Here is a 144179-nt window from a genome sequence, read left to right on the forward strand (position 1 = left end):
ACATAGAGGGACAAACGGCAAATAGGGCAGGACCTCCCAGTGCACATGCACAGAGCAAGGCTCTCCAGATATTTTGCTTACCTGGCACGAGGCTGTGATGTTTGCAAGGGACTGAAGCATGAAGTGCCCTGCTAACGACAGCAGGTGCCAGCAACAAAGGAGGAGGAGGAAAAGCCTGATAATCGGGAGGAAAAGAAAAAGGCCAAGAGATAAACCTTCCTACAAAGGCAGCAGGAAAGACTATTAATGGTTAACTTTCTCTCATTGTGGATTACAAGGAAAAACGATATTTTAAAAGGAAGAGAAGTTTACCTTGTAAAGCAAATTTGTCATTCATTGTGCCAAATTATTCTTGTTATTCTTTATGCTTTATCCACTGAAAGATAAAGAGAAAGCAGGCAAATCATCCTCAAATGGCAAGCATAGCCCCCCTTGCCTCCCACCTCCCTGCCTGCATCCTAAGCCACAAAAAGAGGGGATGCTAAACACAGCTCTGCGAACGACTGCCAGGTAATTGGTCCTCTGACGTTGAGAAGCCCACAGAACTCCTAAGGGAGCACAGGTATAAAAAGAGCCAGCGCACCTCTCACAGCAACTGGAGACCTGCCACGGTACTCGAGGAAATCTGAACCAACCTTGGTCCCAATCCACTGGGACCCTGCACAGGAAAAGAACTAAGGAAGAAGGAATCCTGTCCAGTTTGCTGAAGTAACAAAAACTGGCACAAGTGAGAGAGAAAGAAGTTGTATTTGCAACAGGGGAAGGAAACCACGCAAACAGCTGGAAAGATCCCACTTCCTTAGGGAACGGTAAGTTTGATTCTCTGCATGCGTGTTTTAACAAGATATCTGCTATTTTAAAATTGGGGACCATTCAGTTATTCTAAAAAACCATCAGATTTATCAGCAATCTCAAAGGACTTTATGGATTAAGTTACAGGCTGAAACAGTTATTAATAACTGAAGTGTGTGATGCATGTACTGTAAATATACAAAGTTAGGTTATCGCACAGCCTTGCAAAACCATCTGGGAATTTACGAGCTGAGGCACAGAATCTGCTCCCTGGTCTGACAATATTGATGCTGAAAAGCACCACAAAATCAAGCTTTTTCTCACTCGTTTAGTTGAGCCAAACAGAGGGATGAATAGAAATTTAAAAGGCTTATGGACAATGCAAATACTATTACAGGATAGCAGAGGAAGCAACTGGAAAAACTTTTAAATGCAATATTATACAATATAAAAATTACATTTAGCAGATTACAGGAGTAATTTAGGTTTCATTGCATCTTTGTAGCAGTATTTTCAGGACTGAGGGGAGACACATATTCCAGACATAATAAGGAACAGAAAGAGTGATCGATGTAATCTATCCATCAGTATTTTCACAAATACTGTAACATTAAAATTGTATGATGTTGGGATACTGTTGTGGTTGATCTTCTACAATCACATCAAAAGCTTTTAATCTTAGAGGGAATTTATTAACCTCTCCCCCACCCTGCTGGAATGGAAAGCAGGCAAGTCAAACTAAGCCTGTCCTACTTAAAATAGGGACAAAATTTTTCAGAGCTGTCAGCTTGGCCATGTTCAGAAAGCGAAATTTGAACATTCTTCTATTCACTCCAAAATACCAGCCACATTTGTGAAGGTGAGCAGGACTCCAGGTTCAGTGGAGTGGGAGAAGGACCAAAGAAGGGAGGACTAAGGGACAGAAATGAAGGAAGATGAGTGAGTAAGAGAGGGCGTGGCGGAGGGAAAAGAGAAGATAAGGAAGGTAAAAACAGATTATGAGAGAAAAGGAAAATCAGACAAGCTTCTTTAAGAAACTAATGGGGGCAGAACAAACATTTCAAAAGGGAGGAACACAGTCTGGAGGAATACCTGGCTGGCGCAAAAAAAAGAGGAGCTGGATGTAAAGTGCAAGTGGGGATAACAGTGTGTGACGGGGTGTCTTACCCTAGGAATACAAATGGGAAGGAAGGGAAAAGGAAAGGGCTGTATTCTTTGGATGCACTTGTGCAACCCTGCTGCCATTTCACTGCCATGCCGTGGTTTGACGGTTCATAATATAAAGAACGGTGGTTTGACGGTTCATAATATAAAAAACATTGATTGGCACCTGTCCCCAGACTACCCTTTTGGAGTGTAGTGGTCATTGTCATTTTTTTAAATCAGAAGTTGATGGATATGAGCTGGAACTCGTGGAGTATTAGGGAGGGAGGCAGGCTTCCTTCAAGAGACAGCAGTGTAAACGTAAACCTAGAAGCCTTCTAATTCTGTCCCACAGGAGTAAATCACTGCTTTGGGTGTCTGGCATTCTGAGGGGCTTCACGGGGCTGACATGATGGATTCTAAGAGGCAAGAATTCTTTGGGAGGTGGATTCAGTCCCTTTTTTTTTGCTCTGTTGTAAAGTCAGGTCAAGCTGCTTCACTTCCCAAAGAACAGCTGGAAATGTACCTGAAGGCTGACTCGGCCTGCAGCTTGGAAGCAGAAGCAGCTGTAAACTGGGAAACCAGAAAGCAGGTTGAGGGACTGTTTACAGTTATTAACAGTGCTCCCCTGGGCGTCTGATTCTACACCCAATATTGTCAGTGGGGGCTTAACTTTCTTTGTGGTCTATGTACAGCAACTGCTACCATGAAGTCAGGTTCCTAACTTGGTCTCCTAGATGTTACAGTGATACAAACAATAAACAAACAACATCAATAGCAGCGAGGTCAGATCCTATGCCTGGAACTCCTTCCCACTCATGCTGCCCCAAACAACTTCCCTCTCCGTATTCAAATAGCTCCTGAGAACACAACTGGTCCATGAGGCTTTTCAATAAGGCACCAAACACTAGACTCCTTTGGGTCCATCAAACGCATAAACCCACCCATCGCTCCCGTGTGTGTCACCGTGCTGTCAGATTTCAGTGCTGAGCAGTCTGGCCCAGGGATCGGCTTGGTGCATGCCATGTGCACTGACGGAGTGACATCAATAATGAATAGCAGCAGCAATGCCCTCTCCATCGGGTTGGGCAAAGCCACCTGTGCTTGTCAGGTACGCAGCCCGGTATTGCAAACATGGCTGGACTGGATCGTGTTCACATAGCCCTCCGCTGAATATCTGAGGGTCACTCTCCTTCACCCACGCGGTCCTTTGTATTATTTTGCATTTCCATTTCACATTCTTAGAGATCCCGCTTCATTCACAGCCTGTGTTTTCTTGCCGATAATCACTCCAGGCTCTCCTGTGTCTAGGATGAATGTCCTCCAGCCGAGATCTATCCCAGTGAGCCTGAAAGCTCTTCGGTGGCTTCTTATTAATTTAATGGACTGTTCTCTATGTTTGCAGCTCTAGAAATAAATAGGGATTTGGATTTTTACTAAATTACAATAAATAGCAACTATCCGGTAATCCAGAGCCCTTGGCAATAGATTAGACACACACGTGAATAAAACAGACGTGCCAATTATCCCCCGATCAAATAAAATAACCCAACAACATTATAAATAAAATAATCAACTTCCTCAAATAATTCCCACCAGTCCCACCAATGGGATAGCCCACCTCTATCCTACTCCTCATGAAGTGGAACTCTATGATTGAAACCTAATTAGGGTGGGGTTTGTTTTTTTCAAAAAAATTAAGCATTTTCCAGCTTGGGATTTTTTTTTTGTTGACAGATTTCCATCCAACTGCTGTTTGGGGAGCATTTTCATTTTGATCGCAAAGGTACTTCCCACCGGAAAAAAGATTAGAGGGAAAATTTTCTACCAGCTCCAATTTCCTCAAATAAAAGACAGAACTATGTAGCACTTTAAAGACTAACAAGATGGTTTATTAGATGATGAGCTTTCGTGGGCCAGACCCACTTCCTCAGATTAAATAGTGGAAGAAAATAGTCACAACCATATATACCAAAGGATACAATTAAAAAAAAAAGTGAACACATATGAAAAGGACAAATCACATTTCAGAACAGAAGGGGAATGCGGGGGGGAGAGGAGAGGGAGGAAGGTAAATGTCTGTGAGCTAATGGTATTAGAGGTGATAATTGGGGAAGCTATCTTTGTAATGGGTAAGGTAGTTGGTGTCTTTGTTGAGCCTGATACGTAGAGTGTCGAATCTTAGCATGAATGACAGTTCAGAGGATTCCCTTTCAAGTGCAGATTTGAAAGGCTTCTGGAGTAGGATGCAGGTAATTAAGTTGTTGAGAGTGTCCTTTCTGGTTGAAATGGCAAGAAACTGTTTTTTCTTTGTGATCCTGTCTAATATATGTTTTGTGGGCATTTTGTGGGCATTTCTACCACTACTCAAATAAAAGCACATTGCTCAGTTCATTTTGGACCATGGACTTGAATTATTCCTGTTCCCAAGGCAGCTGCTAAACAATTATGAAAGTGTTCGCCTGTCCTGAAATGTCCATGGAAGGTTATCCCGTAAGAAACATGTCATTTGTTTTCCCATGTCAGGCATTGCAGAGAGGAGACCCATATATTATGTGATAAACTTAAAAAACAACAAATGGTCTGGTAGCACTTTATAGACTAACAAAACATATAGTCAATATATATACATGCAGGCTATGTCTAAATGGCACATTCTTGTGCAAGAAGATATGCAAATGAACTATGGTGATGAATATCGCCACGCTTCATATTGCCACGCCTCATTTGCATACCTAATAAGCCACCATTTTTGTGCAAGGGGCTTTTGCGCAAGAAGGAGCAGTCTACACTGCTCCTTCTTACGCAAAAACCCCCTCTTGTGCAAGAACCGTTTTGCCTGAAAATAAGCAGCAGAACGGCTCTTGTGCAAGAGGGGGTTTTTGTGCAAGAAGGGGCAGTGTAGACTGCTCCTTTTTGTGCAAAAGGCCCTTGTGCAAAAATGGCAGCTCATTTGCAAATCTTCTTGCACAAGAATGCGTAGTGTAGATGTAGCCATAGTCTATAAAGTGCTACCAGACCATTTGTTGTTTTTTAAGTTTATCTTGTACACAGTAGCTCGGCTACCCCCCCGAAGATACTACGTGATGACCAACTGCACAGCACAAGTCGTGCGTCAGCAGAAGCTAGGCTAATGGGCTAGAACCCTGCATACCTTCCTAATTCTGCCTGTGACTTTGGGTGAATCACTGTGTGATAGGGCCTCCTTTATCCCTCTCCTATCCTTTGTCTTGTCTATTTAGCCCATAAACTCTTCAGGTCAGGGACAGTCTGTCACTATGGGCACATCCGTGACAGACTGTCACCAGGAAGATGGATGCTGTGGTTTTTGATCTTCTGGCGTTTAATTTAATGGGTCTAGTGGGGACATGCTAAATCAAATGCTGAGGGCACCCCCATCGAGGCTGGTCCTCTTCACTGTCGAGAGGAGTAAGGGAAGTTGACAGGAGTGTTTCTACTACTGCAGAACCTCTCGCTGTGAGGACTTCGCCCTAGCTCGGCTTAAGGTACATCGACTCCAGCTACATTATTTATATATCTGGAATTGTGTACCATAAGCTGACCTTCCCCCATAGCATAGACCTGTCCTACGTGTTTGTACAGTGCTTGATGCAAAAGGGCCTCAATCTCAGCTGGCGCCCTAGATGCTACCACAATACAAAGAGTTCCTTGGAGGGTGAAAGTCTTTTGTGCCAACTACTGGGCAAATATTTACAAAGAGCAAATCCAGAGAAAAATCCAGATTGCCCAAAAACGAGCTCAGCTCCTAACCAGGTTATTCAAGCAGCTCTAATCAGGACAGTCCCAGCTGCCCTGCTTCTGGTCTCTGCCTCATGTGGTAAAAGGAGCTCCAGCAGAGGCAGTGAGAGCAGAAGGGCACGGCGAGAGGGGGGTACATTCTCCTAGCTCACAGGTGGAAGGTGATGGATTCAAGGGCAGTTTTGGATCACCAGCAGTGTTCTCCAGAAATGGGATCGCGAGGCTGGAAGGGGGCAACTTGCTGAGACAGTTCCAGTCAGAGGCAGGCATGGGAGGGGGGCTCTTGGCTGAGGTGGTGGCTGGTGAGGTGATAAATTTCCATGCTGCGCCGGACACTGATGCGCTGAGGCCATTGACTTGCAAGGGAACGTTCATGGCGGGTTTCATAAATATAGGCTGCAGGGCGATTTTGGTCCCATTGAGGCTGACCACACAGGGCTCATGACTTGAGCCTGAGAAAATGAAGACGTAGCTCAGAGCGCCCAGGCACATTCAAGAAGCCTTTTCCCAACCCACTGGCAGGGACGTGGTCAGAGCTCCCAAGGGTTGTGTGAGAGTGTCTGTTACAATCACTAATTTGGATTTCTCTTGTTTTCAGGCCATTCCAGAAGGGTGAAGGATGCTGCACAGGGCCATCTTCCTCCTGTTTCTCCATTTAGTCATGTGCTCCATCTCTTCTCCTCTCTATCCAGCTCTCAGGTAGGTGCCAAGCCCCTTAACTTCCTGCACGTACGAACGATTCCCCTCCCCATCCCGTTTCTCTGACGTCACACCTATTTCCTGGCCTGAGCATTCGGTGGATTTCCATACCAGGCTCAGGAAGCTGCAGGCAGCATTTTTGCCAGCTTCCCCCCACAGCTCTGACAGCGTTGACTGGCAGAGCATTCCGCTTTCTCCCACCACCAGCTGTGACAGCTCTTGACCCTGACCAGCAACATCCTCTGCTATTTCAGTCCCGCTCTGCAAATGCCGCCAGTTCACCTCACTCCTGACCTGCTATTTCTGTCCTGATCTCTGCCCCTTGCTGTAGCCCTGTCTGCTCACCTCAGTCCTGATCCACAGCTGCTCCTGGAGCACCTCCCACACATGGCCCACAGCACACCCTGCAGTGTCAGAGCTGAAAGTCTCCTGTGCAGCCCCCTGCAGGTTGTGCCAAATTGTCTTGTTTAAACATTAGTTTATGCTTCAGTGAGAACAAGCTTTTCCTCCTCCGCATTTCTCAGCCACGAGCAGCTGTTTACATTGCTGTTAGCGGGTCCACAGCTCTCTGGTTTGTCTGGGTCCTTGGTGCATGGAAGATGCGGGCCACAATGTTGAGTCCAGTATTCACTCCTTGCCTGCTCTTTGGTGATGGGTGTGCACTCAGGAATGGTATAATGGACCACAACAGTTTGCTGGCCTTGTTAACAGACCTTGTGCCTGACACAACGGGAAGCATAGATATAAGCCCTTGAGCAAAACACTGGTGCACTTGAAACAAGGGACAGCAAGGGTCAAATGGCCTAAACAGTTTTAAAACAAAATATGTAAGTTCAGGGCTGGCAATAGCAGCTAGGGCAGCTGCCCTGGAGCCTAAGTTGTCTGCTTAGTCATAGAACAGGTACATGGACAACACAACCACCTTCCCCCTCCCTGCTACAGCAACAGACCTCAGGTTCAGTCTCCACTGAGATGCCAACTGGTAGCAACAGGCGCTTGGTCAGTGCTCAGATACCATAGGGCTGGGGGCAGGATAAAAATCCAACTCAAGCCAGTGGAAAATGCCTAGAATCAGAAGCTCCTACAGATGAGCCATACTGCCAGCAGAGTCATGATTTTTTGATGCTACCGACCCATGCTGGATTTGAACTAGTGACCTACAGTGGACTGTCCTTATAGTTCATTGGCAATCCCCCATCTCTCTTTCTCCCTCCCCTGACATTAAGGTTGTAATGTCAAACACTCCAAAAATAGGCCGGGCCAGAATTCAGGTTGCCTGCTTAGCATTAATTTGGCCCTACTGTGCATATTCGTTCAGTGCTCTCAGAGGATTTTTCCATATTACTGTGCTCTCATGGGCTTGCAGGTCAAGCCCCAATTCCCGTTCCCCTTGCCAACTCGCATCTTCTACTCCTCTCACCCAGTTCCTTTGCTCAGCCAGTCCAAATTCTCTGCCAGACCAAATTCCTTGTCGGGATCATCTCTCCTACTCCTATTGTGCTCCCTCTCCGGTTCCTAGTCCCAGTCCTAAACCAGTGTCAGTCTTCGAATGGATGTAATAGGAAGGGCAAAAGATGCTTCCCTGACACAAAGGCTGCCCCCTTGTCAAATATCGAGTCCCTGCTCCCACGTTCAGGCCTGCAAAGGCATTTTTAAAAAAAGGTCTCAAATTTTAATAGAGAAAAACACATTTGATCTTGGTCTCATTTTTGGGAATAGCTGAACATTTTGGTTAAAATTAAAAAAAAATCAGCCTGGCATGGAAAATTTCAGCCTAAATGGTTGGCAAAATTATAAACAATTGTAAACAGGGTCTTATAATGGGAAATGTTGAGCAACCATAATAATATAGATGGTACAACCAGTTCTGTCTTTAATTAAAAAGTTGTAAGTACAAGATAGTTTTCTTTGCTTCTTTGTATTTTTATCCACTTGCATTGAAGTGCTTTGGTGGTATTTGGATTGAAGGGTTATGTACTAAAATGAATGAATTTAAGTATCTCTCTGCCATCTGTTGAAATTATCTTATTTTTGAAATTCAAAAAAAGAGATGATCTGCAAAACCAACTCCAGTTGCACTCTGGAGCAAATGGATTCATATTTCTCCCTCATCTCCATGGAAAAGACTTTAGTCTTTGTTTTCAAGGACCAGCATAGTGAGAACCCAATCAGTTGTGTTTTGCCTGGGTAGGCTGGCAGTTCAGAAAAGGGGATCTGGTTAGTGACTGGGACTTGTGTTTCTAATCTTGAAAGATGCCTTATTGGTATAAGTAGTGTGTAGGCAGCTTTCAGATATGGAGGGCAGCAAGAGAGACCACCTGTGCTGTGTCTATGAGGCAGGGAAGGAAAGAACGAGCCATACTAAGGTGAAACCAGCAGAGCGCCACTTAAGGACTGCTGGGAGTTAGCCCAGTAGCGAAGGCCATAGTGGTGAGAGGGAGACAGTGAGGACTACAACAAGGCTGTGCTCACTGCTGCTGGCTCATTTTAGATGGTGCTTGGTCCTGCCATGAGTGCAGGGAACTGGACTTAATCTCCTGAGGTCTCTTCAAGAAGGGCTGTCCTTACCCCTACACAGAATATGCAGCTGTATGGGACACCACTGGGTCTTAATGTCCTATCCGCCTCTTCATCGCCCTGTTCTGTGGCTGCTGCAGCAATGCGAGTCTCCCTCCCGGAAAGGATCTAGTTAATTTAAAAAGAGAAAAAGCCTGCCAGACCTATTAGCAGAACACTGACTCCCTGAAAGATCCATTCAAGTGGTAAGGAAGCTATTTAACAGGCTTGGAAGCAGAAGCAGCTGTAAACTGGGAAACCAGAAAGCAGGTTGAGGGACTGTTTACAGTTATAAATAGTGCTCCCCTGGGCGTCTGATTCTGCACCCACTATCATCAGTGGGGGCTTAACTTTCTTTGTGGTCTGTGTACAGCAACTGCTACCATGAAGTGTGGTTCCTAACTTGGGCTCCTAGATGTTACAATGATACAAACAATAAACAAATATCAATAGCAGCGAGGTCAGATCCTATGCCTGGAACTCCTTCCCACTCACGCTGCCCAAACAACTTCCCCCTCCTCATTCAAATAGCTCCTGAGAACACAACTGGTCCATGAGGCTTTTCAATAAGGCACCAAACACTAGACCCCTTTGGGTCTATCAAACGCATAAACCCACCCATCGCTCCCGTGTGTCACTGTGCTGTCAGATTTCAGTGCTGAGCAGTTTGGCCCAGGGATTGGCTTGGTGCATGCCATGTGCACTGACGGAGTGCCATCAATAATGAACAGCAGCAGCTGTTTACTGTGTTAGTCAACAGGACCTTAGTTTAAAACTGGCTTTAAAACAATTTCATTTCTGTGTTGCTGAAGATTATAAAACAACATCTCTCTCCCTCCGCCACTGGCTGCCGTTGAGCCTTGGGGCATCAGTCTAGTAGCACTGAGTAGGGCCCCCTAAGGTAAACCCTGCCTTACAGGTACAATCCACAGCCCGTCTCTACCAACGCGGTGAGCTTTCAGCTCCAGGATGGCAGTCCAGTGCAGAACAACAATCTCTCTGTGGAGCAGCAGGAGGAGGAGGGTTTTCTAACCAACCCTGCTGAAAAAAGGTAGGTGCTTCACTCCCCAATCCCAACACACAAAGGGCGCCCCAGTTAAGTTCTTCCTAAACTGCAGCCCAGAAGGGAAACAAGGGGGTACGAGAGCACTTCAGGATATTTTGCAGAAATTACAAATGAGCTCAAGGTCTGGCTGAAATTTTTCCAAACTCTTTTCCAATGGAAAATGGGTTTTTTGATTAAAATAATTTTTTTGCAAAAATGGTCTGCTTTCTCTAGAAGAAATTACCACCCCAAATGCATCATTATCTCTGGGGGCTTCTCAAACTCATGTCCCAGCTGTATTCACTCCTAAGAGTCCCATGGTGCTGCTGGGGAACAGCTAGAACATAGGGACATTCGCAAGCCTTTGGGCCCTTTACAACTTTGTTTTTTAATTTGTAGCCACTTTTCCCCAGCAGTTCCAGATTGGTTGGGAGACTTTCCCACTGTTGCCACATCATGAATTTAAAAAAATACTTTTTATTCTCCCCCAGAAAAGCAGTCAGATACAGATTCAGTGATGGGTGTTTGCCCCTTAACTCCTCTCCCTGCACCATCAAATATGATTTTTTTTGGCATTTTAAAAGTTGATTCCTTACCAAAAGGGTGTATTATGCAGCCAGTCTGTCTCTCCTATCATTAGGATGCAGCGTCACGCCGATGCCATATTCACTAACCAATACCGGAAAGTCTTGGGTCAGATTTCTGCCCGGAAGAACTTACAAACCATTATAGGCAAACGGCTGGGGTAAGATCACCTTTCCTGTTTCCTTTTATTACCGGATTGGGACTCTGCATGTCACACAACTAAAACAGAGAATGTTCCATCCAGGCTGCTGGACCCATCTCTCCTTGTCACATTCTTTTCGCACTGTTTCACCAGGAGTACAAGAACACGCCTCTTCCTCTAAGACCCCTGCATCCCTACGTTTTTTAAATGATCCACATAATCACAGCTTTTTTGGAAGGAAGCTTTGTTTTTAATCCTTTCCTTTCCAACCTATTAGCTTCAGGGTTATGCTAAATCTCCGCTGCCTTAGTAACTGGCTAGAACCTTTGTAGGAAGCAGTAGGTATTATCATTCACTGATAAGTGTCTAGACTGCAGGCTTCTTTCGGAAGAAGCTTTTCTGGAAGAGATCTTCCAAAAAAAAAAAAAACCAAAAAAAACCCACACCTCTCTCCAAAAGAGCGTGTCCACACTGCCAAAGCGCATCGAAAAAGCAATCTGCTTTTTTGACAGATAGCATCCACACTGAATGGACATGCTCTCGCATGTAAGCTGTGATTACTATGGGCACCTGTGCTTTTTCCTCTTCTTGTGAAAGAACTCCCTTGTCCCCGTCCACACATGCACATTTTTCCAAAAAAGCTCTTTCGGAAAAAGGCTTCCCTGTAGAAAGAGGTTTACCAATCTCAGAAAACCCCCTCAGTTCTTTCAAATTTTTTTTTGAAAGAACACGATTGCAGTGTGGATGTAATTGAATTTGTTTTTGGAAAATTGCCATTTTTCTGAAAAAACTCTGTACTCTAGACAAGTGATGGAGAAACTGCTTGTAAAGTTCCTGTCTGCAGAGCGCTATTCTAGCAACCATTCTTGTTCTTTGCATAATCGAAGCAGTGAACGCAGTCCAGCAGAAGGGAAGCATGAATTTTTGACTAGACGCCAGTCTGAGAGCATCTTGATGGACAGCCGCTACCACCAGCAGATGGAATTAAGGAATTTCTTGGGAGCCATATTGCAGAATCAGAGGTAGGTAGAAAGCTCTCCCTTGAAATGTAATCCTAACCCTATAAGCCTAACCCCATTTCTGTCAACGGGAGTTTTGCTGTACATTTCGATGGGAGCAGGAATAGGTCCTTATTCCTATCTGACTTACGGGGGTGAAAAGATGGCAGCAGGCAATATTCCTCCAATACATTCTTTCTAATGGTTAGCATGGCACATCTGTATTGGGGGAAACTTAAGATGGTACCTCCTCTTTACAGCATGGCTAGTATAGTCCTGTACCTCATCAACTTGTCTTTTCCCCCAACTCTGCTGTTTTCTAACAGAGTAATCACAACAGTGATTTGTTGTTTTCACTACCTACCCAGCTCTCTCCTCTTATTCAGGCCTCCGGATGTCAACAGTTATCATGTAGAGGACTTCGACACCCTCACCAAGCTCATGAAATTGTAAATCTCTCCCCCTTCTCTTCATGCTCTGGTGAGTACCAATTCCTAGCTGCTGGCCTTTGGGCAATACCCGGCTTTTGCAGTGCTCTGTAGTGGGAAAAGAAAGGCTTAAGACAAGCTTTACTGTGCAGATGGTGAGTAACCAGTGTCCATCGCAGTATGGAACAGCACCCAATGAAGTGGTGAGTTCTCCGCATCTCTGAAAAAAATCGTATCGCTTGTGTATCTAACCCCAGATTTAGAGCCTAACTTTGGCTTGAAGGTGGTTGCCACGAAAACTGGTATTTGAAAACTGTCTCAAAATCAAATGCTTTCATGAATGGGGAGCTACAGCAAACAGGGGAACCCTCCTCACCCAGCTCGCTTGCTTTTCCTTCTTTTGCCTGAGTTGCTTGTCTACTCTTATAGCCAGTGATGACAGCTCTGGTGAGCTTGTGGTTGAGGTAACATATATGTTATGTCTTTACTCACAAGCAACTGCCTCAGTCTTGTTTTCCCCCCTCAGGAGTTATTCAGAGATAATGAACCTGGCTGTAGAATAAACAACCCACAGCAGCAAAGACAAGATCCTGGACATGAAGAGCTGTAATCCATGCATATCCTTCTTGGAATCTAGAGAGACATTTCATAAAGGAATCAGATAGTGACTTTAAAACAATGCCCAGGTTAATTCAAATCAGTCCTTAAATTATTCCCCTCCATATGCTCTTGGCCAGAGGTCTGTTATCTGCTCTGGTCTGTACAGGATTTCTCAGTCCTGTGTGCACCTAGCCCAAGGCAGACATTTGATTAGCTACAATCTCAACAAAATTTCTGAATCAAGTGCTACAGAAAGAAATCTTCTGAGTTACTGCTCTGTCTGGAAGTTTGCTTATTCAATAAACATGCAGACTACTAAAAATTACCTTTTGGTATCCATGTAAATTTAGTCTATACATTGATTTGACTCTTCCTGCTTCTGGATACATGTCCAACAGAGACCAGATCATGCATTACATGATTGCACATTATAGATTTATTTCTTCAGAAAAAAGACACATGTACACAATATACTGGAAACATCACTGGCCTCACACAGGACTCTCTTGTCCTGTCCAGAATTCTTGCAGAAAGACTGCACTCCCCAGCAAGCCCAGCGCGGGGTTAATTTGGTGTAAATGATACTCCCCTCTGACAATGCACAGAAATGTCAGATTATACTGGTCAGTATATTTAAACTATCGCGGTGGAGCATTATTAAGTTTACTTCTACCTCCATTGCACCATTATTTCTCACATTTAGGATGCCTGTGTAACGTCTCATGGCCCGTTAGAAGGGGAAATATGTTGTGTTCCTCCCCTCCCCGTGCCATAAAACCCCTCTCCAGTGTCAGAGATACAGAGGATAAACAATATTCAGCTTCCTTCTCTGGCATAATGACTTTCCTACTACTGCACTGTAACAGTTATGCCTTCAGATGATATGTAAATAATTCCAGGTGAGTTTTGCTTTTCCATCACTGCAGCAAAAATAAAAACTGTTGAGAATAAACTTGTCCAACCGCAGGTTAAGATTCCTCCTCCTCTCTTGAGACATGCCTGTTTCTTGGTCACGAGCTACATTATCTGTGCAATGCACACTAAGGACATATTTTCCAGTTGGTTTTCAAAGGCTAATTCAAACAGCTGTGCTAGGCTATGAAAAAAGTACAGGGCAGTGTCTGCACTTGCCAACTCCAGGCTCAGGTATAATGTTGCACATACACAAGCAGAGGATAAGACCTTTGTAGATGTGTCTCACTGTATTAGATCTTTGCCTAGGTCAAACCTGGATTGGAGAATCTCTCCGCTTTTTTTCCATGAGGTGACGAGATATGAAAATGGGCTCCAGCTGGCAGGTTTGAGTATGAATGTTTATTATTTCACACATTGTGAATATTAAATATCTGGAAGAGGCTTCAACTCAGCCTCTAGATTTGTAGGAACAATTTTTCCCTTCTATCTAATGGCAGTCATTCAACTATGGGCACTAATGGCAGACTGCTAAATTTTCACCCACACATGCAGTCAAGGAAGTAAGAAGCTAACATCTATCATCTACTTCCAGTTATGGATGTAACTGGTGGCGAATGCAGATTTAGATGATCTAAAAATGTAGCCTGAAAATTCCCGTTCCATGGTGTAGCTCCATGTAAATCAGCTGGGGTACTGCGGAGTGTTTTACCAACGTTCCTTCAGCCATAATGTCCTGCACTAGTTGGGAGATTCCTGGACCTTCAACACTACGGCTGCAGTGATAGGTAACAGCTGCAAGGAGGGAAACTGAAAAGTCCAGGCAGAGTACTAACATTAAACAAATATAAATATATATATATCTTCAGAACAATACAGAAAAGGTGTTTCTTAAAAAAAGGGGGGGAGGGGAGTTGTCTATTCCTGTGCAAGGAGCAATTGACTGAAGAAAAAGGACGGGAGTAAAACTCACAGCGAGAGGCTAAGATAACAGAGCTAAAATGTCAGTGATACACCACCATTGGGATGTGGATTATTAAGGCATTACTCAGATTTACCTTTGGCCTTCCAGTAAACCTAGGCTGGGCTCCAATGGCGCAGGAATGTGTAGACAGCATGGCTTAGTGTTCAACCAGTTCTTTAGATTTCAAAACAAATCCAATAAACATTGTCATGTTATAACTAGCACGCTCATTGTAAACATTCAATATTCATTGCATCAGAAAACACATCCCTGCCTCTACTATAAAAAGAGACAAAACTGAGAAATCACCCTGGAAGTGGTGAGGTTGGTGCTGGAATGGAAACAGAGCTAGGGTAACAAAGTTACTCTGATGTCAGAGCTGGTTGAATGCACTGGAGTCTCACTAGTGCTGTGTGGGACCCATGAAAAATAATTAACAATTGAATAAAAGGAAGGGTGCACATCAGTCTTTGTATTTCAGCACCATGGACAGTTTCTCACCCGGCTTTAAGCATGGAAGTGGCTCTCGATTCTTGGTTCTAAGACCAGGGTCTCTCACGTCAGTACAAACAGAGCTTATACACAGTGTTTCCGTGCACACAACAGCAGTTACTGGAGAAAGGCAGATGTGGGATTCACAACTGTATCCTCTGCAACTATCATTGAACACAGCACAGGAGTAAAAAAGGCCTGTTGCACAAACTTAGTTACTTTGGAATAGAATGGGAAGAAGGCAGAGAAGGACCTGAAAGCAAATGCCAACCAAACTGCAGGAGCAACATCACAAAGAGAGAAACGTCACACAATACAACATGCATTGCCTAGACTAAAGAAATTATGGGCTAAACAAAGCCACATGGAACTCACAATGTTACATCACAACAGTTGGGAATAAAACACTGAACTCGTCTTTCCTCTCATTATCCCCTTTATTCTGCAGGAGCTAGGGAGGGGACAGAGTGGCAGCAGAGGAGAGGGAAGTCGGAATTACAAAATGTGTCCTGTCAGAATTAACACTCGGAGCGGGGGCCGGGGGGGGGGGGGGAGGGGGAGAGAGGGGAGGAATGGAAGAAAAGACATGGACCTTGCTGGCTTAATTCCAAAAGTGCTCAGCCAGTCATTAAACACAAGTGAAGGAAAACATTAAAAAGTATAACCACAATTCTCTTGACTTTATAAACAAATTCTTTACTGCCTTCCAACTTCTGGCTGTTGGACTGTTTCTTGGCCACTTTTCAGTGGAGATTTGGGGGTTTTCCTCCTATTTCCTCCATTCTTCTAGTACTAATGTGTCCTGAAAGAGAAATTCCAACCAAATTAACATTCAGTGAAAAGCTGCAATTCTTCACTTATTAAGTGTCCCATGCTCTTTTGAGGGAAGACCGTTTCTTTTTCATGTCAAACATAAGCCACAGCACAACATAACAAGGAGAGGGTGGCAAACAGAAAGAGCAATGAAATGTCCAGAAAACACAATTGCAGATTTCTGGCACATGGTAGAGGAGATCAGCCTTGCAAAACAAAAACTGAATTAAAAAATGGTGGCTGAGTGCAAAGCTTACAACAGGCTTAGTCCAATTTTTAAACCTACCAAGAAACTGCTGGTTTATGCAATTAGAACAAGTGGGTCTGGGTCTTAAAAGGAAGACTTAAGATCTCTTCTCCAAGTTAATAGCCACCTCCATGTGAACTGAAGGGTTAAGCCAGAGCCAAGAGAAATCCTGCACATACATGACAAGGCCCTATTCTGGGAAGGGACAAAACCCAAGGTGCTGCACACCTGCAAGATACACTGACTTCAATTAGAGGTCTGGGTCTTCAGTGCTTTTGAGTCAGCCCCCAACACTCTCAGAGTTCAGAGGTTGTATACACTGAACTCTGTTCCAGTAAAGTGCAAACTGATGTGTGATGCACTCTTGGAGTATCAGAGGAACCCTGGCTGTGGTTTTGAGGGGCTGGCAAAAACAGGTGCTCAGAGCTTACAGCATTTAGCTCGGGCTAAGGAAGCATACAAGGGATATACAAAGCCATACCATACCTACTCCACATTGCAACAGCAAGGATTTAATATTATGACCATTCGTCAGCTAGAACAAAATGATAAGCTCACCTAAGAGGAATTGGCTCTGTACTCAATCTACGTCAGCCTTTTTTTTTTTGTGTGTATGCAAAGGTTCAAAAGCCCCTGTGAGGGAAAGGAGAGGTGGTGACAGGAATATCTTGAAAGGGTCTGGAAAGGGACATGAGGCCAAATCTTCCATGTTGTGGACATTAAATGTTCTCATTATGCGTGCCTAGAGTACTGGATAGGTACATTTGTACATACTTCAAAACAAAGAGAAGCATGAGAGAGCTTTCATCAGTGTATTTTGCAGTGGTTTCAATTAGGGATGTTAAAATGCATTTATTTGTGTAAACACGTATCCACTGAAATTTTCACACCGGTGCGGAGGGGTGGGGGAGGAGAGAGGGGACAGAAGAGAGGCAAGCACTTGCTTCTCCTTCCCCCTTCCCTGCTGCCTCTGTAGCAGGCTCATTGGTTAATCGCATTCTAAACTATGTGATCACATCCCTAGTTTGAATTCTATCAGATGAATGCATTCTCCCTCTTTCCTCTCTCATCCCTGAAAGAATGCAAAGAGCACAGAAGAAATGCAGGTATCACACATGCATAGAAACAAGAGACATGCAGAAAGACAGGCAGCATGCTGCTGGGCAGTCTACCCCCCCCCCTTCATTCCCCAGGACTACTGCTTAGTAAATACAGCATGGACATGGTAAATGGGAACTTTCTCCACTCCAAATTCACAGCAGAAATGAAGGGCTTTATACTGGGAAAGGGATGTGGGAGCTCTCTCAAAATCTCTCTGATTTTAGATTGCATCTCTCCGTGTATCTGTCTGCGAGTCTGTTTGTTCAAGAACTCCTAAATAGCAAGCTAGGGCCACCAAACTTGGTAGACAGCTTCCTCTTTCTCCTAATTTAAAGCAAGGTCATAGATGGGTTGTGTCAGGAGAACCAGAAGCTCCAGGAAAAGGGCAGTTTTCCATAACATGCAAAGGTAGGGGCTGCTGGTTAGAGAGATGCGATATGAGTGTTGTCACTGGGGGTGTGAGCCAACCGGGAAGAACTATCCTGCAGAGTAGCCAGCACAGCTTGGGGTCCACCATCTTGCCTGCCAGCACACTGAATAAGTAGGCTCCCGTACCCTAAATCTTTTCCCCTCCCCCAGCCCTGGGCAGGTTAGGCAGGTTGCCTGGGGAGAGGAATAGGCTCAGGCAGGCTGGGGAGTGGCCTGGGGAGGGAGAACAGGCCCCTGGCTCCCAGTCTCCTGCACTCCCTCCCCCCCATCCCAAGGACCTGGGCAATTCCAGGTAAGTCTGCTAGTGATGTCATACATAGAAGGGGCTGATGGAGAAGGTCAGGAAGGGATTTTCTTCCCTCAGTGTTCTCAGAGTTTTGTTTTTAAACGCATCTCCTCCTTCTGAAGCATCAAGGATGGCCTGGCTGAAGAGGGGACATTGGACATGGGGGACAGGTTCTGAGGTGGCATGGAGTGTGTTCTCTCTCAGGTGTCTGCCTGGCTTTGGCTCACATGCTTTGCGGCTACTTGCTCACCAGGAGTGGGGTCAGAAATTTGGTTTTTTTTCACCTTCCTCTGCAGCATGAAGGGGAAGTCTCTTGCAGGATTTTTTGGCTATATCTTATTTAATCGTTTCCTTTCCATTATATGGGCCATGAGCACTGGCATGCCTCGGTCCTTCCTGTTATTTGCCTGTGGCACGTATCAGTCTAGTCTCCTGCAAGCTGTAATGCATTGATGGGCTTCGTGTGAAGGTGTTGGGTGACTGGTGGCCTGTGGCACAAAGGCAGTCGATTCAGCAGTCCCTTCTGGCCTGAAACTCTATAATGCCACAGTGCAAGCCACCAAATCTCATCTAATTTGATACGTGGCTAAATCATGGCTTAGGTCACAAGTCAAGAGAGGTGAGTAGTTGGGCTTTGCTTCTGCTGGATCTCTCATTACCCACTCCACAAAGCCACACACACCATTCAGCTTGCCTGGCAATCTTTGCTAATGCTGCCCAGGAATGAAACAGCAGAAACCCTGCAAGTCAGGACTAAGTAAGTGACAGCATATGAGAAGTTTGTACCACGACCACTTTCACTACACTCTAGACAACATTTGTCATTCAATTACAGGCATGATAAACCATCCCAGGTCCCTGAGCTTAATTTAGCTTTTGTTTCATCGTCATACAGAAACTTTAGGTCCACAATCAAAAGGAGGCAAGTGTGTTTGTGTAGGTACATGTCATAGAAACTTTGGCAAATGAAGGCTTCACAAAGAAGTCATTTTCTCTCATTGCATGTAGATAACAGAACAACATCTAAAGACAGCTATAATTACAAATACACCGCCAATCCCAGATTCAAAGCCATATGTGCCAGGAGGGGCCGTGGCTTCAGCTAAGATTTCTTTTGGCCAAGGAGTGAGTGATGAGAATGAAATGAAGCAGCCAGAATGCCTGGGAAAGGCAAATTCCAAAAGAGCCCTTACTTCTAGGAAGCGCAACCCCCTTTTACCGCAGTGTTCTATACTTTGCCAACCTACTGCTCTGTTCTGCAGCAATCCTGCCAAAAGGAGAGAGGGAAAAGATTCAGAGGACAGGGAGGAGAGCAGCCCACTCCAGGGACTGGAGCAGATAAAAGAAAACGCAAAAAGCAAAACCAGGGCTTCCAATGCTTTCAATAAAGACACAGGTGTGTGCCAAGCTGTACTGTTGCTGCCTCTCCTGGGCTGTCCACACCAGGAAAGTGGCTTTGTCTCAAAGTCTGTGTCATGTTAGCCATTGCTCTGAGTATCTGACATAGGCTAGCAACAAGGCTTACACTGGGCTGGCAGTAAGCCAACCAATGATGCTTTTAGCAGATTATTGTCATATGAGAGCCTGAAGGTGTGAAAGTTCCACAGTTAAGTGGAAGTTCTATTGTATTGGTAAAAGCTCATAGGTGTCACAATCAATGAAACTTTATAGCTCAACATGCAGAAGGTGTTCAGAGAGGTAGGAAGTAAGTCATTCCCCCATTTATCTGCTAACAGAAGCCCTGGTAGAGCTGAAACAGTGATATGCTTCAATGAATCCTTGATTCTCCAGATTTCTTAACAGAGACACTAAGTTTTACTTTTACCATTTCTATTCATCATCTTAGCAAGAAGCAAACTTCAGACTTACTGCACTGGCAATAATAACTGAAACACAGGAAGGAATGACAACACACAGCTCCGTCAGAAAAGAACTCCTGATAGAACTCTATGCAAACAAGGAGAGTGGAAATACCACACTGTGCATCCCAAAGCATGGCTAGGAAATGCTGCTTTGAGACGGGATTGAGCTCTGTTGATCTAGCTGATCATCTGTGTTCAGCTGCAGTATCTGAATATTGCTTATTTTTAAAGGCAATAAATCAATATAAAGTCAAAGCAGGTTTCTCTCGGTAAATTGCTTTGTAAAAAACCATATCAACGTGCATGTGCAAACGCCTTCCAGGGCATGGTAAAAAAACGAGAACAGGTTTGACTTATCCCTCTGACATGTCAAGGGATAAGCCCAGCAGCCAGGCACTGCACTCGCAAGACAGGGATCAAAGCCTGAATCTTGAAATGAGACAAAGTGACAGCAGTTGAGGGACCAGAGGCTCCTAGGAAGAAAACGACCATGACTCTGTCTGCAGTGATGCTGGGGTCAGTGAGCAGCAATCTGAAGGCAGCCAAAGTGCACGTGTGTTTGCAAGATGCCTTTGCAATGGTGAGGTATGAATGAGAAGGTTCTATGGACTCTCTGATTAGCGGGCCAACAATGTATCCATTGGGTGTGGCCACTAAGTTTTAGATTTATGTTCTTACAAAGTTTTGCTTCCAGCAGGAAGGTTTGTGCTGATGGGTAAGCCACAGGAAACGTTGATAGCAATTATACAGGCTGGGGAAGGACTTGCTTGGGGCATTAGGAATGTAGCTGGTTACATGCTCACGTTCTCAACTTTCTTGAAGAGCCCCATCTTTACAATAGTGGAGAAGGAAGGGAAATTACACATGCACAGCAAGTTAGAACTGTAGTCTCATGGCTGATACATTTTAAAGGCTAATCCTAGAGGAATTTTTCCTCTGGATTTGATGGAAATTGGATCAACCCTATAACATATAGAAAGTCAAAGCAACATCCCCTTCATAACAAATCGTTTACCCAGTAAGTAGCTCTGTGGAAGCTTACTGTAAATGTATTGATGTTAAGTTTAATACACCATGGCATGAACACTGTCTGTTAGACCATATGCTTTGTTGTAATTACAGTTCTTCCAAGGAAAATGTTATGGCCTAGACCTTCAAACCTGGGTACCTCAAATAAGGCTCCCAACTCTGCATTTAGGCATCTAAACGAGTGGGCTGGCTCTTAAAATTGCTAAGCCACCAGTGGCTCCAGTGAAGTTCACAGAATCACAGAAGTATGACCCTATAACAGCACACACTTCTCCAGCTGAGGCTTCACCACTGCTGAACAGAGAGAAATAAATACCTTCAGTGTCTTTCATGTGACACCCCTGTTAATACAAGCCAGAAAATTAGTGTTTTTTGCAACTGCACCACATTGCTGACTCGTATCCAATTTGTGAGCCACTATAACCCCCCGATCCTTTTCAGCAGTACTGCCTAGCCCAGAAGTGGGCAATAATTTTTGATTGCGGGGAGGGGGGTGGGGCACATCAAGATTTTGGAAAGTGGTCAAGGACTGCACTCTTCCATGATATTAATAGAGGAGATGTGGGGTTTGGAATGCAGGCTGGGTGCAGAAGGGAGCTTGGGGTAGGGGACTGGGGTGCAGGAGGGAGAGGGGGATCTGGGAGGGAGTTTGGATGGAGGAGGGGGTTGTGACCTAGGGCAAGGGACTGGAATGCAGGGGTTCTGTTTGTGACCTAGGGTAGGGAATTGTGATGTAGGGCAGGGCACCGGGGGTACCAGATCTGGGAGGGGGTATGGGTGCAGGAGGGGGCCAGAGGGTTTGGTGTATGCAGGAGGGGCTGGGGTGCCAGAGGCAGGCTTTGGCCAAGAGACTTACCATCTAGCAGCCCAACCAGCTGTAGAGCTTAAAATGTTTCTCAGCCAGCCAGCCAGCCTGCCCTGTGCCTGCACAGGCTACAGCACCATGTGCTTGTGTGAATAACTGAGCCATGGGGGGGGGGAGGTGAGGGGGGGGGGGTGAGGGCACGGTGCTTCGTGTGCTGCCTGTTATTCAAACAGGTAGCTCCCATTGGCCAGAAACAAGCCAATGGGATTGGGTTAAGGGGCCGGGGCAGCGCCTGTAGCCTTCCCTCCTGGGATCACAGTTTTGAAAGAGAAACTGCCCAGCAGCTGCTTTTCTGAGCTGTGTGGGGGGCAAGCAGGGAAGCCTGCTTGGGGCTCCCTGCTGCATCCACAGGCCAGATCTGGTGGCTTAGCAGGCTGCATCCAGCCTGAGGGCCATATTTTGCCCAGGCCTGGCTTAGCCAATCATTCCTCTTTTTGTACTTGTGAATTTGATTTTTCCTTCCTAAATGACGTATTCTGCACTTGTTTTTGTTGCGTTTTACCTTGTTGATTTCAGACCTAAAATACTGAATTGCACTGGACTCAGGAGAGACTCCTTCCCCCAAGATGTCCATTAGGATACAGTCTCCCAGTTTTAAGCAAACTTTTGATAATTATTCTTTTGAATAGTCTTTCGATCAGTTTTGCACCCACCTTGTACTTTATCTACACCGCATTCCTTAATTTGCTTAGGAGAGTGTCAAAAGCTATTCTAAAAATCAAGATACAGTAAAACTCCAATAGTCCGGCATCCAATAGTCCGGCACTCCTGATAGTCCGGCATCAAAATGGCAAGAGCCTAGTGAGTGAGTTTCGGAAAAAACGAGTCACAAGGTAACAGCGGCAGCAGCTGAACTGAGCAAAAAGGGTAAAAAAGGCTTAAAAACCTAAAACATTACAGTATACTGTATACAGTATGTACAATAAAAAGGGTTAAGAACACTTTATATACAGTATATAATGTATACAGTATATATATATATATATATATAACCAGCTTATAGTACCTCCTGATAGTCCGGCATGTTTGATAATCCGGCACCACCTACGTCCCATAGGTTCCGGATTATCGGAAGTCTACTGTATATTGCAACTACTGCTCCCCACCCTCCATCAAGCCAGTAATCCTGTCAACAAAGAAAATGAGGTTGGTTTGGCATGCTTTGTTCCTAACAATCCACGCTGGTTATTCCTTATAATCTTAGCAGCAGCCATGCTTGCTGCTGGCTGTTCTACACTTCTTAGGAACTACCCACTCATTTAGGTACCTTAATTTAGGCCCCAAGTTTAAAAGTCTTGGCCTCTGAATAGGAAAACCCATGTTCAGTCAATGCACAAGGAAAAGCACACACTCCCTCTCTCAAAATTGTATGCATTCGTTCAATTCATTGAGCTGCTTTATAATACACTTACAAGCCCACAATAATTCTCCAGGACAGCCACCCATTTCCAAACCATCAGCGTCAAGTGGCAAGACTACTTGCTATTCAGCATTTCAACAGGGGTGTGTGCTGAAAACGGCCAGTGCAACATGGCAGAGCTGCCTGCCTCGAACTAGCAACTTCCTGCTCAGCACTGGATCATTTACTGATGTCAAATGCTGTCAACATGGCCGCCTTTTCCGTCACCTCTTTGGAAACAAGACCCTACAGTGACACACTTCCCTTCCTCTTACCTCTTTACTGCTTTCTGGGCCAGCATTCTGTTGCCTGCCAGGAATGTAATACCGCCCAAGATGGCCAGGTACTTCAGAGTCTGGAACATGTTAAGTTGAGTCCAATAGACGTACATGAGCCCCAACATAGCTAGGAAGAGAGAAAAATCTCATTTCAAAGTGGGGCCTTGGTTAAATTTGTTCATGGCACTATGTGATTAGGAAGTAATACACTGCGCTGCTGTTGGGCCTTGGTTTCCATTTGCCCCCTAGCTCATTGGTCCAGGAGAAACAGAGAGACTGTAGTCAGTTCCAAGGTAGCAAGGGCCTTCTGCCATTGTGGTTGATGCAGGAGTGGCACTGGTGAGTTATGGCCAGTTCTCTTCAGATGGAAGACTGTTAGATGCAATATGAAGGTCTGAGGATGTTAAGGGAGGTGGATTTTCCAGGGTAGGTGAGGGACCAAAAAGCCGATGAGAGCTCTGAGCTCTCAGAAACTATGTCCTATCCATTCCTGAGCAGGACAAGTTGGTCTGAAGTGTGTGTTTGTGTATAAATAGACTCAAGGAGCTCCCATAGGCCTTCATCCACACTCCAGTCCCACAAAAAATTCTCAAACTACCAAAGGGTGAATACACAATAAAAATAGCAACCTCTCTGACTATGAAGAGTGCTATTATGTTTAGATAAGTGGTGTGCAAGAGGAACCAAGTATAATGACAGCTGTTATAAGCTGATGGACAAAACAGATTTGTTTATCACCATATTAGAATCGTTACTCTATTAAGTCATTACAGTTAATAGGTTGAGAGTCCATTTTATCAGCAGGGTACTTATCTATAAAGCCCATGTGGGAAGGAGGTCAAACAAACAAAGCAGAGAGCCTCTCACACTTACCAGCATGTCCCAGGTGAAAGATAATTGTGCTGGGAGCAAAGCTGAAATTGGAGATGTTGGCACCAATTTTTATCCACTGAAAGAAAAAAAATGAAACCGCAATCACAATGGCTTTATCAGACACCAGATTTTATTTTAAAATGTTATCAGTTAATCACAAAGTTTTGCAACATGCCTTTCAAACTAGAGCTGCTTTAAAATGATGGCCAAGACTGCCAAAACAACGTGTTTGTAACTGCTTGTCTCCATGAGGAAACAGCCTGGAGTAACTAATGTGAAAGAACAGCTGTTCCACAATAGCTCCCCACACACAAACTCCTGCATTTACCAAGAGTGTCTTTGGGCAGTTTATTTTTAATTCACACACAAGTTTATTTCACAATAGCTTCCCTGTGTAGACAAACCCTTAAACAGTGGCCAAGCCAAGATCACATCTCACCTTTGGCAAGCTTTTAAAGGCAGAAGACACTGCTCCTAGTTGTAATAATGAATCTGTCTCTGCATGAAAGCAGCCAGTCAGTGCTTCTTGAAGGACTAGATAGGAGGTTACCTTGGAATTGGCAGGATTTCTCACAAGTATTTTGCTAAACTAATCCTCCAAACCTATCATTCCCTCAGAAAAATCTAATTTGCCTTGAATCCATAGGAATAAAACTGGTCACAGTAAACATGATGTTCTTATACTGAACCCAGGATGAAACGAGCTTCAGTTCTAGAAACATTAAAAGGTTATGAATTACCATGTAAAGTCAGTTTGAAGGGAGTAGGAAAGATGGATAGGAGCATCATTGAGGGAATGCAGGGTTAGTCATCAACAAGTGCATTGTGGATTCCGAAGGTAATGGGACATGACTTTATCCAAGTGTCCCCAAGCCTTCAGAGGAGGAGAGGTTTCATTTGGAATGCACTATGAGGTAAAGGTGTGGGTTTCAAAGAGGAGCCATCTGTTTATCCCACCAAGAGAGATTTTAAAGTACACCTATCAAGTTCTAAAGTGGTATTTAGTTGATGACAGGTGCTTGGCTGATGCTGTACATTTCAGCTCTGGCTATATGGACTCAAATGCTGATTTGATTCCCACTTGTGGACCTATCTGGTGGCCTCGCAGCCAAGTCTTTTAGCACGTGAGGCCACATCACAACATCGTCAGGCAGTTTGATATGACTGACTTTTTCTGGAAGAATCTAGGGCTGGCACAACAGGGGTAACTGAGGTCAGAACTGAGAATGTCAGCTGAACCATGTGAGAGAAGCTTACACTGCCCTAAGTCTCATCCTAATCAGTGCTCTCACCGGAGCATAAATTCAACAAAACAATTTAGGAACAGGAGTTAGAACTGACAAGCTAGTCCAGCCCTTTGCACCTAGATTGGACGCCATTAATTTGCCTGTAACATCCTAGCTCCATAATGCCCTTCTATCCTGCCTTGTTAACATTAGGCTCTTCCTAGAGGACTAAAGAGAAGATATATCAACCAATAAGTAATGCTGCTGCTGAGTGATGCAAGGATTCCTCTAGTCACCTGACAGCCTCCAATTTTATGTCTGGGAATCAAAACTGCACTTCTAACGAGGCTAAGGGGCTTGATTATATTTTCTTTAAACTGTTCAGTGCCTTACAGTGATTTGCTGGAAGTTCAGCATAGAATGAAACAAGAACCTGAGAGTTATCTTGGTTAGAAGGGACCTCTAGGAACACTGCTCTTCCCTCTCCATCATGGAAAGGCTGGTGTCATTCCTCCTAACCAGAGTGTAGGTGAGAGGTGCAGCTGTAGCTGTTTACTATGCTAGTTCTGAACTGTGGGACAGAAAAGAAATTCCATCTATTCTACTCACCAGAATGAAGAGCAAAAGCAACGGGGAGAGGATCAAGGCTGTGAATGTGTTGGACACCACTGTAGGAGGCCTCTTCTCAGGTTCCCTGAACAGGTGCTGTAGAGAAAAATCCCATTAGAGGCACTTTAAGAATAGCTGCCACCTCAATAGGTGAGCAATTTCAGTCCTGGCCACTGGTCCCACACAGTGGGGCCATCTCAATCAAGTATCCCAGGCACAGTTCATGTCGTCCTTGTGAAGGCACCTTACCCCTCCCAAATGTAAGCCCTTGCTTTCCTACAGCATCAACATTTCACTTGTAATCTGTCAAACAGGGAATCACTCCCCATACATCATGACTAGTCTCCTGAAGGGAGAGCATGAGAGCGCGCTTTAGAAGCTGGAAGTTTTCTGTGGAAAGCGTGATCTCTAGCAAGACAGAGTGTGTCCCATTACCTAGATCTGGTTCTCTGCAATGATGGTTCAATACTTTCCTGATAAGCTCTGTGTCCCAGCAGTGTATTTCTGCCCACTGATAAGTAATACAACACCAAACTCTCTATGCACTAAAAAGTTATTTTTGTTATCCTCCTCTAATGTGCATCAGTAACATGGTGAAGACACGTTCATATGGAAGGCTACTTTTTAAAACTCTTGCTGATTGGCTAAAAGTGAAACTGGGTGTCAAAATAGAATTAATCTTTTGAGCTGTACCTGGATTTCCGGCTTGGGAACAAAAAGGTTCTTTGACTGGACTGTGGATGGAGCATCTTCCTCTGGGAATTTGATAACCACATCAGCCTGAAATGGAATTGAACAACATTACAAAGCCATGACCCTGGCATATGATCGATACAGGCTAGGCTACTGTGCCCCTCTCTCAGGGTACCTCTACGCTGCACATTAATTTTGAAATAGCAGCTTATTTCAAAATAGCATGTCTACATTGCAGGGGGAGGAATAACTTAGAATGTCCCTGGTAAGGGGCTATTTCGAAATAGCAGGGGTGGAGCATCTATACACGACTTATTTCGAAATGGCTATTTCGGAATAGGCGTTATTCTTTATAGAATGAGGTCTACAGATTTCTGAATAAGCCGCCCGTTATATCAAAATAACAGAATGGCTGTGTAGATACTTGCATAGTTATTTCAGAATAACGGCCATTATTCTGAAATAACTTTGCTGTGTAGACATACCCTCACAGACCTACTGAACTGCATTTTAAAATGACATTTCCCTTTCTGAATAGAGAAGGGAGTGCCCTTCATTTAGTACTATCCAGCTGGATATGCTCAAATCCCAGCCAGCACACATAAATTACTTCCAGGGCCCACTTGCTTCAGAGCCCATGCCCTGCCAGTACAAGTTCTGCTCTCAGAGACCCTGCTCCATTGCTGTTCATACCTGACAAAGAGCTGAAAAGTTATTCTAGTCTTGCTTTTGCACGGATTCAATTTTTTTTTTTAAAACCAAGAGTCTACATATGCCATTTAAAGGAAGCAAGACCGGCCACACAAAACTACAGCATTTGTGTGTCTATTCTTCTACCTTCTATTATTGATTCTCGCTACAGTGTCAATGATCCTACAACCAAGTCACTGCACAGTCAGCAACATACCACATTCCACAGGATTGGATTTTCCAGAGTGGCATCTCCTATTATCAAGTAAAGGGTGTAGGTTCCAGAGGCAGAATCAAACTCTGTCTTTCTCTCAGAGGTGTCCAGTTCAAACTTGTACACATTCTTGCTGTCTGGTTCTGCAACAAACACCACCTCCTGCCCAGTCTTTTGATTGTGAAGACGGACAAATGTCTGAGAAGGAAATGATCATGTTTATATTTGTACAGAGATTTTCATCACAAGAAGAAATCTCTTTTGACACCAATGAGGCAGACAAGTATTCATATCTTACAGATGGGAAAACTGAGGCAAGGGGTAGCAAGTGATTTGCCCAAAGCCAGTGACTCAGTGGAAGAGCTAGAAATAGAATTCAGGAATCCTGAACACTGGATACTCTACTGACTCACTTGTGCACAATCGTCCCAGTGTAGCCAGACTGTAATATAGGATGCATAACAGTCCAGAAAACTCCTTGGGTACTTGGGAAGAATCCTAAGCATTGTTGCAGGCTGGGGACCAACTGGCTAAGTAGCAGTTCTGCAGAAAAGGACATGGGGGTTACAGTGGATGAGAAGCTGGATATGAGTCAACAGTGTGCCCTTGTAGCCAAGAAGGCTAATAGCATATTAGGCTGCATTAAGAGGAGCATTGTCAGTGATCCACAGATGTGATTATTCCTCTTTACTAGGCTCTGGTGAGGCCACATCTGGAGTATTGTGTCCAGTTCTGGGCCCCCAATTACACGAATGATGTGGACGCACTGGAGAGGGTCCAGCGGAGGGCAACCAAAATGATTAGGGGGCTGGAGCATATGACCTATGAGGAGAGGCTGAGGAAGTTGGGTCTATTTAGTCTGCAGAAGAGAAGAATGAAGGGGGATTTGATAGCAGCCTTTAACTTCCTGAAGAGAGGTTCCAAAGAGGCTGGAGAAAGTCTGTTCACAGTAGTGATGGATGGCAGAACAAGGAGCAATGGTCTCAAGTTGTGGTGGGAGACGTCCAGGTTGGATATTAGGAAAAACTAGTTTACTAGGAGGGTGGTGAAGCACTGGAATGGGTTACCTAGGGAAGTAGTGGAGTCTCCATCACTAGAGGTGTTTAAGTCCCGGCTTGACAAAGCCCTGGCTGGGTTGATTTAATTGGGATTGGTCCTGGGGCTGGACTTGATGACCTTCTAAGGTCTCTTCCAGCTCTATGATTCTATGATTTCCTGCTGTAGTCACACTTTTGTTTTATCATCATCATCACGACTGGTCTATGGACCATGGTCGTTACATCAAATATGTGAAAGTTTCAAGATAGAAACGCACTATTACAGCATAGGATGTAGTTTCCCCCACTCTGTATTTGTTTCTTTAAATGAGACAGAAAGTAAAGCTTAGTGGATACTTATTTAAAATGTAAAAAAAAAAAAAAAAAAAAAAAAAGTAGCTCCAATTTTCTTTTGGGTGCACAAAGTATTTATCTACAATTTCCCCATCACAATTTCTTTCAAATGCAGACAATAGGATGGTTTTCAAAGCCTAAGAAAGCTTTTCAAAGAGCAACGGCCCCAATGATGCCTCAAGAGGCAGCATCCAGATGACAGGCTAACTATCTAAATTCATCCTGACCTGGTGAGGAATGAGCTCAGCTCCGCTGTTCACATCCACCAACTGGAAGGACAAGGCAAAATTCTGATGGCTGTCGGCTGTGAGCGATCCTTTGGCTTTGGTTGGATACGCTACCCTGGGAAGCGAGAGAATTAAAAAAAAAAAAAAAAAAAGATTAGAGATGGTTTGTCAATAGAGGGTTTGTAGCGACTGACATGCAAGTCTGGCTAACAGTGTCACAATTCACTCGTAAGGGGACTTACTGTAGAGCAGGGGTATTAAGCTCAATTCATCAGTGCCAGTCCTTAAATCCTTCTAATGGGTCAGTGGGTACTACCCATCTGGCAGGGCTCTGGGTGGGCTCCACACATTCCCTCCCCAGGTATTTTCTGGCTCCTCCTGCTGGCCTATGTGCACCCCCACGTGTTCCCAAACCCCGCAGCCAGAGCAGCTTCCCGGACTGAGCGCCACCCTCTGTGGCTGGGACTATCTGGGCACTGGGAGTCATATGTGAGCGCGAATCCCTGCATGCTGCTCATCTGCACCCTGTCCCTGGGCTGGCAGCCATAAAGACCAGATTAAATAACTTTTTCAAAATATTTAATGAGTTGGGTTATAGATGGCTCCTGGACCAGGAGTTTAAGACCCTTGCTATAGAGAACTTGATGAAACAGATCAGTTCAGAACATTAAAATGACTCTGTTACATCACTGCCCGCCCACAAAACTGAGGGGGGAAAGTAAGTGGAATTCCTTAGCATGACTTATTTTTGCAAACTATTAGTATGCATATTTTAAGGGGAAAATACTGAAGAAACTCCACAGAAACTGATTTATAGCTATAGCTGTGCAAATACATTTCTTGGTTTGCTAGCAGTTCAACACACCCTGCTCCCTTGAAAATGAAAGTTTCAGTAAAGTGAGAAGTTGAAAAAAATTTGATTTGGATTAAACAAAACCATTTGACTGGAAACAATGTTTCATTTGCATTTAAAAAAAAAGAAAACTGAAGAAAAATTCAAAATGAAAATTTACCTCCCCCAAGTCAAACATTTCATTTGGAAGCTTCAGGGAGTAGCCGAATTAGTCTGTACAGGATAAACTTAAAAAACAACATGTAGTCCGATAAACTTAAAAAAATAACATATGTCCCATATGAAGAAGTGGGTTTTGCCCATGAACGCTACATGTTTTGTTAGTCTTTAAGGTGCTCCTAGACCATTTGTTGTTTTTTATTTCATTTTGAAAATGTCAAAAGCGAGGTTTTGATTTCAGAATTTTCTGTCTGAAACGATTTGACAAAATAGACAAATTCATGAAACATTTCAGTGTCACCCAATCTGTATTTTCCACTGAAAATAAAGTTTAAGTTGAGCAGTTTCACCCTGTTCTATGCAACAGCACAACGCAACACCACACATTCATCTTAGAGTTTCCTCTAGATGAAATCTGCCAACCCCATAAGCACAGAAGCAATTATTTTAATTACTTGTATCTGCTAACTTGAGCAATGCCGATATGAGGTAGCTGCACAAAAGTAACTGAGGGCAACAGGTATTGTCTAGCTTTGATCAGTACTTTCTTCAGTTAGAAAACAACAATTTTCCCTAATGAACTCTCAAGGAGAAAGCACAGATATACTTCAGATGAGATTTAGACACAAAGACTACTTGAACTTTCATAGCAGCAGATCAGGAGGTACTGAGCAGCTGTCTTGGCTCAGTATCGTCATTTACCAGTGCATTTCACACACTGTTGGCTTACCTTGTAGTTTTTGGTGCAATGCTTTGATCCTTATCCACAGTAGAAAGATCCACATTTGTAATGCCAACTTCTGTGGAGACCTTTACTTTCAACTGCAGCCAAGCATAAACAGGTAAATTAGCTGTTCATACACACAGTTCATGCCAACACCTTTCTTCAGAAGCCTAGAAATCCCTTTTACCCCCAGACACAAAATAACACAACAGATTGTCAGATTTTTGGGGGGGGAGGTGGGGAATGGGGAAGAAACTCAATCAACCAAGACCATTCATTAAGAATGTACTCCCATACCAAACCAAGTTTTTAAAAGTAATGGACATTGTATGTTACTCTGTTTGCAGTTTTTAAACACTTTCCTCAGTTCCTATTAATATTTAGCTAACAAGTCTGACAGTAACCTGCTATACTTGTCTTGTCTTAAACATCAGATAGACTGGTCTCTACTTTAATTTAGCAAAATCTCCTTTATGATTTGGAGTCTATTTGCTATTTGTATGTCCCATGGAGTCCTAGCTACGTGCTATGCAAACAGCTCATATCCCGTCTTCCGATAACGGCCAATGCCAGGTGCTTCTATGGGCATGAATAGAACAGAAATTCATTGCAAGATTCATCCTGCTGCCCAGTCCCAGCTTCTAGCAGTCAGAGGTTAGGGACACAGAGGTTAGGGAGCACAGAGTTGCCTCCCTGACTATGTTGGCTAAAAGCTATTGATGGACCTATCCTCCAGGAACTTACATAATTGAACCCTGCTATAGTTTTGACCTTTACATCATCTTATAAAAAGATTCCTTGGAGAGTTAAAATCAGTGAATTGCCAAGATGTCTGTCCATCCTGAAGTACAGTTTGTTACTGTAGGGTTTCTCGAGTGCTACTCAACTGAGGGCACCTTAGTGTTAGTCCATGAAGCTCCTTTCACTGACTATTACACGTAAGCCATCTCACAAATATTTTAATGCCAGGAAATGCAGTCTTTCCTCATGAAGTAATAACCCTGCAGTTTAGCTCATTACAGTAAAAAACTACTGTGCATCAGAGACAATTAATGGTAATAGCCTCCAAACACACAGCTCCCAGGCAGTCCTCCCCACTAACAATGAGTCTTATTATGACGATCACACAAAGCCAGGGGCATTAATACATTCCCCCCGGCACTGCATGCCTCTAGAGAGCTTAAGCAAAACCATCAATCCCTGCCTGACACTCTAAGTGAGATTATTACTACAATTACAATGCCAATTTGGTATGCATGGCAGAGGCCAGCACTTGTAAATAAGTGACTACCTCACCCTCAGTGCAGACTAAGCTGTAAGATTTTAAATGCTAATTTTTAAATTAGAAGCCACTGAGGGCAAAAAGTTAACTACTCCAGAGTACACATCACTTTAAGAGAGTAACAATTGCTCCCAACTGTCACCACTGCAGTGACTCTGTGAATGGAACACTCTCTCGGGGCAAATCCAGGGGAAAAGTAGAATCATCCCAGACATTTATTCAAAAATACATTTCCTTGACTAACAGACAGTGGGTAACTGTTTCTATTAGCATATGTGTGTTTGAACAAACACTTCCTAATCTGCACCGACAACTTGACTCGCTCAGTCTTGCTCTGACACAAACCAAACATCAGTGTCTACCTATTTCTGAGATAGAAGGAACGCAAGTTTGACTGTAGAGGGTGAGTACAAAGGAAAAAAATGAACTGCCTAATTTTCATATTATATAAAGAACTGCAGTTTCTGGTTTCAAACTCTGAATAGAGTGGAGAGCCAACATTCCTAATGAGTTCTTCCATCACTTCATCCTAATAGACGTTATGCAAACACTTGTTTACATCACGAGTGTTACTAATCTTGGTTCTGTATCTGATGTTCGTATATTACTTACGAAGGCTATGTCTAGACTACATCCCTCTTTCGAAAGAGGGATGTAAATTAGGCAGATTGAAATTGCAAATGAAACCGGGATTTGAATTTCCCACTTAATTTGTATAATGGAAGCCATGCGTTCTTTCGAAAACAGGTATTTCGGAAGTGAAACCACTGTCTAGATGCGGTTCCTGCCATGGGTAGGGTGGCCAAAGCCAAAGCCCAAGAGCTTCAGCCCCAGGCAGGTGGCCTGTAACCTCTACCCCGCACCTCAGTAAATCTAACCAAGCCTTGGCAAACCCATTAAAACGGAGTGGGACTCATGACCCACTTGAGGTCCCGACCCACAGTCTGAGAACTCCTACTCTAAGTTAAATCCAAATCTGCTGCTTTGCAGAAGATAGTGATGGCACCTACAGTACAGTGAGCTAGATCTTCCTATGGCATAAAGTAGTTCCACAGAACAAACACTTCACAATTAGACTGCAATCAAAACACACCCACCTCGACATTGTTTGCAATTAATCGACTGTCGCCATCAACCCTGATTGAGAAATCATAATATCCACTGGCAGGTTTGACATTCATGAAGTTCAGCTCAAAGATGTCTCTGTGACAACACAAACAGTTAGAAAGAACAGAAAACACCTGCTCCACAATACCCACACAGAAAAGTGACAAATAGGGAACTTGTGGTGCAACTACATAGAAGAAAAAGATTCCAAAAACCCAGGTATGCAAGGTTTTTCTCTGCTACAGCTTACATGTATCTAAGAGAAGCAGCATATAAAAGATGGGAAACTATGATTTTGAATTTAGCATTATTGGGTGAAACGACACTTTTACTCTTCAAAAAATAAAAATAACTTCTAACCGTATGTCTGATATTTTCTAGGGATGGAATCAGGTAGCTTCATCACAGCATTTTTTCTTGTAGTCAGAAACTTAGGAGATGCACTATCTACAGTAACTGCAATGGTTAATTGTCATGAACAGAGGAACAGTGGGCTTGTAACAGTGGATTTACACTGAAAAATGGAGGGCAGTAATAATCACCTCTTTCGAAGTTGGAGCAACTTCATCTCACCCTAACTCCCCTTGTTGGGTCAGTCTGAACTGATTAGACTGGGGTGGGGAACCTCAGGCCAGGGGGCTGGATCCTGGGCTCCCCCCAGCAAAGGGGAACCTGCACTGGCACTCCAGCTGCCCTGCCACCCTACTGCGGGGCTGGAGCATGCAAAATCTACTAGCTTGGGCCCCACTACACTCTGGTATGTGAAGGGAATGTGGGGAGTACATTTCTCCTTTTCAGTCAGTGAAGGATTTTTGTTTTTGTTTGTTTGTTTTTCTTCTCATTTGGGTGTGGCCCCCGACTGATTTTTCTGTGGGTCAGTGGTCCCCCAACCCAAAAAAGGTTCCTCATCCCTAAATTAGACAGTAAACCCAAACATGTGGCTGTTTAGGGCACCACACGTGGTTCTTAAAAAGTCCACATCTGAGGTGCAAATCTGATGTCAAAGCAAACAGTTATAATAACCATATACCACAATGTCCAAAATAAGTAAGGCAGCCCGAAGCGTACAGAAAAGCACTGTTAAAATCATTCATCTCTCCAAAGAGTTAGGGAAAGAGGAGAAAACACACGTTCCCACTCAGCAGTCAGAAATATTGTTGGAAGGGGAGATTTACATCAGTGGAGAAACAACATGTGGTAACGATTCCGTATCATTACTAAAGAGCACTCAAAAAGTCACTGTCCTCATCAATAAAGTGCTATGAGGCCTTGAGTATTCCATCATTCAATTAGCAATTCAAAGGCAGAGAAGAGTGGGAAACATCCAATATCACTACAACAGAAGTTGCTCCTTTATGTCAGAGAGTAGAAACAGGTTTCTTCCTTACCCTGAAAGGGCAAATGGTATCTGCTGAAGGACGGTGGCTTTGGTAGAAGCAGACTTGGCGTGGTCTAGCTTCACAGTAGCTTGAGTCAGTGGCTGTGACATGACATTGGTCACTTGCAGCTACAAAGAGAAAAAGTAATGTGGCAAACAGCCGCTGTTACTGTGGTGGATCTCACACTTCTTGGTACAGTGGATCAGGGAGCCACTCCTGTCCCTATTCTTGGGTCCTGTGGGTTCTGCCCATGCTCCAGGGGGAGAGGGAGTGGGGAAGGAACCCTGGCTCCCTATCTTATTCTGGGTACCAGTTTCTTCAATTCTGTGGGTTGCTTACCCTCTTTCCCTTTGGGTAGTGATTCCCTTGGTCTTCCATGCTGGGGAGTCCCTCTGCTCTGCCTGGGCAGGGTTTCCCTTCCACTAATACTACTCTAGCCAGCTCCCCTTTCCTCACCTCTGTCTGACTGAGGCCTTGTCTACACTGGCACATTTTGTTGCCTAAACCTGCCTTTTGGTGACAAAACAGTGAGAGCTTTTTACACTGCAATGCAACTTTTGTTGGGAAAAACACCCAGATTGGCAACAAAAAACTTCCACCCCTGCAAGAGACTTGTTTTTTCCCCTTCTTTTATTGACACAGCCAGTGTGGACTCAGCTGCAGACATGCTCCCCTCCCCTTTCAAAGCTCTGGGAAGTATCTGACAGCAGAGTGAGCTGCTCACTTTGGGGAACAAAGCACAATCAATGGAATGCTTCTGTTCTGCGGCTGCCAGGGGGGCTGGAGACATTCCTCAGCAGGGAGAGCTCTGCTAGGAGAGAATCTCAAGAAGCACAGGGATCAGTTCTGCCTTCCCAAACACTGTGCTGTGGGATGCTTAGCCACAGTGCTTTGTTCTGTCTGTAGACAGGGAGCTAGCAATGTGGCCATGAAATGTCGACAATGGGAGGCAGAAAAACTGGCCCAACTGTTTTTCGTTTTTGGTGACTTTTGCATGTTGGCAGCACATTTGTCACCAAACTTTCCCACTGGAGACATAACCTGAAATAGGGGCAGGGAGTTAATTAGGTTTGGGCAGGGTCCTAATTGGCTCCAGGTGCTCCAATTACCCTGTTGTAACCCTTTCCTAGTCCCCAGGATATAAGATCTTAATCATCCTAGGGCTTATATGCCTCCCCTAGACCTCTCTCCTGCTGCATCACAGAGATTAGTAAGAGTATGAGCCACACTACCGGGAAGCTAATTCTTGGAAGACAGAGCAGCATACAAAGTTGACTCACTCGTAAGACTCGCTTCCCCTCTACTACTATTCCCATGATTTGATTGCCAAACATATCAAGTTTGAAACACAGCATCCACAGTCAACCCAGTTCATTAAAATGCCTTCATATCACAATCAGAAACATTATTCTCCTCCTAAAAGCAATTATGCTAAACTCTTATGTGGTGCTTTTTATAATATTGTCTCTGTGCCAGTACTTAAGGTTCCATAAGATTCATTTCACATAGACAATGAATATGGATTTAGGAATTAATACGCATTTGAGCTCTGGTGCCAGAAGTGAAAGGTGTTTATCCTGCACTAAGCCATCCCATCCCTGTAACACTGCAGACTAAGCCAAGATTCAGGTCTAGGAGCTCACCCTGAGCATGGGTTGATGATGAGACACAGCTGCAGGCCCATCAGGGACAATGACAATGGGTACGTGGTAGCGGTTCTGGGATAAAGAACCTGCAGCACAAGCCACACTGAAGGCTTCAGAGAGTGTATCGAAGTTCTTCTTGCTAAAAATAGCATTCATCAACTGGATTATCTGATCCTGAAACAAAGTGGAACCAATCATGTTAGCCAAACATGGGATTGGGGAGGTGGAGAGAGGGCAGCTTTCCGCAACAGTAGAGAAAGGCCTTGCCTAATAAAGTGCTAAAAACTGTCTTGAGCACGAACAGAAGCTAGGACTCATGTTCCTAGGATTTTACCGTAGCTCTCTCTGCAGACATGACTGGCAAAATAGTCTCATTCAAATACAAATACCTTCGAGCCACAAGTGTTATATTTCCTGTATTTCAAATTCGTTTTTTCTAAACTATTATTAAGTCAGTTTTGTAACAACAGAAGGAAAGTTACCCATATACCAGACTACGCTGAACCTTAGGATTCTTGTTCTTGAGTCTCTAGAGTTTCCAGCACAAGGCAAGAGGATGAAGCCAGAAGCTTGAGACCCAAAAGTGGCAATCCAATTAATCCAAAATTTACCTACTTGTCTCAAAATATAAAACTATCCCTTGATATAAGCACAGGGATCAGGACCAAACTTCTGATGAAAATGGCATGGTACTCAAAGCCAGTCAAAGACCTGCTTATACACCTCATGACCCAGAGAGTGCATCCAATATATGAGGAATGTATACATTTAATGTATTGTTACAAAACTAGACCAAACACACCCACCACAATCACCTGTTGGACAGACTCCTTTTATTTTTCTCAAACACATTTAAAGTTGCCTCTAGCTGCTCAGTTTACACCATGTTGTATCTATTAATGTATCATTTTCCTGTATTTGCATCTACTGATGGTCAATGGACATCTGACTACAACTGAAGGCACCCAGATGGAAGCACTAGATTCTATATTACATACCAATCACACAAACTGCTTGTCACCAGAACAGATTATCTTGTGGGATCGGGTCCTTAATTTCCAATAGATACACTGGTTCATGAAAACTAACATGAGTTGTTTAAATATTATAAACCTGATGAACTTTAAAATAACTCCAGTGGCTTTCTGAAAAGGAGGCATTTTCCCATTCAGCTAAAAGTCACCCAACAAAAGAGCTCCTGACAGACTGATTTAGAATCTACGCTAAACAATTTTCTCTAATTGGCTCAATTTATTTTTTTCCGTCACTAGGACTCTGACAGTCTGAAATGTGCAACTGTGTTCTCAAGAACCTCTGTGTCAAAAGCGACACCCAAATTACTCCAGCATCAAGTGTTCTTGGCAGCAGCAAGGAAAAAGGCCAAGAATGAACTCAGATTCTGTACATGGGCTTTATTTTCAACCTCCTTCATTGCTGCTATTATCTGAATGATGCATTAAATGGCTCAGCATAGCGTTTTTTGTTTTTGTCAAGTCCTTACATAAAACAGGTATAATGGTACAAAGAGGTTCAGTGAACTTTACAAGATACTAAGTAAATGATCCTGTAAAGGGCTTGTGATAAGGATTTCTAGCTAATCTAGCTCTTTACACAGGTTGTGGGCATCTGGGTTTTATGTGTGGCCCACAATACATTTTGTTTACTGTTGCCTACACACAGGGTTGCTACATTTCGCTAGTTTCAATCTGCGTAGTTTTCCCCCTACCAGTATTAATAAAGTGACACTCATATAACGCATGGGCACATGAAGTGAGGTGTGTGCTGTACATAACATTGGCTGTGAGAGCCACGTGCTCTCTCTGCATCCAATCAAAGTGCTGCTATCAATCAGCATACCCCACAAATTCTAGGTACGCAAGGGGAGTTAGCAAAACTACCCTATACTGGGAGACTCTCTTGGTTATGACAATTTTGCAGCCCACTGAAATGAAGACCATTCACTAGTCTAGGTTGTCGATCACAGGGCTACACATTTCTGTTTTGCCTACTGGTGCTCTAGTGTATGAGAAATTTATGTTTGAAATTCATGCCATAAAAGTACATTATTTGGAAAACTACTTTCTTCCAAGCTATATTTTTCTAGAGAAATCAGGTACACTTCTACATTAAGGAGTCACAAACTAAGGTGTTTGCATTTTATCCTGGTTAATGTTTGTACACCATTTCCATGCTATTAACTGAAATATCAGAACAGCAGGCAAAATACTGCATTCTTTTTTCAATCTATTTCAACAAATTCCCTTAATCATAGAAAATCTAGGACACAATTGCTGTTGCACTGATAAATTTGAGAAAGATTCTTTACATCTACGGTACTGAAGTCCAACTTTCCTTTTGGCTGGTAGTTAAATAATGGGTCCTTGCATAATTCCATTTTATCAGCTTGCTATGGGTCAAATTCTGCTCAAGTCATACACGCTGCTTACACCTTCTAATGATCTCCAGATACAATAATTAATGTTCTTTCACAAGTAATGTTTTATAGCTACTACATCCTCTAGACCAAAGGATCTGGTACATACCTCCTTCATCGCTGGCTCTGTACCCACATGGTCTGAGAGTGTGTAAGTAGCAGCAATAAATAATGCAGTAGTCTCAAGCCCTTCTTCAAACTGCAGATATACCCCACCTAGGTCATCCAAGCGGGCAACAAGGTCCTGGCAGCAACAATAGAGGAAAAAGTGCATGAAAGGTAAAGAGAAGTACCGCAGACAGCTACTACAGAGACTAGTTTCAGCTATTAGGCATACATTCAAAGAGTATTTGTATTGAGATCACTATGAAAATTTTCTCTATTTTAATCTGAACAACCTTTATTAGTATGAAAATATCCAAAACACGAGATCTGGCAGTAATAAGGGACTTTAACTACCCAGACATCTATTAGAAAACTAGTATGGCAAAATAAAAAGGGTCCAGTGAGTTATTGGAATGTACTGAGGACACCTTTCCATTTCTTAAGGTGGTGGAAGAAACCAGAGGGACAGCTGTTTTAGATGCGATTGTGACTAATAAGGAGCAACTGGTTGCAAATCTGTAGACTGAAGGCATTTTGGGTGAAAGTGATCATGAAATGTGATTTCAGGTTTCTAAGGAAAGGAAGGAGTAAGAGCATCAGAATAAGGCCAATAGATTTATAAAAAGCAGACTTAAAAAAAACCATTCTGAATCGGTATACCCCTGGAAAGAAATCTAAGGGAAAGCATAGCTGACAGTTTCTCAAAGAGACACTATTCAAAGGTACAACAGCAAACTCTCTCAATGAGAAGGACAAACAGGAATGGTAAGAGGTTAATATGGCTCCATTAGAAACTCTAATAAAGTGAATATTAAAAGGAATCCTACAAAAAGTGGAAACGTGGACAAATTTCTAATGGTGAATACAAGAATAGCACAAGTATGCAGGGACTAGTATAAGAATATATACAAAAACTGTACAAGTATACAGGGACAAATTAGAAAGGCTAAAATAAAATCTAGCAAGGGACTTGGCAGTAAGAAGAGGTTCTGTAAATACATTAGGAATAAAAGACAGAAAAAGGGAAGTATAGATCCTCTACTTAACAAGGAAGGACATCAATGCCTATTTTGTATCACTTCACTAAAAAGGTAAATTGTGACTAGACACCCAACATAATTACTATTAATAAGGGCAAAGGAAGCAAAATAAGAAATACAGGTTAAAGAATATTTAGATAAATTAGATTATTTAATTTGGCAGGGCCTGATTAAATTAATCCCAGAGTACTTAAGGAAGTAGCTGAAAATCTCAGAACCACTGCAACTATCTTTGAGAACTCATGGTGGGCAGGTGAAGTCCCAAGAGACTGGAGAAAGAGAAATATCTTTAAAAAGGGAACAAAAAGGACCCCAAAATGACTGACTAGTCAGCCTAACACTGATACCTGAAAAGATACTGGAATAAATTATTAACTAATCAATTTGTAAGCACCTAGAGGATAAGAAGATTATAAGTAACAGCCAACATGGAATTGTCAAGAACAAAGCATACCAAAATAACCTAATTTCCTTCTTTGACAGTGTTACTGGCCTGGTGGATGTGGGAGAGAGGGAAGCCACAGACAAGACACATTGATTTTAGTAGGGCTTTTGACACAATCCCACATGACATTCTCATAAGCAAACAAAGTCTAGATTAAACTGCTCTAAGGTAAGTCACAACTTCTTGAAAGACCATACTCAAAGAATAGTTATTCATGATTTGCTGTCAAACCCCGTGGGGATGTATCTAGCGGTGTTTTGCCACGGTCAATCGTGGGTCCCGTATCTTTCAACATTTTCTTTACTGACTTGAATGGTGGTATGGAGAGCACACTTACAAAATCTGAAGATAACACAAAGTTGGGAGAAATTGCAAATACTCTGAAGGACAGGACTAGAATTCAAAACAAACTCTGACAAACTGGAGAACTTGTCTGAAATCCACAAGATGAAACTGAAGCAAGACAAGTGCAAAGTTTTACATTTAGGAAAGAAAAATCAAATGCACAGCTACAAAATGGAGAATAACTGGCTAGGCAATAGTACTGCTGGAAAAGATCTGAGGGTTATAATGGATTACAAATTTATTGAGAGCCAACGGTGACATGCAGTTGCAAAAAAAGCTAATATATCTCAAACTAAGATATATGTATAGGTGTGTTGTATGTAAGGCACAGGAGCAACTGTCCCACTTAACTTGGTGTTAGTACAGCCCTGCAAATCCGCGATTATCCGCAGCTTATTTTCATGGATGCAGATACAAATTTTGTATCTAGAACGCTGCAAATCTGCGGAAATCTGCGTTATATGTGCAGGTATCCGTATCCGCAGATGTCGGTGTAGATATCCGTGGCTAATTTTTGTGGATACAGATGCGGATACAAATTTTGTATCTGTTCAGGGCTCTATTAGTGAAACCTCAGTTAAATCCTTGTGTCTAATTCTGGGCACCACAATCAAAGAAGGAGATGGACAAACTGGAGTCAGTGCTGAAGAGAGCAACAAAGCTGACCTATGAGGGAAGATTAAACACCTGGACATGTTTAGTCTTGAGGAAAGAAGACCGAGCAGGGACTTTAACAGGTTTCAGATATGTTAAGGGCTGCTAAAAACAGCACAGCGATCAATTATTCTTCATGTTCAATGAAAGCAGGAACAGTAGTAATGGGCTTAATCTGCAGCAAAGGAGATTTAGGTTAGATGCTAGGAAAAACTTACTTATTCCTGGGGGAATTCTGTGCCACTGCACAAACACATTATCAATGTGCTGCACATAATCCTCCCTCAGCAGAAAAGAATTTGTTTTAGCAAGTTGCTGCAGTTCTACCTTTGGCCCCTCAGGGGCCACTAGTGCTAGAGAGAGCAGCTATTCCCAGGTGGGTGCAGTCCCATTGACTGCTAGGGAAGAAGGACCCTGCCAGTGAGGCCACATCAGGAGACAGATGTTGGGGCGACAGACGGTGTGAGGCACCTGGGTCTGTGTGTGTCACAGACTGAGGTTCATAAGGGTGACTGGGGGAGGACAGACTAGGGCAGCAGCTGAACGGGAGTGGAGGCAAAGGGCCACATGAGGTTGAGGTAGGGTTGCCAGGAGTCTGGTTTTCGACTGGAACACAGTCAAAAAGGGACCCCGGTGGGCCCTTAAGTCAGATTGGTGGGGCTGGCAGGTTCCCTGAGTCTACATGGCTCCCTAGAAGCAGCAACATGTCCCTTGGCTGCTAGGCATAGATAGGGGCTCCATGTACTGCCCCCGCAGATCCCATTAGTCAGAAACTGCAGGCAATGGGAGATTGTGTCTGCAGGCTCTGCTCATGAGGCAGCACACAGAGCTGCCTGACTGTGTCTCTACCTAGGAGCTGAGGGACAAGCCAGCTGCTTCCAGGGATCTGCCCAAGTGTCTTCTGGAACCTACACACTGCTACTCTATCTGCACCCCAAATCCCTGTCCCCCCGCTCCTGCATCCAAACTGCCTCCTGAAGCTCACACTCCCTTCCATTCCTCAGAGAGAAGGACCAGGTGATGTCTTAAGATCCATTCTAGTTGCACATTATGATACTTCTGTGAAAATACTCTAGTATCACTGTTTTGGAAAAAAGCAAAGAAATAAAATTGACTTGAACCCCCTTTAATAATTTTCTGGGTTTAACATGAACTTAAGATCACTTGTGTTAGATCTAGAGCCCATATACTTGTTCGACCTTATTCACAGGGAAGAATTCTGCTTTGAAAAGAATTTTCAAACAAACTCCACCACTGCAGGGGAGGGAGTTAGACAATGTTTGCATTCTAAAGCATTTTGCAGAGCTGTGATTGTCTAGAGACTGCCTCAGCAATTTAAGAGTAAAGCAAGTTCCTACCTCTATCTCCTCCACAATGCCACTCAGGTCTGCCTGCTGGGATAAGTAGGATGCTGTCTGCAAAGCCTGAATGGTTCTGGAACAATGAAAATCAAAGCAGGAATGAGCAAGCACTGTGTGATTTTACCAGTTTAAAAGATGAACATTGTTAAAACCAAAGTAATTACAGAATAATTGAAATGGAAAACAGAGGCGGTTAGTACAATCTATTAGTCAATAGAGGGGAGGGGGAGAATGAGGGTGGCCCTCAGGGGGCAACAGAAATCTGAACAGAAACATGGGAAAATTAAATAGTTAATTTTAGCTGTGTCAGTAAAGGGATACCATTGGGTTAAGGCAGGGAGGGGGAACATACAGCTCAGCTTGCTTGGATGCAGCTCCCAAGGCTCGGGGCTCCCTCACCCAGCATCAGGGGCTGGCTCCCAGCTACGAGAATCACTCTGAGCCTCATGGTCTGGAGTCAGGAAAACCAGGGCTGGATCCAACCTATGAGTTCTACCTGACCTGGGGGAGAAAGCGGCTCCATGCACTGCTGCTCCACCTCTCCCCACTTCTAGCTGGGGAAACTGCAGCACTGAAAATTGCTGCCTAGAGGCTTTTTCCCTGCAGTTCCGACTGGCCATAATTGTGGGCCAATAGGAGGTGCAGGGGGTGATGCCTGGGAGTCATGGGTCATTTACCTCCTCTGGGGAGTTGCACCAGGTAAGCACCCTCACCCTGCTCCCGCCTAGATCCTTCAGGGGCGGATGGTGCAGATTAAAAGGCTTGGCTTATGCTGTGCAATTCTCTGTGCAGTGCAAGACAGTACTTGGGGTTAGCCCTCTAGATGGAGTTTGCACTTAAGTGCTGGACAATTTCTTAGCTCAGCCTTCCAATGCAATACTGGTTACAGCAGTGTGTAAGTAATGCAGCTGTGTATGTCCCTACCTCTGTGCTTGTCATCGCATTACAGGATAAAAGGGAACCCAGGCTGGTGGGTCAGGCAGACTTAGTGGTAACTCAGTTCCAGGCAGCATCCCAAAGGGGGAGGGGAAGCTGTCAGACTCCCAGTCAAATACACTATTCTGACAGCATGCTTAATATAATAAATGCCCATTATGGTCATGATTTGCAAGTCTATTCATTGGCAAAATAAGCACTTATTATGCATACCAGATCATACACTGGTTTTATTGAAAACATCTCCTGCCTAATAAGCAAACTAAAACAGTCCTAGATATGACCAACAAATTGCACTGACATTATAATATTGGCAGGACTGAGCTTCTTAGAGTGAGTTGGATGCTTAAAACAGAGAAATTGGTCTCATGGAGCACAACCTGTGAGATAATACTGTCAAATCACTGTCATGAGGGCAGAGAGCCGCAGAGGTCTAAGCCATCAGTGGCCCTAATACTGCAATCAGCTGATGTGCACAGCTCCCCATTGTTTTTCAGTGGGAGTTGAGGGTCTTAGCACCTTTCAAAGTTTTCCCTCTCTTCTTCCTCACCTTCTTAGCTCCATTCCTTTTCCAAGCTCATCAACTCAAATAAAGCTATTAGCAAATTCTTCTGTTACTAAATATCAAGAGGCTTGTGCCACATTTTCCCCTTGATTAGATCTCTCTTGATCTCTGGGCAATGGATTGAGGTAGAACACAAGCCAGATTCTACGGAGATCAAAACAAACATGAACATCTACTTTTTTAAAAAGCCAGTCAGTTTCTTCTGAAATCACGGTCCTCAAAACCTGAGGGTGAAATATTAACAGAAGAGAGTGTATTTTCTTCTGCAGTCAAAAGCATTTTATTCTCCTAGGCAGTGAACACTAGAGTGGATAGCAGTCACTGTTGGAAATGCAGCGTCTAATTCACTACATTGGTATTATAAAAAAAAAAACCACACAAATACAAGTGAACCTCACTTCTGACAAGAGATGACTTTTGCACTAAATAAAACAATTCAGTCAGCTGCATACTTACGCCAGGACATTCTCTTCCTTGCTAAGACGAGAAGTGAGAGCACTAAGTGCTTCCTGGGATGCTAAAGGAAACCCAAAGCCACTCAGGGCTCCGACAGCATGGAAGATCTGGTTGACTGAGGAATCCTCGCTGACAGCAGCAAGAAGCAGCTCTCCAGTCTCATTTGAAATGGCAACCTGACAGGACACACAGAAAACATAAGACCGTGCTTAAATGAATCTGTGTTCAAGAATGAAGGGGCACTTAACATTTAACCCCAGGACGGATAGAATCTGGTACGGGTAAAAAGGTCCCGCCATCAAGTATCATCTTTTAGGTTAAATAATAAAAATCTTATTTGTATTGTAATGACACCCAGGAGCCGTGTCACATACCAGGCTCCATCCACTGTGTGAGGTGCTGTACATACACAGAAAAAAGATACAGACCTTGTCCCTATGAGCTTATAAAGTATAATCTGACCAGTTTTGGTGGGTCTTACCCAAAAAGACGCATGACTTTTTTTGTCCATACAATAATGTACTAAGAAGAGCCCAAACAACATGAAGCCCAGTCTCTACTCCAAAAGAAGCTGACTGTCCAAAATACCATCCTAAATATCTGCTGATGCATGCAGTTTGCTTAATCAAGGCACTGGCGTGGAGGCTGAGGTGACATTGTTTACAGCCACGAGATCCTCTGACATAAGAAGTGATGTGGATGGGAATTTGTGTTGAGGAAGAGAACGACTTCTTCAGGGGCAGAAGGGATGTCTGTAGGATGACCTACCCTGTGTTGCCACATGGTATTAGAACAGAAAAAACTGGTGAGGGGAGGGCTTATAGCAATGAGAGTAGATATATACTGAGGAAGTTTGGGTTGTGCATGATTTTTAAATATACTGAGGAAAATTTTATAAAGACATATTCATAACTGAGCAATCAAGTGGTCTTATGCAAGCATGTGTGCTGTAATACAAACTTTAATTACATGATCACATACTATTTTTCTGTAGGGTCCCTTGCTGTATTCAGTACACAGAATGAACACACAATGGTACAGAATGAAGGTGGCATAGGTCATTAAATTAGGGATGTTAGAAAGCAGTTATTTTAATAAATGTGTGACTGCTAAATTATGTAGCGTTTCCACAGTTACTCAATACCCCCTTGGGAGTGGGTCCGGCAGCCAGTGTGCTCCTGGCTCCACTGTGCGCTGCTGCCTCTATGTCAGCTGCAGCAGCATGGGGTGGCAGGTGGAAGCTGGTCTGCAAAGGGAGCAGGTTTAAAAGCTGGCTCCCCACACAGACCAGCTCCCACCTGCTGCCTCAGATACAGAGGCAGCAGCACAGGGTGGAAGGCAGCTCCCCTGAGACTGAGCCACCCTGCCAGTACAGAGCACTCAGAACATGGGGGAGTGTGTAATGGTCCTGGTTAACCTGCAACGATAAAACAGTGAGCGGATAACATCCCTACTCTAAATCTATTATTTTCTAACTTTAGGTTGCAAATCAAGCACTCAATGTTACATTAATGTAGTTTTTGCATGTACAACTTATAATACCTGCAGAGCTGTGCCTCTGCCTCAAAATGCTGATAGTGTTGAAATTAAAAAAAAAAAAAAGCCATATTGTTCTCTGCCTTATTAAAATGTAAGGTTAGGTGAAGAAAGTACATTTTTGTCCAAATGTTCAGTCAGGTTCAAAATCATTTTTTATGCGTCAGCTTCTACTTCCCCCTGCTGTTTGTCTGTTGCAAGGTGGCTTTTATTGTGTTTCATACGTTTGCTTTATTAAATGCACTGGAATCCTCTAGGAAAAGGTGATTTTATATGGCCTTGTATCCTAGAAGTACAAAGTACTTTGTAAAACAAGATAAAATACAAGCACTCTAGAGCAGGGGTCAGCATCCTTTCTGAACTTGTGTGCCAAGATTTAACCCTCCTGCCCTGGGTCGTGCCACTCTCCTGGGGTTGGGGGGGATAAAGAGGAGGAGGGGAGGGGCTCCTTCCACTGCATGCCTCGTGGACCACCTGGGTTGATGCAAATCTTTTGGTGGACTATCAATTACTAATGGAAACTCACTGTTAATTACATAATTATGCGTGAACCATTTTCCTAGTGCTACAGCTGGAGAGAATGGTTAAATTTAATTTATTAAACAGATTAAGCATTTTAACTTTCTCATGTTAGTTTATCAAACTTAATTTTAAATAAAGTAAAATATGTCCCACACAATAGGTTTCAAGGTTCTTTTTATTTTGGGAGGGGCGGGGAACCTTTTTTGGGTTGGGGGTCACAGACCCACAGAAAAATTAGTTGGGGGCCACACAAGTGAAAAGCAAAAAAACTCCTCCCAAAACCCCCAGCCCTCACTGATGTGGCCCCCAGCTGAGACACTTCATTCTTCTGGCTCTCCAGCCCCCATGGGTGTGGGGAAGAGACAGGGAGGACTGAGGTTCAAGGCTTCCCACAGGCCAGATTCAATTTTCTGGAGTTCGTAGATTTTGTGGACCCCCCTGGGGCTCTGGGGTGGAACAAAAATGAGGGGTTCAATGTGCAGGACAGGTCTGCTAGGGAGTCGGATAGGGATTCAGGATCTGGGTGGGAGGTGGAGTGCAGGACGGGATGAGGGAGTAGGGTCTGGAAGGGGGTTTGGCAGCAGGGGAGGGTGGGGTGGGGGTATGAGAGGGAGTTTGGAGGTGGAAGGGGGTTGGGAATAATGCAGAAAAGGTGAGAATGCAGCCAAACAGCTAGTTGGGGAGGGAGGCAAAGAAGTGAGGAGTAAAGGAAAGTGCAGCTTCTGTAAAGTAAAATTGTATCCCCCCCCCTTTCACATCTTCCCTCTGTTCCAGCCTCGCTCCCCCTCAGCCTGATCCCCTGCATCACCCACCCCCCTCCCATCCTATTCCCGCATCCTGATCTTCTGCATTGTCCCATGCCCCTCACTGCAACCCCCTCTAATTCTGTCTCCACAGCCCTGTGCCCTCAGTGCACTCATGGGCAGGGCAGCAGCACTGCGACTCTCAGCCTCCAGGGAGCAGTGCTAGGGTGAGGGTGTGTGTGTTGTGTCAGAGTCTCTTCCCTGGCCGGAACTTTGCTTGCAGCCTGCGGCAGGCAGAGCTAGGGACTGGCCAGGCCTGGCTCCAGCCTGGCCAGATGCAGCAGGGCGCTGGGGAATGGGCTCCCTGCCCCCGCACGCAGCCCGTGCCTGGTGCACCATGTGTGCTGGCTGCCCAGCCCCAGATCTGCAGAGCAGGCTCAGCTCTGCCCCCTCCTGAACCAGAAGGCAGACCCAGGGACACATGAGTGCCTCTCCTACCACCTCCCGCCTCCCAGCAGGAAGCCAGAGCTAGTGCTCCAGCCTGCAGCTGCACAGCTGAGGCTCGACCCGCAGCATGGGCTCCCCGCTGCGCATTGGGAAGGGCAGGACTGAGCTCAGCTCCTGCCCTGTGTGCCAGTAAAAATTGACTCACATGCCGCTTGTGGCATGCGTGCCGGGGGTTGCTAACCCCCGCTCTAGAGCATGTTAACAGAGCGAAGGAGTAGTTTTGGCCGAAAACAAGAGTAAATTGTTGACATGATTCTAACTTAGGGGCTTGAACTCACCTCACATCCAGACAGAGCCTGATTGGCTTGTGCAGCATAGAAAAGGGAATCAACACTATTGGGATCCATGTTAGCTTTGATGAAGTTACATGCGGCCTGTGCAGAAAGAGAAGTTACAGTAATTTGGTTTGAGTCATGCCTGTTGGTGCTAAGAAATGGAGTTCAGTGACACTAAGGGGACCTTAAATACTTTCTGCAAAGGAGATAGCTACAAGCAATTCACTTTATTCCTGTATTGACCAAACCCCCAAAGTAGGATAATCTAGAAAGCACAGTGATCACATACATTTCAAACTGACTGCAATGCAATTGAACGCTGAATTAAAATTGTGTTCAATTTTGCTAATCATGTTGGTCTTAAAATGTATTTAGCAGAGCCAACTCTTCAAGGACAGAGGAAATGCATATAAAATTACTATTAACAGATTGAAACATAGCTGAGCAGTAAATTTAACATGAAATTGTTAAGACGACAATCCAGCCTTCCAAAAACAAACAGGAAGAAAATCAACTCAACAAATATAAATGTGAGTTTTTTAAACAATATGAATTTTTCTCAGCAGCCTAGGACAAGTTTCTTACTAACAGATTAATGGATACGCAGAGATCAGATCATTAACGTAAGGCACATGTCGTAAAATAGGAAAGAGATGTCAACCATTTGTAGATATTATATGAACAGCTGTCCTTCGATGAGTGGAGAGCAGGTCTGTACCACAGGTTTTAGATACATTTATTCTACTGGATGAAGTTAAACACTCTATAGAGTATTATTGAGTATCAAAATATGACTATTTGGCTAGCATCTTGTTTCTACTGCTTGTATAAATGGGTTAAACAAAATTATGCAAGTTTATGGTCCATCAATGGCTATTGGTCAAGGTGGTCAGGGATGCAACACTATGCTCTGGAGGTCTCTAAATCTCTGCCAAACTGGGACAGGACAATTTGGGTTGGCTCATTCGACAATTGCTCTGTTACCATTGCCTCTGAAGCATCTAGATGAACCATTGGTCTGACCTTGTATGGCTGTTCTTATTTTATTATTCTTAATCATTGAAAAAGTATAAAATCTACAAAAAATTAGTAGAAAACCACCAGTACACGCAGGAAGCTGGCAGCAGCACGGGGCAGGAGCTGCCTGCCTCCCACATGTAACCACTGAACTTTTCAGCAGTTAAACAATTAGCTAACTAAATGCATTTTAACATCTGTAGACCAAACACATAAGTGTAGAAGCAAATGCTGTGCTACTGCTGACAAACCAAGAGTTCAGAGAACAGAAATGAGCTGAGAAACCAGTTATGAGGAAGGACTGAAACATCTAACTACGTATAGCTTTAACTAGCTGACAGTGAGTAGAGTGATACAGTTATACATTTAAAAGATGTTAACACTAAAAATGTCAAAATTACGTGTCGCAGCAAAGAGCACAGATGCTAGGAGCGGAGGATGCATTAGTGATGCACGCACTAGAAATATATAGATATTATAGAATAAGAGGAGAAAATTATAATAGCTAAAAGGAAGCCACTAGAAATGGGACAGAAGCATACTGCAAATTCCTACTTTACACAAAAGTAAAGTGGTCATTGATTTCAATGAAAGTGAAATGTTTTGAGGAAGCCAGCATGACAAAAACCATTCCCCACAGTTATACTGAAAACGAGTTGGAAGGTAGGCTAATTCAAGTGCAGGTTCATATAATAAAATGAATGGTCTTGTCATTACTGATATTTTATGAGTAATAATTACAATAGATTCTGCCTATTAGCAACTCCTTGTTGTCAGCAAAAAATTGCTATTATCCAGAAGTTGCCAGTAAGCAGAATGCGGGTTTGCAAGTGCTGGGATGTACCTCACCTGGCTACAGTTCTGCAAACTTGCTTGTGGGCAGAGCAGCAGCAGGAGGGGGGCTGCAGCAGGGATGCTGGGACATTGTAAGAGGAGCAGGATTGTTGGGGGCCCCTCAAGGTGCACAGCACCTCTCCCTGTGCTCTTTAGGGTTGGGACTTAGCATGTCCCAGCATTGTCTTCCCTTGCTGCAGCTCCCTGTCAGGACACAGCGTGGAGAGCACAGCGAGAGGTACCACACAGCATCAGCAGCCCTTCTCCGAGCTATTGCCCTGCCACAAGTCTTCTTGCAGCCTGTGGCCCTTTACTTCCCATGATAAGCTTGCTGGCAGACAAGGACGTTACCAATACCCAAACTCCATTAACAATAAAGTAAATGGCATGGGTCTAATTCCCAGCAAAGGGTGCTGTTAACAATGCAGATACAGTATTAACTGATTCTGGTTAAGCATGAGCTACTGTAGAGGAAAATGTAGTTGTGAGTTTTCCTGAATAAAATGCATAGTAGTAATACTAGAAGACTTACCTGGCATTGCCCAGGTCTGGGGCCAGCCTGGCCTACCTGCCAGCTTCACCCCAGGGTTGGAACGGGGGGGAGGTGAGGGGGAAAGGAGAGGAGGCAAGAAATAGTGAGCGGCTTGTCCGCCGGCTTCTTTCTGGAGGTGGCCTGGTCAGCAGTTGCCTCTTGGCTGCTCCCCTTGGCAGATTGGGATGGCAGGGGCTGTGCCACCAGCCATTGGCTGCTCCCTAGGGATGAGGTGCTTGCTGCCCCTCAGTGATCATTCGTGAGTATAACCGTGTTTCCTGTTTGCTGTCCCCCTGTGGTAATTTGTGACTATAACTGTCCCTGCTATCACATCCCTCCTCTTCCATTTGATGTGAAACAATCGCATTCCACACACATCCCATTGTTCTGGCACAACCAAACCCTAGCCTTGCTTTAAGTTATGATAAGAGGAAGCTGCAAACCAAGTTTAGTGGACCTAGCTCTTACTGTTTGGGAGGCGTTCCTGAACAAACGGATGAATGGACATAGAGGCAGACAGATGCACCAACTCCCTAAAATATTCAGTCGATAGCATGGTAGAGGTAACATTCACAGTAGTCAGTGTTACCGATCAGCAAAATACATTCCCTGTATTATATTTTTTCTACAGTACAATACGGTTGCTCAAGAAATGTCAGATCGTTAGACTTGAAAGAAGGCAGTTAATATTAGTAAGTTATTTCAAACTCAGTTCTAATGTTGCTGCTTTTACAAATACTTAATGCAGCAAGAAGTTCCCAACCAAGTCATTGATATGCAGAAATATGTCTAACAAGTCTCAAAACCTAGGATTTACGAACATATGAAAAAGATCAAGATAAAAAAGGGTGAGAGGTATTTTGTATCATTATATATCATCTTATAGTATCTCCTCACCTGTTCATCAGACACTTGCATTCCCAGCTTGCTAAGCCCTACAATGGAGTAAAAAGCAGCTTCTATATTACTGAATGGGCGCTCCAAGGAAGCTTTCAATCTTTCCACATCACGCCTTGTGAGATAATGGGTAGGTGTCAGGGCCTGAATGCTGGCTGCAAACGTTAAAGCCAAGAGGAAGAGGGTATGTGTACCTGAAAAAAGAAAGATGCTATTTAACAGAGTGCATTTTGTTTCATTAATAAAGGGCTAGTATGTGAACAATTGGCCCTGCTCACTAGTTCACCAAACTTGGAAACATTTCAAAATGGAATACCTATTCTGGGCCCATCAATGCCACAGAAGCAAGCAGGAGACCTAGTCTGAGGAGCAGTTTGGGTCTCCCACTCTTCTAGATAGTACAAGCTAAGAGCACTGCAGAAGCAATGCTCTCAGATCCCAAGAAGTAATGCATAGCAGGTTTTGAATAGTTCTGACATGGTCTGAACAATGACCAGTAAAACTGTTTGTCAGAAGTGGTGACATAAAGCTTTGTGAGATTATTATAGACAAGTGAAAGATAACATTTAACAGAAACGCCCAGGAGTCCTTTGTGAGCAGTTTACAGAGCTCAGGACTTGACTTGATTCCTACATAACTGAAAAGGCTCTAATGTGGGGGAGCTGGTGTTAGGGGGCAATTGGGGAAACTAAATGCAGGAAAGATTTCAGTGTAGGATGGCACAATTCTGCTCTGCTAACCTGCATTTTCCACTACCAAATGGGGAAATCACCAGCAGCTCTACCAGAAATAGAAAGTGCTAATGTAATTGTCCAATTCTGGCAGTAGTAGGGCAAATGACAAGGGAAAAAGAACAATAAGGCGGGAAGAATGCATAAAAACAGAATACACAAGAATGAGAGAAAGGGCGCAAGGTCAGGCTAAATGGGTTGCACCCAATTTTCAAATCAATCGATCAGGCCCCAAATACAATAAGGATTGAATTTCAAACTATGAACTGTGATTGCTTATCTGCAAAGCCCAGATAAGAATGGGAATTAAAGCATCCTGAGCTGAAGGGATCCAGCAATGCAACTGGACTTTCAGAGAAGAACTGGCAAGCCCCAAGCCCGACCACTTGTAGGGAAGGCTGCAAAACCTTCCTCTGCCAGCACAAGAACGACCCCACCTATACCCCGAGGCGGAGTCGAGGTCAGCCACATGAAGGACGATCGTAACTCCCTGGGCTGGGACAGAGCAGGGCCCTGCCAAATTCGCAGGCCGCTTTGGCCACTTTCAGTTAAAGGGCCCCATAACCCTGCGCCCCCCTTGGGCCAGGCCCGCCCCCCACTCCGTGCAGAGCAGCCCAAGGGCGCTCGCGGTCTGTGCTGGGTTTCCATGGCCATAGCGCCCCCCATCCCCCCATCGCGGCAGGCCGGGACCCCTCCCCCAAGGCCGGGACCCCGGGGATCCCCCCCGGGCAGGGGCAGAGCTCTTGGCTCCCCGCCGGGCGGGGCCGGGGGCACAGCCCGGGATCGCTGCTCCCCGCACCGCACGGCGCTCGGCCCGCCCTGAGGGGAAGACCCCCGAGGGGCGCAACCATCTCGCTCTACAGGGGGAGGGCGGGGCAGCGCACCCCGCCGCCTGGGGGGAGGGGACTGCTCCTTACCCGGGGCCGCCATTCTGCCCCCGGCCGCCTCACCAAGGGAAGCAGAAACGTGTCCGCTTCCGCCCAGGGCGCCGGCCCGTACCACCCGGCTCCGCAGAGAGGGGGGCGTGGAAGGGACGCAGGGCGCAGCCCAACGGCAGTGGGCGCTGCTGGTGAATTAACGCGCCTCGTCCCTCCTGAACGGGGAACAAGCGCAACGCAGTGGGCGGGTGGGCGGGAGCAGCGCGGAAACGATCCAAACGGGCACCCCCCTCCCTAAGTGAGGCCGCGTGGTTCACTCCTCCCGGTCACTTGGGTCTCTCCGAGAAGGGCGGGGCCCTGTCTGGGATGTGTATTTCGCTGATTGGTTCTATTCCCAGCCAATCACAGGCAGAGCGGCAGATTTAAAGAGGCAGTGGGCGGTCACTCATAGGAATGGGGGAGCAATGGTCAAAGTTTTCTTTACTGTACCTCCCCGCTCGGTTCCTGCTCGTGGCTGGGGCGGGTCTCTGCCCCTGGCAGGGATGCCAGGCTGAGTGAGGCAGAGGTGGCTGCTAAGGCCTGGCTGAAGCTGAGCTTGCAAGGGCTGCCCTCCAAGGTGACTCAAGTCAAACCAGCCTGTGTTAACAGATGCAGTGATGCAAAGCCCCTCCATGCACAGGCTGCTGGCTCTCACTGGTCCAGCGCGCCCCTTCTCCCCTCCTCCCCAGCACAACCGGGTTGATTTCAAAAGGTTAGGGATCGCCAGCCTTAAATGATCAAAAATCATGAGCCAGACTGCCCCCCTCAAGTTATGAATTTGCTGAGAAATCATGAGCTTTTACAAAGTAATAAATAATGAGTTCTTTATTGGCCTTTTGGTTACTGCACACTTGAGGGAGGGACACATGTTTCACATCTTCTGGCCTTTTGCTGAAGCACCCAGGCTACGCATCTTATTTCGATTGTATTTCAAAATAGCTTATTTCAAAATCTGGCACATCTACACAGTGCCAAATTTCAAAATGATGTGCTATTTCGACACATCTCTTAACCCTTGTGGAATGAGGGTTACAAGGATGCCAAAATATGCTCCCATTGTTTTGAAAGATATTTTGAAATAATGGGTGCATTTAAAAAGACGCGGAGTAGCTATTTCGGGATACCTCTTGTATCCCAAAATAGCCCCACTGTCTAGACACACCCTTAGGCTGTGTCTACACTGGTGTGATCTTGTGCAAAAGCAGCCGCTCTTGAGCAAAAACTTGCTGCCTGTCTACACTGGCCACATGTTTTTACGCAAGTAAACTGACATTCTAATGTATGAAATCAGGGCTTCTTGCGCCAGAACTCTGACGCTCCCACTCAGGAATAAGCCCTTTTGCGCTACTGTACTTGCGCAAGAGGCCAGTGTAGACAGGCAACATTAATTTCTTGCGCAAGAAAGCCCTATGGTTAAAATGGCCATCGGAGCTTTCTTGCGCAAGAAAGCATCTACACTGGCATGGATGCTCTTATGCAAAAGCACATCTCTTGCACAAAAGCACATGCCAGTGTAGACGTTCTCTTCTGGAAGAGTTTTTGCAGAATTCTCCGCAAAAGAGTTCTTGCGCAAGATCACACCAGTGTAAATGTAGCCTGAGGGTGCGTCTACACAGCACGGCATAACTCGAAATGAGCTATGCAAATTGAGCTATGTCAATTGCATAGCTTATTTCGTAATAGCTTATTTCAAAATTTGGAGCTTCTACACAGCACTTATTTCGAAATAGAGCACTCTTCCTCCAACTTCCCATACTCCTCGTACAATGAGGGTTACAGGAGTTGGAGTCCTCCAACTTGACAGTATTTCAACATTATTTTAAAATACAGTGGAGTCCGGATTATCTGTCCTTCAGTAATCCGACACTCCGCTTTATCCAACCCTGCAGCTCCCGGGGACAAAGCGGCGCTGGCAGGAGTGGCATCCGCAGCTCCAGGGTGCAGGGCAGGAGAATGGCCCTGCTCGCTGCCCCATCGCTCCCCTGGAGCCGCTGATGCCTGCAGCTCCCAGGGACACAGCGGCGCCGGCAGGAACAGCATCGGCGGCTCCAGGAGAGTAACAGGGCAGCGAGTGGGGCTGGGCACACGAGTGGGGCAGGGCCAGGCAGGGATGGGGCCAGGCTACAGTAGAGTCCCTATCATCCTACATATTCGGCAATCCGACCACCTGTTGGTCCCGTTTAGGTCAGATAATTGGGACTCTATTGTAACTGCCTGCTGTTTAGTCGTGGACTAAGCTATTTCAAAATAACTCTAGTTATTTTGAAATAATGTTGCTGTGGAGATGTACCTTTAGAAAAAGAAAGCAAAGGTGTTATTTTTATGTGTTCTCTTAATTCCAGTGGTCACATCATGAGACTCATATGTCTACACTGCCTTTTCTTGCGCAAGAAAATATGCAAATAAGGCAAAGCGGTGAATCTCACCACACCTCATTTGCATACTTAATGAGCTGCTATTTTTGCACAAGGGGCTTTTGCACAAAACCCCCCTCTTGCGTAAGAGCCATACTTCCACTTTTTTTCAGGAAGAACGGCTCTTGTGCAAGAGGGAGTTTTTTGCGCAAAAGCCCCTTGTGCAAAATGGTGGCTCATTAAGTATGCAAATGAGGCATGTTGATATTCACTTCTTTGCCTCATTTGCATATTTTCTTAAGCAAGAGAGGGCAGTGTAGATATAGCCATAAAGTTGTGAGAGGCATGTAGGGGACATAGAGTGGTTGCAGCAGAGAGATGGAGCTGAGGGTAAAGTGGGCTCAGGGACCGTTGCATTAGAAAGAGCTGAGGATTGCCAAAGGGAGATGAAGTTTCTGCAGTGTCAGAGATCTGGCAGCAATGAGATAGGACATGTTGCTGTGGAGAGAAAGGGCAAGGACCTCTAAAAGGTAGTGAGGAAATACAGAGTTTATGAGGATGGGGATACTGCAGGAACCGCTGCGTGGCTCAGCATCATGCATTGATGAAATAATGAAAGACATAGAGAAGGGAGATTTCAGCCTGACTCACACAACAAGAACAAGGAGAATGAAATTGAAAGGAGGCAAATCTAAAGCTGATGAAAGAAAATGCTTTTGCGTGCAGGGGGGCTGGAACAAGGGGTCAGTGGTGTAGAAAGGGTGTTATGCGCTCGGGGACAAAGGCAAAATTTGCATCCCCCAATCATTTGTTACTAGGTATATGTTATTTATTTCTAAGTCAGCAAAAATAAGAAAGTACATTAAAAAAATAACAACATTAAAAAGTTTCTTCCGTAAGCTTCTGCATCTGTTGTCAATCTGTTGCTTCCGGTGTTGAACGCGTATATGACTTTTCAGTCCAATGTTTCATCCAGCTGCTCCAGACACCATCGGGGTAGTGATCTACTATGATCTACTAATATCCACCGATACTGGGATCAGTTAGTAGATTGTAGAAGAACTACCTAGATGATGTCTGGAGCAAGCCGGACGAAATGTTGGACAGAAAAGTCATATACGTGTTCAACACCGGAAGCAACAGGACACAAAAATTAAAAAGGTTGGAGGTGCCTGTATATGATCACAATAAAGATTGTTAAGTAAGTTTAATTTGTCTTGCCTTAGCTACAGCGAACTAATTAATTATGTCATCAAAATCTATTTTTTCAAGGGTCTGTCTGTCTATTCTGACCCATCGATGCTCGAAGGTAAAATAGAATAAACTTTAATTTGCTAAATGAGCATTCACAGCTAGCAATAGATACAGCAATAGTAAGAAACAAAAGACAGAACTATGTAGCACTTTAAAGACTAACAAGATGGTTTATTAGGTGATGAGCGTTCGTGGGCCAGACCCACTTCCTCAGATCAATATGTGGATCTGAGGAAGTGGGTCTGGTCCACGAAAGCTCATCACCTAATAAACCATCTTGTTAGCCTTTAAAGTGCTACATAGTTCTGTCTTTTGTTTCAGCTACACCAGACTAACACGGCTGCATCTGTATCACGATGGTAAGAAGTACTTGAAAAGCAACCCGCAGATTGGGAAACACATCTTCACCATAAGTCACAATGAATGTCTGAAGCTCTAATTGTGTATTAGGTGCAGCTTCCTGGTGGGTTTCAAGGAGCATTTTGCAGTCACTAATTTCATTATATAGCTCTATCCCTTCGATATCTGAATAATAAAATGTCCCTAGATCCATACAATATTGACGGAGGTTGTTCAAATTATCATCCTTCAATAGTCCCTTAACATTAAGTAAGAATCCGAATTTGTAGTTCAATTATTTAAGCCGAGTAAACCTAATAGACATTTCCTGCTGCAATCAGTCAAGCACAATTTTCATGATTCACATAATTTCTTCCTCTGTTGAGAGGCCAGAGCCTTGTGCTAGTTCTCCTGGCATCCATCGCCTTTGTCTGATCCTCCTTTCAATTTCCACCCCCACTCATCTGTTCTTAGCTTCCTCAACTGACTCCTGGCACAAATCATCACATACTGTTGAAAACTCCACCTGAAGTACATTATGCCAGAAGGGGAGAAGAACCAGGAAATTAAACATCAAAATGTTTTGTAACAAATTAAACACATCACCTCTTGTTTATTGAGTTGCGTTTGGATCATGAGATAATCACTCAAAAAGATCTACCATGTCATTAATGCATTTGTGAATCGCCTTTACAGCCTCCACTCTACCTCATTAACCTTGTTGTTTTTCATACTATTGCATAGCGATAAACTACATCATAGTTATGAATGTAAGAGATTAATTTACCTGTTAAAATAACATTCAGAAAAACTTTTAAATAAAACTAACACACAACACAAGAATCGCTTTCAATTTCTTGAAGGCACTTGAAGCAATAAGTAGCCTAAGGATGAGCATTTTTGCATGATTTTTTTCCCGCCGGATACACCTGAATGTGCATGAACTGAGGTGATTGGATAGAGCATATTCCTGCCACCATTCACACTAAAGTGCATGCAGTATAACCTCAACACTTGCAGTATACCATAACTATTGTCCTATTTACTTTTTGAAGGTTTTGCTGAATATATACAAAACAGGAAATAATCATTAAAAAGTTAACAACGACATAACTTTTGGCAGCTAAATTGGTGCTCCCCCAGCGTGGTGCTCAGGGGCAACTGCCCCCTCCCCCCGGTTCTCCCCATTGCTACGCCACTGCAAGGGGTGCTGGGTGTACAGCAGTACCTGCTGGCTTCAAGTGGTCTCCATCATATACAGGGATCATAATTTTGTTCAATAGCATTCAGCACCTCCACTATAAAATATTGTTCCAATGCCACAGTTTGCATGATTAGTTTGTAGAACTCATTGCCAGATGATATGATTGAGAACAAGAGCTTATCATGAATCAAAGAGGGACTGGCCATTTATAAGGATATCCAGTGTTACAATAAAAAATATTACAGCCAGAGTAGTTTGGGAAGGGATATAACCACCAAGCTTCAAGCATAGGGCTGGGAGGAATCTTCCTCTGGATGTAGGTTAGCCCATAGCTACTTACTGCAGAATTTCTCACCCCTTCCTCCAACACAGCTGGGCCTGGCCATTGCTGGAGACACAGACGGCCCACAGGTCTGATCCTGTGCAGTATGTTCCTGTATATTTCCATTATCTGTTGGAGTTGTCTCTTGAGGTCATGATAGAGGTTCATTGCTGGGAGGGCTCGTGGGGAGGTGTGAAGATGGTTGCACTGCTGCTGTGGGGTGCTTCACATTTTTTCTGCCTACTCTGGGGTGGTCAAGCCAATTTAATTAGGGCACTTAAAAATCATTGACTGGCAAAGAAAGTTTGATTCATTCATCCTGCAGAGGGCGCTGGAATCTTATCTTTTGTCCCAAGCAATTTACAGACCGATTTTTCAAAATGCCAGTTTCACATATTCCTTCAGCATAAAAGGGATCTACACTTAAAACAGATTCCAGAGACTATTATTCTCTGCACTGTGGATGGTGCTTTTGCTCATTTAGCAAACAACATCCCTGAAGATATTGAAGTGTGAAACACAGCCACTGGGAAGGCAGTGCCCTTTTTTCCACAGCTTTATTCTGATCTACTTTTCTTTTGCCTCACATATGGTTCACACTGTTTCTGGCTTCCTGATGGCTTCTCACCAACCACTGGCATTGTAATGCCCTTTCCTTGACTTGTGTGTATTAAGATTGTGCGGTATAATTCTGATGTCGAAGTGAAGAACACTCACTGAACCAGGCCCAAAGTTCCTGGGGAGCAATTGGAGAGTGTCATCTGCTCCCGGTGGAGTGTTGCTGGAGATCCCAGCTCTCCAACTGGTCCCCTTCTATTCATCTACAATTAGACCAGCATATAACTCCTTGAGTCTGTCAGTCTTTAAACTCCAGGGCTTGCAATCTCCTTGTCAGTTTCTCAGAGATAGCTTGGCATGAGGCTATTGCCCCTCTGCCAACCAGGCCTTTCTGCTTCCTTTTCCCACTCTCTTCTCCCCCTCTTAATAGCTGGGCTTGTTTTCCTTAGCAGTGTGATTTCAGAATAATTGATGTTATTCCGAAATAATATGGTCCGCGTCTACTCTACAAGCCTTTAGTTCGACATAATGTCAAAATAATTTTGAGTTGGAGGACTTCTTACTCCAACTCCTGTAACCCTCAGGCTGTGTCTAGACTGGCAAGTTTTTCTGCAAAATCATCTGCTTTTGCGGAAAAACTTGCCAGCTGTCTACACTGGCCGCTTGAATTTCTGGAAAAGCACTGACGATCTCATGTAAGATCGTCAGTGCTTTTCTGGAAATACTATGCTGCTTCTGTTCGGGCAAAAGTCTTTTTCTGAAAGACTTTTGCACAAAAGGGCCAGTGTAAACAGCACAGTAGTGTTTTCTGCAAAAAAGCCCCGATCGTGAAAATGGCGATCGGGGCTTTTTTGCGGAAAAGCGCGTCTAGATTGGCCACGGACGCTTTTCCGCAAAAAGTGCTTTTGCGGAAAAGCATCCTGCCAATCTAGACGCGCTTTTCCGAAAATGCTTTTAATGGAAAACTTTTCCGTTAAAAGCATTTTCGGAAAATCATGCCAGTGTAGACGTAGCCTCATTGTAAGGGAGTAAGGGAAGTCGGAGGAAAAGTGCTCTCTCTCGGACTTACTGCAGCGTAGACAGTGCCAAAAGCTGAAATAAAGTATTTTGACTTCAGCTATGTAATTGAGGTAGCTCAAGTAGCATAGCTTATTTTGGCTTTAGCCCTGCTGTGTAGATGTGCCCTTATTGATCCCAGCTGTAGGTACATGTCTCCATGCTTGCCAGTTCTGGCAACTGTGTAGGTAGTTCAGGGTGGTGAGCCTGATTGCCTGTAAGCAAAGTAGACTCCATGCCCTTCTGGGGCTTGAAAACCCCAGTTACCATTCAAACAGGGGCCAATGTTACAGCCCTGCATGGCTACAAAATGTGTATCCACATCTGCATCTGTATCCACAAAAAGGAGACACGGATATCTGTACCCACATCTGTGGATGTGGATATCCATGAATATAAAGTGGATATCTGTGGATTTGCAGGGCTCTAGACATTGTCAGTGTCCATATTTATTCCTTCTTGACTGCCTGCATGCAAGCTTGTCCAGTACAAGCTGAGTATCTCTAGCATCACATGTTCCTAGGATCTGAGAAGTAAGCTGTGTTCATTCCACTTTTACTGAATCAGTTTTAGGCCTTTTCAAAGTGCCTGTCATGGTACTTTCTGAGATGGCCCTGCAGTTAGGTACCAGCTAAAATGGTGAACTGAAAATCTCAACTTTGAGGTGGCATCATTTTTAATAAAGCCCATTATGGCAACTTGAGAGATTGACCAGAGATGGAATATAAAGTGTTTTATCTCTAAGTCACTAATTCAACCCCACACTAAGTCAGTAGATACCCAGTTTTATCATCTGCTGGATCCTCACTGGACTGTGTGAAATGAGGTGGCTGTCTCACCTCTATTTCTAGTGAATAGGCGTCCACAATCCCAAAACCCACAGTGAGCATTGAAGTTGCTGCTAGTAGTCTCAGGACACAGGGTACTGACTGGTTGGTCAAGCAGATAAATGTATCCTCTCACACTGGGGGTTGATTGCTCCAGATAAGGGCTGACACACATCCGCAAGGCACAGAATAGGTAAACTTGCAGTCTTTCTGCCTACTTGGTGAGAACTTCAGTCAAGGAACTGTTGTTACTTCAGTGGCTGTGTCTAGACTGGCAAGTTTTTCCGCAAAAGCAGCTGCTTTTGCGGAAAAACTTGACAGCTGTCTACACTGGCCGCTTGAATTTGCGCAAGAACACTGACTTCCTACTGTCTGAAATCAGTGCTTCTTGTGGAAATACTAGGGCCAGTGTAGACAGCTCAGATTTGTTTTGTGCAAAAAAGCCCCGATGGCTAAAATGGCGATTGGGGCTTTTTTGCGCAAAAGCGCGTCTAGATTGGCACGGACGATTTTCCGCAAAAAGTGTTTTTGTGGAAAAGCGTCCATGCCAATCTATATGCTCTTTTCCACAAATGCTTTTAACGGAAAACTTTTCCGTTAAAAGCTTTTGTGGAAAATCATGCCAGTCTAGACGTAGCCAGAGTGTTTCACCAATGCTAACTACACTTATCCCCCACAAAGTTTATTAAAAGCAAGGGGCAAAAACACACAAAGTTCTCCAAAATTCAAACTCATTGCTAGTCACAGCTGATTGGAATACCTTTGGTGGGACCACTTTCCATCAGGAAATGCAGGTTCACTGAAATAAAAATGCTTGGAAAAATTGGGTTGAGTTTGCCCCATATTTCTTCCAGAGGAGGGAAAAAACCTTCAGGGTTAAAAATTCCTATGATGTAGAGATGTCCAACTTTGTCAGAACAAAATATTGTGATTTCTCTCTTAGAAATGACTTTTTGTTCTAAAATTTGTGAATTTATATAATAAATATAATATTTTAAAAGCTTCAGTGAACTATTGTGATGTTGTCAAAACCAGTGGTTAGATCTATCCTCAACAGAGTTTCTTTCTCTTTTTTAATTTAAGGAGAATTTAGAAATGTCCAGGTTTCATTCCAAATTGCATTGAGACTAAATTTCAAAATCTTGGCAAGCCTTTGTGAAATGGAATTTCCATTCTCTCCACTGCATTGGGCAGACATGCAATGAGCTTGTAGTCTAACTAGAGCTCTAAGGCTGTGTCTAGACTACACCTCTCTGTCAACAGAGAGATGTAGATTAGGCATGTCGAAATTGCTAATGAAGCAGGGATTTAAATATCCTGTGCTTCATTAGCATAAACATGACCTCCATTTTTCCAAAACGGAGCTTTTTCGAATCCCCCTCCCCCCAAAAAAACCGGCAGTTTAGCATGGATCTGTTGAAAATAATTTTTTTTGACAGATCCTATAAACCTCATTTTTTGAGGAATACAGAATCTGTCGAAAAAGGGTTTATTTTCGACAGATCCACGTCTAGACTGCCGTTTTTTTTTTCAAAAAAGCTCCATTTTGAAAAAAAGTGGTGGCCATGTTTATGCTAATGAAGCACAAGATATTAAAATCCCTGCTTCATTAGCAATTTTGACGTGTTTGATTTGCATCCCTCTGTCGACAGAGGGATGCAGTCTAGACATAGCCTAAGTGGACACTTGTCCAAATCACAAAATACTTCGAGTCCACATCAGAGGTAGCAGGAATGCTGCAATTTGCAGGGGTGCATTGGTAGGATTGTGTAATGGCCCCAAAATATTGCAGGTTCAGTCTGCGGGGCATCAGAAGACAGTGCCAGTGCGAAGCTTGCAGAATCTGTTTGCACCATGCCCGATGCTATCCCGTGCTAGTATATGTATGGAAATTCATTCAACATTTTTCCAGTGCTTCTGAGGTCATTTGAAAGCTTCAGGCTGCAACACTCACAACCCATCCACAGACAGGCCTCTGGTTTTGATGAGACATGAGCTTTGAAACCAATGGTAGTGCCAGGAGGAAGACATCAGTGTCTCCGCTAAATCCATTTCCTATTCTTGCAGTCCAGCAATGTTTCCTCGCTGGGTAAAAATGCCAAATGTGCTTATGGTCTGTGTATGTGAGGAGATTAAAAAAAATCCCACAGATGAGTTCTTCCACCTGTCACTGATCGAAAGGAGCCTTTTATGAGATGAGAGAGAAAAACCAAAGGCCACTTGTGCAATTAAGTGCCTTAAATGCAGATTTTATTTTGATTTAATGGGATGGCTATTGCATATAAAATAAGTGCCAGATGATTGTTAAAACCTTATTTACTAAGTTTTAATAACTGTGCACTTGATCTGTATCCTATTACAGAGCTGCTAAACCTCATTATGGAATAGCTGCAGAGCCCTGCACACAACTGGAGCTTTCTGATTGGCTCTTGATGAGGTCATACCCATGTCAATAATGCCCAGTAAGGTCGCTGCATCTCAGTGTGGATACGTTTCACTCCATAATAGCCATAACATTCCATGCATGGGGCACTCGGAGGGTGTTAATGTTCTCTTTGGGTAGTTAAAATCATTCTGCCTCATGCTTTATGCCATCACCCAAGGCGTGGTGTGGTCCTGTGGTCTGAATGGGAGCCTGGAACTGCTGGGATCTGTATCATCCTTCATGCTGACTCATGGTTGTAGGCTCGTCATATGTGGGCAATCCCAAGCTAGCTTTGATCTGGCTCACTAAAAATGTCCTTGAAGCCCCTACGGCACAGGGAGCAGGAGGGCTAGCTGCCTAAGTAGGAATCCGGGATCCCAAGCAGGCATGTGCTCAGGGAGGCTTGTGCTAAACTTGTGCCCTGTGCTACCATGACTCCACGGCTGGTTTCTGTGAGCTAGCTAAATCAAAGTTAGCACAAGTATAGCACACCTCCTTGTGGGTGTGGGGACATCACCTTAACCTCCCCGTTTCTCTATCTGCAAAATGGGGACACTAATATACTCACCTGCTTCCAAGACATTGTCAAGATTAGTTTTTCTATCTGTAAAATGGGGACACTAATATATTCATTTGCTTCTGAGACCTTGTCAAGGGCTCTGCAGAGCCCTTTGAAGACACTACACATTATTAAGTTGAATCATTCAACTCACTTTCAACTATTCTTCCTGGTTCTTTAGTTCCTGTACTATTCAGATTTTGCACAGAGTACTAGATAAATCATTATGATGGGGGCGAGGGGGGAGGGGCAGGAGCTGCTTTGTAGTTAACATTTTGGGTAGTGACTGGACTCCACTGAGGGCATGTCTACACAGCAGGGCTAAAGCCGAAATAAGCTACGCAACTTGAGCTACATCAATTGTGTATCTTCAGTCGAAATAGCTTATTTCAACTTTTAGTGCTGATTACACAGCAGAAAGTCCAAGGTAGAGCACTCTTCCTCCGACTTCCCTTATGTCTCATAAAATGAGGGTTACAGGAGTTGGAGTAAGAAGTCCTCCAGCTCGACATTATTTTTACATTATGCGTAGGGTAGACGCGGACTATGTTATTTCGGACTAACGTCAGTTATTCCAAAATAACACTGTTGTTTATACACACCCTCAGTCTTAACATTTTTTAAAGGAATTTGCTTACTTGCAAAAAAGTAAGATTCTCCTGCATTGTCATTTTATATTAGTTTCTGTATTTCCTTGCTGTTGTATAAAAGAAGACTCATCAAAAGGACAAAGCACAAAGTAAAGCTGTGCTTGCGTTTACAACCGCAGGATGTCAAGGGGTTTAGAGTGTCCAGCCCTGAGCACCAAGACTTTAGAAACCTATTGTGGCCCTTGCTGGGACCCCCGTGGCTACACCTCATTACAGAGGTTCTGACCTTTCCATGCCAGGTATGGCCTGCAGAGATGTCAGGTCCCATGGCACTGTTTAGTTCAGAGGGAAGATCCAGGCTGCAGAGAGGACAGATCCCTGCATAGAAGGCACCATTGTGGATCTGAGTACTACATGCTGGGCACAGCCTGCACTCTCACGGGGTCACAGTGTGAGGTTAAAGCTGAGGCTGGCTGCAGCCTGCGTTGTAGAACTTTTGGGGTCACACTTATCTCTTAGAAGACATTTTGGTTATGCTGATTGTGACTTGGGCCATTCCTCTTGTTTTATAAATGATGCCACTTTTTAGCAATGTGCTGGAGACCTCCTTCTCCCCTCACAGTCACAACAGATTTGTAAAGTTTCCACTCTGCATTGGTCCAATTGGTGATGTTTACAGTGAGTTGGTGTCCAATGCTCAAATGTAGAGAAGGCGAGTGTAACCAAAGGACCTCTTCTCAGGTGCCCGCTTGTAGTCTCAGAGCAGCCCTACAAGTGGCCCCTTTGCCTCAGTTTCCCCTTCATGTCCTCTGTAACTCTATGGATGCATGTACTCAAGTCCATCAACAGAATTATTCAGCAAACATTGTACAAAAGTCCCAAAGCATAGTTCATAACACCCCAGTGCAAGTATTCCTTCAAATCACATGTCCTCTTGACCACTTACGTAGCACCTATCACTTTTCTGCATTTTCCACCACACTCGGGCACTTAGTCCTTTTCTGTCCCTCTACCAGGACAGCCACCCAAACCCTTCCTTCTGGGCTGCAATCAGCCTCTTCCCAGTGGGAACTGCCAGAGCCTCTGCTGGAATCCTCTCATGGTTCCTCTGGGCCCCGCTCACTTGCCAGGAGATGCCTGGGTTAGTGTCTCTGCTGCTCCCCACTGTTAGTCCTCTCTGGCTCTTGGCTCTGGCTCTCCATGTTAGTACCAGAAGGCTTCTCTGCCTGCTGCTCCTCCTGCTTTCAACCCTCTCCTGTCCTGGTACTCTGCCTTGGTGGAGGGATGTCAGCCAGGAACCCCCTTGCTGCGCTCCTGGCTTCAGCCCTCTCGCAGGAACTTCCTTATCACTCTAGCCACACTCATCTCCTGATGGTCTCAGTGAGCCCCCTCAGTGGCGGCCCATCAATACAGGTGACCTAGGTGGTCACTCAGGGCACAAAGAGAAATGGCCGTTGAGGGCTTTGGAGGAGGGGGCACCGATTGCGCGTTTCACCTAGGGCGCCAGTTGCCGGCAGCTCGTCTTGGGCTGCTCCTGGGCCCCCTTATACCTGCCAGATGCTGCCTTGCCCTCTCAATTGGCCCCAGTGGAAGCTCCTTGGACTGGAACAGGAGCGCTGAGCCCCGTTTCACTGAATGGGCCAACTACCCTGTTACAGTGAGACAGACAAGATTTGATGAGTGCTTGAGTCCTGTTGGCAGGATCTGTGTGTAAAAGCTCCTCCTCAGGAGCAGAACCCAGGAGAAGATGCCTTTATGAAGAGGACAGGTTGGCAGGGAGGAGGTGGAAGGACAATGCAAAGAAGGAGATGACTCATGCCAACAAGGAGATACGCTATCATGCGCATCATCTTCGGCATCCTGTGCCCGACTCCACTCCCATGAATTTCTGTTCTCAGCAATATTGTTCCTCAGCAGATCAGAGGTTGCCACCAGCAAGTTACTGGAGAAAGTCCATGCTGACCCAAGCCTGCTGCTGCACAATGATCTTTTGAAACCGCCAACTGCATTTTTGCCGTCACATCTCCCATTATGGTCACATCTCTCATATGGTCAGGATGTTAGGCTGGAAACACTCTGGTGAGAGGAATGGATCTGTATTATAAGCCCCAGCCAGTCCCTCATTACCGACCCCACAATCTGCCTACCTGGTTTTGACCTGCTGCATCACCAGTGGTCCCTGTTGAATAGGTTCTGGACTGGGCAAGGTCTCTGTGCAGCCAACAGGTATCACAGAGACCTTTGTGACAGCCCTCTGTGCAGCTGCAGCACAACACAGATGATGATGCATATTGTTGATGAACGCCTGCTGCCTAGGTTCAGCGGTGGCCTAGAAGAACTGCACCATGCCACTGGAGAGGCCCATTGCTTGCCCAGATGACGATGTGCATGCTAAATAAACAAGGAAATAGGAGCTGAGGAAGCTGTGGACCAAAGTGGAGTAGGGGCCTCTTGGAGAGTGTTCCAGCACAGCATCTCCCAGCATGGTGACTTGGTGCCCACTGCCCTCATCATGATCAGTATTTTGGATGCCTCTAGCTTGGGATCAGAGATGGGCAAAGACTGAGAGTTTAATTGATTTTAAAAATCTTTGTTGGCTGGAATTTGTTTTCCAACAGTCAACCCAGATCCAGGGTTGGTTCAGACCTGGCTCTTTTTACCAGACCTCAGCATCAGTGGGGAGAACCAAGGAATGACCACAAATGGTTCTGAGATTGGCCCCTATCTAGCTGGGATCTATGGAAATAAATGCTGTTTGTTGTTCAAGGGGGCGAACTAGGATAAGTTTCGACTGGTCCCCCCAGTTCATTTCCCAAGCCCAACTTTCATCCCCTTTCTGCTTGAAGTAGGTTTCTCAAGTTAAACTTGTTCCCAAAATGCCCCTTGCCTGGTGGCCTCTGCACACTGTGCTCAGCAGGACAGACACAGCCCACAGCTCAGAGGGAAGGATTTGCCAGTGGTGTTTGAATGTAGCCCTGACTTGCTCATCCCAATTTCTCTCTCTCTCTGGGATCCCTCGAAGCGAGTACGATTTCTCCTTGGATGCCTATAACTGATGAGCATGTAGATGAGAAATTAGGCCAGTTCTGGCAAGGAACACTCTCTGGCAGTGGCTGCTTGTGACGTCTCTATCTCCAGCAGCGCCAACCCCAGCAGTACCAATACTGGCCCGGGCTCACTCCTTAGGTTGGTCTCGCTGATCTTCTCCATGGAGACGTCGCTTGATCTCAAAGTGTTGGGCACCATACTTGATGGTGATCCTCCAGGTTTCCTGATCCTTCACCTGCCTCTCCCAGATGTCAGCATCAATGCCGCACTTTACCAATATGTTTTTAAGAACATTTCTGTAGTGCTTCCTCTGCCCACTATGAGACCTCATCCCGGTCCACAGCTGAGTATAGAAAATCTGCTTAGGCAAACATGTGTCAGGCATCCTGAGCACATGACCAGACCATCGTAGTTGCCTGTGGGCGATTATTGCCTCGATGCTGCAAAAATCAGCCTCTGTGAGCACACTAACGTTGGTCCGGCTGTCCTGCCACATGATGCCCAATATTCTCCTCAGGTACCTTTTGTGGACTTTCTCCACATCTTTAATACGTCATCTATAGGGAGTCCAGGCTTCTGCACCATACAGCAGCGCTGGGATGACTACAGCACTGTAGGCGTCAATCTTGGTCTGTGTCTTGATGTCACGGTTATCAAAGACTTGCCTTGGTAAATGTCCATAAGCTGCGCTGGCACTGGCAATTCAATGGTGGATTTCACTGTCGATGGCAGCACTGCTGGGCAGATAGCTTCTGAGACTTATCTGTTGACATTCTCCAGCACTTCGTCTGGCCATGGACACACGCATTTTGCCTGAATTTTAGAGCTCTCTTTCTTGAATGTTGTTGAGATTTGTGGGTGTCCAGCACCAGGAGAGAATGACCGAGGAATGCAGTGACCCATGCAGACCTGATCCTGCAGTCCCATCCCAGACCTTCCTTAGGCAATTCTCCTGGGGCGCTATTCTTTTTCCTTTCCCCCAAGATACAAGTAACCTCATTGAAGTCAGTAGAATGTGCCCGTTTTGGGGGTAGGAGAATGGCTGCCCTTCAGAAACAGAAAGCTCACCGAAGGCAAAGAGAATTCTGCATGCAGAAGACTGGGCCCCCTTTCAAGGGAATCCAACTTCATGCCAAGGCCCCTTTGTGCCGGCAAAAAAGCATGTTAAATCCCCGGGGAATACCCCAGATGCAGGAGATCCTCTGTGGGTTCAGAAACATAAAGGGTACGTCTAGACTAGGCATTTAAATGAGACATACCGACATAGTCAGTATAGCAGGGATTTAAATATCCCCCGCTTCATTAAAATAAAAATGGCCTCTGCATTGTGCCAGCTCACCTGATTGTCGGCTCAATGCGGCAGTCGAGACGTGGATCGGTCAACAAGGAAAGCCTTTGTCGACGGATCCCTTATGCCTCGTGAAACGAGGTTTACAGGATCGGTTAGCAAAGGCTTCCCTTGTCGGCAGATCCCTGTCTAGACTTGTGCGCTGTGCCGACAATCAGCTGATCTGGCACAGTGTGGCGGCCATTTTTATTTTAATGAAGCAGGGGAATTTTACATCCCCGCTTCATTGACTATGTCGGTATGTCTAATTTACACGCCTCTGTCGGCAAAGGCATGTAGTCCAGACATACCCAAAGGGTCTACTCTATACCCCATCTTCCTCAGAAGGCCCCATCTAAGCGGGAGCTCTAGTGCGAGCGTGGGTCTGGATGGGATAGGCCGGCCCCCTGGCAATTCTGCAGGGCTCCACTGAACTGGAAGGGCCATTGGCTCCCAGGGCTCAAGTTAGAGCAGCCCTCTGGGCTGTCCTAATGCGTGACAGAGGCTGAACTTGCCCCCATCCCTGCAGAGGGGTAGTACAAGCCTTTGGGTCCTTGCTCTGGCCTTCACACTGGCTCAGGTATGAATCTGCCCCACTAACTTTGCTTGAAGCTTTGCCTGAGTAATGATCGCAGGGCTGGGCCCCAAATCTTTTGGAATGTGTCATTTTATAGCTCCTCTCCCCTTTCTCTCGCAGTCTGTCAGGCAGCAAGCAGAGCAGCCCTTGTTTAGTAAAAGCCTCTAACAATTCCCTTTTTAGGCTCAATATTACTAGTCCCGTGAAGGAATGTCAGCTTGCTTCCTCCCGCTCCCAACGCCCCTTCTGGCATTACAGGAGCTAGGACAGCACAAAGAGCATGCAGCTGCGATTGCTGCTGGGGCTCAGGAGCTTCCCTACGACAGGCTCCTTTAAATGCTAAAGCACCTTCTCGGCCTGCAGCAAATGGATTTTCAAGACACCCCCATTTTCCAGGGCACTCTCTCCTGTGGAATTCACCGCACTGCTTCTGGACCGGCCTCCTCAGTGGCGTCAGTACCATCAGCAATTGTAGTTACTGAAGGGGCAGGGAAGGAAAGAGACAGAGAAAATGTTTTTGCCTGTAACGGCTATGAAAGACGCCTTTTCATCCAATGCAGCCCTAACTCTGGTCTGACATAGTTCATGTTACTTCCTGAGTACTGTACCTTTCTCTAGGCCAACACCTGGGTTTTATTGCACTGGCCTGAATCTGCCGCCCTTATTATTACACAGGGAAAGCTCTCCATGATGAATCTCAGCTGGGGATTTTTTAAAATGAAATTATATATGTATTTTTAAAATTCTGTTTGCCCCCCCCGGAGCGTAAAAGGAGAATCGGCTCTGCTAACGACACCGATCCCAGCACCAGATGCCTCCATCACTGCTTAGAATCCTAGAGCTGGAAGAGACCTCAGGAGGTCATCAAGTCCAACCCCCTGCCCAAAGCAGAGCCAATCCCAACTCAATCATCCCAGCCACGGCTGTGTCAAGCCAGGACTTAAAAACCTCTTGGGATGGAGATTCCACCACCTCCCTAGATAATCCTAGAATCCTAAAACTGGAAGGGACCTCAAGAGATCAAGTCCAGTCCCCTGCCCTCATGGCAGGACCAAGCACTGTCATCCCTGACAGATGTCTGTCTAACCTGCTCTTAAATATCTCCAGTGATGGTGATTCCATAACCTCCCTAAGCAATTTATTCTAGGGATGTGAAGGACTAGTCGACTAGTTGCTTCCCCCCCTTGCTGCCTCTATATGATAGAGGCAGCAAGGGGGAGAAGGGGAATGGAGAGGGTACTTCAAAGGGCAGCACTGCCTGAAGCCTGGGGCCAGATCCTGGGCTCCCCACAGTGCTGGCATTTTGAAACACCTCATGCAGCCCAGGACCAGCTGGGGTGTCCCAGGGCTGCACGCAGTTTTTCAAAGCAGCAGTGCCGCACAGAGCCCGGGGTCAACAGGGGAGTCCCCAGCTCACCCCGGGCTGCACACAGCGCTTTCACCTTTGAAGTGTAGCAAGAGCCCCAGGGCTGTTGCTACACTTCAAAGACGGAGGCGCCCTATCGACTAATCTAATAGTTGATGCAAAATGCATCGACTATACGAGATTGGTCAATTAGTTGATATTTAACATCCTTAATTTATTCCAGTGTTTAACCACCCTGACAGCTAGGATGCTTTTCCTAATCATAGAATCATAGAACCGTAGAGCTGGAAGAGACCTCAGAAGGTCATCAAGTCCAGCCCCCTGCTCTAGACAGGACCAATCCCAACTAAATCAACCCAGCAAGGGCTTTGTCAATGCTTCTCCTAATGCAACCTAATATGCCATTAGCCTTCTTGGCTACAAGGGCACACTGTTGACTCATGTCCAGCTTGTCATCCACTGTAACCCCCAGGTCCTTTTCTGAAGAACTACTACTTAGCTGGTTGGTCCCCAGCCTGTAACAATGCTTGGGATTCTTCCGTCCCAAGTGCAGGACTCTGCACTTGTCCTTGTTGAACCTCATCAGATTTCTTGTGGCCCAATCCTCCAATTTGTCTCAGTCACTCTGCACTCTATCCCTGCCCTCCAGCTTATCTACCTCTCCCCCTAGCTTAGTGTCATCTGCAAACTTGCTGAGGGTGCAATCCATCCCCTCATCCAGGTCATTAATAAAGAAATTGAACAAAACCGGTCCTAGAACCGAACCTTGGGGCACTCTGCTAGAAACCGACCACCATCCTGACATCGAGTCGTTGATCACTACCTGCTGGGTCCGTCCTTCTAGCCAGCTTTCTATCCATCTTACCGTCCATTTATCCAACCCAAAATCCCTTAACTTGCTGGCAAGAATATTGTGGGAGACCATATCAAAAGCCTTGCTAAAGTCAAGGTATATCACATCCACTGACTTTCCGACGTCCACAGAGCCAGTTACCTCATCATAGAAGCTAATGAGATTGGTCAGGCACGACTTGCCCTTTGTGAATCCATGCTGACTATTCCTAATCACTTTCCTCTCTTCCAAGTGTCTCAAAATGGATTCCTTAAGGATCCCTTCCATGATTTTTCCAGGAACCGAGGTAAGACTGATCGGCCTATTGTTCCCTGGATTGTCCTTCCCTTTTTTGAAGATGGGCACTAATTTGCTTTTTTCAAATCATCCGGGATCTCTCCCAATCTCCATGACTTTTCAAAGATAATGGTCAAAGGTTCCTCCGGACCCATGGATTTGTGTATGTTTAGCTTCTCTAAATAGTTCCTAACCTGTTCTTTACCCACCAAGGGCTGTCCATCTCCATCCCATCTTGCGACACTTAGCACATTAGTCCGTGAGCCCACCTTGTCCATGAATACAGAGGCAAAGAAAGCATTGAGTACTTCAGCTTTCCCCACATCATCTGTCACTAGGTTACCTCCTTCACAGCCTCTCTGATCACCTTCTTCTTGTTAACATGCCTGTAGAAACCTTTCTTGTTATCCTTCACATCCTTAGCCAGTCGCAATTCCATTTGCGCTTTCGCCTTCCTGATAATCCCCCGGCATTCCTGAGCTGTACATTTAAACTCCTCCCTGGTTATTTGTCCAAGTTTCCACTTTTTGTAAGCTTCCTTTTTGTGCTTAAGTTTACCAAGGATTTCCCCTGTAAGCCAATCCAGTCTCCTAACATGTTTGCCTCTCTTGTTACGCGTCGGGATGGTTTCTTTCTGTGTCTTCAAAAAGCCTTCTTTAAAATACTGCCAGCTGTCCTGGACTCCTTTCCCCTTCATGTTAGCATCTCAGGGGATTCTGCCCATCAGGTCTCTCAGGGTATGTCTACACTACAAAGTTAATTCTAACTAGCGGATGTTAGTTCGAATTAACTTTGATAGGCGCTACACTAGCGCTCCGCTAGTTCGAACTTAATTCGAAATAGCGGAGCGCTTAGTTCGAACTAGGTAAACCTCATTTCACGAGGACTAAGCCTTGTTCGAACTTACTAGTTCGAATTAAGGGGTGTGTAGCCCCTTAATTCGAACTAGTGGGAGGCTAGCCCTCCCCAGCTTTCCCTGGTGGCCACTCTGGCCAACACCAGGGAAACTCTATTGCCCCCCTCCCGGCCCCGGACCCCTTAAAGGGGCACGGGCTGGCTACGATGCCCGTGCCAGGTGCAAGCCTGCCAGCACCCAGCCAGCAGACCCTGCACCTGGCATGGCTCGAGCCAGCCACCCGATGCCCCCCAGCCCTCCCCCTCTTCCCGGGACCAGGCTGGCGGCTCCCGGGAGCTTGCCCGGGACCGCAAGAGGCGGGCACCCGCCTGGTCTAGTGCGGACATTGTGAACCTCGTCCATGACCTCCGCACTAGGCACAGGAAAGTGGCCGTCTAGGGCAGGAGAGCTGCCAGCCTGGCCACCCAGGAACAGGTGTGCATGAAAATCAAGGTGGTCCACTGAGACCTCCGACCCTGAGCCCTGAGCTTACAATGGCTGTACTGGGTCCGACCAAAGGTCCATCTAGCCTAGTAGCCTGTCTGCCGACAGCGGCCAACCCTAGGGACCCTGGAGGGGATGGACCGAAGACAGTGACCAAGCCATTTGTGTCGTGCCATCCCTCTCCAGCCTTCTACAAACTTTGGGCAGGGACACCACTCCTACCCCCTGGCTAGTAGCACTCCATGGACCCAACCTCCATGGCTTTATCTCACTTCTCTTTAAACTCTGTTCTAGTTCTATCCTTCACAGCCTCCTGCAGCAAGGAGTTCCACAGGTTGACTCTTTGCTTTGTGAAGAAGAACTTTCTGTTATTAGTTTGAAGCCTGCTACCCATTCCTTTTCTTTGGTGTCCTCTAGTCCTTCTATTATGGGAACTAATGAAGAACTTTTCTTGATGCACCCTCTCCACCCCACTCATGCTTTTATAGACCTCTATCATATCCCCCCTCTGTCTCCTCTTTTCTAAGCTGAAAAGTCCCAGTCTCTTTAGCCTCTCTTCATATGGGACCTGTTCCAAACCCCTCATCATTGTAGTTGCCCTCCCCTCTCCCACCCTCTCTCTTCCCCTCTCCCACCTCCTTTTCCCAGGCTCCCCCAGTTTTGTTCAATAAAGAGAGATTCTATTTTTGAACACAATTGTCCTTTATTTTGTACATCAGGAAGGGGGGCTAGGGAGGGGTAAGTGGAAGGAGGTGAGGGAGGAATGGGGTACGAGCCCCCGATGGGGAGGACTGGGCTGGCTCTGCGGGCTTCTGGGGGTGGAAGCTCTCCTGTAGCCCCCCAATTGCCCCCTCTCCTCAGATGGCAGCCTGTGGCAAGTGCAGCCGGTCTGATGGCTGAGTGCTGTGATGTGCTCAGTGTGGGTACTCCGGGCAATCCAAGCCAGGACTGCTTTGCAAGCGGGGCACCCCTGAGAACTGTCTGTCCGGGGTGGGGGTCGGGTCCCTTTAAGCACAGCCCTCGGCTAGCCTGAGACAGCATCTCCACGCTCTAAGTCCTCATCTGATGCCCTACCAGCACTGCTTCCGGCCATCCTTAACCCCGGTTCAGGGTCCACTTAATGTGGACATGCTAGTTCGAATTAGCAAAACGCTAATTCGAACTAGTTTTTTAGTCTGGATCCGTTAGTTCGAATTAGCTTAGTTCGAATTAACTAATTCGAACTAAGTTAGTTCGAATTAGCGCTGTAGTGTAGACATACCCTCAGGGAGTCAAAATCTGCTTTTTTGAAGTCTCTTTTCTTCCTTTGGTCAGGATCCTGAAATCTATCATCTCATGATCACTGCTTCCCAGGTTGTCACCCACCTCTGCTTCCCCTATTAGTTCCTCCCTGTTTGTGAGCAGAAGGTCAAGCTGAGTTATCCCCAATATTCTCCAAAAACTTCCTGGATTGCCTGTGTACTGCTGTATTGGTTTCCCAACAGATGTCGGGGTGATTAAAGTCCCCCATGAAAACCAGGGCCTGCTATCTTGAAGCTTCTCTCAGTTGTCCAAAGAAAGCCTCATCTACCTCATCCATCTGATTCGGTGGCCTGTAGCAGACACCAACCACAACATCAATGCTGTTGTTTGCTCCTTTAAACTTAACGCATAGATTCTCAACAGGTTTTTCTCCCTCTTTATACTGGAGTTCAGAGCAATTGTAGTGCTCTCTTACATATAGTGCAACTCCTCCTCCTTTTCTTCCCTGCCTGTTCTTCCTGAACAGTCTATACCCTTCCATGACAGTGCTCCAGTCATGCGAGTCATCCCACCAAGTCTCTGTTATCCCAATTAAATCATATTTCTTGGACTGGGCCAGGGCCTCCAGTTCTTCCTGTTTGTTTCCCAGGCTTCTAGCATTAGTGTACAAACGCCTCAGATAATCAGTTGATCGCCCTATCTTCTCCATTCAAATCAGGGGTCCTCCTTTCTTGCTCATTCCTCTCTGCATTTCTTCCCGGTATCTGACTTTCCCACTCCTCTCAGGGTTTTGGTCACCGTCCCCCGACGAACCTAGTTTAAAGCCCTCCTCACTAGGTTTGCAAGCCTGCCCGCTGTTCCTAATGTCCAACCCAAACCTCCCTCGATGCAGTTTAAGCCCATTGCTTCTTGTCCTATCATCAGAAGCCAAGGAGAACAATTACCCCCCCCCCTCCCTTTTAGATACCTGAAAATTGCTATCATGTCCCCTCTCAGTTTTCTCTTTTCCAAACGAAACTAGCCCAATTCCTTCAGCCTAAATAACCCATTCCAGAGTATCACCACCCTCCTAGTGAAATAGTTTTCCCTAATATCCAACCTAGATCTCCCCCACTGCAACTTGAGACCATTGACCCTCATTCTGTCATCTGTCATTATAAAGAACAGGCTCTCTCCATCCTCTTTGGAACCCCCCTTCTGGTATTTGAAGGCTGCTACCTCATTCTTCTCTTCTGTAGACCAAATAAGCCCAAATCCCACAGACCCCTAATCATTTTGGTTGCCCTCCGCTGGACTCTCTCCAATTTGTCCACATCCTTTCTGTTAATGGGGGCCCCAGAATTGGACACAATGCTCCAGCTATTGAGGGCAATACTGCTTCCCCTACTTATGCTGGCAACAAAGTGCCTTGTTTGAGCTTCACACATGCATGGCTGCTGAGAGGGGAAGGAGCCAGCACCATGTGCGAGAGCAACCCCTACTGAGAGAGAGGTAGAAGCCAGGCCCTTCAGAACAAGAGCTCCTAGAGCAGTTTTGTATAGTGACCCACGCCGAGCTGCTGAGAGTTACCTAGGCAATCAGTACCCTGCTCCTATAACTCTCCTTAAAGTGACTCCTGCTGGGAGAAGCCAGAACTGGAAAGGATCTGAAACCCCTTGCTGCTTCCAACACGCTCCCTTTCCCCAGCCAGCTAGGCTTCGATGCTGTCCTCCACAGGGATCCCAGAGAGACATACTGGGACCAGATTAGCTCTGAGCTCCCTGCATCCAGTGCGCTCATCCCATTAGCACGAGTGATTGAATGAGTTTTTGGTTTGATCCCACCCAGCCAGAGCTCTTTGCATTTCCCGGAAAGATCGCTACAGCAGGCTATGGGAAAGGAGCTGTGATCTGTCCAACCCCTCCCTGTGTTCAGGACAATAAATGAGGCTTTGGGAGTGGGGACAGGAAGTCATTCAGGGACTCGAACAGATGGGACGTGTTTGCTTTGTTCCCATCGCACATGTTGAAACTCGCCTCTCCCAGGCTGATGTCAGAGGTGGGACACTGGCTCAAAGTGCTTTGCTAATTTGCTTTTTTTCTGATGGAAGGTACAGAGGGAAAGGGGAGAGGAGGAGGACGGAAAGAGAATCATATTCACCATGGATACAGCAACTTTGAGGGCTCTTCCCCAGATCCCTCTCTCCCTCTCCTACTAATGAATTAACCTGGTCTCTTTCTGTTTCTGGAACTGAATTGCTGGTCTTGTGAGCTGTGTCAGCTTGGCCTGGTATCGCTCTGATTTCCAGTGCAGACGCATGCCAACTGCACAACTGGCACTTCCATTCACTGCAAAGGCTGGCGAAGCGGAGGCAGCGCCAAGGTGGTGGGTTTAATAACCATCGAGGGCTTTCCAGCCTGCCATACAGAACATGTGCATGAGATTCTCCTGATGACTCACCACCTCCTGATGAGGTGTTAAGTTATTTTCCTGGCCAGGACACTTCCACAGCTAGAGTCTGCTCTGCCTGTAAGCAGCAGAATTGCTGCTCTAGTCACAGTTTCAGAATGCCAGAACTCTAGCAAAGTTACTGCTCCGGCCTGTTAGCCCAGATGGGAACCTAGCGGCCTTTGGAGGGGTTGAGCAAATCAATCTGTGTGTGCACAAGTGCACTTGCATTTGTACGGGGCAGATCGTCGAAGTTGGTGCATTTATCCCCGTGCCAGAGAGGAGCCCATGCCAACATAACCACTGAGCAAACCATGCCAGACAAAGACTGGAGCCAACCCAGTCCGTAAGCAGTCAATGCCCAGGAACTGCCAGTGCCATTTACATTCAGAGCCAAATGGAAACTACTGCTGTTGCAGCCTCTGTCCAGCCAGAGCGGAGATGATGTGCCATCACATGTCTGGCAGAAGCAACTGCAAACACAGCTCCCATGCAGGAAGAGTCAGGCAGCCGCCAACGCCAGGGCAGCACCTTGCCTTCACTACCAAGTAAATGTTACTCTAAAGAGGCTACTCTGCACCCACTGTCAAGCAGAAGCTGCGACCCCTGCTCATTCTCAATGCAAAGATTTCCTGTAGCTGCCAAGCGAGGCCTCCTCCCCTTCCAGAAGTAGGTCTGCCAACCACCCTCTCAAAAGGGGTGGGTCTCCAGTTTTGGGGCCCGCTGCTTGTCCTTCCAAGTGGGGCCCTGCAGGATGGACTAAGGCAGGAGTGAGATCTGAAAGCACCAAGCCCCGTGTGACTCCTCTGTGACAGCAGCCACTTCTCCTCGAGGGCAGTGCTGCTGAGAGGGTCACCCGGAGCGGGGCTGGAATCCCAGCAATGCAGACGGCTGGAATGGCTTTCCGAGCGGATAATGGGAAGAAAGGATTCATTGTTTCCACGGCCTGCAACCTGTTTGGAGACCCAAACCTCTCTGTCTCTGATGGGGAGGGCTGGGAAGAGGGACATGTAGGATAAAATGTACAGCAGCGGGCTACATCCTCAGCGGGTGTAAATCAGCAGGGCCCTGTTGGCTTCAATGGAGCGGTGCTGATGGACAGTAGCTGAGGAGAATCTGGCTCTGTTTGCTGAGGAAAGTGGATGGGACAGCAATACCTTTGGGCTTCATGTGCCACCTGCCGATATACACCAGCCCGGGCTCCCAGCTTTAGGCAGAAGTCTGCAAACTGCCCCCTTCGCAAAGGTTTTACTTTACGGTGGAGAGCAGGAGAGGGCAGCGTGATGAAGAGGTAGGACAATGACATGGAATGTTACTTTAAAGGGGAGCCCACCCTAGGCAGGGAAAGCTACATACAGTGAACTGTCAACAGTTTTGTTTCTCTCTGTAATCAGGGGCAAAGTGTGGGGGAGAGGGCATGAAAGGCCACATGGCCCCCCAAGCACAGTGGGGGAAGGGGCCAGCAGCCGGAGCCATGGGAGAATTTGCGGCTGAGCCCACCACTTGGGGGGGGGAGGGGTGCATGAGGCCAAGGGTAGCCTGGGGACTAGTGGGGTGCCTGGTGCTAGCAGCAGGGGTCAGGCATGACCAGCACTCCCTGGCAGCAGGACGTGGAGCAGCTCAGCCCCAGCCTGCTCTGTTCCCCCAGCTCGCTGCTGCCTGAGGGAAGGGGGGAAGGAAGCAGAGCGATGTGGTTGGGAGCTGGCGGCGTGAAGCAGGCTGGGGGCAAGTCTCTCCACTTCCCGCTGCTGTGGTCAGTGTGGGGGCAGGTCCAACCCCTGCTGCAGGCTCCAGCCCCCTGCTAGTCTCTTGGCCACATTGCTCAGGGGACAGGTGGGTGGAGGAATGGGTGAAGTGGAAGTGAGGTGGGGGCAGAGCTGGCCTCTGGGGAGGGGTGGAGCAGGAGTGGGAGGGAGCAGAGCAGAGGGAGAGGTGTGGGGTAGGGGTGGAGTGGGGGCACGAGGGGGCAGATCAGAGGGAGGGGTGTGGAGTGGGGGTAGAGTGGGGGTGGAGAGACAGAGCAGAGGAAGAGTTTTGGGGGAAAGGGTGGAGTGGGGGGCAGAAGGAGGTGGGGTCTGGGGCAGAGTTGGGGCTGTCCCAGACCATGCACCCTCTTAGACACAGCCCTCCCCCTGGCTAGGGGTGGCATGGAGAGGAGCCCTGTGGGGAGTTGGTTGCATGGCTGGTGCTCCTCTAATGTCCCTGTTCTGACCACCTGCTGTCACCCAAGGGCTCAGAAGCTTTTACTCCTCCACCCAGGGCAGTGGAGGGGAGCCTCCTCCTACATAGAAACATCTTGTCTTGTTATCCTAGCTCCTCAGCTTCCTCTATTTACTGCTCTTTCTCCACTCGCTCCCAGGGCTCCACCCCTTCTAGGATCCCCGCAGCAGCAGCTTCACAATCCCGGAACTTTCCCTTCTCCATCCAACCAGCTCTCAGTGCTTCTTTTGCACCAGCCACTCAGGATCAGGCAAGACTCATGACTTCCAACCCTGCCAACAGCAGAGGAAAAGGAGCTGACCTACAGCAGGCCCCCTTCCCAGCATTCCTTGCCAGCCTCTGACTCTCACACTCCCTCTGGACTCTGAGTCACATAAACTCGTTCTGGATGGAAGCCAGCAGCCCAGCAGAGCTAGACCTGGAACCTACCAAGAAGGTCACCTTGCCCCGTGACAATCTTTTAAACAAAAAGTCAGTGACTAGAGAGTGCCAGGTGGGATGCAATGGGAGTTAAGCCCCTGCTGCCTTGCTGAAAAGCAGTCTCACAGCCACTTTAGTTACCCAACAATAGCTTCTATCAGCGACACTAAAGCCCGGACCACAGTACAAGCTACCAAGTTCCCTGGCTGTAGCATGGCTGTCCCACGGCTGCAGGCTTAAAGCCATACTGTACATTGGAGCAACTGTGACTGAATTAAAATGTCAGACTATTCAAAGAGCGGGGCAAAGTCCAAGGATTGACCAAGGTTTTAGTTTTGTTTTGGAGATGTGGTTAGGGCCTGTCTACACTGCACCTCTCCATATCTCCTGATATAGACCCTGAATTACCGGTACATTTAACTCTCTACACTTTAATCTCCCCCAAAGCCAGCCTAAAGAACAGAAGATTGCAAAGCACTTCATTGTGCTTTTTTAAAAAATGGGGACACAGAGAAGTGTAGTGACTTGCTCCAGGTCGCTCGGGGATCTAGTGGCAGATCCAGGAGACACCAGATCTCTTGAGTTCCAGGTTCAGTGCACTACCCCCTACACAACACTGCCTTCAAGGTACCCTCATTGGAAGCTGCCCTCAGCCAAGGAGTAGGATGAAACAGCTTGAATTTGGTTCATGGCTGAAGTTAGCACAGAACCACCACCATCTCCTTTCTTATGATGAGTGTTTGCCCAGCCCTGCTCACTGCAAAGGGGGGAGGAGGAAGAGTCAGAATGTAGCCCCCTAAGACAGTCCTCCAAGAACATTCCCATTCGTAGGGTCACATCCTGGTCTCAGTAACACAAGTGCAATATGCACCAATGTAACTGCAAGCTAATGTGGCCCAAAGGGGCGGAGTATGTAGCCTGGATTTCTGATGACAATGCTGAATTTCCTGGGACTACTCGTAGTCAATGCTCAACAACACAAGCAACCCTTGTGCAACGGGGGCCCTGTCTGATTGGCTGCACATTTCTGGTTGGATTCCCTGCTTTGAACACAAGGGCCAACATCCAGCCACTCATCCCGCCCCCCCCCCCCCCAACACTCTTCCCTTTGTTCAAAGACATCAGCCTCCCTGTTTGTACCCGTTGCCCAAAGCACTGCACATGAATGCTCTCTTCCAGATAACCTGCTAACATCTGCTGCGCATCTGCCTCCTGGATGAATGCAATGTGGCACACCAGAGGGGGAGGAGGGGCTTTTATTGTTTTATTTTTCTTTCCCCGCTGCATGAAAACATTGCATATGTGCTGATGATTAGATCTTGCTAGGGGCCCGTTCCCCTTACCAGGCGCTTCACGGGGCAGTTTGCTCTTGGCGCTCCCAGCTCGCCTGCTGAGATGAAAGGGGTCCCGCAGCCAGGTAGATGGCCTTTGGCTACAGCTGCTAGGCAAGAGGCTCCTGTTTTTAGCCAGAACGCCAAGTCGGATGTGCTTTGGCAGCCTCCCTCGTGGATGCTTATGAAAGAATCCAACAGAGGGGCCGATGATAGAAAAATAAAGGTTTGGCACGATCAAAGGGAAAACAGCTCCTTCCCGCACTGGAGGGATTCTGGACAGGGTGGGTATTAGAGAAAGGAACTGGGTGGTGGACTCAGAGGCTTTCCTGCATGTGCACTACAGGCTGTTCTTTAGAAATTTCCTCCCGCCCCAGTTTCTTACTCTTCTACCCAGCTTACTGAAATCCTGCCTCCAGCCACCATGGCCTGGCTCCTTGAGGCCAAATTCTGGGCTGGCCACTGCTTTTGAACATCTCTTTTTCACCCACATAAATTGTCACACATACCCAACAAGGGTCCCTCTAAGCGGCATGGCAGCACGGCCCCACAGCTGCTTAATCAGCCCTGCCCAGCCAGGCAGCTCCGTGCGCAGAGCCCGAAGCCCCTGACTGGGCAGGGCTGATTAAGAGCTGTGGGGCCGTGCTGCTGCACAGCTTAGTGGGAACTTTGTTCTCAACTGGGCATGCATCTCTGTAGTGCGTGCAGTCCCTGTACCTGCACACGCTAACGGCATCAGTGCCATTTGGGAGAGGGGCAAAGAAACACAGACATTACACTGGTATAGTGACTGCTTCTCTGCTCATTGCACAACAGCCCTGAGCAGGTGGAAAACCAGGGCTTCAGGTAGCTCCATTTGTCCGGTTTGCCCTGCAATGAGGCCCCAAAGAGCAGAGGATCTTGCCATTCCTCCCCCCCTGGAATAAGAACACCATAGGGGCAGTCTGACTCCAGACTTCTGGAATGAGGTGATTAAACAACATACAGACTAGTGTCCACTAGAGCTGAGAACATCCTACCCATTGCAGCTCAGGCCTCAGGCTGATGGATCCAATGCTAGCACAGCTGGCAGGGCAGTGTTTATTTATCTAGTAGGCCACCCGGCCTCCTGGCAGATTCCAGTAGTGATTTACAAGATCTTGTGCCAGTACCTAGTAACATGAGTTAGGAGATGACTCTGACTTTTGACCTCCTTGTGCATGTGTTGAGACTGGAGACTGATGGACATGCCAGTTACACTGTGTGTAATGGATGGAGCTGGTGAGCAAATCTCTCATATCTGGGCTAGATTTTCCATCATCATTTCCGGATTCTTCTTGGCTGAACTCTCTTCTCTTCTCTTCTCTTCTCTTCTCTTCTCTTCTCTTCTCTTCTCTTCTCTTCTCTTCTCTTCTCTTCTCTTCTCTTCTCTTCTCTTCTCTTCTCTTCTCTTCTCTTCTCTTCTCTTCTCTTCTCTTCTCTTCTCTTCCTAGCATTTTGAAGGGTGTCACACTCTAGACCAGTGTTTCTTAAACTTTTTAAGACCGAGGAGCACCAAACAATAATTTTTTTTTCTGAGGAATACCAAGGATTTTTTGTTGAGGAAAAAAAAAAAAAGGTCGGGGGGTCGGGTCGGGTCGGGTCAGGGGAGAAAGTTATTGAGAAAAAAAAGGGTCGGGGGAAAGTTACCAAGCAAATTAAAAAAAAAATAAAAAAAGGTTGCCTGCCCCTTTAAGAGTGGCATTTTGAATTCTGTTTTTCTGTTCTCTGCAGCACACCTCCGACTGCCTTGTTTAAGAAACACTGCTCTAGACTCACACTTTGTATTTAGCTTCCTGCCTCTTTAATTTTCTTACATCTCTCGTTCAGTCCTCCCAGAGATGAGGCATGATGGGCTGAGAGCACCAGAGACTGTACGGTTCTGAATAGCCTCCTGCCTTAGCTCAGTGTAACAACCTGTGAGCTGCACATGGCCCTCAAGGGCTCTCGGAAGACTCCTCCTCCCATCCATGTTAGCAAGCTGAGACCCAGACTTGGGCTGGCATGCACCAGCTTTTACTCAGCCTGTAGGCTCACCAGAGGGGGCTACCAGAGATGGAGGAGCTGAAGAGCATGGGCAGAGATGTGAAAGACTCCTTGGGCATCTGGAAAAGAGCAATTGTGGAAGTACCAAGAAAACAAACACATGAGGAATGGAACCCAAACTGTCAGGGAGGAGCCCTTCTGATATTAGACCCCACAAGCCTCCCTTTCAGTCCTGGCCTTCAGAGTTGCACACCCACCAACTTCATTTGCATAAGAGTGGGCACTCAACCCATCTGCAGCTTATCTGCCGGGGGCCCGCTTTCCACGCTTTTGTGACCAACGACTCAATCAGGGTAATGGTAAGTGTGCAAGTCAGGTAAGGATGCATGCACAGTCGAGGAGATCAGGCCCCGGACCACTCAGGCCCTTGGCTCCCCCTTTCTTGGGGGTAACAAACACTCCCCAGGTTGCTGAGAGACTTAATTCCCAGATATCTGCAAATGCCTCAGCTTACAGGGCCTTTGGGTTTGCAAAGTGGCATTGTATTTCTGTTATTAAACTAGGCAGGGGAATGCAATTAGGAAGGTGTGATCCTCGCCTTGCACATCCCTGCATGCCTCATCCGTAGCATGAATGCGGACCATGGAAGATGGGCAGGAGGGACATGGCCCACGTTCCTGCTGGTTCTCAAACCCAGCCTGTGACACACATGACTTCTTTCCCCTCAGAAAGGAATTCGCACTCTGCCCCATTCATCAGAGATCAGCTGGCAGCTCAGGGAAATTGAAACCAGTTTTTGTAGCCTTTGCCTAGCATCCCTTTTCTTCAACGTGCCCACTCGAGGCCTGTGAGAAAAGGATTTGCTATCTGGAGGAGGCAGTAGGTCCACAGAGCCTTGGCTGGCTGCAAGACCAGCAGCATGAAACAGGAGAGCTCCCATGTGCCGTGGGTATGTGTATCCATGCACAGTGTCTGACTGCACAGGGGTTTGTTTGCTCATGCACTGTAGACTAGCAGGTGGCCCTTGCTCTCATTTCCACCATGCCAAAGCCAGTGTAAAGGGGGCATTTCTGTCCACCTCCTGCTCACAGGGCAAAGGCCTCTTAGTGTAAATGAGACTCAGCCCTGTACATTGGAGTGTGCTGGGCCCAGTCTGTGGCACCCTCTCAAAAGGGAGATGTGTAGGTGGCAGTATGTAGAATGCTCAAGAGGACTTGGAGGACCTAACTGTGAGCTCTCACATGGCCCTTCTAATCCCAGGTAGAATGAGACTTGTTTGTCTGAGTTCTACCTGCTCAGGAAGGGCAACTGTTGAAAATCTGACATTTTTTTTTTAAAGTCCAGACAGCCCAGCCAAGGAAATGGCACATTGGATAGAACAGGATGAAGCAAGTCCCCAGAACTGCACAGATGATCTAGTTTCCTGACATCCTGCTAACAGCTGCTTTGTGTTATGAAGGGAGCAATGTGATGGCCTTGCCTCCTCTGGGGGACAGAGACAGGTGGGACTGAGCTGTGACCCTGGGCCCGTTGATTGGTTCTGTATAGCAGGGAGAGAGCCCTACAGATCTTCACTGGTTTCCAGTGCAGTTCTCAGCTGAGGAATCACCACCCTGATGCACAACATGAGGACAGATTCTAGAGGTACAATTTGCAGAGTTTAAAGTTTCATTAAAGAATAAAAGAAATTCCGAAGGTGCCATAGGACTGCATTGCATTCTGACTTTGGTCTGAGCTACTTTGCAGGAGACAGGCTGGAATGCCTCTAACTCTCAGAGGCTTGTGGCTTTCTTGGGTACAAAGAATTCAGGCTCATTCTGAGACCCAAGAGTCAGAATCCAGTCAATTGGTATATTCAGCAAAGCAAATTACTCCCCAATATCTCCTGTATAGAATCATAGAGCTGGAAGAAACCTCAGGAGGTCATCAAGTCTAGACCCTGCCCAAGGCAGGACCAATCCCAACTAAATCAACCCAGCCTGGGCTTTGTCAAGCTGAGACTTAAACACCTCTAGGGATGGAGATTCAACCACCTCCCTAAATAACCCATCCCAGTGCTCCTAGTGAAACAGTTTTTCCTAATATCCAACCTAGACCTCCCCCACTGTAACTTGAGACCATTGTTCCTTGTTCTGCCATCCATCACTACTGTGATCAGCCTTACTCCATCCTCTTTGGAACCTCCCTTCAGAAAGTTGAAGGCTGCTATCAAATCCCCCTTCACCCTTCTCTTCTGCAGACTAAACAAACCCAAATCCCTCAGTCTCTCCTCACAGGTCATGTGCTCCAGCCCCCTAATCATTTGGTCCTCTCTGATAAAATGTAGGGTCGATACTTGGGCCTCTAATTTTTTCTTCCAAAATGGTGACCAGCTTGCACTTAGTGCAGATGAAATCCCTTTCTGGGAGGAAGACAAACATGGCACATACTGTGCAGGTAACAACAGCAGAGCTATCACCATCCATACCTGCCTTCCTTCCTTCTGAGAGATTCCTCAGTTGTTATTAAATTCCTCCTTGAAGGGAAGGAGTGTGGTAAAATGATGTTAAGGAGCGGCAAGTGAATCTCGCCCCCTTCCCAACTCCCTCTCCAAACTCCCTGTTAACAGCCTCTGGTTGCTGACTCACTCCTTTATAAAGCTCTGGACTGCCTGATAGCCCCGCCCCCTGATTAAGGCTCAACCAATGAGCAGAGGCTTCTAGGTTTCAAACCCTGATTAGAAGCTCACAGCTTCCACCTGCCAGCCACAGCACACACTCCGTGAGGGGGGAGGGGAAGGGAAAGGAACAGGGCTGGGGCAGGATGTAGTAGGACTGCAAGGCCGCCAGCAGGGGGCTACAATGGGCTGGTGCATCCCATCATACCACCTCACTGCAGTGAGCTGGTGGGTCCTAATTCAGTGCCTAGCGCAGTGGTCCCTAAACTGGAGTGTGTCCCACTAGAGGGGTACAGAGGAATAATGGGGGGAGAGGTGCTGCAGGGCCTGTCCAGTCCACACAGTGGGCGGGGAGAGGGCAACCCGCCAGTTCCACTCTGCCCTGAGCTCTGCTGTGGCCCCGCCCGAGGCCTGACCAGGGTGAGGTGATAAGTTTGGGGACCACTGGCTGTTGGAATGGTGTCCAGTCACAGAGCCCACTGCCATTATTGAGACTGTCGCTGGCAGTCGAGAGGCCACGGACTGAGTAGTCTATGGAGGTTGAGCCCCCTCTTGCTACTGGTGGTCCTTCCACAGCAGTGCAATGGCCCTGGCCTGGGCCATACTTGGTCTGTGCTTCGCAGGGCTGACAAATCACGAAGATGATTTTTTCCACCTTGTGTCCCTAGCCAGCATGGCCCCTATTCAGCAAAGGCACCTGCTTAAATCCCAGGGACGCCATGGAGATCCAGCTCCATGCTGAATCAGAGCGGAGTTGAATCCATCACTCAGAGGAATGCTCCTGCCCAATGACTGCTTCTTAAGAAGTCTTTCCATGTTTCCCAACCCCACCCGCTGCCCCTCCCACAATCACCAAGGGGCACGGAAAAACATTAATAACAACGGTGAGTACGGAGAGGGGGGTTTGTGTGCAGATGGGGGACCCTCCATAAAACTGTTGCAGGTGGTAAAAATCCCTGACTGGCTTGTAATATTTCTCTTCTGGTCAAGTCCATAAACAAGGGAAAGGTCCCTAGGGAGCACTTACAGAAACTATTAAAAATAATTAAAATAAAATAAATAAATGCAAGAAGACTGAAAAAATATACTCCGTCTGCACGAGTTTCGGCTGCCTGTGCTCTCTCTTCCAACTCTCTCCCCAGGAGGCAGCCTCAGGATTAGAAACAAAAGATGCTTTGCTGAAGGAGGATAGAGATTCCCAACCTAGTGAGCAGGAAGGTTTCCAGCCACAACAGCTGTATTCAGCCCCCAATGTACTTTTTCCTGGCTGGAGCGCTGTGGTAGCCCAATCCGGTTCATTGCTCCTGCATCTCTCTTGCATGCCTCGGTGTCACCTGCTTTTACAAGGTATAGACCATTCTGTATCTGCAAGGCCATGGCCACAGATACGGTCAGTGCCTGACAAACACAACATAGACGTTTAGTACGTCTTGAGTCAGCTCTGGGTAGCCCAGAGGGCCTGGATATCCCACCAGGAGAAGGTCGACTTTCAGGGAGTGGGTAGGGGCACAAAGCACTGTGAGCTCTGCTTTGCTAGGGGCAGAGATGGCCAGCGGGGTCCCTCAAGTGAGCAGTCCTTGTCAGGAAAAGGGCATGGTCCAGGTGCCTGTGCGATGCACTGGATTTAGTGCATCTCATAGGCCATTCACCTTTACGAGCAGGATTCCAGATGCAGCTTGCAGCTGCTCTCCTCTGTTGCAGTTCCCTAGGGGAGAGGAGTGAGGTAAGTGCTGCCTGACCTTCCTTGGAGGGCAAATCATTTGCGGAGCAGAAGCTTGCACCATGCAGAGGGGAGGGCATATAGTTGATTGTGATCTTCTAAGCCATTGGGGATGAATTAAACTCAAAGGGGGCATGTCTAAACTACATCCCTCTTTCGAAAGAGGGATGTAAATTAGACATTTCGAAATTGCAAATGAAGCCAGGATTTGAATTTCCCGAGCTTCATTTGCATAATGGCAGCTGCGTGTTCTTTAGAAAACGGGTATTTCGAAATGAAACCACTGTCTAGACACAATTCTTTTGGAAAAAAAAAACCTTTTTCGAAAGATCATGTACTCCTCAAAAATGAGGTTTACAGGATCTTTCAAAAAAGGGTTTTTTTTTTCCGAAAGAACCGCATCTAGACAGTTTTCACTTTCAAAATACCCATTTTTAAAAGAACGCGCGTCTGCCATTATGCAAATGAAGCACAGGAAATTCAAATCCTAGCTTCATTTGCAATTTTTATACATCTCATTTACATCCCTCTTTTGAAAGAGGGATGTAGCCTAGACATAGCCAAAGGGTCAAGTCCAGGTACGACTCTGCCGACTTCAGGAATAAGAGTTTCTATTTAAATGAGGCCAGTGGGCCCAGATCATTCCTACATGGAGAAAAACAGAAACGAGACCAGGCCACTTCATGACTTTCACCCTGTGGAGTTTCTGCATGATCTCTCCATTGCCAATCCCTCCCCACCATAGAGCAGGCAAAGATTTGTGCCAGCCCCCCACCTCTTCAGGTGGCCCAAGGACTAGGGATGTAACAGTGTAGCTGATTAACTGATAAGCAAAAGCTTATCGGTTAATGCTTTAGACTACATGCATTCCCACCCCCCACTAAATTTTTTAGCAGGTCAGTCCTGGCTGGTGCTGGGTCTGGGACCTACCCATGCTGCAGCTCTCCATTTAAAGTGTATTAGGAATTGGGCAGGCAGGCAGCCTGGCTCAGTTTCAGCTTGCGCTGGGTCCAGGAGCTCAGACCCCACCCCCCTCCCCCCAGGACAGGAGCTGCTACCATCTCATAGTGCATCTCATAGGCCATCCACCTTTGTGAGCAGGATTCCAGATGCAGCTTGCAGCTGCTCTCCTCTGTTGCAGTTCCCTAGGGGAGAGAAGTGAGGTAAGTGCTGCCTGGCTTTCCTTGGAGGGTGAATCATTTGCGGAGCAGAAGCTGCTGTATCAGAGGCAGCAGCGTGAGGCAACAGGGAGCCAGTCCACAAGGGGAGCTGGTTTTTAAACTGGCTCCCCTGATACAGAGGCAGCAGCGCAGAGTGGCAGGGGCTCCTTGGGAGTGGGGCCAGGGTGCACTGGCTGCCGGCTTACCCCCGGGGACTAGAATAGTCAGCTAACCAATAAGAATTGATAAGGTTAATCGACTATTTAATTAACCGATATTTAACATCCCTACCAAAGACTGTACAGTTCTCCGGAGACTAGCCTCAGCACAGTTCCCTGCAGCAGCATGGCTCCTGTGATGCACTTACCGTCACTGCCCCGGAGCACCCTTTCCAGGGGGGAGTCATTGAGCAAAGTCACTTCCAGCCCAGGGAAATGCTGGAAGAGTCATATTATCTGATGCGTCCCCATCTCCCATGGCTGTGGGGCTGGTGTGGAAGAGCCAGCCCACCCCCAGGCTGCAGCCCTAATGCACGGGACCCTGACCCCAAAGTGCAAAGTTTGCAGGATGGGAGAAAGGGACACAATGCAATTGAGCCACTATGCTCCTCTCCTGCTCCCAGGGAAAACCATTCTAGTTTCCTCCTATGCCCGGTGGCAGGTCCGACCCATGGCATTTGCATGAGAGTGATTCTGTAGAGCCATGCCATGCTAACAAAGGCTCCAGAATTGCTCCTGCAGACATGTAGAGCAAAGCGCCTATTGATGACAGTGATTGATGGCACTCCTCTGTCTGAATCAACACCAGACTGCAGGATGAGAAGGAAACCATGGGGCCCAAGAATCCATGGTCATTAAGGATCCCAGACGCTCATTGCAGAAGTAGGGTGTTAAGTTGCGATACAATATTGCATTCTCCCTTCCTGCCATTATTACTTGAATAAAATAGCAGGAGATCAACTTTTCGCTATGAATAAATTCATCTTCCTCCCAGCTGTTGAAGAATCTGCTACCCTGGGAGTGTCCATAAAGGCATCTTTCCATTCTCAGAGACCTTGGGGTATATTCACAGCAGAAGCAACTGGCTCTCGGGGTCAGTCTCGCAAATGTAGATAGAGCTGTTCCAGCCACATTCCCCGGCTCCAACAAAATGCTGAACAGACACTGTGGAAATCTCACGGACTGGGAGCCAGCATAGACCAAGAAGGAAAAGCACGGGGGATTCGTGCAAATTCACCTAAAACTCAGTAACCCACAGCTGCAGCGGTCCCCAAACTGCCAATGGTTTGAAGATTCCAACATCACATTTTTGACTTTGCTTTTGGCCGCACATTAGAGGTGAGAGGCTGATATTACACTTGGTTTTCCAAAGATGCAGCAGGCAGGAAATGTGTGATCTTCCAGAAGACACCAAAGAAGAGAGTGGGATTGATTAGAGTCTTAGGGACCGATTCTCAGTTGATGTAAATCAGTGGAACTACACTAATTTACAGCAGTTAAAGATCCAACCCGCATTAAGTAGGTTGCAAAAGACCTACTGGTTATTTTGTCACCTTTGTCACCTTACTCCCAGAACTCCTAGCTATCTTCGAGACACCAAGGACTTCCTGAAGAAACTACAGAGCATCAGTTATCTTCTTGAAAACACCATCCTGGCCACCATGGATATAGAAGCTCTTTACACCAATATTCCACATGAGGCTGTGGAATAGGCTTTATGCAACAAAGAACACTATCCCTGATGATGCCACAGAATACCTGGTGGCTGAGCTATGTGAATTTGTCCTCATCCATATTTCTGATTTTAGGGCTCATATATACCTTCAAGATAGCATCACTACCTTGGGCACACGTTTGGCTTCTTCCTTGTAGAAAGAGGTTTACCAATGTCGGAAAAAAACCTCTGTTCTTTCAATTTTTTTTGAAAGAACGTGATTGCAGTGTGGACGTAAGTGAAGTTTTTTTTTGAAAAACAGCCATTTTCCTGAAAAAACTCTGTAGTGTAGACATACCTTTTGTTGCCAACTCTGACCACATATCTATATAATCAACAGCATCACCAGACTGAACCATCTATATACTCTGGATTCTATAATTTCCACCCCAACTCATCTGATGAAGTGGGTTTTACCCACGAAAGGTTGTGATCTAATATATTTGTTAGTCTCTAAGGTGCCACAGGACTGTAAGTTGTTTTTAAAGTTACAGATTAACACGGGTACCCCCTCTGAGACTTATTACTCGACCAGTGCCAGATCATTTCTATCCAACAGCTGGCCAAATAGGAGAAAATAGTGATTGGTCAATGTTTTTGTGAATGAAAAAGTCTCAGGTTCATTTCCCTTTCATTCTAGGAGTTTGATTTGCCATTTTTACTCATAGACAGTCAACCAGTAGCTGTTCACAAGAGAATCTGTGAATCCCAAAAGTTTTATAAATTTTATATGAATGATGCTTGTGAAAACTAAACCTGGAAACTGTTACCCACTATTTGTTATTCTTTTGTCATCCAGTCAGGGAGCAAAAATAACACCATGTGACTTATGGGACCAATCACACAACGTGAACAGCAAATGTCAGAGAAAAATAGCCAGAGTGAATATCCTATAAACAACCTCTGTGCTGAAAGTTATTCATCCTGCAAAAACATACAAATAAACGCCTTCAAGGAAATTCACGATCAGTTCATGAAAAATTCACTCATCATGAAAGAAGTTAAACTGTTAGGGCTGGATAGCGATCATGTTACTCTGACTGGTGTGTAGTTATGCACATGAGGGCTGTGTCTAGACGGGCCAGTTTTTCCGGAAAATCAGCCGCTTTTCTGGAAAAACTTTCCAGCTGTCTACACTGGCCGCTTGAATTTCCGCAAAAGCACTGACGATCTCAGGTAAGATTGTCAGTGTTTTTGTGGAAATACTATGCTGCTCCCGTTCGGGCAAAAGTACTTTTGCACAAAACTTTTGCCTGAGGATTTATAGGCTGTAGACCTGTGCATATGGACTTAGGTGCAAACTTACAGCAGCACAAGGTTTTTTAAACCAGCCTTGTTTGTCCAGGGATGAGGGCACTTTCGCTGGTTGAAAAGGTTATCAATTGTTCCCGTTTTAGGCAGTGGTGTCAGTCTGGGGGTAGGGCCAGGCCATGAGGGTTGGAGAGCATCACTGCAGCTATGTAGTGCCTGGTTTGACTGTGCTGAGACCCTCCCTGCCCTGCCCTGCCCTGGCCACGTGCAGTTGTGGGGAATGATATGGTGTCATTAGAATAAGAGTTGGGGGAGGGGAGGGGAGCATTTCATGATGTCAAATCTTCACCCAAATACACCAGCTAGATTTGTTGGGAGAATGGGGTGTTTCTCCAGCACAACAGGAGGGGGAGAAAAAAAAATCAAATTTGGAGTCCTTTTTCATGTCCTTAGTTTCCTTATGGCCTCTGTCCATTCATAAATAATTGTAACACCCAGCTCTGATACAGCACTTTTCATCACTAGCTCTCAAAGGAGGCCAGTGTCATTATTTTACAACTTGGGAAACTGAGGCACAGAGGGGCAGTAACTTACCCGAGGTCACCCAGCAGGCCAGGTCTTCTGTGTTACAGTTCATTGCTCTATTTCTAGGTACCTTGGCCCTCCCAATCAGCTTGTGCAACCCCTTTCAGGCCACTCATTTAGGAGCTTACCTCTTCCTGTAAAACTTTGAAGAAAACAGAGCCAGTCGCTCCTATTACTGGGCACGGGGTGGGACGGATGGGGAGAAAAGTGAAGCTGACAAGGGATCAGAACTGTGCCATCAGGTTTCTCAGGGTCTGTGACACGCGTGCAGCACTGAAGAGTCCTGCTCTGCCCAGTGGCTCTCAGGTCTAGCGGAAACTACCGGGCCACTTTGAACATGTTGTAGGAGAATGGGGCTTGTTCTCAGCTCTTCTTGCTCATGGCTTTGAGAATCCAACTCAGGCATCACCACCATCTCACTTAGCATTAGGAAAGGAACTGGTTTGTTATAAAGTTCTCAAACACACACACAATGATTTCTTATGCAGATATTTTCAATGTATCCGTTGCTATTGCTTATTGTTACGCCCAAATCTATTCCCATTCAGCACAGAAATCCACTCCACATTCTTCTCCTTTTCACTGCAGGTGAATGAACAGGCTGTTGGAGCCCATTACCTCTCTGGCCCTAGGGCCTGTTTCATTTTCTCCTGGTGATGGAGAATGACAAGCAAATGCTGTCCTGGATTTAGGAGTCCACCAGGTGCTTCTCTGAGTCTGCATCTTCAGTCGCTCCCTCTCTCCCTCCGCCACTCTCCTTTTGAAATGAGACATGTCTTCTGCAATCTATTCATCCCCGTGTGTGTGTGTGTGTGTGTGTAAGAGGGGCTTGTATCTGACATCTCAGCAGCTAGAAGCTAGGATGACTACAGCTATATCAGTATAGATCGGGGTGGGCAAGAGAGGGTCTGCAGATCAGATGCAGCCTGACAAGCCATTTGAACTAGCCTGCAGCTGCCCTGCTGCTACCCCACCCCCAGCCAATTGAGACCTGAGAACGGGGGAGCATACGAAGTCTCCTCTCCCCACCAGGGGCGTGCGGCACCAGAGGGAACTGCCAGCTACTCAAAATGGCTGGTGGTTCCCTCTAGGCACCACACGGCCCTGGTGGAGATGGGGGCAGCGACAGTCTTTGGCCTGGAGGCAGGGGAGTGCACAAAGTCACCTCCCCCTCCTTACCCACCAGGGGTCAGCCATGCCTAGAGGGAACAGCCCCCTTCTGCCCAAGCCTCCGCCCCTTCGATAGGTGGCCTGGGACCATTGCCAAAATTTGTGAAGTGGCCCCCCCTGCAAAAATGATTGCCCGCCCCTGGAATAGAGGAGATAGCCAGTGTGGGGTCCGTTCTGTCTGGGCTTAATTTCTGTTGTAACTTCGGGTTTTACTGGCACTCGCCACTGTCGTGTCTGGGCTTATTTTCACAGATGCAGCTCAACTGAAGTCACTCGGTGTGACTAAGCAGAGCATTTGGCCTGGGGACGGAATGCTTGTTGTTGCCATTTTCAAGCCCAACAGGAAAGGGTAATGCAAAGAGTGACCTTCCCAGTACATCTGCATGTGATTACGGCACGGTCTTTCCTTCCCATCTGGCTTTGAAATATGCCCTTGAAAGCCTGGAAAGCTGAGTGCATTGGGCCCCCTCCCGAGCTCAGTCACCCCGGAGAAGCACCACTGAAGTGTAACGGTGATCCGAATCCGGCCCTCTCTCCCTAACAGGAACCCGCAGGGATGTGTCACAAGAGATCACGCTGAGCGCCGGCAAATTACAAGCCTTGGCAGCTTCTTAGTTGCAATTTGGCAGATTGCTGGATAATCCCACCTGCTTGTCTTCTGCAGAGGTCATGGCCCGGGGATAGAAAAGGTTGGGAAGGTAGACACTTTCCCACACACTTTTGTGCGTATGTGTTGTACCCCAGCCATCCCAGAGATCGGGAGGGCGAGGCGACTCTGAGCACGCTCTGTCCACATTGTATCCAGGCCAGGCTTCACTCATTTTCCCATCAAAGTATTTCAACCTTGATTCTAAAGAGGGCGGGAGAGAGAGAGGCAGAGGACGCCAGACAGAGACTGACTCCTAGAGTTAGTAGAAAGGTCTGAGCATGAACTTTCAATCAGGCCAGGGTTTTCCCTTCCCTCCTAATGCAACTCAACCTTGACCTGGAAGGACCTTCTGCAGCGGGAGAGATGACATTAATCTCCCTGCTTAGTCAACCTTGAGCTCTCGTTTAACTGCCCGGCATGACACAGGCTGCTTTCCAGGGCTGGAGTCCTGTTTTGTGTGCTGGGAGGCTGACGGCCTTACCAGGTCCCTGGGCAAGGTGTGTGTGAGGGATGCTCCTGGAGTGGAAGAGGCAGGGCTGGGGACAGCCAGCCCTCAGAGCTGCCTGGATCCCAGTGTGCCTCACCCAGCCATCAGTGCTGCCTCTGACATTGATTTAATGGGCCCAGAGCTCTGGGTTCTGCCACCGCCTCAGTAGCAGCAGCAACAGCTGGGAGCCCCAGGTCCATTTGAATCGCCGGGCCCGGGGCAGTCACCCTCTTTGCCCACCCCCATCGGTGGGCCTGTCATTATGGGTTGTGCTTTGACCCTTCCCCACTTTAACACTCTCCACTTTTGTTTTGCTTATAACCTGCCCAACAGAAGACCATGGAATACCTAGGTTCCTGTCCCCCCACCACCAGCCCCCAAGTAGAAACGCACAGGCAAAGGAATCACAAGTCAGATAAAACCCCTGTGCTGAGGCTGGCCAGGAGAAAAGGCGTTTGGGGTGTCAGTTGGCTCATCTGATGAGAAATCAGACTGGGAAGGGTCATTTCTATTCCCTCCACTGCCACCCCACAGCCAGGGATGGACCGCTCCTCCATTAAATTCACTAGTCCACTTTTCAATGGCCCAAGCAATGCAGTGCCCATCACTTCCCTTGGGAGGTACCATACAGCCGGCCAGAGGTCATTGTTTTCTGAGACTCACCCGAAACTGGTATGTTCTTAACTTCATCCTTGTCATTTCCTGTTTTCAGCATCCCATTAGAATCCCTCTAGCATTGCGTCACACATCCCCATATGCTAGTGGCTGTGGACGGGGAGGGGTGGGAGGTAGGGACACTGAGGCATCAGGAAAAGTGCAGAGGTTGTGCAAATATTTGCTTTGGTTTTGGTTCACATGGAATCACAACCCTGTGTCTGAATCCTAAAACTCCAAGCATAACACAAGGAAACCATGGAGGTGCACCTGGTCTTAAATGGAAGCTTTGCAAAACTGCAATCCGCCCTCAATTATAAATAGGCTTCAGCTTCCACTGAAAAGTTGGTGAGTCTCAAGGAAGCTTTGGATGAATCTGAGCTGGTCTGGACTTCCTAGTACATGGCTTGCATAACAGGAATCTTTGCAATGGTGGGAACTTGTGAGCCCTCTCCAACCGTAACGGCAGGAGACAGAGGGAAACATAGATCTGGGTTCAAATAAATCCCTGGATTAAAACCTCCAACAGATCCCACCTGAACATTCCCAGATCAGATCCCTGTCCCCCTGTGAATCGGAATGCTCTTCTTCTGGGTCAGAACACTCCTGGCTCAGCATGTCTTTCATTATGGATCCAGACTTCACTGTTTCTGAAACAAAACCACCCTCTCATTTGAATCCCCTTTGTTTTGCAGCTTGGTCTCCTTTAAGAAGGAAAGCAGCAAACTTGAACTCTTTTTCCCTGTTTCCTTCGGGGTGTAAATGTGGTTTCACAACTTGCATTCTCAGAGCAGAGCGCTGTTGTCAAGATAAATAATCTGGTTCCCCTTGTGGGCTGACACGGATAATAAGCCGTGTGTGGAACACATGGGCCAGCAGACGCGCACATGCTTAGAGCGACACAACCAAACCTCTCTTCTTGGAGACGATGTAATTCTTTCTTCCTGGGATGTGCGGTGCTGGCAGGGGAAACGATCCACAGACACCACTGCAGGACTGGACTCACCCCCCAGCTGTACCATCGACACACCTGTAGCACAGAAAGCCGGATACTGTGCCTGCGTTCTCTTGGCAGGCTGTGAGAGTGTCCCTACCCAGGAGCCCTGCATGCACTGCTGCTGGTATGCAAGAGGCATTCAGGCTCAATGCTCATTGCAGCTAAAGCCAGGAACCCAGGTCTCTGGCAGTGGAAGGCTGCAGTGTTAACACGCTGAAACCTCCTGCTTTGTTCTGGATTCAAGGGGATGTCACCGAGATGCCCAAAGCCCACCATCATGGGTCATTTACCACTGTCTGGGTTTGGGGTCTCACCACCTGCCAGGCTTTTCAGGGATAGGCATGAGGTCAGTGCTGGAATGAAGGCAGCAGTTGTCAGGCGGGTTTTTCATTCGCAATGTAAAAGAATGGCAGCCTTTAAAATTCTTATTGTGCTGTACTCCCACCGAGTGTCCATGGGTCTGGCTGTCTCTGCTCCATGGCCCCCGGTCCCAGCACTCCTGCTCCATGTGTCCCACTGCTCCTGGCCTGTGTCTTGCCGGTTCTGCTCCCATTCCTTGTATCACATGCCCCTGACGGCGCCGGACAACTCCACTCCATCTCTAGGCCTCTCCCATCCAGGGCTTGGGCCCCTTTACTCTTGCCCTGCTTCCAGGTACCCTGCTCTGTTGTTCCTCTCAGGGGCTCTGTGTGTCATCACTCTGTCTGCCAGCCCTGCCATTCCTCCCCCATGGCTGTGAGTCCTGCTGTCCTAGCCCTGTTTCTGGTGCCTTGATGCTCCACTGGTTCCCATCGCAGGCCTACCGCACCCCAGCTACTTTTCCATGCCCCACTTTCCCGGAGAGCCTCAGCGGGCTTTTGTCCACTCTTCTGTCAGTGAGGGGAAGGCCCCACACAACAGAGCCTGTCCTAGCAGCCCAGTGCAGGCAGGGCAGCCCACTCCTCTCAGACGGATGCAGGGCTGCGTCAGGCCAACCTGGGACCGCGTCTCCAGCTGTTCAACTGGGTCCCAGGGCTGCAAGGCTTCATGTCCAGCATGCAACCCGCTTCTCCCCCTTCCCTGCCTGCACAGACTCCCTGACCGGGGATCAATGGCCTAGAAAGGAGTAGGGGCAGGGGTTTGGAACTGGTGCCTATGGAGGATCATGGCCTGAAGTTTTGTCTTAGATGGGACATTGTTTCCCAGTTGGGACTGGGACAAAGGGGGAGGGGTGCTCTGAGCCTCCCAGGGGGTCATGCTCTTCCAGAGTGCTCAGTCAGTACAGAGCAGCCCATTGTCCTGCCCCAAACAGTAATTCACCCATTTCAGCTGAGCCGTGGTGAGGGGCAGGCCCCTTGACTTGGGTCCTCCCCTGGCTGCAGGTTTGTCAGCGTTGCCTGAAGCTGCCCTCGCTCTCCCTGGCAGGAAGCTGCTGGTTTGGTACAACCAAAGCCGGAAGAAGAGCCAAGGACTAGACAGCCTGGGCAGGGCTGCCTCAGAGAGCCCAGACGTGTGAGAGTTTGTTTATGGGTTCACCCAAGTCCAAGGAAGCCGGCAAAGTCTCTCCGGCGGGAGGCGGCCGTGCCAGGAAACCCCGCACCCGGCTTTTAATCTTCAATCACGTCAACCCATCGCTGACTGTTTATTCTTCCTGGGCAGGCTCCAGCGGGCAACGAGAGAGAAGTCAGAGACCCCTCCTCACAGCTCCAGGCTCTGCACTTTCCAGCCCTGAAAACCTCCCTCCCCGCAGCTCTCAGGGCCCAAGGGGGAGCACGGCAGTGTCAGCCCCACAGCACAGCAAGGGATGCAGCCAGGCATGGCTCTGTGCTCCCTTCCAGACACGGCACCGGGTTCCAGATGGCGGTGACACCACTGGGGCGGGTAGAGAAGGACAATGTGATCCCCAGCTGGTAGGGCTAGTCAGGCTGCCAGCTTCCTGGGGAGGGGCCTTGTGCTCCTTATCGGTAAAGCACCTGAGCCACTACTGATGCCAGAGAATCACACGGACCACAGCGATACTGAGATGAGGAGTGTGGCTGGCCCTTGACATGGGGCATCTCCAGCAGCGGGCAAGGGAGGGGCGCAGAGGAAACGAGGAATTTCAGACCCTTGGTGGGAGAGGCAGCAGAGCAAAACCTGTTGGACCAAATGGTTGCTGAGATACCGTTGACACAAACGCAACAATGATCAAGAGCTCAAAACCCAGCTCTCCAGTGGGCGGGAGACTTAGCAGACGAGGTGATTTTACATGATCCACTGCAATCAGAGGCAGGATTGTCCAGTGGCTAGGAAAAAGGACTAGCCATCAGAAGACCTGAGATCTCACTTTGACTCACTGCTCGGCCTTAGCTTCAGCTCATTTCCTGTCGCTCCATGCCTCCGTTTCTCCATTTAAAAGTGAGAAAAGTTAGTTAGAGCAAGACAAATGTGTTGTGAATCACATAGGATCAGTTTCTCTAAAGGTATTTAGGCACCTAGCATTCCTTGAAACCAGAGTTAGTCACTTATAGATTTGAGGAGCTGGGCTGCAAATTCCAGATGTCATTTCTTTTTCTATGTGTGAACTAGCCCCAAGCAGCTTATGACTGATTGATAAGAGCAAAACGAGTCACCAAGTCCTTCTTGCTAATAACAATTAAGTAAAGATCACTGGTGAACCGCTTGTTGACAGTGTTCAGTGTTCAAGCTGTGCTGATTAGTTTTGGTTGGATCCAGAGGTCACCTAGTACAGTGTTTCTTAACCTTTTTTTATGAAGTACCCCATTAAAAAAAATTGTAAGTACCCCCAGTATCTACAGTTTTTAGACACACAATTTTTTTCCCCTACCATTTTAACACATTTACAAGTTTAAACAACTTAATCCTAGTCGGGTAGGTGATGACATTTTGGGGTGTAAAAAGTACACAAATAATAAAGCACTGTGAAACTTAAAACAAAAATTCAGTTTTCTCCAAATTTCAGTTGTGTTGACTCACCCCTCAAGACTTTTCTCAAGTACCCCTAAGGGTACTCGTACCACTGGTTGAGAAACACTGACCTAGTACATTCCTGCTCTCTGACTGAAAGAATAGAGTTCCTAGCTCTGGTCTATACCTAAGAGTTCAACTGATCTAGCTACATTGCTCAGGATTGTTAAAATGTCATGCTCTGTGGGTATGTCTAGACTACATGGCTCTGTCGCCAGAGCCTTGTAGATTAGTTTACTAAACATACCCAATGAAGCGGTGATTTAAATAATCGCCGCTTCATTTAAATTTAAATGGCTGCGCTGAGCCGATCAGCTGTTTGTCGGCTCGGCGTGCTAGTCTGGATGCTCTGCAGTCAACATCAAAGGCATTTGTCGACCGCCCCATTATGCCTCGTGGGATGAGGTTTACTGGGGCGGTCAACAGATCCATAGAGGGGGCCAGGTGTGCAGCTGGTGTCACCCAACACAATGCCACCAACTTGAATAGAGCCCCACTCTTTTACCCTGGGGGAAGAGCTCAACAGTGTTTCCCTATAAACTGGGCCCTTGTACAGCTGCTCAGGAGAAATTCAAATGCTGTCCTGCTGATTAACAGAGTTCCCACTGCTAGGTTTTGTGTTTCTCCTGGTGGTGCACATTCACTCCATGCTTTGGTGCACATAAAATTATTCCGCACCTGGATGGAAAAGATTAGAGGGAACATTGTAGCTGGCCTTAAATTTGAAGTTTGCACCAGCATTCCTGCCTATAAACAGATCTATTCACAGAGAGTGAACACAAGAGAGGGAGGCAGACACTCTTCAAACCAACCCACTGAAAGGTTTGATGCAACACATTGCCTCCTTGTGATGTAGTAAGAGTGTTAATGCTCACGTCTCCTTTCGGAAGGGCTCTGAGACCTGGCGCTAAAAGATGCTATTTAACTGCAAGGGGTTATCAACATTTGTCTCTGCAGAAGAGCAGTGCTGAGAGGTTACCTTGCGGGCTAGTATCAGTTTGGGAGCTCAAACAGGCTCCAAAGAAATCATGGAGTTTCTTCCTCCCCCTCCTGCCACATGCCTAACTCCAGCTTCCCTTCTGGATGGCCTTGAACTCAACAAAGATGCTCGGTACTTAATTCAGACCAGACCCAGCTTGAACAAAATGGTTTCAGGTGCTGCTGGCCCAGAACAGCCCAGTGCAACATCTAAAGAAAGCATCCCGCCATGGTCTAAGGAGAAGCAGCAGTGGGCGGTCTATGATCTTCTCCTCCCCCGCTATGCTCTACCCTGGTGCAAATGGCACCAACTTCCACAAACACACCTGGAGACAATGGAGTTCAAGGTGCATTTGAGAATTTCCTGGCAAAGGCCACAGTGGGGTTCTGGCTTCCATCAAGCAGGCTGTGATCTTGAGCCAACAAAATCATTTGGGAGGCACAGCCAGAGCTCAAGGTGCTACCAACTGGCAAAGACCTGAGGAGCACCAATGAGATCCTTATGAGATATGCATTCTTGGACTGGCTTGGTGGGAGCGTGATGAGACGAAGTGTGGCCCAGTGGTCAGGGCCAAGCCTAGACTTTCACTGATCTGCTGCCAAATCCCTGCTCTACTATGGACGTCTCACATGGGCTTTGGTAGCTCACTTGGGGTACGCTGACACCACAACTAAACACCCGTGGCTGGTCCGTCATCTGACTGGGGCATGTAAGGAGGGTCTGAGTCCAGGCTCCAGCATGAGCCTGAATGTCTACACAGCAATTTTTAGCCTGATGGGTCAGAATCAGCTGACTCAGCCACACTGGGGTCTTAACCTTAGTGTGGACATGTCTGTTGTCACTCTGGGGCTCAGTTTGCCAGCTCTGCAATGGGGATAATATCTCTGCCTTGACTGAGGGGGGCATTCCAGGGCAGATCATACTGAAGAGACACTCAAGTACAACAGCAACGGGGGCCAGATACGTATCTAGGACAGACCCAGACAGTAACCCCCTGAAATATTTGGCTAATGACAAACACGCATCCCTGCCCTCTGAGGCAGGCAGTTCCATCCGATTGGCCAACTTGTCTTGTGCTCAGGCCAGGATTGGGGGTTACAGTGAAGGGGCAGATGCTCTGCTCAGTCACATGTAGGGGTAACACCCTGAAGGCAGTGGGCCTGAGTTCCCCCTGCCATGCCTGGTGTGCGCTCGTTCCCCCCAGAGCCAGGCTAACAAGTCAGCATGGGGGCAGTGCTCTGTGCCTGCTTTGCACCAGCATCAGAGACCACATACCCTGTGGGCCAGTGGAGAATCAGGCCTACCTGAGAGCAGAATTGGACCCTTCCACTTCTGGATGGACAGTTACTTTCTGACATAAACCTCTGTCTTCTCAGCATCTACGGAGATAAAAGCAACACTGAGATGCAGGATTTACCATAGCAGAGCAGAGCTTAACAGGGCCACTAAGGGTCGGCTACACAGCAGCATTGTTTCGGAATAACCGACGTTACTCCAAAACATAGTCCGCGTCTGCACTACAAGCAGCTATTTTGACATAATATCGAAATAATGTTGAGCTGGAGGACTTCTTACTCCGACTCCTGAAACCCTCATTTCCTGAGGAGTAAGGGAGGTCAAAGGAAGAGTGCTCTCTCTCAGACTTCCTGCTGTGTTGGAAGCGCCAAAAGCCAAAATAAGCTATTTGGACTTCAGCTTCACGATTGACATAGCTAGAGAAACAAAACACCTAGCAGTGGGTTTTCAGTTAATCAGCTGGGCAGCATTGAATCTCTCCTGAATGGCGGCACAAGCACACAGGGAACACTGGCTAAGTCACACAATGGGTTAGTGGCAGAATCAAGACAAGAAGCCAGGTCTCCTACCCCCTAGTCCAGTGCACTAGCCACTATACTACACTGCCACTTCTGGAGCCTGTTCAGGGGTTAGGCTTACAGCCATCCCTACTGCTATAAATGGAGGCTTGACACAAATATAAGGAGATCTTAATCCATGGTATTCTCTCACAAGACTTTGGTATGTCCGAGATGGCAGTGTTTCTGAATCACAGCCAGCACACTTGCATGTGGAAGGAGAAGGGCTAACTTGTTTCCACGGCCTCTTGCCCAAGAGCTGCACTGCACAAAGAAATGATAGAAATGTAGCCGTGTTAGTCTGGTGTAGCTGAAACAAAATACAGGACTATGCAGCACTTTAAAGACTAACAAGATGGTTTATTAGGTGATGAGCTTTCGTGGGCAAGACCCACTTCCTCAGATCAAACAGTGGAAGAAAATTGGCACAACCATATATACCAAAGGATACAATCAAAAAAATGAACACACATGAAAAGGACAAATCAAATTTCAGAACAGAAGGGGGATGGGGGGGAAGAAGGTAAATGTCTGTGAGCTAATGATATTAGAGGTGATGATTGGGGAACCTATCTTTGTAATGGGTAAGATAATTAATGGGTAAGAAGAGACCAAGGAGATGGGAAGAAAAATGTGTCTAGGCAGAAAATTACCTACCGCCAGATGGCACTGCAGACAAATCACCTGCCTCCCAGGCAATCCACATATTTAAAAGGACATTGCCAACTATTGTCTTTAGCTTTGGATTGCCATTCACCATTGTTCGTTAGTTGAATGAAGGTGCACCCACCAGGCTACTACAAGGAGTTGGTTGCCTTCATTTCAGATCATGCTGCGTGTATTAAAATTAAAGCCACTTGTAGTGGTTTCTTTGTTCCTAATCTTTCTAACTGGACATGTGGGGTGATTATCTGTACTAAGGGCACACACAGGGCAAAATATGAGAGACTGATGGGACACCAAGTATCAGAAATCTGACACGTGAGACCCATTTTTGTTTCCAGTTATGTATGCATGGTTCCCGTTCACACTGTGGTGTTCACTGGTATTCAACTCAGGTTCCTTGAGGCTATGTCTACACTACAGGCTTCTTGCGCAAGAAGCTTTTTGCGGAAGAGATCTTCTCCATCCAAGAGCGTGTCCACACTGCATGGATGCCGTCTTGAAAAAAAGCAGGATAGCTATTCACAGAATGGCCACCAGGCACCTGTGCTTTTTCCTCTTTCCTGTTTTTGTGCAAAAATACTCTGTTGCCCGTCCACACACACTTTTTTATGCAAGAACTCTTGTGCAAAAAGGAGTTATTCCTTGTAGAAGGAGGCATACCTATCCCACAAAAACCCCTCTGTTCTTTCGTTTTACTTGTGCAAAAACGCGCTTGAAGTGTGGATGCTCCACAAATTTTTGCACAAAAACAGTTGTTTTTACACAAAAACTCATAGTGTAGACATAGCCTCAGAGTCCAGAGGGAGTGTGAGAGTCAGAGGCTGGCAAGGAATGCTGGGAAGGGGGACTGCTATAGGTCAGTCCTTTTCCTCTGCCGTTGGTAGGGTTGGAAGTTGTGAGTCTTGCCTGATCCTGAGTGGTTGGTGCAAAAGAAGCACTGAGAGCTGGTTGGATGGAGAAGGGAAAGTTCCAGGATTGTGAAGCTGCTGCTGCGGAGATACTAGAAGGGGTGGAGCCCTGGGAGCGAGTGGAGAAAGAGCAGTAAATAGAGGAAGCTGAGGGGCTAGTGTAGACCTAGCCTGTGAGAAACAGAGACAGAAGACAGAATTTGCCTCTGTTTCTGTCCCATTTCCCCCAGCCAAGTTCGTGTGCATGGTTAGCTACAGACTACAACCCAGGTCTTTACAGCTTAAGGTGTCCAGCATGAAAGGGGTGTGGCCTGGAACAGCCCTGGTCAGAACTTTGCCATGGGCTGTAGAGTTTCCCTGAGGCTACTGTTTGTTACAGCTCCCGGGACAGATTTCTCCCCCTGCTACAGCTGCGCTAAGTGGAGCTTGGCACATGCTAGGATCTGGCCACATGGTTTGTGCTGCTTGTCACTTGTATTCAGGCCCTGCCCTGGCACCACAGATATCTCATCATTTGCAAACCATAATCCAGCAATGCTATACCCAGGGGCTATGTCTTATTTCAAGAGGGATAAGGGATCTTTCGGAAAAGACTTTATTTTCCGCAAGATCAGCGTCTAGACTGGCGCTTTTTTCCGACAAAGCTCTGTGCGGAAAAAAAAGCGGCAGCCATTTTTATGCTAATGAAGCAGGAGAGATTTAAATCCCCACTTCATTAGCAATTGCGATACGTCTAATTTACATCCCTTTTCCGAAAAAGGGAGGTAGTCTAGACGTAGCCAGGATGTCTGGGTCCCAGATGAGACTAATATTTCCCATTACAAAAGCAAAAACTGGATGCCTTGGGGATCCAGAAATTACTTGCCTTGTAAAGTTGTAGCTGTGCTGCAGCTCCAGGGGAGCAGCTACTGTTATCTCTTGGAAAGTATTCAGAGGGACACAGGTAACCTGGAAATAGCTCCACTCTGACACACACAGTCTTTCACTCTCCCTGGTACAGGGGTTGCTACTGGAGCACAGGGATCCCTCTCAATTACACCAACCTCAGGGTGAATATACACTGGCCCAGCTCCTACACAGGGTCTTTTCCAAAGTGCAACAGTTAACCATCTGGACAGACCAAGCCTCGCATCACAACAGTGCAACGTTTCATCATGAGGTAGCATTGGCTCAGCTCATTGTCGCAGGGATGAAGCAGCAAATGCTCTGTTGGTGCCATCTAATGAGAGAGGGCTGCAGACCCAGGATCATTCTCAATGAAATCCTGACCTAGAGAAATGGACGTGGGAGGCAAACAATCCCAGAGCCTGCTCATGGAGTCAGTTTTCTAATTTTTCTTTCCTGTCTTATTTCCTCTCCCTCACTTTCCATTTTCTCTGGAGCCCGAAAACCCACTAACTAGGAACCTTTCAGTGGCTACAATATTTATTTTCTTCTTCCCCAAACACCTCCTCCCACCCCCATTTTCATCTTCCATTGCAAAGTCCCTTGTTTTTCCACAGGATTACAATGCAATATCCCTGCAGGCATTTTTCACTACAGGAGAAGCTTCATACCATGGCAAAAATGCATAGAATTCAGTCTATTCTGCTCTCTTACCTTTCAGCGACCTTTGGTGAGGCTAATGGTGTGACACCCCTACCAGCCCTCACCCCATTTCATGCCCCAGGAGAGCTTCCTGACAATTTACCCTAGATGGGCAGCTTCAGAACAAGACACAAAAGCGCACAAGGGAAAAGAGAAAGAGAGAAGCAGCTAAACACAAATATGAGCAGGATGTCCATGCAACAATCCTCTGCCAACCCCCTGGGTTCAGGTACAGAATCAGGCATGCTGCACTTAGAAGAACATTTCTGAGCAGCTTAGGATAAAAATGAGCGAGCCTCAAACTGCTCTGGCTCAAGCATTCTCTGCTTAGGAATGTAACCCTCTAATCCCAGTGGGAACTCAGGCTCCTAGGGGGATCAGAGTTTTAAGTCCTCATTCATCCATCCAGAAGATTGAGGCCATTGCACCTCTGGAGAGCTCCATGGCTGACACTGACCTCGCTCCGGTATTCTGCCTTAAGTGCATCGTGTTGTGATCTTGGGGAGTCGGCCTTCCCCACACTGGGTCAGTACCAGGCACTGTTGGTCTATTCTAGAAACAGCTCACTTCATCTCAGCAAGGCAGCAGACCCTGGGAGTAGCCCTGCATTTTGCAGTTAGAGAGGCAGCACTGGGAGGGGAAGGAGGTCCTGTCTTGCCTGCAGAGAGCACAGCGTGGGTCATTGCTGCAAAGGGCAGGACCAGCATTCAAAATAATCGTGACAAATTGGAGAACTGGTGTGAAATCAAGAAGGTGAAAATCAATAGTGACCAGTGTCTACACTTAAGCAGAAAATATCACAGGCACAACTACAAAATGGGGAGTCACAGTCTAGGCAATTCTACTGCTGAAAAAGATCAGGGAGTTATAGTGGATCACAAATTGAATACTAGTCAGCCATGCAATGCAGCTGCAAAAAAGGTTATCATCATTCTGGGGTGCATTTAGAGTAGTATTGTCTGAAATGCCCAGAGGCAATTGTCCTGTTCTATGCTCTACGCGGCAGACTCATCACCATGGCGCTTTCTGCCAGTAGCACTGGGAATTAGCTTGTATCTGCTCACCCAAACTTCCCTCTGGCTGGTGTCTTCCCGTGTCGGTTCTGGACCCGCTTTGCTCCCAGACTGCAGTAGCCTCTTTAGGACACTGCCCTCTGGTAGTTCCTATGATTGTTGGGTCTCATCCCCCTTCCAGGGATGGTGTGATGTATATCAATCTCCACACTCTGGGATTCTCCCTGCCAGGGAATACCCAATCCCCCCTTTGCCTCTGTGACACACTGCCAGTCTTCATCTAGCCCCTTACCACAGGAGCAACTGCAGTCTGAAATGGCCACTCATCACTGGCAACAGGGTGTGGACTTGCTGCCTTCTCCTATCCTGGCTGCCCCATTGCAGCCTGGAAGCAAGGTCAGGCCAGATCTCCCCAGCCCTGCCTGCTTCTCCCCAGCCCTGCTCTGTCTTGGGATGCCATCAAGCTTCCTTAGCAGCCAAGTCCCTGCTCCTCCCCAGCTAGAGCAAATGTCTCTGCCTCCCAGAGCCTTTGCTTAGACAGCCCACAGCTGGGCCCTAATTGGCACTATCAGTCTCAGCTGTGGGCTTTGCTCTCCGCCCTCTCCCTGGGCTGGGTTTTAGCCTAAAGGGCCAGTGCAGGGCAGACACCCCATCACAAAGCCTCAGCTTCAAAGATAAGGTGGTCATTTTCAAGTCAGCAGGACCTGCTGAAATTCACTCTAGGGAATGTAGAATGAGTGTGTCCAATTCAAGACTTCACACTTTAAGAAAGAGGTGGACAAACTGACATGTGCGTTCAGAGGAGAACAATAAAAATGATAAGAGGTTCAGAAACACTGACTCTGAAAAAGGGTTTAAGAAAGCAGGCATGTTTACTCTTGAGAAAAAAAAAGATTGTGGAAAGCCACAATAACAGTCTTCATATATTTTAAGCATTGTTATACAGAGGAGGGGGACCAATTGTTCTCCATGTCCACTCAAGGTAGGACAAAAACCAGTGGGATTAATCTGCAGCAAGGGACTTAGGTTAGACATTAGGAAAGCCCTTCTAATTATAAGGACTCGTTAAGCACTGGAGGAGGCATCCAAGGAGGTTGTAGAACCTTCATTATTGGAGACTTTTAGGAACAGGCTGGACAAACACGTGTCAGGGACGGTGTAGGTTTACTTGGCCTTGTGTTGGCTCAAGAGGCTGGGCAGATGATGTTTTGAGGTCTTTTCCAAGCTTACATTTCCATTAATCTTTGTGTTTCAGGGCCTGGTACATTGACCCGAAAGAATCCAGCCACAGGACTCCATAACACAGTCTATAAAGGGACACATGTAGGACGGGATTAACAGAATGGCCTCTCTGGAGGCAGATTGTACCAGGCATGGGTTCAGCGTGCCAAGCTCTGCTTCCACTGACATCAATGGGAGGTACACTGGGCTCCGGGGAGACTGATAAAACACACCAAAGGGCCCCAGATTCAGAGCCTGAAGCAGAGTTCACAGTTCACTCCAAACCCCAGTGAGGCATACTCAGCATGGCAGGAAGGGGATTAATTTGGCCCAGAGAAGGGCCATTTGCAAAGGTCTTAGTTCAAACCCAGTGTTTGAGGCTGGCTCGAGCTGGGAGGTGGATTGGTTCTGGGATGTCTCAAAAAGAAAAACAAACTGCAGCAGGAAGGCACATGACAGGAGTTACGCCCAACGTGGATATGAAAGTTCTCTGCCGCTCCCAACTACTGCCTTGTCCCGGAAACACCACTGCTCCCCAGCGTTGATGGGGAAGAGGAAAGTGAGTGGCAGAAACAGGAAGCCCTCCTTCTCTTCCTTCAGAAAACCCACTGGTTCCTGCTGAAATGCCGCCCTTCCAGGAAGTTGTTTAGGCAAGCCATTGGAGCAGGAGATGATCCTGGGATGGTCCTTGGGGTGGAACTAAAGGGAGAACCTTGCTTCTCTGAACCCTCCTTAAAAGGTTTGTTCAGGTGAGTCTGATCATAAGCCTCTAGGGCAGAATAAAGGGAATGGCAGAGAAGCTCTCGGGATAGGGATTGTGCAGGCAGAAGCCATGCAAGCCTCTTTCCACCCCTTTCTGCCCAGGCAATGACTTTAACCATAACCCGGCAGGTTAACCCATTCATAACAGCAAGAGTTATTCCAGGCTCTGGGCCTCCCACTCAGCCAAATTTGGAGCTGAGGGAATCACATAAGTTATCTCCCCTTAGGGGCACAGGAGAGGGATGATGGCAGTCCAGGGAATGCTTGTGTGTCCATGGGATACTGTTTCCTATAGGCAGTCTTGGGGTCAGCAAGGTTCAGGGCTCTGCTAATGCTCTTTAAATCCCAGCATCTAGGACTGGAAAATAATTGAAGCCCTCGCACACCTGGGAGGAGCTGGGAACTCACCAGGCATGTAGGTTTGATCACCCCGCCACCGGAGACAGACACTCAGTGAGACTTGTAGCAATTTCCCGACACAAGGGGGACAAGGCGGATGTTCAGCTGTGTGCTGTGAGCACTCAGCAAAGGCGCTGCACAGAGGGCACAGCAAATTCGAGTCCTGGATTTGTTCGTAGACCCAAGCCAGCTTGTTGAGCAGCAAGGGAAATTTCCCGACTCTGTGTCTCCGCCCTGATCAGGAGGTACCACTTTCTAGAGCCGACTGAGAAGTTGAGTCTCTGTGGTCAGAGGCTTCGTTGGTTCTTTCACTCAGATTAACCTCAGTCTGGGGCCCTGGACAGCCATGCGTTCTCGCCTACGTGCAAGGTACATTGGCAAGGCATGGTGGAGCCTGTAAGCAGACGCTCTGCTGCCAGCTTCCTAGAAGGCCCGTCTAGGTGATTTGGGGGTGGATGGCAGCCAGTCATCTAACATTGTCACTGGAGGTCACGGTGGCAGTCTGCAGGCGACTGCTTCTTCTGCTGCACCAGAAGGCGGAACAAGGCAAAGGGGGAATAGGAGCCTGTTGGAGGGAAGCACTGACCCATGTTCACAGACAGTTTCCTGAAAAGCTCACACAGTTCTCTCTGCAGGCAGCTTGCCACCTGCTTCTACTGACTGCATGGCTGCAGCATCAGCTCTTTGTATGTGAAACCCGCATACCTAGTGTGGTTCACTGTCCCAGGTAGTGGCACATAGACCACTTACAGCCAGAGATCAGAACAAGGGAGTTCTACAGCCCAAGCTGAGTGCCAGCTGGCTTTATAGCTCAAGCTGTAGAGGCTCCTACACTAAGGTCCCAGGTTCAAATCTACCTGGTGGCTGTTTCATATGCAAAGTGTGTGCAGCAGCAGGTGCCCCTTGGACCCAGGCCCATCTTTCACTAAATAGTGTGCATTGTGCAGTTCCTGGTGTTCGGTTTGGCACAGCTTAGGCACAATGCACCAAAAACCACTCTAGTAATGGGAAACCCCATTAAACTATAAATGGCTTGTGCTGAATGGTCGACAGCCATCTTTAGCTACCCAGGAACGTACCTCTGCTTGGACCCTTCCAGAGAAAGTTCAGCCTATTACATTGTGACAGGTCCCTGGCCCAAGCAGTGACATGGTACATTCAACAGCTTAAACAAACCACATCAGCTCTGCTCTGAGCGTCTGGTGCTTTCTAGTGTGAAATCCCTGGACAATAAATACCAGCACAATGATGTACATGCAGCAGCTTGGCCACAGATGACACAGCTGAGCTTCACAGGGCTGTGTGGAAAGATCGTTCCACTGTGAAGGGGGTGCAGACCACCCGTTCCTGTCACCTCAGTGTGGGAGGAGTGGATAGCTGTATGGCAGGGCCCATCCTGCGGCACTGCTCTGTCACAGGCCTCCCTTTGGCTCTTCCTGCTCGGGGAGGGACAGGGTGGGACTGGAGGATGTGTACCCTTCACGCCCTGTCCCCTGGGCTGTAGTCTTTTGGGCCAAACCTGATGGTGGACTCATGGTGTTTTAACCAGAAGGCAAAAGGAGGAACGAACATCTGACAGGAACTGGCGCCATCGCCGGCAGTCTCAGAAGGGATGCCAAACATCAAAGGCGCTGTGGAAGCCAAACTTTTCCTCTGAGCCCGGGAGGTGACCCGCTCAGTGACGGGTGGAGATACATTGGCCAGGCCAGGCGAGGGAGCCTACATTGTGAACACTCACCGCCTGCCTGAACAGAGACACCTTCCTCACTCATCCAGCTGGGCAAGGGCCCCCCTTCAGATAAACAGGAAGCTGAATGGGACAGATGCTCTGATGTGCTTTCTTTGAGAATGTTTTACAACATGAGCCAGATGAAATGAAAGAACAGGCGAGCTGTAAACAAGCTAATTTGAGCATCTCCCCGGGGTCCTGTCAGCCAGCATCAACTACAGTCAGTGCCTCCCTTGTCAACCAGAGAACAGCCAGGCCATTCCCGCCTTGTGGGAGAAGAGTGTTAATAGCTTTCAGGTGCTTCGGCAAGGCGGATATGGAGAGGGCTTGGAGAATACACACAGGCACGCACACAAAACGTGTCCATTCTATGGGCACCTTCTATGGTTTCTCTAAGACACCACTTCCCATACCATGCTAATTTCTTGGCTGCCCAACATGGAGAGAGACAGTTTAATGCTGCTGTTGAGAAATATGCTTCCTAAAGAAGCAAAGTTATGCCTTAGCCAGAAACAAATAAGGAGCAGCAAGAGGCCAGTCACAATGAACTGAACTATTAGGTTTCCAAAGAGCAGTTCCTGCCAGTTGTTCTTCCTCTTCCTCTTCTCCCCCCTTTTCAGTGCTTGAGTTCAAGCCTAACACTGAGCCAGCAGCACACCTGTTTCTAAACTTGGACTTTTCATGCCATATTTCCCAGTGGAAGAGAGAGTGAAGAATTCAAAAGAGAAATAAAAAAGTCAGAGTGGGGCAATGGCAGGGTTGCAGGTCGTGTTCCTTCTATGCTGTGTGCTTGGATGGCCACCCAGGAGAGATTGAAATGACCCCAGCGGATTAGCAGAGCACCCACATCCAAACACCATGGCTCTATCTGCACTGCCCCCATTTTGCACAAAAAATATTCAAATAAGGCAAAGTGTGGAATATCGCTGCACCTCATTTGCATAATTAATGAGGCTCTGTTTTTGCCCAAGAGGCTTTTGCTCAAGAGCCATTCTTCCACATTTTTTTCAGGGAGAACAGCTCTTGTGCAAAAGCCTCTTGCGCAAAAACGGAGACTCGTTATTTATGCAAATGAGGCAGGGTGATATTCCACGCTTTGACTCATTGGCATTTTTTTTGCACATGAGGGGACAGCCTAGACATAGCCCATGTGTTTCTTATTGGTGGTACACATCCGCATATGCCTTAGTGCACATAAATTTTTTCCCACACATTGATGGAAACATTTAGAGGGAACATTGGTTACAGGGTACTACAGCTACAACTGAGAAGGAATTTCCAAAGACTGGTCCCTACTTCCCAAGGACAGTCCTACATTCCTGCGATAGTGTACTGAATTCCGCTTGCTAATGGGAGGTGAGGAGAAGTGGGTGGACATTACCCTCTATAAGGCTGAATGTTAAGATTGAGATAGATGTTGGCTACCTAATGTAGGTGAGTGGAGATAAAGCCAGGAAACTGGTTAGTGACCATACACTGGACCAACAAATCAAATAAACAACCATCGGCTTGCTGAGTGACAAACAGGGCCACCAAGATATCAGGCAGGCAACAAAGCAAAGACCCAGCACTGAGCCAAGCAACCCAAACAGCCAGCCAGCAGATGTAGTCAATTAGTCCAAGGGCCAATATCCAACCAAACACCAGGCTAGCCAGCATAGAACAGACAATAGACTACTTGTTCTATTAAACAGCTGAGTTAATAGCAAAAATGTGCAGTGAATGAATGAGCAGCCAAAAAATCTGTGCCAGCCGCTCAATAAGTCAATTAACCCACATAATCATCCACTTAACTAGAGCTGAGCAAATAATTCACAAGGAGTTATTTATCTGACAAATTTGGTCTTTTTCTACTTGGGGAATATCTGCAAGCAGATGGCGATTCCTTGGAATAGATTTTCCATGAGTATTTTTGTGCAACTTGTGTTCTCTTTTGATTAATGGCAAGAACTTAAAATTTGAACTGTGTCAGTTAGTTGCAAATGGTCAGATATGTTACATATTATTGTTTCTGTTCTCTGATTGGATAAGCATAATTTTGCCAGTAAACCTTAATCATTGGACACTTTTGCAGAAAGAGAACATGGCTGAAGCAAATGCATATTAACAGCAATTCTTCTAGTGCTACAGCCGAGACATTAAAAACAATGAGTAGTCCTGTGGCACCTTAGAGGCTAACAAATATATATATATATATATATATATATATATATACACACATACACACACACACACACACACAGTATCATGAGCCTTTGTGGGTAAAACCTACTTTGTCAGATAAGATGAGCTAGAATGAAGAAAAAAAGGGGGACCCTCAGCTGAGACATTTGTTAATCAACCAGTTAACTATGCTGTTCAAACTATGCTGTTCAAGCCAATTGACTAATTAACCAACCAATGAACAATTCTTTCCAATAAATAGCCTATTGCACAGCCAGGAATAATGAGGAAAGACAGTTTTGCAGTTCATGCATAGGAACGCTGGGTTCAGTTCTCAGCTCTGCTATAGACTTCCTGAGTAACCTTGGGCAAGTCACTTCATCCCTTGTCTGCAAAGTGGGGATAACCAGCACATCCTTCCTCCCACCCTGTATCTTCTTGTCTTTTTAGGCTGTAAGTTCTCTGAGCTGCTTCTCACTGGGTTTGCACTATCCTTGGCACAATGGAGTCCCAGTTGGTGTTCACAGTCATTACCATGATACAGATAAGCAAATACTAAAAAAACTGCAAAAGGACTAACCCCTTAACTAAATAACCAGTCAGTGAATAAGTATCTTAAGTAAATAAAAATCTGAGCAAAGAACAATAAACAGTTAATCAGCAAAGAAAACGACCCAGGTCAGACTTTTTAGATCTATATGATTGTGAACCTCATGGCATTCCTTTATCCAGCCAACTAGCAGAAGAGACATAACCAGCCAACAAAATAATCTAACATACCATGTAGTTCTCCTCAGGGAATCAGTTAATCCAGCTCTCAGTCAAAAGCTAAACCACCATCCAGCGTTACATTATTTGAAGAGGTAACTCAAGCTGCATGGCTTGTCTCCATAAACCACAGCGAAAAGGCCTGTCTGAAGGGGGGAAGCATGCAGCTTTGGAATGGGGTCACTGCCATTTTATTTGGCGTGGGGATCCTCCATACAAGATTCTTTCCCATTTCCCGCTGACAAGACACACCAGTTGTCACATAAACCAGTGGGCCAAATTCAACCCTTTTGTGATCAGGAGCAGTGAGGACCAATGTTCCCATAACTGTTTTCTTTCCATGTGCAAAATACATTTTTATGCACACGGAGCCATGTGCAAATGTGCATTGCCAGTAGAAACAAAAACCTATCTATGGGCGCTCTGCTGATTGGTTGGGTGTCATTTGAATCTCTCCTGAGGCTATGTCTACACTCGCGGCTTCTTGCGCGAGAAATATGCAAATTAGGCTAAGCGTGGAATATCACCGAGTCTCATTTGCATACCTAATGAGCCACCATTTTTTTCAGTAGAGGTTCTTGCGCAAGAAGGAGTGTCTACACTGCCCCTTCTTGCACAAGAAAAACCCTCTTGCGCAATGCCATCACACCTATTACTTTTCAGGAGGCAGTGTAGATGCTTCTTCTTGCGCAAGAGCCTCTTCTGAAAAAAATGGTGGCTCATTAGGTATGGAAATGAGGCTCGGCGATATTCCACGCTTAGCCTCATTTGCATATTACTCACGCAAGAAGCCGCAAGTGTAGACATAGTCTGAGTGGCCACACAAGCTTATGTGAACATGGGAATACTGGTGCTGTACTAGAGAACTGAATGGGAACCAATAATATTGTGAACTGAGCTTGAGGCCATACTCCAGAATGGAAAGAGGATTTACTACTGTTACTACCTCCTAACTGTTATACAGCACTCATCAGTAGGTCTAAAAGCACCTTACAAAGAATGACAGTATCCTTAGACCCATTGTACAGACAGGGAAACTGAAGCCCAGGGAGGCAAAGTGACTTTTCCAAGATCACAGATTGCTTAGGAAGGGAAACTAGCTGCTCAATCAAGCTGACCTAGTATAGACTGTGGGCACAGGATTGCTTTTCCGCATGTCCCCATGATTAAGGAAAACTTTTGTATCATTTCACTATTCTGAAAGAGCGCACTGGAGCATCTCAAATCAGACACCTGTGATTTCTCTTCAGCATTTTTTAGGTGGCTCTACACTCGGTGGCAATGTTAGTGTTGCCAAACCATGTTGATCGCTTTGCAACTGCCTGTGATACCCAGAGTGACAGACAAAATGCTTCAACAAGTTTAACATAATTTCTGATGCCCCAGTCCTCTAGTGGCATACAAGAGGAATGCCAAACTCTTCTGCCTCTTTGGAGTTTAGTGGGGATTATCAAAGAATGCTAAATAAATACATAAATAAAAGCTCATTCCCAACAGCCATCTGATTCAAATGGTCCTGAAGTGCTCTTACGTCCAAGTGATTTGCACCTGTTTTTTGCCCAGGTCTTCAAACTTGGAGTAGAATGATAAGACACACGGGCCAGTGCTCTGGTAGGGATAAAGTCAGGGTCTGTTTGTTTTGGGATTTAGAGGGCTGATCTATTGGGGAAGAGGTGAGAGGGGAATAGGCATCCTCACTGCAGACAGATTTGTGAAACTATTTCCTCTATTTTTCATCTGCATAGGTTCTCTCATTGCGGCCTCCGCTATGAATCTGGTTTTCAGTTTCATGTTCAAACTAAATGAAAATCTTGCAGCCAGGCTCTGCTAAAACCCATCAAGTTTCAGCATTAAGAGCAAATAAAACCATGGATTTCACATCATTTTAAGACAAAACTATAAATCAGTCCACGATTGGCTTGAATCTTGGCCAAGGTTTGACTGAAAGGTTCATGAACCTTAAGGAATCTTTTGATGAGCCTGGTCTAAGATTTGAATTTACAATGAAACCCAAAACCAGTCAAGTTTTGTAGATTTCATATAGTTTCCGGTTTTTCACACAGCTCTAGGGACATAGCTACATTGACATAAATCTAGAGTCATTTTCAAGTCAATAGCGTTACTCTGGATTTATGCTGGCATACTAAAATCCAACATTACTCTGGAAAAAGTTTATTTTTATTCTTTGCTTTCCATCTCGGTAGAATGCCCCATATAAAAATTCCCAACCTCCATTCAGACTGTAGGAATGGAGATGCCGATAGAATACCACACCTAGCATTTATTCGGGGGTCTCCAGGTTTCACCATCTATCAGGGTATGTCTACACTACCCCACTAGTTCGAACTAGCGGGGGTAATGTAGTCATCCACAATTGCAAAAGAAGCCCGGGATTTGAATTTCCAGGGCTTCATTTGCATAAAGCCGGCCGGCGCCATTTTTAAATGCCGGCTAGTTCGAACCCCGTGCCGCGCGGCTACACGCGGCACGGAGTAGCTAGTTCGGATTAGGCTTCCTAATCCGAACTAGCTGTACTCCTCATTCCACGAGCTAGCGGGGTCGTGTAGACATACCCTCATAGAATCATAGAACTGGAAGGGACCTCGAGAGATCATCAATTCCAGTCCCCTGCCCTCACAGCAGGACCAAGCACTGTTTATATCATTCCTGATAGATGTCTATCTAACCTACTCTTAAATATCTCCAGAGATGAAGATTCCACAACCTCTCTGGGCAATTTATTCCAGTGCTTAACCACCCTGACATTTAGGACAGTTAGGACATTTTTCCTAATGTCCAACCTAAACCTCCTTTGCTGCAGTTTAAGTACATTGCTTCTTGTCCTATCAACACAGACCAAGGAAAACAAATTTCCCCCCTCCTCCCTGTGACACCCTTTTAGATATCTGAAAACTGCTATCATGTCCCCTCTCAGTCTTCTCTTTTCCAAACGAAACAAGCCCAATTCCTTCAGCCTTCCCTCATAGCTCATGTTTTCTAGACTTTTAATCATTTTTGTTGCTCTTCTCTGGACTTTCTTCAGTTTCTTCACATCTTTCTTGAAATGTGGTGCCAAGAGCTGGGCAAAATACCCCAACTGAGGCCTAATCAGTACAGAGTAGAGTGGAAGAACGACTTCTCATGTCTTGCTCACAACACTCCTGTTAATGCATCCTAGAATCATGTTTGCTTTTTTTGCAACAGTGTCACGCTGTTAACTGATATTTAGCTTGTGGTCCATTATAACCCCTAGATCCCTTTCTGCCGTACTCCTTCCTAGACAGGCACTTCCCATTCTGTATGTGTGACACCGCTTGTTCTTTCCTAAGTGGAGTACTTTGCATTTGTCCTTATTAAAGGACATGTGATCTATGTGAGGGGGAAAAAAAGGAAATGCAAAATTTCAGGCGTTAATTGATCAGGGTAACTGAAAGTCATGAAGTCTCAATGCAGTGAGACCAAGTATGCACCCTCTGCCGCGTGGGATTCCCCATCACCTGCTGGGTCTGGAGTGTATTAATACCTGCATGGCTTCACCCAAAACGTTCATTCATGAGGATTTCTCCTCAACCATGAGTCTGCCACAGGGAACAGAAAATCAGCGTGCTTCAGCCACAAAAATAGGAAGGCCAATAAGTGGTGGTGGGGGGGGGGGGGGTTTAAAATACAGATGTGCCAAACTAAACCAGCGGGCTGCGCAGCGACCTGGCTTTCCGAAGGCTTGGTAAATGTTATTACAACTTTATTTGTGCAGCATCCCTGCTCTAAGGGGGGGGGCAGTTAGAGTTTGTGCTTCACGGGGATGTGCTACAGAACATGACGGGCCAGATTCTCCCCTTGCTCGCTGGAGCCCTGGAGCAGTAAGCAGCTCTCTTGGCAGGAGAGGCAAGTAGGAAGTCAGGCTCACCCACAGGGCTCTGTAAGACCAGGCCCTCTGTATAAAAGGAGCCGTATGAATTTGAACCCAGTGGGCCAAATGCTGATCTCACTTACACCAGTGTAATATCAGCCATTTGATGAAGTCAAGTTAATGAATTGCCTTCCATCTAGTTATTCCGGATATACGCTGGAGCAGTACTTGGCTCAGCCCCAGTTGCTCTTCACTCCTGTGCCAAGTTTTCCCGGCAGTAAGACATTAAAGAGCAGGAATGCCGCGTGTTTGCTTACTTTGAATGAACATTTCTGACTGTAAAGGTTAAAATACTGGCAGGAAGCTGGAGCTGTTTATTTACCCATGGGCCTGTCACAGCCCAAGAGGTGTGATGTGAGCACAGCTGTCCCATCCCGCTGCACTCAATCTGTGCTCCAGCTAAGCTCCAGCTCAGCTCCAGAGCACAGACAGGCCCATCTTTTGCCCAGCCACTCCAGGCGAGCAGCTCCCTTCTTTCTCTTCTCACCCCCGTCCCCGCAGACCCCAGACTGGTCCCAGACTCTGCATGGGCTGTCAGATTCCCCCGCCTTCATTTAGATCCAACGCTGACTCCTGAGTTCCTTTTGTGGTCCCTTCCTGTAGGGGAGAGAGTTTTCACCAACAGGGTGCCCTAAGCCATTCCACTCAGAAGATGAATGCATCAGTTGGCCAGGCTCCTAATCCTATTCCCGTCCGAGAATCACAACGCCATTCACTCATTTTTAGTTGATGTCGTTGTGCGTATGGCATCAACCTGTGGCATAATATATTCTTAGGTTACTGCACCTGCAGAAAGCCTGTGCCAGTCAATCATTTTCTACCACAACCATCTAGTGAGGAAAAATGCAGGACAATGTAGCACTTTAAAGACTAACAAGATGGTTTATTAGATGATGAGCTTTCGTGGGCCAGACCCACTTCCTCAGATCAAATAGTGGAAGAAAATAGTCACAACCATATATACCAAAGGATACAATTTAAAAAAATGAACACATATGAAAAGGACAAATCACATTTCAGAACAGGAGGGGGATGCGGGGGGGGGGGGGGGGGGGAAGGAAGGAAGGTAAGTGTCTGTGAATTGATGATATTATCTGCTGTCTCTCACAAATCTTCTTCTTCTATCAGTCCTCTGGGACCTGCCAGATTTATTGACCTTCTTCTATCCCGTTGTCCAAATTGCTGATGGCCAAAGAGACTTGAAACACATGTTATAGACTGAGGAGGGGTTTAAAAGCAGATAATAAAAATTAAAGGAGGTTTTTCAGTCCTGGCATAGGTGTCAGATGGACTAGGCAGGTAGGAGAGCTGTCCATCTGTGCTCTGGAGAAGACTGGAGTTTACACCGAGCACAGAAAAATGCAGAAAAAAAATCACAAGAAAATCCTGATTTTGGGGGGAATATTTGTGCTGTAATTTCGAATTTTCCAAAAGCTCCAGCCAGTTGGAAAACAGCAACAATTTTTGTGTGAACACTTTTTGGAAAAAGAAGGTTCAAATTTTGATTTCTTTTTACAAGTCCTGATCATTGGTACTTATCATCAAGGAGAAGTGGCTGTCATTTGCTATAGCTCTCCCTGGCATTATGTCCTGGTGCTACAGATACTAAGCAGCCTGCTAAATTGAAAGTTGTAATGCTTACTAGTCACTCCAGAAGTGTGACTGCCTGGTGTATCGGTCCTGGAGAGTAGTTTGTATGTTATATTAGCAAAGTGCTTTAAGATCTGGTGGCATAAAAAGTACTACAGGGTGAACAGCTGTGGTCCAGAATTCTGGTCTGGCAACATCTGCAGAGCTTAGAGTGTGGCCACCATGCTCGCCTGGTTGCTCGAGCACTGGGGCGGTGGGGGACCATGCTTGCCTGGCCATCTGCACACCAGGGTGGTGGGGGACTGTACTGCCTGGCCGCTTGAGCACGAGGGCTTTAGCCAGAGTGCACTGTGGCCATGCCACATAGGGTACCAGCACCATCCAGAGTCCTGCCCCCAGCTGGCCAGTATCTTACCAGCTTATTTTCACCTTTGCTTGAAAGTGAAAACAGACAGATCAAAATAAGTTACTAACTAATCCAAAATAAACAAAACACCCCAGCTAATCCTACTACACAAATGCAAACTCTTACCTTAAGATTTGTTCTAATCCTCTCTCTCACAAGTGAAGCAGCCTCCTAGCTTAGACCCAACTCTTCCCCCTGTTCAGTCTTAGATGTTTCCAGCAGGCATCTTGGGTGGTAAGTGAAGGTCTCCTGGCATCTGGCAACTTCCCCCTATTGTCGTCCCCCCCCCCCTCCTGCCACACACACATACACTTTATATCCCTTTTGCCTGATGTAGGAATTCTTTGTGCTCAGTTCAAATTTTTCTCACCTCGAGTGGAAAAGTACCAGATTCAAAATGGGTTCCAGCATCAGGTGACCTGGCCACATGTCTTTGTAGGACCAACCACAGTTTGGGCTCACAGAAAAAACAAACCCATTCACAGGTCACTGACTTGATTATTCATCCATTAAGTTCCTAAAGTATCACTAATGGCTTTTACTAGAATACCTGGACTTATAAAACAGGTTTCCACTTGATATTTCTAACTTCACATACATGAAAGAAACAGACACAGAAATAGGATATAGATGTTAAAATGACTTGATACATGACTTGTTTGTATAGAGTCTTCGAGTTATACATAGTCATACTCATAAGCTAATTTTCATAAAGCATAGGGGGGTGACACTCAGTTCCTGATATATACTATATGTTTGGGATAGTTTGTCTGTCTGTTTGTCTCTTTGTTCAAGAACTCCTCCTAAACGCTAAGAGGTAGGACCACCTACTTGGTCTAGGAGCTTCCTCTTATCCTATCTTATAAGCAGGGCTCACCGAACTGCGGCAAGCCCCGCTCACCAGCCACAGTCAGGCGATCCGCGCTTGCGCAGATCATTCTGCGCATGAGCAGATCGCCCGAACCCGGCTCTTCCAGGTTACAATCTACTTGCCCGTGGTGAGTAGATTGTATTATTTGTTGAGCCCTGCTTATAAGGCTATGTCTACACTGCAGGCTTTTGCTGGCAAGAATATGCTAATGAAGCGCTCATTAGCATTTGTTGCACTTTCATTTGCATATTCTCTGCCAATGCCTTTTGCGCAAGAGGTTTTTGCACAAAAACAAGCAGTGTAGACGGGTCCATGTTGTGCAAAACCCCCCTTTTGCGAAAGATCCTGTATACCTCCTTTTTTGAGGCATAAGGGATCTTGCACAAAAGGTTTTTTTGCACAAAACAGACCTGTCTTCACTATTTGTTTTTGCACAAAAACCTCACGCGCAAAAAGCATCGGCAGAGAATATGCAAATGAAAGTGCAACAAATGCTAATGATCGCTTCATTAGCATACTCTCTGCCAGCAAAAGCCTGCAGTATAGACATAGCCTTAAAGCAAGGTCAGGATTTGGTTGTGCCTGGAATATGGAATGTGCCTGGAATGGGACTGCATCTCATAAAACCATAGAGAAAAGAGACAGAATCACCAGGCAAGTGAAAGGGGCCGACTGGAGGTGCTTCTGGGGCCCAAGCCTCTGACCCCTGAGGCACCCTTTAGGGAGGGTGCAAAGGGGCTGAAGCTTCCCCCCTCCCCTGGTTCATACAGGAACATTCCTCTTTGTCAAGGAGCCAGGGGAAAATGCACAGTTTGCTCCCTTGCTCACTCTGGCTGGTGAGTGCAAGAGGCAGATAAACCTGGACCTGGACCTGGACCTGCCCCAGCAGGGGACATGCATCCCTCCCCCAGCTGTACCCACTGGAGCTGCAGAGACCATGGAGAGGCACTTCTCACCTGGCCCCAACCTGCTGCAGTGACAGGCAACTGGGGTAATTCTCTCACCCCGGGGCAGCCTGCAGACTGAATCCCTCAGCTCCAGCCTCACCCCAGAGCAACAGTTTAAATGGAAAAATTAATGGAGTTAAAGACCCGAGCAACACCAGGTAAATCTTCGAGTAGCCTATAAAAGAGGATGCAGAACCAAAACACTCAAAACCTTCTGTTTAAAGCAGAACAAAGCGCATGGATGGCTGGTCTGGTAAAAATGAGTGTTGAGTAAAGACAGACAGGCAATGATATGATACAGATGCAAGTGAGAGCAGGGTTTGGCCTGATGTCTCTCGTTGGTGGGTCACAACCCCCAAAAGGGGCACAAAAGCCAAACAGGGAGGTCACAAGGTGTTGACATTTTTATTACCATCTAAAGCAAAGAAAATCTCCCTCCCACACACTGTCTATATTCCTCTCCTTGGAGGTCAAGTATTCCCCATCAGCCTCTCAAAACACAGACGCGCTCTCGCTCTCTCTCGGCTCAGCATTGTCATCACAAAGTTTTACTCATATAGCAAATGAAAGGGGGTGGCAATAATTTTTTATTTTGAATAAAGGAGCCTCAAAAAGCAGAGAAACTCTGGCCCTGTGTGTGTGCAATTACCCTTTCTTAGGCAGTTCTGGCGACTGTGTTTGCAAATACCCAGTTTCAGCCATTTGTGTGTGCAATTATACTGTTTGCAAACACAGTTGCCTAAAATGTGTATACAGTCCCAGTACCACCATGCCTAAGCTTTGTTGAAAATCGCACTCTGTAGGCACATTACACGGCCCCTTATACTTGCCGATGATCTATTGCTCCTAATAAGATATTTGAGGGAAAGGGATCTTGAAAATCTTATTGAAGTGCTGACCAAAAGTATATGCCAGAACTCTTTGCTACAGTAATAATATTCAATTAAAAAATAGCTTTCAGTCAGGGGGAATTCTGGGACCTGATAGCTGCTGAATAATATTCATAAGCAATTTCTGCCCAAGTTATTCATCCTTTATATCATGTCGCTTAACTTTATCTCAGAACAGAATTTTACCCTAAATTAAGCCATTGGTGCACTTTCATTTGTTATACTAACACAGATCCACTTCCTTCTGCATCTCAGAACTGCTGCAAACTCCCCGCTCAGGCTCTCTACTAAGATTTTTGGCTTGGAGAAGGGAACAGGTGGTAGCGGCCCATTTACACAAGGATAAATTCAGATTTACTCCCAGCGGCACAGATGGGGCGGCGATTCAATAGAGGCGGTGGATGTTTGTCAGAAAGCAATCCAGATTCTGATGATGTAATAATGCAGCGCTTCTCAACCTATTTGATACCAGGGACCATCTTGCTGCCTTCTGAAACCATGTCAGAGACATCTAGGGCACCAGGGCCAGTCCACAGATGGCGCATTGAGAGACACTGATATAACAAACTCGACACCAGCTCAGAATGCCAGCAAATGGGAAAAAACCATCCCAGACACATAAAACACCTGCTCTTTGGAAAACCTCCCAGTAATTCACACTAAAGTCCCCAGGTCTCAGAGAGCTGAGAATTTAGTCCCTTTCTGATACCTTTGGCTTCCTGGCTATCAGTGAGCGAAGGTAGATGCACTGTGTTAATAGCAGGGCCTTTTTCAGCGTGCTCTCTTCCAGCAGCTTTTCTGAGGAGACTGAAACAACCCGCAACTGCCATTTTGCTGATGACTTCGGGAGGTTTCCACTCCTCCTCCTTCCACCTCACATGTAATTTTACTCTGGTTTACGACTGGCTTTTCCCTTTCTTTCGCTCCTGAGCGCACACAGCCTCCCTCCAGCCATTCCAGGGCAGGCAGGCTCCGCTGGCTCACCATACCCCACAAAGACATACCCGTCAGGACAACAGCCTCTCCCTCGACAAGGGAAAGTTTGGGGCTTCCTTGATTGGACGCATTTGAATCATTAACATTTGTCACTCCTTTGAGCAGGTGGACCATGTTCCCCGCTCAGTTACTCCTCCCTGACATCAGTGACACAAGGGGAACAGAAGAACGGGGCCTATTATCTTGCCCCTTTCAGCACAGTACATTCCGATGAGCTCCTCTGTTCAATAGCCGCCCTCTTAGAGATGCAGCAGAGCGTGCAACAGGGCCATCCCCTGTCCTGTGCCCTTAGCTTCATTTGCATTCATGTCTCTTGCTGCTCCTATTCCGTCATTCAGACCCATCTTGGCGGGGTGATGCTCCAAGGCTCGTGGGAGTATCTGAGAAGCACTATGAAGCACTGGCCCAGAGAAGGACCACAGCTACCAGCACTTTAAAGACTAACAAGATGGTTTATTAGATGATGAGCTTTCGTGGGCCAGACCCACTTCCTCAGATCAAATAGTGGAAGAAAATAGTCACAACCATATATACCAAAGGATACAATTAAAAAAATGAACACATATGAAAAGGACAGATCACTTTTCAGAACAGGAAGGGGATGGGGGGGGGGGAAGGAAGGAAGGTTTCCTCCCCCCCCCCCTGCATCCCCCTCCTGTTCTGAAATGTGATTTGTCCTTTTCATATGTGTTCATTTTTTTAAATTGTATCCTTTGGTATATATGGCTGTGACTATTTTCTTCCACTATTTGATCTGAGGGAGTGGGTCTGGCCCACGAAAGCTCATCACCTAATAAACCATCTTGTTAGTCTTTAAAGTGCTACATTGTCCTGCATTTTGCTTCAGCTACCCCAGACTAACACGGCTACATTTCTATCACTATTCCACAGCTACCAGAAACTGAATTGGCCCCTCTGGGACACACCTGGATCTATTCTACTAGTGTTGTAAAGGGAAGAGGCATGGTTTGGTTTGTGCTTTGCTTTGGGTCCTCATTGCCCAGTTCCCAACCATTTCAGCTTATTTCAAGAGCATACAAAGACTGAGTACCTCAAATCTTGACAGGACAGTAAGAGATGGGGGGCGGTGGGGAGGGCAGGTTTCTCTGGGGAAGGACTGGGTAGGGAAGGCATTTCTACTTAGTTCAGACATTAGAAATCTCTGCCCCCACCCTCTGCTCATTCCTAAGCCCTAATTACCTCAGTGCTGCGGAGACCAGGCTGGCGCTGCTGGATCTAGGGGTCAGGCTGAGGGCCAGCCGTGCTCCAAAGACCACAGTGATGTATTTTGACAGGTCTTAAGGACACCTGCTACTTTTGGAGACTTTTCTCTTTTGCTAGTGGACCTTAGAACAAGCGTGTGTGTTGACAGGGGATATATCACTGGAGGGTGTTGAGGGGGAAGCAGGAGGGAAATCTCCAGAGAACATGTCAGGAAAGATTTTTCTTGGCTACTTATCCTATTATAACTGATGGACAGCTTAACCAAATGGCAGAGACCGCTCTTTTTGGCATTGGGGCCTACTTCCCTGGGCTCAGTTTGGCCAATAGCCCCTATTTTAGTCCATAAAAAGCACTTCCAATTGATAGTTTTGATTTGTGGAGACCAGACCACACATGCTTAGCCCTTGTGTTTGTCTTGGATGGCTTCCATCTTGAAAACCCTCTTGGCTTCCTATCTATCATTAGGAGCTTCCAGGACTCTGACTTTCCTGCCTGGTCCTGTAATGTGTGCGAGGACACGCGTCTCCCTGACGGAATGGAATGTAGGATGGAACTGACAGGAGCCAAACAAATCACAGCACCTACATTTTCCACCTCACCCCCTTCAGAAAGACAGAGGATCTAGTGTAAGAGGCTATTGGGCTTTGCACTGGGGATAGAGGCTGGCAATGCGAGGCTGGCTGGAGTAGCTGCTGGTATACACAGTGGGTCAAATTCTGTTCTGTTACCCCCGTAACTACAGAGTGGGCCACAACTCTTCTGGTGCAAGTGTGCCCTGCTCCGTAGACTTCAATGCCTATTTCCCCAGTAGAGGATTTAGCCCCATGATTCCAGATCGATGCCAGCCAGCACAGTGTGGCCCACGGGTGTTCCTGTCTTATTCTCTTTTCCTTTCCCCGTTTGCTGTTAGTTTTTCATGCCTGTTCCAGCTGCCACCCTGTTGGGTCTTCCAAACTGCAGTGAGTTCACAATCAGGGTGGGGAAGTCACTCGTCCCCTGCTGCAAAGGGGGGGCTCCTTGCCTGCTTTACAGGGGGCACTGGCAAAGTCTAAAATTGATCCAGTGCCCCAGGACCGATGTGCTGTTTGGCAATGCCAGTGCAGGTAAAACTAGCAGATGTATTTCTACCCCCGCATCTGCCACACCTTGGCTTGCCGTGTAGATGCACCTTTCGCTACTCCTCACGATGGCTCTCAGGTTTTGGGGGGGAGGTAGATTGCACCCAGAGTTGGCCTGTCTGGCCTCATTTCATTGAATGGGAGCTACTGTGTCTTGAGCTGTGCAAGCAAGACACCGGGCTTGGAGAACATGGCTTGTGAGACATGGAGCCAGACAGAAATCAGGCACGGCCCACATCACTCAGCAAGCTGGCCAGGGGTGCGGTGATATAGTCAGAGTCCAATATTCTGTTCCTTTCCTTACTTGGGGCCAAACTCTATTCACCGTTACCTCCGTGTCAAGCGGGAGAAACCTCCCCCTTCCAGCTTCAGGCCCAGCTTTCTTCAATAGTTCACGGACCTGGGCCTGACCCTCCCTGCTCTTCATCCCCTCCTTGCACATGCCTTTGGGGCAGCTGGAAGGGCACCCCCTGTGCAGGTGAGGTGAGTGGGAGAAGCAGTGTAGGAATCAGCTGGCGGCTCCCTGATTTGTTTGGGAGGATTTTGTTCCAGTGCCTTGGCTGGGCCTTTGTCCATTTCCACGCAGTGAAATAAACACTTTCAATGTGTCACAAAATCCTCCTCTGGTGGAGGAGACTTAGGAGCCTTCTTTCCAGAGCCCAACAAATCCGCGGATGTCCGCTTTATAGCCGCAGGTATCCGCAGCCGCAGCTCATTTCTGCAGATGCAGATATATATTTTGTATCTGGAACCCTGCGAATGTGCAGGTATCTGCTCTATACCCGCAGGTTTCCTCATCCATGGATGCGGCTGCGGCTGCGGCTGCGGCTGCGGCTGCGGCTGCGGATGTCCTTGGATCATTTTTGCAGAGGCGGATGTGGCTATGGATACCAGTGTTGTATCCACGCAAGGCTCTATTTATTTCATATTTCTCCTTCCTTTCTGAAAGACTGCAGCCTACAACCTGCCATCACCTCCCTCCCCATGGACATGCACAAACACCAACTGCAGGCCACCACCTGCCTTCCCTACCTAGTGCTTTTGGATGTAGACTTACCTTTAAAGACTTGTCTTTACTGAGCACCATTCAGCCTCTGAGATCTCATGGCACGATTCATTCTGTGCATACAGGGATCACTCCCCCCCGCACTCACACACACTCAAGTGCAGTCACCTCTGCGTTCATAGGCAACACGTGGGGAGTGCGAGAGGGCACATGCCCCCCAAATGCAGTGGGCAGGAAGGGCAAGGGACTGGCCAGCAGCCGGTGGGGGGACTAGCAAGAGGGCCTGGCGCTCACAGCAAGAGTCTGGTCCCCCCTCGCTCACCGGCAGCGATGTGGCAAGTGGAGCAATTGGCTCCAGCTTGCTCTGCTCCCCCAGCCACACTGCTGAGGGTGGGCGGGTCAGGACCTCCCCCACGCAGCAGCGGGAAGCCGAGCGGCGTGACTGGAGGAGCTGAGTGAGCTGTGGCCGCGTTGCTCTGCTACCTGCCACTGCCCATGCGTGCAGGAGGGGGCTGGACCCCAGCTGCAGGCATCAGCCCCTCTAGTTCTCTGGGGACAGGAAGAGAGGGGTGAGGAGTCGGTGTCTGGACCCTCCCCCAGGCTGTGGATGGGGGGGGTCACATGGACCCCATGTCTGCCTTCACCATTAGCCCCGTCTGGGTTGAAACACTGCAGCTGTGTAACAGCGCACAGCGGCACAGGCATGTACAGAAAAAGCCTACACCCGTGCTTCAAATGAGAGAACGCAGGAGCCTGAATACCTGGATATGAATTGGATGAGGTGGAATATGGCCAGCCTGCCAGAGCTAACACCCTACTCTTGTGGGAAATGCTGGGGCCTTCCTGATTACAAACAGGCAGGCCCTGTCGTCTAGGAACCATTTGAACTAGAAGCCCCATTTGGGGACAACACTTTCCCAGAGACTCTCTCTTTTCCCCAGTCCCAGACTCAGCATGGGTCATAAGGGGGGTTTAACATTTGGCCCCATCCGTTCTCCTTACAGACATCGGAGTCTCTCCATCCCATACTGGCAAGTCCAGCAGAGCCTCGTTTTGTGTTTCCTGCCTCTGCAAGAGAGAACTCAGAGCTGACCTGATAGCAAACTCCTACGACATGTGACCTGGCCTGGCTTTGCTGGAGAGATCAGCAGTGATGCCAAGGGTTGGTATTTCTGAGATACCGTAAACTTCTCAAGACAGGCGAGGCCAGGAGAATCACCACTACTGTAGCACGGGAAACAGGCAAGAGAAAGCTGCCCTGGGCTAACCTGGGCACGAACCACCCCTTTAAGGGTTGGAGAAAACCCAATCTTCTCTCACTTAAGCTCTGAGGGCCCAGTTGTCACTTAGGCTTAGTCTGCGCTGGCACTTCCCAGCACGGTAACTTTCTGGCTCTGGGGCGTGAACCTCCCCCGCCCCCAAGTGCAGCAAGTTACAGCACGACGAAGTGCCAGTGTGAACCAGGCTACAGTGCTGGGAGCTATGCTCCCAGGGCTGTTAGCTACTCCCCTCACAGGGCTGGTTTACTGCTCTCGCGCCGTGGCCACACTTTCCGTTAAAAGCGCAGACAAAGCCTTGCATACAGTTGTATAAACCAGAAGAAACTCCATTGCCTGGCGTAAAGCCAGCATATGCGAAGGGAGAATCAGCCCTCCCATCTGTGTGCAAACAGCTCGAGCTGCTGTGGCTTGTTAACTCATTGCATGTGCACCAGGGAGAGCTCAGAAAAACCTTTAGGCTATGTCTACACTCGCGGCTTCTTGCACGAGTAATATGCAAATGAGGCTAAGTGTGGAATATTGTCGAGCCTCATTTGCATACCTAATGAACCACCATTTTTTTCAGAAGAGGCTCTTGTGCAATAAAGTGTCTACACTGCCCCTTCTTGCGCAAGCAAAACCCTCTTGCCCAATGCCGTTCTTCCTGAAAAGTAGTAGGTGTAACGGCATTGCGCAAGAGGGTTTTTCTTGCATAAGAAGGGGCAGTGTAGACGCTCCTTCTTGCGCAAGAACCTTTTCTGAAAAAAATGGTGGCTCATTAGGTATGCAAATGAGGCTCGGTGATATTCCACACTTAGCCTCATTTGCATATTACTCGCGCAAGAAGCCACGAGTGTAGACATAGCCTTAGAGCCCTGGTGTCTAACCAGTTCTGAAGCATTCGTGGCTTCTGCTATAGCAAACTAGCCACGCTCAACCAGCAAATAGCCATGCGTGGCTAGTGGCTAGCCGGCATGTTGGACACCATGGCTCTAGAGCGTGATTCTGGTCTCACTTGACATTAGTTTTACCTCTGTGTAATTTCATTGCCAGTAACTCAGCTACCCCAGATTTACAACAGCATGAGATCAGAAATCAGGCCCCTGGATTCTCTGTCTCTATCTGCTGTCCCTGAACAGTGAGTAACTATAGAGACCTTCCCAGCTAGCTAGAAGACACAGACAAAGGCTGGGAGATGAAATCGAGGCACAGAGAAGGGAAGTGACTTGCCAGGTCATGCAACAGGACAATAGCACGGCAGTTCTGAAAATCTGGTCCTTATTTAGGTGCCCCAAATGGGAGCTTTTAAAGCTTCATTGCAAGGCACCACAAAGGATCCCCTAATCTCCTCTCTCCTCCCTATTCCCCCCCATCCTGCAGTCTGGCAGATCTCCTCACTAAAATGTAAAGAACATTTGTCTGGTGCCAGAAAGACACTTGAGTCACTGTCGGGGCTGCAAACTGGCTGCTACCGGCTGAGGCAATTAGTAGCCTAATTCTACCAACAGCTGAGCCCAGCTGCGGGAGGCTAGTTCCGCTCCTGTGCAACTGGATGCTTTCTCAGTGGCTCAGCTAGTTGTATATTATAAATAAAACAAAATAAAAACAATCTCAGCTGTGAATCCCAGACGAGGGAGTCTCCTTTTCTCCCTCCCTGGATGACTTGAGAGCTTCCAAAGCCAGTCGCAAGCCCCAGCCCAAATTCAAGTAGCCAAAGTTTCTTGGAAGCCAGGAGGTGCTTGTACCAGTTAGTGGAGATAGCTATTCTCCCAGCTACTGCCTCAGCTTGCCCTGCGATCTTGTGACCAGCCATGCTGGCCAAGGCTTGTTAATGCTGGTTGCAGAGCAATAGATTCAGACCTTTTACTTGATAGCAATTTGCATGGTTCTGTCCAAGCTGGGCCAAATTTAGTCACACGCTTTTAAACCAGGTCTCTCTCAGTGAAGGCTCTTGTTCAAATTCAGTGGCAGTATAAATAGTGCTTCAAATTGTGCCCAATTCATCAAAGTCCAATTGCAAGTGTAACCCACACCTAGTGTGGGTCACTGTTATATGTAGTGGCACTTAGACCATGCACAGTGAGAGATAAGAATGAGTGAACTCTACACCCTAAGCTGAGCGTGAGCTGGCTTTTAGTTCACGCGGTAAAGGCGTCTCCACAAAGCTCCAGAGGTCCCAGGATGAAATCCGCCTGGTGGGGTTACATAAGCAGCAGCGTAACCTGCATTTGGTGGATGTGCAAAAGGCGGGCAATTTACATGGTGCGACCCGGATTCTGGTCTCACTCGTACATTGGTGTGATCCCATTCACTCCAAAGCAGCTAGGAGGCATATGTATGGGTGCGGGGAGAGGAACATGGCTGTGTCCTGTGACCCAGCAAAGTGCTACCACTGTGCTGGGCAGCTGAACCAAGGAGGCATTCCCTTCAGTGTCCCCAGAGCACAGCGTCTTATGCCAGCGACATGCCTGCCTCCACAGCATTCATCTGAGGACCCTGCTCCCTCTCCTCCCACTCCCTGGGCTCTTATGAGCAGCAGTGTAGGCCAGAGAATGCATTCGCCAGGTGGCAGATCACCGCATGTGTTTCACAGGGCACAGCCATGACCCTTTGGATGGATCTAACCCAAGTGTAACTTTGTCAAGGAACTACATCTCCTAGGGTATGTCTACACTAGAAAGTTAGTTCGAACTAACGGACGTTAGTTCGAACTAACTTTCCTATGCGCTACACTAGCGCTCCGCTAGTTCGAATTTGAATCGAACTAGCGGAGCGCTTAGTTCGAACTAGGTAAACCTCATTTTACGAGGACTAACGCCTAGTTCGAACTAGCTAGTTCGAACTAAGGGCTGTGTAGCCCTTTAGTTCGAACTAGTGGGAGGCTAGCCCTCCCCAGGTTTCCCTGGTGGCCACTCTGGCCAACACCAGGGAAACTCTATGCCCCCCTCCCGGCCCCGGACCCCTTAAAGGGGCACGGGCTGGCTACGGTGCCCGTGCCAGGTGCAAGCCTGCCAGCACCCAGCTAGCAGACCCTGCACCTGGCACGGCACAGAGCCACCCACCCGATGCCCCCCAGCCCACCCCCTCTTGCCGGGACCAGGCTGGCGGCTCCCGGGAGCTTGCCCTGGACCGCAAGAGGCGGGCACCTTCCTGGGCTAGTGCGGACATCGTGGACCTCGTCCACGATCTCCGCACTAGGCACAGGAAAGTGGCCGTCTAGGGCAGGAGAGCTGCCAGCCTGGCCACCCAGGACCAGGTGTGCATGAAAATCAAGGGGGTCCACTGAGACCCCCGACCCTGAGCCCTGAGCTTACAATGGCCGTCCTGGGTCAGACCAAAGGTCCATCTAGCCCAGTAGCCTGTCTGCCCACAGCGGCCAACCCTAGGGACCCTGGAGGGGATGGACCGAAGACAATGACCAAGCCATTTGTCTCGTGCCATCCCTCTCCAGCCTTCCACAAACTTTGGGCAGGGACACCACTCCTACCCTCTGGCTAATAGGACTCCATGGACCCAACCTCCATGACTTGATCTCACTTCCCTTTAAACTCTGTTCTAGTTGTAGCCTTCACAGCCTCCTGCAGCAAGGAGTTCCACAGGTTAACTATTTGCTTTGTCAAGAACAACTTTCTCTTACTAGTTTGAAGCCTGCTACCCATTCCTTTCCTTTGGTGTCCTCTAGTCCTTCTTTATGGGAACTCAGGAAGAACTTTTCTGAATGCACCCTCTCCATCCAACCCCTGCTTTTAGAGACCTCTATCCTGTCCCCCCTCCGTCTCCTCTTTTCTAAGCTGAACAGTCCCAGTCTCTGTAGCCTCTCTTCATCTGGGACCTGTTCCCAACCCCTGATCATGTTAGTTGCCCTCCCCTCTCCCAGCCTTTCTCTTCCCCTCTCCCACCTCCTTTTCCCAGTCTCCCCCAGTTTTTTTCAATAAAGACAGAGTCAATGTTGGAAGAAACGTTATCTTTATTTTGTACATCAATAAGAAGGGGGGCTAGGGAAGGGCAAGTGGAAGGAGGTGAGGGAGGAATGGGGCACGAGCCCCCGATGGGGAGGACTGGGCTGGCTCTGCGGGCTTCTGGGGGTGGAAGCTCTCCTGCAGCCCCCCAATTACTCCCTCTCCCCAGATGGCAGCCTGCGGCAAGTGCAGCCGGGCTGATGGCCGAGTGGTGTGATGTGCCCAGTGTGGGCACTCAGGGCACTCCAAGCCAGAACTTCTTTGCAAGCGGGGCACCCCTTAGAACTGTGTGTCCGGGGTGGGGGTCGGGACCCTTTAAGCGCAGCCCTCGGCTAGCCTGAGACAGTATCTCCATGCTCTAAGTCCTCCTTTTATGCCCTGCCGGCACTGCTTCCGGCCATCATTAAGCCCTGTTCAGAGTCCACTCAATGTGGACTTACTAGTTCGAACTAGCAAAACGCTAGTTCGAACTAGTTTTTAGTTCTAGACACGTTAGTTCGAACTAGCTTAGTTCGAATTAACTAATTCGAACTAAGTTAGTTCGAACTAGCGCTGTAGTGTAGACGTACCCCTAGGGAGCAACAAAAGAGCAATGGCCTCCTGCATCGCCACATGCCAACGGGACACACGTTTGGTGCTGCATGCTGGGGTTTCCAAAGGCACCTAATGGAGTTAAATGCTCCTCCCCCCTCCCAGAGTCAATAGGATTTAGGTGCTTTTGGAGTCAAAGTCCCTGCCTGCCTGCCCCACCCCCCATCATTCACACACAGCAGGTTTGTTCTGTTTGACACTATGCCTGTTATTCTGGTGTGGAGAATGCCTCCAGTTGCCTAGAAGCAGAGAGTCTGTCAGAATGATGCATTTTGTTCACATGACTAGATGCTTACAGAGCCCGGCTGCAGATGAAAAACAGAGGTGGCCCAGGGGTTGGTGGGGAGGACCCACCCCCCCAATTTAAATTGTCAAGGGAAATCGCTAGAGTCCCTGAAGTGCAATTAGCTCAGCACCATCACAGAATTGCTGCTGCACTCCAGGGGATGCCACAAATAGCATAAGCCCTCTGGCCCACCGTCCCCTCCCCATGCTTTGCTTTATGCAGACCCCATGCTGCTCCCAAACCTGGAAGTACACAAATGCTCCTCACACACAGTCATAGTCTCCCTTTGTCCAACATATGGCAGCAACTCTCTGCCAACACACAAGCAAGCAAGGAAGCCATAAAAGGAGGAGTGTGCAGTTGGAATGGAGCTAGGGAATGGAAACTTCGTCCAGTGTCTAGTTTGCCTCACTCATCCCTGTCATCTGTGTCCTGGAATAAGGATCATTCCACTAGGAACTCCAGTAGGAGGTTTCTGCACAAAACCTTCAAGGAGGAGCTTTCTGGCTGAGCTGTATTTCAATCCGACCTGATGCCTGAGCATCTGCATGTGGGCAAGATAAGGAAAGTCCCCTGAAGACTCCAGAAAGAAGAATCTTTTTGAGCTGTTAAAATGGGATCTGTCTGCACTATCCTCCACTTCTTACCCCTGGATTAACCCTCACTGCTGAGGTTCAGTGTGCACACACCTCCACTTATCTCCACATAAAATTCCCCTCTTAACCTGCAGTGCTGCTGTTCGGTGTCTGTGTCCACATGTGCGCTCAATGCTCCTCCATTTCTTCTTTCCGTCACCTCTTAACCTAGAGTGCTGTGGCTTGGAAGAGGAGGAGGGGGGCGTGGTTGAGAGCATGTTTAAGTACTCCAATTGCTCCAGCCTCCATCCAAGAGGTTCCAGATGTTGAAGGAGCTGTGCACAGCTGTTGGCCCGGAGCTGAAAAAAGGAAAAAAATCCCACATTTCCCCCCCTAAATTAGCCAGGAATGCCCTTCTTCCCTCAGAGCCAGTGGGCAGCCCATAGGTGGGGGTTGCCCTCAGCCACACGTTCCTTTGCAGTTTCAGTGTTTGGCCTGCAGAAGAGTCACAAATGAAGACAGGTCAGTGGCCTCAGCTTGGTTTCTAAAGGAGAGACAAGCAGCTGGCAAGCTTTGCTTCAGAGTCGCCTGGGTCTGAATGGAACAGTGGTTAAGACTGCACGTGTGCAAAAGGGATTATTGGGATCTGGGATGCTTGACTTCCCTTTCGCCCCTCAGACCACAGTGAAGGGTATACACCCGGGGGCCCTGACATCACCAGTGCAGGGGATTAGGGGCTGTTACAACGATCTGAGTTACACAATAAGGGGAACACAAGCCCTCCCTTGCTCCCTATACATGAACAACTGCTCTCTGGGGCCAATGACAACATTATATCCTGGAAGGGTAAGCCCACTCAAAGTGAGCCAGCCATTAAGGGGGTGGGAAAGGTGTGGGGATGGTTGATGCCTGCCATCTCTAATCCCTTGTGGCAGCATTTCTCACACTGGGGTCCACGAGGAAACTCTTGGGCATTTGCAGGCCTTGCTGATCAGCTCTTCTCCTGCCCTCAAATCTTCCAGCCCTACCTGCCCTGGTTCTGTGTGGCTCTCAGAAACGGCCCACAGGTTCCTTGTGACCCTTAAGCACATGGGCAGTGAGGGAGGCTCCATGTGCTACCCTTGCCTGAATGCCAGCTTTGCAGCTCCCATTGGCTAGGAACCACAACCAGTGGGAGCTGTAGAGGCAACATCTGCAGGCACCAGGGCAGCATCTGCAGTGTCCCTGGCTACCCATGTGCCTAAAAGCCACAGAGATCTGGCAACTGTTTCCTGGGAGCTGTGGTAAGTGCTGCCAGGACCTGCACTCTGAACCTCCTTCTGCATCCCAGCCTCCCACCACAGTCCAGCAAAAGTGAGTGAGGGTGAGGCGGACTGATCGACAGAAGGAGGGGGGTTGGAGAAAGCAGGGGTAGGGCCTCAGAGAAGGGGTAGGGCCTCAGAGAAGGGGCAGGGCCGGGGTCCCTGCAACATTTTAAATAAAAATGAGGGTTCTTGGGTTGCTAAAGTTTGAGAACTGATGTCTTATAGCAGCCTGTCACCTTTGCCATGTTTCCTGCTCCAGCTGGCTCAGGGTAGGGTAATCCTGGCCCACTAGAACCTCCTTCACAAGCATGCTCATGAGAAACTGCATATCCTTTTAGAGCAGTGATGGGCAACCTAGGCTAGTAAGAGGGCCGCATGAGTTGCCTCCTTCATCTCAGTGGGTCACAAGATTATTGGAACCTAGACGATCTCCCAGGATAGGGGAGTTTTGGTAACTGCGCTTGCAGACCTAGAATTAGCAGGCTGTGCCGACTGAACCGTAGCAGCGCTTTGATTGAATGCAGAGGGAGTGCATGGCTCTCACAGCCTATGTTGTGTGCAATCAGTGTGCACCTCACTTCATGTGCCCTTGTTTCTTGCACGTCACGTTAGTAATACCGGTACGCTTCTCCACTCTGCCCTAGCTGGTACAAGAGCAACTAACCTGAACGCTTGATGCTTTGCACACAGTTTATTTTTAAAGTTACTTGTCCAACAAGCAGGGCAGCCTCCCAGTACAGTGTTTTGCTGGGGAACGCCTGCCTAATTCTGCATGCAGGGAAGGACTGATTGGCAAATTCCATCTGCAAAGAGTCTTGGGATACAAAGAGCCTTGAAGAACTATTGCCTTTTGCTGACTACAATGAAATTTAAAGATCAGTCCTTATTCTTCCTGCACCTCTCTCCCACATCTACAAACCAGGCTTAATTTTTAACCCCAGCTAACTTTAAAAAACCCAGCCTTATCTCCCCCCACCCTTTTTTTTGGTAACCCAGATACAGCAGTGGAATGTGTTTTGTCTGCCTTCCCCATCCTCGGATTTGATGGGCTCTTCCAGTTCCCAATCAACTGGAAAGAAAGGATTAAACGCTCCACTTTGAGTTTCAAAAAACAGGTGCTGCTGCAGCTCACAAAGCTGCCTCTTGCTTAACCTCCCCACCCCTTCTTACTTCTCCTTCCCAACTCCCAAAATAGCTGTGAAGGAAAGGGGCAAGGTCTCTCAGTGCCACAGAGGTTTCATTCTTTACGTCAGCTGCTAAACACCCAGACAATTCTTTCCCTTTAAGTGATTCTGTCCCTCCCTTGCTTTTCAATCAGCAGTGGAGAAATTGTCTGAATTTCGCACGTAACCAGACACAAGCCCTCCACCTGCACCCTCCCAGCTCCACATTCTCAGCTGGAGAATCAAAGTGGGGCTTGTGAATGAAGACCTAAGCCCTTCATTTGGCCTATGCGACTGGGATTTTGTTTGGCTCAAGGGAAGAAATTAGAGATTCTGGTATTGTCTGAAACCTCCGTGAACAATCTGATGGGAGGCCCCATTCAATCACTTTGCAGTCCCTTCATACTGAGTTTCATGAGAAGCACTGTGATGGGGTAACTTCAGTAGGAATGTCACACAATGCTAAAGCGCGTCCTGTGTCTGAATGGCTAATAGTGGCACGAAGACACAAGGGACGGAGTTTCAAGAGCAACACAGGCAAACAAAAAGAAAAGTAGGGGGCAGATTCTCAGCCCTTCCACTGGTTTGACATTGATGTAAGTCCATTGATGTCTCTGGAGTAACTCCTGAATGGTGTCAGGGTGACTGAGATCAGAGGCTGGCTCAGGGTCTTTAGATACATATCTGACACAATCAGCTGTGATGGGAAAGGAAATACAGGGAAAGCCCACAAGATTTATGAGGGAGTTTATTCAAAGATTTGATTGTCCGAAAGCTTTCCTGAGTGTGGTGAGGAACTGGGAAGGAAGTTGCCTTAGCTCAGCAGGAGTCGATGCTATCAGCCTTAAAACCTCAGCATTTAAGAGACTCATTCCTGGAGACTCGGCTGTCATCCAACCAATGTGCCCAGCAAGTAATATACAAAGGTAGGACTGAGGTTATCCTGCAGGGGCACCAGGTCAGAAGGGGCCTCTTGCCTTGACATTAAGCCACTGATACCTCCCTTCATCAGAGGTTGTAAAAGTATCTCGACTTCCACGCTACCAGATTCACCGTTTTGCTCCAACCAGCATCTGTGCATTTCTGAAGTCAGAACATCCTGATGATAGATCAGGTGACTAGCTCATATGAACAAATGGGCCCTTCAGAGCAAAGCAGGATGGGGAGTGATTCCCACAAGCCCCAGCTAGAGAGCAGAGGGAATGCAAAGACAGACTGTGCTGTCAGGCAGCACCCTGAAAAGCTGAAGCCAGAATTCCATTGCCCCTCATTTGTGTCCCTTTGCATCCCTTTTAGCAGAGGCGCTAGTCTAGATGGCAGATGGAGCAGATAAAGCCACTGACAGAAGGTGGATTTTCATTTAGCAGGACATATATAACAATTGCTACATTTTTCAATTGCTGGCTTGTATTATAAAGTATTTTGGACAACTTGGCTACGAAGGGCTGTCCAAGTGCATTCTGGGCTATGGATAAATTGATTGACACAGTGAGAGATAGCAGTTATGTTATCCTTGTTACTATGATTATTATTTGTATTGAGTTAGGGCCAATGATCAAGGTACCTAGTGTACTAGATGGGGCAATACAGCTTCTCAATATGAAGCTACAGTTCTGCAAGTGTAAACTTTTTGTAGGACAGATTTTCAAATGTGATAGAAGAGCAAATTCTGTCCCTGACTGTCACAGACAATTACTGCAATTGCACATGCAGATCATATGCATGTACAAATAGAGGAACTGTTCTGGCCATTTATCTGGCAATTATTTGTTTACAAATTCCTAATTGCATGTGTTCATCACAGATGCCACCAAAAAGAAAAATAAATGGGCTGCATAACCTGTTCAGCCCATTACTTTGCCAGATTCAGTGATCAAACATTCCCTCTATTGTACCCAAAGACTAGAGAGCGGGGGAGCCCCAACTCAGTGGCCAGGATAAGAATGGAGAAAAGGTAAGGGAAAATGAAATGGAAAAACAAAAGAAAATATTGGGTCTAGGTTTTAGCTTCCTCTCTTCTGTTTACTTTCAAGTTAAATGACTAGGGGCTGATCAAAAGTTACAACTGTGTGAAGGGAAAAAATAAATCAGACTTGTAATAACATGGTGTTACCATATTAAATAATCATAATAAAATGGGTTTTGCTTCATTTTGATTGCTTTTAAAATCAGGTATTTTTTTTAAATCTAAGTAAATGCCATGATAGGTCATTGATTATGATTCCTATAGCAGAGTACTGTAAGTGGATTCCTGGCTGAATGCGCCCATCGGATATGAATTATGACTTTTATCAATGGAGGGTATTATTTCCAACAATCAACCTGCCAATGTATTCTTATTAGTAATGTTCAGTAGCATTAGCTTGTGAATTTCAGTTCAAGAGCAGATTGCAGATACTTCTTTCTCAGCAAAAGCACCAGCTAATTTCTGAGTTAGCCTGGGTAAGCAAACAACATCACCTTCTCAGTACTCAATCCTATGCCTATTGCAGTCCATTTTGGCTAGTCTATATGGCAAGTTTTTTTCAGCAGAAGGTATGCAAATGGAGCGCTCATTTGCATATCTCACTCTCATTTGCATATCCCACACTCTCATTTGCATATCCTCTTCCAATCCTTTTTGCGGAAGAGGTTTTTGTGATAAAAAGCCCTGTGTAGACCAGGCCATTTGTTGGGAAAAAACCCTTTTGCGCAAGAGCCTGTAAACCTAATTTTCTGTCACTATCCTCTGCTACAGACTTCCTGTGTGACCGTGGCCAAGTCTCTTTGCCTGTCTGTGCTTCATTTCCCCATCTGTAAAATGGGGATAACAGCACTGCTCAGCCTCAGAGGGATGAGCACAAACACTAAAGACTGAGATGCTCAGATGTCAATAGGGGCCAGCAAAGTATCGCACATAGCAAAATGTAGAAACACAGGCCTGTATTATGCCATCAGAGCTAGCTCTTGAGCTGGTATAAAATGGTGAATTGACTGGAGCCACCCTGATTTACACCAGCTGAGGATCTGACCTTCTTTGTTGAATCAGAACTGCCCATTAGCCGCACAGGACAGCCAAGATTCACAGGAAAAAATACTAGAGAGGTTTTTTAAAAAAATTTTCCTGAAAGGCTGAAGAGAGGAAGTCTGAATGGGAGTGTGACAGATGTGTTTGCTTCTTTGATCATACAAAAAGAATGAGACAAACTTAATTACTTAGGATAATCTCATTAAAGGCGGGGGGGGGGGGGCTTTTCTGGCAGCCAGTCACTAACCACTAGACTCTAGAGCATGCTGCTCCTCCCCCGCTGCAATGAGTCTTGGCAGTCTGGGACATACAGCCAATAAACAGGAGACAATAGACTTCTCTTTTAAAGACTCATTTTTAAATACAGCAGTTTATTCCTCAAAAGAAGCTGGCTGTGCCATGGGCCCAACCCTTGGCCCAATCAATGGGAAGCCGGCTCAGTGCCTGCCAACCACTTTCTTGTGCTGGAAAATAAGAAGAAAAAACACCAGGACCGGTCACTGGACTTGGAAAAAAAATCCTTTGCCAGGAAAAAAACCCAACCATATTTTCCATTGTGTCCTGGACATGCAATTGGGGGATGTGACAGCTATGGAAAACAGAAGGAATTAGGTAATATCTTATAAAGCAGATAAATAAATAAATAAATAAATGAGTCAATCAAGAAGAACCCCCCCCCCCACACACACAGACACACACACAAATGCCATCACTAACAGTGTGTGTGTGTGTGTGATAACCCTAAGCCCTCTGGGACTCGTTAAAATGAAGAGATTGCTTTAAAAAGTATGTTGTCCCACTGTGTGTTGGAACGAAAACTGGGCTCTCTAAGCATAGCTAGAAATGAGAGCAAAAAAGAGCCTTAAAAAAGCACAGAAGAGCTGATTCCCTTCTCTTCATCCCATGGGCTTTAGCCTTTCAAACCACAGCACTGGGGATTGAGGGGATAGTAGAGGATCCTGCTAGGGTGGGACAGGGCTGAAGCTACATGGAGTCAGGAGAAGATAGGGTAGGGGTAACAGATTTATTGGCAGAGTAGGTCTGCTTGGTTTGGAGAAAGTGGACATTATTTGTAGGGAAGAAATCTGGTAGCCCGGCAGGGCTGGCCCACAACATTTTGGCACCTGAGGTGGGGAGCTCAAATGACGCCCCCATGCCCCCTCGCTTGGGCCAAAACTTTGAAAGGGGTTTGGAATGGGTCCCATATGAGGAGAGATTAAAGAGACTGGGACTTTTCAGCTTGGGAAAGGAGACTAAAGGGGGATATGATAGAGGTCTATAAAATCATAACTGATGTGGAGAAAGTGAATAAGAAAAAGTCGTTTACTTGTTCCCATCATATAAGAACTAGGGGCCACCAAATGAAACTAACGGGCAGCAGGTTTAAAACAAATCAGTAAGGCTGGACGCCAGATCTTTGTGTAGTTCTGGTTCTTCCGAGTACTTCTGTGACTCATAAGTCACAAGCACTAGAGTCAGAGTCATAGAGCACTAGAACTGGAAGGAACAAAATACAGGACTATGTAGCACTTTAAAGACTAACAAGATGGTTTATTAGGTGATGAGCTTTCGTGGGCCAGACCCACTTCCTCAGATCAAATAGTGGAAGAAAATAGTCACAACCACATATACCAAAGGATACAATTACAAAAAATGAACACATATGAAAAGGACAAATCACATTTCAGAACAGAAGAGGGATGCGGGAGGGAGGGGGTAGAGGAAGGAAGGTAAATTTGAGATGAGACTCTCTAAGTTAGAAATGTCATTCTTGATGTTTTTCTGTTTCTTGTATAAAATACTTATCAGGCGATTCCTTAATTTCTTGGATAGTGTGAGGCAGAGTCTTTCACTGTAGTCAGTGCAGTATGTTGATCTTAATGGATTGTTCACTTTCAGTCCTTTGGGTATGATGTCCATCTTCTTGCACTTGGATAGAAAGATGATGTCTGTCTGTATCTGTGCAAGTTACACCAGACTAACACGGCTACATTTCTATCACTATTCTACATGCAAGGCACTACACTTAGCCATTTGGAATGGAAATCCATCAACCATATGAAGAAACTTGCACAGAGAGAAGAGAATACATATGCACCAGCAGCAGACACAATTTTCTACACTGTGAGTCTGTCTAGACTACATGGCTCCGTCGACGGAGCCATATAGATGAGTTTACTAGACATAGGAAAATGAAGCGGCGATTTAAATAATCACCACTTCATTTATATCAAAATGGCCGCCACACTGTGCTGATCAGCTGTTTGGCAGCACAGCGGGGCAGTCTGGATGCTCTGTGGTCGACAACGGAAGCCTTTGTCGACCGCTCCGTTATGCCTCATGAAATGAGGTTTACCGGAGCAGTCGACAAAGGCTTCTGTTGTCGACTGTGGAGCGTCCAGACTGCCCCGCTGTGCCGCCAAACAGCTGATCGGCACAGCGCAGCAACCATTTTGATGTATTATTTTAAATCGCCGCTTCATTTTCCTATGTCTAGTAAACTCATCTATATGGCTCTGTCAATAGAGCCATGTAGTCTAGACATACCCTCTAGGTCCTAGTGGTGCCCCCTCACAGTCTGGCACCTGAGGCGGCTGCCAGACCTGGGCCCCATTGTGCTAGGTGCTGTACAGATAAAGAGTAGACACTGCTGGGATGAGGGGGATTTACAGAGTGGGGCTGAGTTAGGAAGTTGCATGTTATGAGTTCACCGTGGTTGAGAGGATGTGGCATCATATGCTACAGTAGGAGAGGAACTTGGTATTAGTTACATGAACAACTAACTTCTCTCTAATTTACTGATGCTGCTCTGGGAAGCTCTGGGCACATTAATTTTTGGCTAAGTCTCAAGGCCACATGGAGAAGCTTTAAAGCATCCGGGAGAAATGAAAGTGCTTCCCGCCCCCCATTCCTGTGCGAGATCTTTATTTATGTTCATTTTAAATATTTATTTAAAATGCAGAGCCTGGCTGGAAAGCAGGCAGTGGGAGGCTCAGGAGGAGAAGGCTTTGCAAAGCCAGCCTCTTGTGGCTGCATCCAACTGTCTGCAGCATCTGTCTGGAGTAAGTGTTGGGCTCTGTGTTTCTCTTCTAATATTTAGGACATTTATTTTTTTTCCATCCGCTAAGCAGCTCTTCTCTGCAATAAATCAGGGATGGTTCTGGTCCATGCTGCAGAGATGGGAATCAGCTGCTATGCAGCCTGACCTATTTTTATGAGAGGTGCCTTACAGAGGAGGCTTCAGCTTCTTGGGCTTAATTGTAGCATCATTCCAAAAAGAGCTATCCTGACCTCCTCCCCCCATTCTCCCTGCTTGTCAGAACGGATTCAGTGCGGCTTGGTCGACACTAGGAGTTTAGGTGGAATTTAGCCACACAAGGTCAATTTTCTCAACTATGTGTTCATACTACCAAGCCCATTCTGTCAACTTTAAGGGCCCCTGAAGTCAATTTTGGTACGCCTGCTTATCACGAAGAGTCTCACAAAATTCGACCTTGCATGGTCGAATTCATGGTAATGTTGACATAGCATCGAGAAAGTTGAGGTTCTTGGCTTTCAGGAGGCATCCCACAGTGCCCTGCTCTGACCACCCTGGCCAGAACTTGCACCTCTCTTGCTCACCTAGGGTACGTTAACACAGCAGTGTTATTTCAGAATAATATCCATTCTTCCCAAATAACTATGCGAGTGTCTACACAGCTAGCCCGTTATTTAGAAACAATAGGTGGCTTATTTTGGTGTTTGTAAACCTCATTCCATGAGGAATAATGTCTCTTCTGAAATAGCTATTTTGGAATAGCAGTAGTGTGGACACTCCACTGCTGCTATTTCAAAATAGCTCCTCCCCCAGGCCATTCAAAGTAATTACTCCCTCGTGCTTCCTGGAGCTCTGAATCGAGATAGCGCATCCACATTAGGGGAGCCTGCCTCAGACTGCTTCCCTGTAGTATTTCGAAATAAGCTATTTTGGAGTATTTCTTCCAGAATAGTATATTCCGAAACGATCGTGCAGTGTAGATGTAGCCCCACTGAACAGGAAAAGCCCTGGGAGAGTTTGAATTTCATTTCCTGTGTGGCCAGTGTTGTAAGCACACTTCAGAGTAGGTAGCACACCTGCGCAGCATGTGTGGCCATGACTTCTATGAGTTAAAGCTCCATGGGTGCTAGTATGGAGTGTGCTGGAGAGTTTGGACCTCATCGAGGCCTGGGGAATCCATTCTCTTGTAGAGTCATTGAAGATCCATTAAAAGGAAGGTAGGGGGAAGAGAAAGACGCAATTTCTTCTGCCACACACACACCCCCATCCAACCCTCCCCAGCAGTCTGATCTCTTTGGTCTCAGAGACTACAGTAACGTATCAAGTTAGAGGCTGGTGGATCACATGCTGGTTTAGCTGGTCTCTCCTCAGAATGTTCCCTTTGTCCCTGGATAATTATGCACAATCCCATCCTCTCCAGGGAGGATTAGGGCTCCGGTGGAATTTCCTTGCTGCTGAAGAAAGAAGGATGGGGGACAGGAGGGGAGGAGGGAAAGAGTAAGAATGCAAGAGTCATATACAGGATTTGAAATGGCTGTGCCTTTGTTTTCACTCTACTGAATGCAATAATATGTCTCATCACCAGAGCGCCCCCTCATGGACAGGCATAGTGTTGCAGGGCCTTTCCCTTGGTTGCCTCTGCTAAACCTCCATTCAGTCCTGTGGTGGTCCTCTTCATCAGGTGACCCAGCCCTGTGGCTAGGTTACTAACTTCCACCTGTTCCAGGGTAAACCATGAGTCCAACAAACAACAGTCCCCCAGCCTTACATTGGCCATTCAGCCAGACTCCCGACTCACTCGTCCCTGCACTTTGAATCGGGATTTTAGGGGTTTCTGCCCATCTTCCTTGAGGGGCTGGTAGGAGAGCCCAGGGGGGCCTCCCTATCTCCTCAGTTCTGGGCCAGGGACCATGTAACAAGCAGCCAAAGCCTGCCTACACAGACCCCTTGCTGCCTCACTGGACCACTTGATATTGCCACCTGTCTCAGGCATCTCCCTTGGCACGCACGCACACCTTTTTTCCACAGCTCATTGCAGAGCATCTTAACACTTCACCACCCTCCTTGTTCTGCCTCAGGAAGTTTCCTCTAGTCTTCCTGCAGGCCCCTCCACCAGCACAGAGGATCCTGAGTCAATTCATTACCCCCAGATTTCCCTCACAACTACTTTCAGCTCTCAGATGCAGGCCTACCTTCCCTCAGGGAGGCTCTGTCTGGCAGTAGCCCAGAGCAGCTCCCTAGTTTCATCCAGGCTTCTCTCCATGAAAGAGAGCTAGCTGAGCCAGGTTCATCCCCTTTAGCTCCCTCCCAACAGGCTTGCAACTCTATTGCAGATGTAGCAGGAGAGGGATGACTGAACCCACAGATGCCCACTAATTCCTTCTTGCCCTTTGTGGGATTTGTATATCCCCTTACAGGCTCCTTTCCATTGCCAATGGCTTTACAGATAACACAGCCAGTTTGTTCTCTGAGCTCATAGCAGAAGAGTCCCACAAACTGTGCTCTCTCCTGGAGACTTTACTTTATTCCTATTTCCCCACTGTTTGGGGATAAGGCTACACCTGGCTCTCTAGGTGTGGCACCAACAGGGGAAGGAAAAGCAAGATGTGGCCCTATCACTCCAGAGCTGTTATACAGCCCTTCAAGCCAAGGCCTCCAAAGAAGAGATTTCAGCCTCAAAGTTAAATTTCAGCCTCAAACACCTACTCCTTGTAGGATGAGCCGTCTATTCACCTCA

General features: G+C 46.9%; 2 protein-coding genes across 3 annotated transcripts; one reads left to right on the forward strand and one right to left on the reverse strand.

The window, feature by feature from the left end:
* The first annotated feature begins 6313 nt into the window (after positions 1-6313).
* On the forward strand, positions 6314-12172 carry GHRH (growth hormone releasing hormone). Its single transcript, XM_025184020.2, has 5 exons — positions 6314-6393; positions 9869-10000; positions 10635-10739; positions 11612-11743; positions 12106-12172. The coding sequence occupies exons 1-5, from the start codon at positions 6314-6316 to the stop codon at positions 12170-12172; spliced, it is 516 nt and encodes a 171-aa protein (XP_025039805.2).
* Positions 12173-13165: 993 nt separating this feature from the next.
* Positions 13166-53505, reverse strand: RPN2 (ribophorin II). 2 transcript variants are annotated; one of them, XM_075901310.1, is made up of 18 exons: positions 53350-53505; positions 51702-51895; positions 48425-48520; positions 44839-45014; positions 42879-42954; positions 39041-39175; positions 36495-36671; positions 34861-34979; positions 33463-33568; positions 31090-31181; positions 29348-29462; positions 27733-27927; positions 26826-26912; positions 26133-26228; positions 24298-24373; positions 23422-23551; positions 19185-19258; positions 13166-15917 (listed from the first exon to the last, which is right to left on the reverse strand). In XM_075901310.1, exons 1-17 carry the CDS (start codon positions 53360-53362, stop codon positions 19207-19209), a joined length of 1935 nt encoding a protein of 644 aa, XP_075757425.1. In that variant the 5' UTR covers positions 53363-53505; the 3' UTR covers positions 13166-15917; positions 19185-19206. The 2 variants fall into 2 exon arrangements, with proteins under 2 accessions (XP_075757425.1, XP_075757426.1); XM_075901311.1 differs by lacking the exon at positions 19185-19258.
* Between the last annotated feature and the right edge of the window lie 90674 nt (positions 53506-144179).

This window comes from Pelodiscus sinensis, chromosome 18 (assembly GCF_049634645.1).
Source record: "Pelodiscus sinensis isolate JC-2024 chromosome 18, ASM4963464v1, whole genome shotgun sequence".
Lineage (NCBI taxonomy): Eukaryota > Metazoa > Chordata > Testudines > Trionychidae > Pelodiscus > Pelodiscus sinensis.

What these genes read in the sequence shown, in the direction of transcription:
- GHRH (XM_025184020.2), top strand. Translation starts at nt 6,314, where the DNA reads ATGCTGCACAGGGCCATCTTCCTCCTGTTTCTCCATTTAGTCATGTGC. An exon ending in CCTCTCTATCCAGCTCTCAG is followed by an intron (nt 6,394 to 9,868) that starts GTAGGTGCCAAG and finishes CCTGCCTTACAG; the next exon opens with GTACAATCCACAGCCCGTCT. An exon ending in ACCAACCCTGCTGAAAAAAG is followed by an intron (nt 10,001 to 10,634) that starts GTAGGTGCTTCA and finishes TCCTATCATTAG; the next exon opens with GATGCAGCGTCACGCCGATG.
- RPN2 (XM_075901310.1), bottom strand. An exon ending in ATCATCAACCCATGCTCAGG is followed by an intron (nt 34,980 to 36,494) that starts GTGAGCTCCTAG and finishes TTCTCTTTGTAG; the next exon opens with CTGCAAGTGACCAATGTCAT. An exon ending in ATCCAATCCTGTGGAATGTG is followed by an intron (nt 26,913 to 27,732) that starts GTATGTTGCTGA and finishes ATTCCATTTCAG; the next exon opens with GCTGATGTGGTTATCAAATT.